The 119,811-nt window shown below is 52.2% G+C and overlaps 3 protein-coding genes across 16 annotated transcripts in view; 1 reads left to right on the forward strand and 2 right to left on the reverse strand.

Annotated features, from left to right (window-relative positions):
* The window catches only part of LOC129469659 (uncharacterized), a 48,414-nt gene extending 47,019 nt beyond the window's left edge, over positions 1–1,395 (forward strand). Inside the window, exon 9 of the mRNA XM_063628407.1 lies at positions 1,035–1,395. Within this exon, the coding sequence (XP_063484477.1) occupies positions 1,035–1,395 (361 nt within the window). The remainder of the gene's footprint in view (positions 1–1,034) is intronic.
* A 21,836-nt stretch (positions 1,396–23,231) lies between these two features.
* On the reverse strand, positions 23,232–61,061 carry ARHGAP27 (Rho GTPase activating protein 27). 12 transcript variants are annotated; one of them, XM_055257818.2, is made up of 20 exons: positions 60,902–61,060; positions 60,365–60,498; positions 59,782–59,913; positions 57,778–58,452; positions 35,073–35,480; positions 34,242–34,424; positions 33,919–33,999; positions 33,763–33,846; positions 33,588–33,653; positions 33,348–33,415; positions 32,938–33,028; positions 32,032–32,136; positions 27,279–27,377; positions 26,242–26,353; positions 25,994–26,116; positions 25,805–25,903; positions 25,525–25,602; positions 25,300–25,434; positions 25,061–25,166; positions 23,232–24,957 (listed from the first exon to the last, which is right to left on the reverse strand). In XM_055257818.2, exons 4-20 carry the CDS (start codon positions 58,432–58,434, stop codon positions 24,780–24,782), a joined length of 2,673 nt encoding a protein of 890 aa, XP_055113793.2. In that variant the 5' UTR covers positions 58,435–58,452; positions 59,782–59,913; positions 60,365–60,498; positions 60,902–61,060; the 3' UTR covers positions 23,232–24,779. The 12 variants fall into 12 exon arrangements, with proteins under 12 accessions (XP_055113793.2, XP_063484362.1, XP_055113794.2 ...); XM_063628292.1 differs by having other exon boundaries at positions 59,029–59,913; XM_055257819.2 differs by lacking the exon at positions 33,588–33,653 and having other exon boundaries at positions 60,902–61,061.
* Positions 61,062–63,925: 2,864 nt separating this feature from the next.
* Positions 63,926–118,060, reverse strand: PLEKHM1 (pleckstrin homology and RUN domain containing M1). Of its 3 annotated transcripts, XM_055257816.2 has the most exons (12): positions 117,922–118,060; positions 110,129–110,217; positions 105,572–105,819; positions 102,499–103,125; positions 95,639–96,023; positions 85,294–85,564; positions 80,469–81,386; positions 77,868–78,013; positions 73,346–73,539; positions 68,180–68,243; positions 67,494–67,651; positions 63,926–65,992 (listed from the first exon to the last, which is right to left on the reverse strand). In XM_055257816.2, exons 2-12 carry the CDS (start codon positions 110,174–110,176, stop codon positions 65,881–65,883), a joined length of 3,171 nt encoding a protein of 1,056 aa, XP_055113791.2. In that variant the 5' UTR covers positions 110,177–110,217; positions 117,922–118,060; the 3' UTR covers positions 63,926–65,880. The 3 variants fall into 3 exon arrangements, with proteins under 3 accessions (XP_055113791.2, XP_055113792.2, XP_063485352.1); XM_055257817.2 differs by lacking the exon at positions 105,572–105,819; XM_063629282.1 differs by lacking the exons at positions 63,926–65,992; positions 68,180–68,243 and having other exon boundaries at positions 67,495–67,651.
* Between the last annotated feature and the right edge of the window lie 1,751 nt (positions 118,061–119,811).

The raw sequence follows: 119,811 nt of genomic DNA on the forward strand, positions 1-119,811 counted from the left end.
GTGCTGGGATTACAGGTGTGAGCCACCGCGCCCAGCCCCATTGTGTTTTTTAAAGAGGAACAGGTGTGTATATATAGACTATTATGCAGATTTATATTTATATGTTTATACTTACACATGCCTATATGGATTTGCACAGACGCTCTGGAAGGATACACGAAAACTGGTGAGACTAGGTGCTTTGGGTGAAGGAAGTGGATGGCTTGCAGGCCAGGACTGGGAGAGTGACTTTTGTACCTTTACATTTTTTCCCTTTAATTTTGGTAAAATACACATAACAAAGTTTACCATCTTAGCTATTTTTTAAGTGTACAGTTCAGTGGTGCTAAGTACATTCGCCTTTTGGTACAATCATCACCACCATCCATTTCCAGAGCTCTTTTCATCTTGCGAAACTGAAACTCTGTACGCGTAAAAGAACTCCAGTTCCCCTCTCCCTAGGTTCCTGGCACCCCCGTTTCTCTGTGAAGAAGCCTGCTCCAGACACCTCATATAGTGGAATCACACAGTATTCGTATTTCTGTGACAAGCTGATTTCACGGAGCACAATGTCCTCAAGGTTCACCCATGTTGTAGCATGTGACAGAAGCGCCTTCCCTTTTAAGGCTGAATCATATATGTGTGGGCCACATTTTGTTTATCCATTCATCCCTCCGTAGATATTTGGGTTGCTTCCACCTTTTGGCCAATGTGAATAATGCTGCTATGAACATGGGTGTACAAGTATCTCTTGCAGATCTTTGTATCTTTATTTTATTTTATTTGTCGAGACGGGGGTCTCCCTCTGTTGCCCAGACTGCCCTCGAACTCCTGGTCTCAGGCAATCCTCCTGCCTCAGCCTCCCAACGTGCCAGGGTTACAGGCGTGTGAGGCACCGCTCCCGGCCGCTTTACTTTTTTAAAGCATATGAAGGTACTACCTATTTGAAAATAAATTGAAACGTAAAAGGACGAAATACAAATAAATACAAATGGAAGGTGTACAGTTTCTTCCCATATCCCCTACCAAGGTCCCAGAGGGTGGGTCCCCTGCAGGGCAGCAGCCGGCTCGCCCGCGCAGGGGGTCCCTGATGAGTCACGCGCAGCGGCTCGGCCCGGAGGTGCCCTCGCCTGCCGGCCGCCCACCCGCTCCCCGCCGATTGGCCGGGCCGCATTCCTGCGCGCTGCCCGGGTGACTCACGGTGCAGGCAGCTCAGGAACGCCCGCTCGCGGGATGAGACTGCGGCTCGCCTGGCCACGTCCTGAGGCCTGCAGCCGCTGGTTTTCCTATTTGGAAAACTCCTTAGACGCCTCCGCTTCCAACAAGCTGGTCTCCTCCCTGGCCCCCCAGCAGGCAGGGAAGCCTGCGGAGGAAGCGCCCTCTCTCTCCGTGCGGGGATTCGCAGGCCTGATCTAAGGCACCACGTTCCCCTCTCCTCAATTCCAGAATCCCCAAATGCCTGAAAACCGAGCTTACAGGATGGCGAAATCTGACCTGAACCAACCTGAGATTAAGTTGCAGTTTCACTTATCCGGCTGCACGTGAATACTTGTATGTTTGCTGAGAGAAAAAGAAAAAGAAAAAAAAAGTACGTTTGATTACAAGAATGCGGTCCCAGGTACCCTGAGGGTGCCATTCTATACACGCACCAAATTTTGTTTCTAAAATCTAAAGAATTCTGAATTCCAAAGCACATCTGGCCCCAAGATTTTAAGTAAGAAACTGTGGGTCTGTGTTATACCCATTTTACAGAGCAGCCCGGGCTCAGACAGGTCAAGTCACAGCCGGAAACAAGCCAGTGGGTCTAAGCCCGAGTTCCTGTCTTCTTCACGGGGCTGCCCACAAGGCTGTGCCCACCCTGTCTGTCCCACTCCCTCTCCTGTCCTTCCTCTGGAAAGCTCTCCTTGTCCACTACAGCCAAAGACATCATCCTTGGCAAACGACCTTTCCCCTCTTGGGTCGAAGAGCCAATGCCTACCACTTACAGGCAGTTATTGGGAGACAAGAAATCTCGGTAACTAAGCCCAGACTCAGGGCTCCAGCTCCCCAGGCCCTGGCCTTGGTTTGGCCACTTTTCAGCTGTGTGACCTTGGGCAGGTTACCTAGCCCTTCTGTGCCTCAGTTCCCGCATCCATAAAGGGGCATAATAATGATACCCTCAGCCAGGCGTGGTGGCTCACACCTGTAATCCCAACATTTTGGGAGGCCAAGGCGGGAGGATCACTTGAGGTCAGGAGTTCGAGACTAGCCTGGCCAACATGGTGAAACTCCGTCTCTACTAAAAATACAAAAATTAGCCGGGTGTGGTGGCACGTGCCTGTAATCCCAGCTACTCTGGAGGCTGAGACAGGAGAATCACTCGAACCTGGGAGGCAGAGTTTCCAGTGAGCCAAGATCGTGACATTGCCCTCCAGCCTGGGTAACAGAGTGAGACTCTGTCTCAAAAAAAAAAAAAAAAAGTGAAGGGGGCCTGAGCCCACCCCAAGCCACCCACATTCTCTCCCCATTTCGCTTGTGAATGGAGCAAGTTGGGAGGTGGCAGGTCTAGCTGCCGTAAGGCCCAGACTGAGGTCATGGTGGATCCGGGCTGACCCCACCCTCATCTTTAAGAACACCTCCTGGGCATTCGTCCAGCCAGCCGACCGTTGTTGGGGGCTAAGAGAAGGAGCTTGAGGTGAATAATCTTTCTGCTGATGCTGGGGGAGCAGAGGACCTTCAAGATCGCCTGACCTGACATTTGGCGGATGAGAAAACTGAGTACTCAGGAGGGAAGTGACCTATGAAAGTCACAAAAATCTTTCCTGGTGGAGCGGCTACCAAAAGCCAGTCCAGAGTCCCTGCCCCACCCCCACCTCTACCCCCTGAGTATAGTGTTAAAGGAGAAGGACCCAGTGAATTCAGGCCCTGGGAGTTCACAGCCCTCCCCGCTACCCAACTGGGAATCCCCACTGGGAAGGGGGGTCATCTGGGAGGCCTCCTTTCTCCCACATCCCCCATGCAAGTTTCAGTGTGTTTCAGGCCCTGGGCTGGGGCCACCAGGCCTCTGTCTGCCTCCCTGAACAGGAGAGCCACTGAACGTCAACCTCAAACAAATGAGAAAGCTGGCCTTGAACAAGTTTCACTTCCCAAGGGCTGTGGTGGCTACAATCTGGGCAACGGCATCCCCAGTGCTCTCTCGCCAGCTCCTTGCAAAACCCCACTGGGCTAACTGAATGCAGGACCCTCCTTCCCCCTTCTCCCTGGCCCCAGGGACTGATCCAGGCCCCCAGCAGGGGAGAAGGGGCCTCCTGAGCATGTACATCTCCAGCCCACAGAGCCCCCCTTCCAACCCAGCAGTCCCCCAGCCTCTGCATGCCCAAGCTGGGGTGTCCATGCCAGCTAGGACAACACTTCGACCTTCCTAGCATGTCTCCTGTTCCATCCCCATCCACACATCCACCGCCTTAGCAGAGACCCTCTCCTCTCTTTCCCTGCAGCCTGGCAGCGTGTGGAGTCCTAGTGTGTAGACTCTGTCATCAGACACCCCACGTTCACCTTCTGATGCCACCACTCCTAGCTGTTTGGCAGTTCTAAATGTCTGCAAATTATCTGGCACTCCTCCCGTCAAGAACTGAAGTCTGACCAGGCACAGTGGCTCACTCCTGTAATCCCAGCACTTTGGGAGGCTGAGGTGGGCAGATCACTTGAGGTCAGGAGTCTGAGACCAGTCTGGCCAACATGTCGAAACCCCGTCTCAACTAAAAATACAAAAACCAGCTGGGTGTGGTAGCATGTGCCTGTAATCCCAGCTACTTGGGAGGCTGAGGTAGAATCACTTGAACCTGGGAGGCAGAGGCTGCAGTGAGCCAAGATCACGCCATTCTACTCCAGCCTGGGTAACAGAGTGAGACTTTGTCTCAAAAAAAAAAAAAGAAACTGAAGTCTGTGTCTTTTCTCCTCAAAGCCGGCACAAGACCTTTTCTCCTGGGTCTCTCTGGCTCTTCAATCCCAAACCCTTTGCTATTTATAAGCCCTCAGACTCCCTCAGGGTGGTCAGCATTTGTGGAGTCATCTTATTTATTTATTTTGCGGGTTTGGCAGTTACATGGGAGTTGTATTTCTATTGTAGTCAGTATCTTTAGATATTTTGTTTTAGGAAGACATTTATTTATTTATTTATATTATTTATTGATTGATTTTTCTTTTTGTTGTTGTTTTCGTTTTTGTTTTTTGAGACAGTCTCTCTCTGTTGCCCAGGCTGGAGTGCAGTGGTGTGATCTCGGCTCACTGCAACCCCTGCCTCCTGGGTTCAAGCAATTCTCCTGCCTCAGCCTCCTGAGTAGCTGGGATTACAGGCGTGCACCACCACGACTGGCTAATTTTTGTACTTTTGAGAGATGGGGTTTTGCTATGTTGGCCAGGCTGGTCTTGAACTCCTGACTTCAAGTGATCTGCCCACCTTGGCCTCCCAAAGTGCTGGGGTTATAGGGGTGAGCCACTGTGCCTGGACTATTTATATTTATTTTGAGACAGGGTCTTGTTCTGTTACCCAGGCTAGAGTGCAGTGGCAGGATCACAGCTCCCTGCAGTCTGGAACTCCTGGGCTCAAGCGTTCCTCCCACCTCAGCCTCTAGAGTTGCTGGGACTACAGGTGTGCGTAACCATATCCAGCTAATTTTTTAAATTTTTTTGTACAGATTGGGGGGTGTCTCACTACTGAGCTCGAGCGATCCTCTTGCCTCGGCCTCCCAAAGTGCTGGGATTATAGGCGTGAGCCACTGCGCCTGGTGGTCTGTGATGTTAAACCACCTCAGCTCTTTTTACTATTTAGCTCTCTCCCCAGTAGAGTGTGAGCTCCATGAAGGCAGGGAGGTTTCTTTGCATTGTAATCTGCTGCATCCTCAATGCCTACAACAGTGCCTAGCACATAATAGGTGCTTAATAAACAGTCCCTGAATGCATAAGTGAATGGATGCGTAACATGCCCGCTACTGTGAAGCCAAAACCAGCTGTAGACTGGGCACGGCTCTCTCCTCTGTGAAATGGAAGCTGCGGCACTGCCTACCCATCAGGGGTGTGGTGAGGTCACTGGAAAGGGTGACCTAATACGTTGCTAATGCTCAGATGGGGATTGCTGGGAGTGTTGCCTTTCTCAGTTGTGACAGGGCCACTAGGTGAGTCCCTCCATCTGGAAAGACAAATCCAGGCTTTCTGTTGCCCCTGGCCCAGACTCCATGAAGACACCGAACCTGTGAGCTTCCTTAGAGATCCCACACTCCCTCACTGTACTCCAATTCCAGCTCTGGCCCACTGATCACTTGTTGAAATCCTGGAGTTTCAGGACCAGGCCTCATCCCCTTTATCCCAGGGTCTATCCCCCCTCCTGCCCAGCGCTGGAGAATGGAAAATGAGTTATTCAGAGCGTCCCCTGAGATCACCTGATGAAAGAAAGAAAGGAAGGAAAGAAAGGAAAGGAAAAGAAAAAGAAAAAGGAAAAGAAAAAGAAAAAGCCAAGACGATGGATCACAGGGCCAATGTCTTCCCATTTCCTGCCCAGAAGGTAGAAATCTCATGCCGAGCCTATCAGGACAAAGGAAATGCTGCCGTTAAACAGGCCCCACCTGCACACACAGACAAGGCAGCGGTGGGCCTCTGGGAGGCACCTGCTTTCTCTTCAAACAGAGCAGAGAATGAGGGGGTCCTGCTGGCTAATACAGAGCCCCAGGCTCCCCCAACCCTCCTGATGGTCGAAGAGCAGTTTCTGTGCCGTTAGGTGGCACCTCTCTGGTGCCTGCAGAGATTATCTACAAAGGAGCAGGGCTGAAGGGATGGGGCCTGCCCCCTGTGCCCTTCAGCTGTTTACACCTGGGTCTGCCCCGGAGTGTAGAGGAAGGGAGTGAACTGAGGGAGACTAGTGGTGTTGGCCTGGAAAGACCTCGGCAAAACTCAATTTGAGCAGTTTAGGGGTTAAAGGCCATCCTAGAAAAGCTAGCCTGTGCTAACAGATAGTTAACTTTGCACCCTCCTTGGGACCCTCCCTCCCTCCAGTGTTATCCTCCCACCATCCCCACATCCTTCTCTTACCCCCACCTCTCACTTCTGGCCCCGGGGAGAAGCATCCCAGCAGCCCTGTTCAGAGGCAGCACCTCATTGCCAGGACGTGGAGGTAGGCCAATTCCAAACCCTGCTTCCTTCAACCCTTGGCTGCTGCTTTTTTTTTTTTTTTTTTTTTTTTTGAGGCAGGGTCTTGCTCTGTCACCCAGGCTGGAGTGCAGTGGGGTGATCAAAGCTCACTGAAGCCTTGAACTCCTGGGCTCAAGCAATCCTCCTACCTCAGCCTCCTGCATAGCTAGGACTACAGACACATGCCACCATACTCACCTAATTTTTTTTTTTTTTTTTTTTTTTTGAGATGGAGTCTCACCGTGCTGCCCAGGCTGGCATGCAATGGCACAATCTTGGCTCACTGCAACCTCCACCTTCCGGGTTCAAGCGATTCTCCTGCCTCAGCCTCCTGAGTAGCTGGGACTACAGGCGCGTGCCACCTGTACAGGCGCCTGGCTAATTTTTGTATTCTTAGTAGAGACAGGGTTTCACCGTGTTAGCCAGGATGGTTCCGATCTCCTGATCTCGTGATCTGCCCGCCTCAGCCTCCCAAAGTGCTGGGATTACAGGTGGGAGCCACCACACCCAGCCTACAGCTAATTTTTAACCTATGTATAGAGACGGGGGTCTTACTATGTTGCTAAGGCTGGTCTTGAACTTTTGCCTCAAGCAATCCTTCCACCTCCGCCTCTCAAAGTGCCTGGATTACAGGTGTAAGCCACATCGCCCAGCCCCTCGGTTCCTCTGAACACACCAACCACCCATGCCCCTGCCAGTGCTGGTGCCCACCACCTCCCAGCCACTCCCCCTCACTGGGGCACCTTTAGCTCCTGGCTCACTGCCTGTGGTCCACCCAGCCTCGTTCAAAATGACTGTAACATCCACACGGTGCCTCGTCTGCATCCCGACCTCCTCGCCTCCAGACATTACTTTCTCCACTGCACCCAGCTGTCCGCTCCCACGGTCACATCCTAGACCTTGTCCTCTTTTATCACAGCACCATCCCTGAATTTTTATCCTGACCACACCTCTTATCCTTCCAGTTCCCTTTCTCTGGGGCAGGCTCCTTCTAAAGTTCTACTTTCTCTCCGGCCATCCCCCACTTCTTTCCCTCCTTTCCCACCTTGGGGTCCGTGGTCTACCATGTTGATTATTGTCTTGTAACAGCCCCAGCTCTTGTTTCCTGCTCCCCTTGTCGTCTTCAGCTGGCAGAACCTCACTGTGGCAAACACAACTGTGCGCTTTTCCCCCGGCTGCACCAGGGAAGCCGAAGTTGCTGAGCCCATCTCATAGCCAGGCAGCCTGATGGTGCACATTAACCTGAAATGCACGCATGGCACTGCCTGGAAGCTGTTCCACTTTCTTGCTGGACACTGTCAGAGCTGATCGAATGTAAGAGGTGAAAGAGAGAAAGGACACAGAAATTAGAAATTTCTGGCTGGGGCAATAGGGTTCTAGTGGTACCATTTTCTGAAATGATGGGGAGAAAGGTTTGGGACAGCAACAATGGCTTCCACAATTGGTTCCACAGTTTTACCTCCTGCATAGACCCTAAGCTAATGCCAGTCTTTCTACGTCCTCTAACTCTAGCTTGGCCCCATGGTCTTGTTAAAATGTCAACCAGAATGCATCCTCACCTCTGTAGAGGCTTTCCGTGGATTTGCATCTCACTGCAGAATTAATCCAGATGTCTACAAGCCTTTCCCAGTCTGGCTGCTGGCTCCTACCTCAAACCTTCCACTTCCCACTTCACCGCCATTAAACATTCCCATTCTCCATAGACACCGACCACCTTCCTCTCCTCCTCCAGTGCCTGAGCGCTGTCCCACCCAGGACCTTTGCACCTGCTGTGTCCCCTGCCTGTCATTGACTGCATGAATAAAGGGATGTGTGGATGGTTGGATCCCTTTCTCTAGGGATGCTGGTACTGGATGGGAAATCACTCTGGAAACTGCCTCATGCTGCACGTGGTAGGTGTTTTGCCCTGGCACCACATCTGGCACACAGTAGGTGCTCAATAAGTGCTGATAAATGAACTTGTGTCACACGAGGCGGGATTTAGGGTATGTAGGAAGTATACACAAAGAGCCAGGGGCAATGGGGTCTCAGAATAGGAAGGGGGTGAGGGAGGGCGAGGGCTCACACTGCCCGGCCCTGCCCTGCCTGCTGGGCACTCCAGCCTCTGCCTGTCTACTCCAACTGCATCCCATCCCCCTCACACATCCTTCTGGTTCCCCGTGCCAGGCCTCTGCTCACCAAGGACCTCCATCCTAGAATGCCTTCAGAAGGGCCAGCTTTCACGGAGCCCTCCCAAGCTAGCTTAGCAATTGCCCGATTCCTTTGCAGTTGTTGATTAAACAGCTCCTGTATGTTCACCGTGGTCCTGAGCATTCAATTGGGGAAAGAGCTGAGGACAAGGTGGAGGGCCCTGCCCTCATGCAGCTCACATTCTAGTGGGACAGAGCAAACTCACCAGCAATCAAAACGTCAACCTCCTCCAGGAAGCCTTCCCTACCCGTCCCCAAATCTCCGGTCTCCCTCAGGCCCCATGCCCCTCCCCCATGACACGCACCATCCTGTACTGTGAATTTCTGTCTGTATCTGACTCCGCATAGGAGATAAGACGACAGGGTTCTTGCCGTTTCCATCTTATTCTGACCAGCACAAGGCCAGCACTTGGTGGTAACTGTACCTGTGGGTTGACTTCCACCGGTGGAAAAGGTAGGGCTGAGGGACGGGCATGGCCACAGCCAGGTGCTGTGTAAGTGCCTGCATATTTGGGGAGAGCAACGAGTGCAGGGGAGTGGGGTGAAGTGAGATGCTCATTGTCTCGCCAGATCTTGGAGGGCAGCACAGGTTTCAAAGGGGTTCTATGGCAATTTTCTTGTTAAAGGAATATGGCCCAATTTATCAAACCACAAAGGGAACTGTGAACTCAGTCACACGCGAAGTCAAATCAGAACGAGATGCCCCTGTCTTCCCCCTGCACCTGCTGATTACTTATAAAAGTTTAAAATAAAGCACTGGGTGTGGTGGCTTACGCCTGTAATCCCAGCACTTTGGGAGGCCAAGGCGGGTGAATCACTTGAGGTCAGGAGTTCAAGACCAGCCTGGCCAATATGGTGAAACTCCATCTCTACTAAAAATACAAAAATTGCTGGGTGTGGTGGTGCGCACCTGTAGTCCCAACTATTCGGGAGGCTGAGGCAAGAGAATGGCTTGAACCTGGAAAGCGGAGGTTTCAGTGAGCCGAGATGACACCACTACACTCCAGCCAGGGTGACGGAACAAGACTCCATCTCAAAAAAAAATAAAAGCATCCCTTTCTTATGCAGCAAGTGCCTGGCTTAGGGAACCTGTTACCCTTCTGCAATGAAGTAGAAGTTGGAGGTGCTCTTATGGGTGACCTATCCATATAGGGTGCTAAAGGGAACTGGAATGACTTGGGGACATCCCTAACCTTTGAGGCTGACGTCATGGTGATAACCACTCACCCACAACACATCTTGTGGTGCCAGTTCTCCATAAGATGGATAAGGTCCCTAACACAGGGCTGCACGTCTGATGTTCTCATGAGCACGCAAAAGGAACCAGGCCCTCCCTGCCAGGAAGCTGCAGGGAAATTAGAATCATTTGAAGAGTTGTCCATTCTTTCATTTGTCTAGTAAGTAGGTACTGAAAGCCTCCTCCTAGAAGCCGAGTACGGTGCCAACAGCTACGGGAATAGCAACCATATAAATAGCCCAAATAGGATATAATTAGCATCGGACATGCACATGTCGTGAGTGGAATGGTGCAGAGAGAGTGATGCAGCCCCCACCTGGGGCTGGCATCACATGGGAGGAGGCGCTTGAGCTAGACATGGAAGGATGAGCAGTGTGATCGCCAGGTGGAAAGGCATTCCAGAGGAATGGCATGTGCAAACACCTGGGGGTGCGGAGGTGTGTGTGAAACAGCAGGGCTGGTTCAGGGAGCAGCAGGCAGCTATCCCACTCACCCGGTGTGTTTAGTGCTGGGCCTCTTCATCCCACTTAGCAAGTCCATCATCCTCTAAGGTGATTTATAGGTGAGGAAGCTGATGCTCAGAGAGGCTGGGTAACTTGCTTAGAGTGCCACAGCCAGTGGCACAGCTCAGATTCAAAGTCAAGTTTGTCAGCTTCACAAATCTGTGCTCTTATTTTTTAAGCTCCCCTTTCCCAAATCTGTGCTCTGAACTACCATGCGGAACTGCCTTTATAATATGATGCAGGACCTCATAAGCCAGGCATGGCAATTTGGACTTGATCCAAGGCAAAGTTCCCCCAAATACCTGCTATTTGCACTGTACCTTCAAGTTAAAGCTGTCAGAGCCTAGAACTTTCATTTTCTTTTTTTCTTTTTTTTGTTTTGAGACGGAGTTTCACTCTTGTTGCTCCAGGCTGGAGTGCAGTGACGCGATCTCGGCTCACTGCAACCTCCGCCTTGCTGTTTCAAGTGATTCTCCTGCCTCAACCTCCTGCGTAGCTGGGATTATAGGCACTCGCCACCATGCCCGGCTATTTTTTTTGTATTTTTAGTAAAGACAGGGTTTCGCCATGTTGGGCAGCCTGGTCTTGAACTCCTGACCTCAGGTGATCTGCCTGCCTTGGCCTTCCAGAGTGCTGGGATTACAGGCGTGAGCCACCGCACCCGGCTCATTTTCTTAATGTTTGTCTTTAAATATTTCACGTTAAAAAACAAAAAGCAAACAAACAAAAACCCAAAACCCAGAACTTTGGGAGGCTGAGGTGGGAGGATCACTTGAGGCCAGTTCAAGACCAGCCTGGGCAACAAAGTGAGACTCCCGTCTCTACACAGAATCAAATAATTTGCCAGGTGTGGTGATATGCGCCTCTGGTCCCAGCTACATAGGAGGCTGAGCCAGGAGGATCGCCTGAACTCAGGAGGTCAAGGCTGCAGTGAGCTGTGATAGCACCACCGCACTCCAGCCTGGCCACAGAGCAAGACTCTGTCTCAAAAAAAATTTAAATAATTTTTTCTTGATGCATAATGTACATATGAAACAGTACACAAATCAATCACTTTTCATTTGTGTAAGAACACAATAATTTTTCACCCAGGTCAAAAACAGAATATTACGAGTCTTCAGCAGCCCCCTCCCAGGAACAACTCCACAGGGTAACCACCCTCCAAGCTTTAACAGCATAGATTAATTTTGCCTGCTTTTGAGTTTTATATAAATGGAAACATAACAACTGCTCTTTTTGTGCCTGGCTTCTTTTGCTCAGCATTTGTGTGGCTTAATTCATTTTCACTTGATACAGTATTCTATTATGTGAATATACCACGTTACCCATTCCACTGATAAACATACAGGTTATTTTTCATTTTTGGCTGTGATGAATAAAGCTGCTATGAACATGCTTGTGCATGACTTTGGTAAATGCCACGTACTCGTTTCTGCTGGAATTATACCTAGGCATTGAATTCCTGGGTCATAGGGTAGTGTAGATATGTTTAGCTTCAGTAGATATGGCCAGTTTCCAGTTGTTACAGTTTATATCTTCACTAGAAGTAAATCAGACTTCCAATTGTTCCACACCCTGCCAACATTTGATACTGTCTTTTTCACTTTAGCCCTGTGGGTGTACAGTGATATCATGCTGTGGTTTTGCATATCTCTGATGACTAATGAAATTGATACTTTTCATGTTTATTGGCCACTCACATATCCTCTTTTGTTAAGTTTTAAGGCCTTTGCCCATTTTTATTTCTATTGATTTTTTAAATTGATAAGTAAGAGTGGTTTTTTTTTTTTTTGAGACAGGGTTTCACTCTGTCACCCAGGCTGGAGTATAGTGGTGCAATCTTGGCTCACTGCAATCTTCGCCTCCTGGACTCAAGTGATTCTCGTGCCTCAGCCTCCTGAGTAGCTGGAATTACAGGCATGCACCACCATGCCCAGCTAATTTTTGCATTTTTAGTAGAGACAGGTTTTGCCATGTTGGCCAGCCTAGTCTTGAACTCCTGGCCTCAAGTGATCCGTCAGCCTCAGGCTCCCAAAGTGCTGAGCCACCGCACCCCGCCAAGAGTTCTTTTTTTTTTTTTTTTTTTGAGAAGGAGTCTCGCGCTTTCACCCAGGCTGGAGTGCAGTGGCGCGATCTTGGCTCACTGCAGGCTCCGTCCCCCGGGGTTCACGCCATTCTCCTGCCTCAGCCTCCCGCGTAGCTGGGACTACAGGCGCCCGCCACCTTGCCTGGCTAATTTTTTTGTATTTTTTAGTAGAGACGGGGGTTTCACCGTGTTAGCCAGGATGGTCTCGATCTCCTGACCTCGTGATCCGCCCGCCTCGGCCTCCCAAAGTGCTGGGATTACAGGCGTGAGCCACCGCGCCCGGCCAAGAGTTCTTGATATATTTGGGATGTTATTTCTTTGATAGATATGCAATTTGCAATATTGTCTCCCAGATAAATTTATTTTATGGAACATTACTACCATAACTAAAGACCCAATATCACATGTCACATATAGTAGGTAACTGTAAAATAAATAAAATTAAAACCATGTTATCTTTCCATTCTAGCTTGATATCTTGCTGCTGGTGGCTGTGGCTGGGATCCTGATCCCTGCAAAAATGAGAGATTAGCAAGAGAAAAACAGATGTGAAGGATAACAGGGAGACTCTCCTTGGTGTACTCAAAAGGCTGGACAGAGTTAGAGAAGAAACAAGTTCCTCATCTTGCAACTACTAAAGATCACTGCAGTGCACCTTTGGTACATGGTATGGGGGTCCTTGAACCTCCTAGAATCATGCCATGTGCCACTCACTTTGTGAGTCCTCCACTTAGGGAAACACAGCTGTATGGGATGTGGATGCAATGAGGTTGTTAAGCAGGGGTTGACATAATAAGAGTGGCGTTTTAGAGAAATCAAGTGGCAATGAGCACAGAAGCAAAAGTGGAGGAGGGGAGCCCAAGGGAGGAGCAGTTGAGGAGATCCAGGTGGCAAATGGGGAGGGTCTAAGCCAGGAGTGAGCCAGGGGCTGGGGTGGGGTGGGGTGGGAAAGACTGGAGGTAGAATCTGGGAAAGCAGTGACTGCTTGATGGGTTGATGTGTTAAGTGACACCGGGATTTCTTTTTTTTTTTTTTTTTGAGATGGAGTCTCGCTCTGTCACCCAGGCTGGAGTGCAGTGGCGCGATCTCCGCTCACTGCAAGCTCCGCCTCCCGGGTTCACACCATTCTCCTGCCTCAACCTCCGGAGTCGCTGGGACTACAGGCGCCCGCCACCACTCCTGGCTAATTTTTTGTATTTTTAGTAGAGATGGGGTTTCATCGTGTTAGCCAGGATGGTCTCGATCGCCTGACCTCGTGATCCACCCGCCTTGGCCTCCCAAAGTGCTGGGATTACAGGCGTGAGCCACCGTGCCCAGCCAACACTGGGATTTCTAAACTGGGGGACCGGGAGGAGAGAGGTAGCAAAGACAGGAGAAGGAAATTATGGGGAAAGAGGAAATGACAAAATCAATCTGGGATACGTTGAATTGGAAGTGTTTACAGGACCTCAGAGGGAGATTCATTCATTCATTCATTCATATTTACCGAACATGTGCTGGCACCAGGCATGCAGCCATCCATCAGACAGACAAAATTCCTGCTCTAATGGAGCTTAACGTTTGTGGGAAAGACAGATAGGGGGAAGGACAGATAAAGACAAGCAAATAAAGAGGAAGTGGTGGGAGGTATGCCTGGGATTCAGGGCTCCAGGCTGTGGAGTGGATTTGGGGCCTGGAAGCAGAAGGGCAGCAGTTACAGCTGGCTGGATGGGTGAGCTTGCCTAGGGAGGGGGCAGAGTGAGCTGAGCAGAGGGGAGGGTGGCCTGCCAGCATTTACAGGCCGCAGGGGAAGGAGTGCCCACAAGGAAAACCACCAAGGAGCAATCAGACGGGCAACCAGTCACAGGAGGAGGGTTCAAAGATATGACAACTGGCACATTCATGCATTTATTCAATCTAAGTTCACTTGACCCCTTCTGTGTGCCAGGCTCTGGGTGATCAGAAATGAATGAGAAGCCTCTGGAGGCGACAGGTGTGTTGTGTGCCAGTGACGAGACCAGGCCACATGAAGGACATTCTATTACGAAGTCCACATGCCCATGCATTGTGGGGGCACAGAAGATGGGGGCTCACATTTTTTAAGCCTGATATGTGCAAGGCCCTGGGGAAGGCTTCATGGTGGTGGGGCAGGAGGCAGAGAATGGGGGCAAGGGCGTGGCAGCGAGACCCACAGGGCTTGCACGGACAGCAGAGGCATCCCGGGAGGCTGGGGATAGGCGTGAGAGCAGAGAGAGTCAGCCAGAGGACAAGGAGCCGAGGATGGGGCACAGATTGCACAGGGAGAACGAGCTGAGCTCTGAAGGGCATGGAGGACCCGTGCGGGTTTGACGAGAGTACCTGCTGCTCAGGAATGTTCCACCAAGCAGACAGGAGTCAGAGGCGGCTGAATGCCAAGGCCCCTGGGATACTGGGGACAGGGCATCTCTTCCTGGCTCCTCAGCACTTAGCAGGTGCCAGAGCTTAGTAAGCGCCCACTCTGCGCCCTGCACAAGTGCGGGATCCACGCAACCCAGAGCATGCTGGGTAAGGCACTGAGTGGGGGGCGGTGGGGCATCAGGAAAGGCATCCTGCAGGGAGGCAAGAGCCAGGTATAGAGCGCGGGAGCAAAGAGGGGCTAGCACACGCTCCAGGGTCTGGGGAGACTTCTCTTGGGAGAGGGATTCTCTTGGGAGAATCCTTGGTTGCTGAGGATGGGAAGGATGGGCAAGGCAGAGGTGCCAATGCCCGGCGTGGTGGCCTGATCCCAGATCCGCCCTCTGATGGGGAACCCCAGGCCCACAGGAACCTCCCTCTGCCTGACCCCAGACCGCCTCTTCCTAGTCCAAGACTCACCTCACCTCACCTTGTCTCCTCCTCGACTACATGTCATCAGCTTCATCCCCCAGCCTCGAAGCTCAGGACTGGCCGGAAACATGGGGGCTGGGGTCGAGAGAGGGCCAAGACTTCAGGATTTTCTTGGCCCCATGCATAGCAGCCCAAAGCTCCCTCTAACACTCCCTGCTGTTCCCGCCTCGGAATCGCCCCTTGGGCAAAAGGCCTCTGGCGCCCCCTACTGGCAGCTCAGCTTCAAGACTCCCAATCCCTCAACGTTTCAACCCTGTCTGAAGTGAGGTCCAGCCTGAACACTTCTAGGGCCAATTCCAGGCTGCAGAGAGGTAGTGTGGGGGCTGGACCAGGATGGAAGTCTTGTGATATTTACTTGAACACCAGCAGCTTCCTAATTGGTCTCCTCCCTCCCTCCTTCAGCCACAGCTGGGAAAATCTCTTTAAAAGCATATTTGTAGGATACCACTCAGGAGTAACAAGTAATGAACTATTGATATTCAACAACGACTTGAATGGATCCTAAGGGCATTATGCAGAGTGCAAAAAGCCGGCCTTGCAAGGTTGCATACTGTAACTTTCCATCCATTAACATTCTCAAAAGAAGCAAATTATAGAGATGGATAAAGACAAGGTTGCCAGGGATTAGGGAAAGAGCAGGAGGATGTCAGTGGAAAGGGGAAGCATAAGGAGTTTCTTTTGAGATGATGGAACATTCTGTATCTTGGTTGCTGCAGTGCTGGCTATACATGAATCTGTGCATGTGATAAAATGTCACGGAATTATACACAAAGACAAATAAAAATGAGTGCATGCAAAGAATGGTGAAATCAAGCAAGGTCTATAGTTAGTTACATCGCTTTCCTGGTTTTGATAAGGCACAATGGTTACGTAAGATGGCACCACCAGGGGAAGTCAGGAGCTGGCTGCACCAGGCCTCTCTGTACTACTTATGTAACTTCTTGTGAGTCAATAATTCTTTCAAAATAAAAAGTTTATAAAAAGGGAAAAGCATCCCTGGCCATATTGTCCACCTGGTCGTCACCTAGTGGCACCCAGTGGGCCATAAAGGATGAAGTCCATTCTCCCAGCAGTGCACAGGAGCCCTTCATGGGCTGGCCCTTTCTTCTGGAATGACATTTGCCATCTCCCTTAATATACCAAGCCCTGCTCTGAGACTGGCAACAAAACAAGAACATCCACTCTTGGAGGACACAGGGGGCTGTACCTCACTCACAGCTCCAGTTCTACCCAGCAGGGCCTCTCTTGTTGATACCAGTGGGTCCCCTCCTGTACTGACCTGAGGAGACAGTCTTCTGCTTCTGATGCTCTTGCCCAAACCAGACAAAAGTACCTTTCCCTACAATACTGCTGGACTGAAGACTTGAAAAAGGACGGTTCCAGTGCTCTGAAAACCAAAGAGTCACTGACTCAATGTGCTCTACTGTCCACCAGGCGATCTGGCTGCACCCCAGGGGCTTCTCTACAGCCCTTCCACGTCTTGTCCCACCACAGAGGCTGTCTCACCCCAGCACCCAGGACTATCCTTGGGCCTGAGGAACAAAGACTATCAAGACTTTGCAAATGTTCCACCACCAGGTGCTGGGCCATGCATGTTGCACATGTCATTTTATAATGGTGAGAAGTTTCTGAGGTAGGCGTGAATGTCCTAACTTTACAGGTGAGCACACTGAAGTGAACCACTTGCCCAAGATCACTTTATAGGAAATGGCAGCGCTGGGGATTGAACTCTAACTGTCTTCCTTTTCATGTATCAGCTCAGTAATGGGTATCTTTTAAACACCCTTTTTTTTTTTTTTTTTTTTTTTGACGGAGTCTTGCTCTGCCGCCCAGGCTGGAGTGCAGTGGTGCGATCTCGGCTCACTGCAGGCTCTGCCTCCTGGGTTCACGCCATTCTCCTGCCTCACCCTCCTGAGTAGCTGGGACTACAGGCACCCGCCACCATGCATGGCTAACTTTTTGTATTTTTAGTAGAGACAGGGTTTCACCGTGTTAGCCAGGATGGTCTTCATCTCCTGACCTCGTGATCCGCCTGCTTCGGCCTCCCAAAGTGCTGAGATTACAGGCGTGAGCCACCGCGCCTGGTCTCTTAAATACCTTTTATGTGCCAGCCACTGTGCATACGATGGTGAGCAACGACAGAGTCCCCACCATCCTGGGCTTATAGTATCATGGCAGGGAGGTCCAGACAGCAATAAATAATCATGATATATGAATGTAAAATGACAAATTTAGATAAGAGAAGCATATGGGTCTTTGATGGTGTGTAACAAAGAACACTGACCTAGCTGGGCATTGGAAGGAGCTGCCCAAGGAAGTTACCTGAGCACAGTGCTAAAAGATGACTAAGCAAAGGGAGAAGAGAATTGCAAAGAGGGCACAGCACATGCAAAGGTCCTAGGGCAGAGGGGAGTGTGAAACATTTGTGAAATCGATGGGAGGCCAGTGTAGCTGCAGTCTGGAAACCAAAGAGCATGTAAGGCACAGGACCCAGCAAGTGTTCACTGCAGCCAGACTGCGTTCTCAGAGCCTTGTGAGTATCGTCTCATGGCATCTTCACAACCACCTGTGAGGCTGGTGCTGCTATTACATCCCCATTCTCCAGATGAAAAAACTGGGGCACAAAGGAATTAGTCAGTTATCCAGAACCATCTGGCAGGGGCAATGTGGAGCTCACATTTGAATCCAGGGAGCCTGAGTCGAGAGCCCACGCTCTGAGCCACTGCCTCATACTGGTTCACGAGAGAAGGCAGGCCATGCTGAAGCTTGGTCTTTTCCTTAGACCATGAAGGTCTAAGAGGCTAATAGTGATGGAGAGGGGTGGATCAGACAGGAAGGACCGACAGACACAGATCAGGTATGGAGGCAGGAGAGACAGATGAGATGGAGGAAGTAGGCCACATTCCCAGGTTTCTGGCTCACCTCACTTGGGGGATGATGGAGCCTTTGCCTGGGACAGGTAAAACCCTGGAGGAGTACAAGGTTTGGGGAAAATCACAAATCCAGTCTTGGGCTGAGGACCGTCCCAGAGGAGCAGATGGCAGGTTGTCAGAGGACACCAGGATTTGGAGCTTAGAGAGCAGTCAGGCCTGGTACTATGGATCAGTGAGTTGCTGATGCTGTGAGTGTAGACAGTTTCATCCAGGGAGGGAGGACAGTACAGGAGGGGTGGACCCCAAGGACTCTGCCTGTACTGGCTGTGCAGCAGAGAATGACACATGGCCCGAGGTGGGAGGAAAACGAGGGGAATGTGCAAGCCAAGAGAAAGGGAACATTTCCAAGAATGGGGTGGTCAGCAGAGGATAGAGTGCCGCTAAAAAGGCAGTTAATACACAGACCCCCAAATATCCAGCAGCTATCAATGGGAAATCATCGGTGAGTTTAGGGGAAAAAACTCAGTGGTGTGATGTGGGCGGGGGGTGGGGTTGAGAAGCGAACAAGAGAAGCGGATGGATACCGTGAGTGTAGATGACTTCTGAGAAGTTTGGCTGCAAAGGGGAGGGGGAGGAGGATGGTGGCAGCTGCAGAGAGATGTGGGGTTGTGGCGGGTTTCAGAGAGAGGCACTTCAGCATGTTCCCGTGGCAAGGCGAAGTGGCCAGTTGATGCAGTGGATACCATGGGTGCTGCTCAGATGCCGTCCTCCAGGACTGGGCAAGGATTTCCCAAAGTGCAGGGAGGGTCAGCGGCCAATAGCGCTCATCTGAGCCTCTCTCCAGGATGTGTCCTGGTCTGAAGAGAGCCGCTCTGCCGAAATCCGTGCCCTCCCTTCTCCCACCTTACAAGGCAGCCCATATCCAGTGGCCTGGCCCCCTGGCCATAATGGGACACAAAGCTGAGGCTGTCCCAGCTCCAGGGCTTCCCATGGGGTGGCTGAGGCCTTAGATGGGCCTGCGCCCCAGCTCAGCTTCTCCCTCAGCCACTCCTGCTGGCTCCGCCCCTCAGGCATTGATCCCGAGATCACACCCAGCAAGCCCCCTGCCAACTTCTCTGTTTCCTGGGACATTCAACCTGAGACAGCAGCTAAATAGCAAGAAGAGGGGCCAGTGATCGTGGATATTTCCTGAAAACACAGATGAGCTGTACCCTGGAGAAATGTCTGCTCTGAGGTACCGAGGAAAGGAGGCCAGCGAGGCTGTGGTGAGGGAGGGCTGAGCTTTGTGGTGGGATGTTAAGTGTGTCCACCATTCCGGGAGGTGGAGGTGGGTCACTGGTTGAGAGAGGGAAGGCCGGGAGGGCCAGGAGTTGGAGGGAATGAAGACCCGAAACAATTGTTGCAGAAGGCGAGAGGGAACAGAAACCCTCAAACACAGCTGGTGGGAGATTGTGCACCTATAGAAAACAATTTGATGGTTCCTCAAAAGGTTAAAAGTAGAGTTACCTTTTATTTCAGCAATTTAATCCAGCAAACTCCTGGAAATTCCACAGGAGAATTAAAACATGAGTCATAGACTGAGTGTTTGTGCCTCCTACCCCATTAATATGTTGAAGCCCTAACCCTCAATGTGATGGTATCGAGGTGGGGCCTTTGGGAGGTGATTAGGTTCACGTGAGACCATAAAGGTGAGATTAGTGTCCTTGTAATAAATGGAAATGACTGGAGCTCGCTCTGTGCCACATGAGGACATAGTGAGAAGGTGGCTGTCCGCAAGCTGGGATAGAGAGCCCTTATAAGAACCTGACTGTACTGGCCCCTTACTCGAACTTCCAGCCTCCAAAACTGTGGGAAGTAAATCTCTGTTGTTTTAGCCACCCAGTCTATGGTATTTTGTTATGGTAGCCCTAGCTGACCGAAATGATACGTCCACAGAAAAACTTGTATGTGAGTGTTCATGGCAGCATTATTCATATTAGCCAAAAAGTGGAAATAACCCACCTGGGCGCGGTGGCTCACATCTGTAATCCCAGCACCTTGGGAGGCCGAGGCAGGTGGATCACGAAGTCAAGAGTTCAAGACCAGCGTGGCCAAGATGGTGAAACCCCCAGAATACTAAAAGTACAAAAAAAAAAAAAAAATTAGTCGGGTATGGTGGCAGGAGCCTGTAATCCCAGCTACTCGGGAGGCTGAGGCAGATAATTGCTTGAACCTGGTAGGCGGAGGTTGCAGTGAGACAAGATCATGCTACTGCACTTCAGCCTGGGAGACAGAGTGAGACTCCATCTCAGAAAAAAAAAAAAAAAAAAAGTGGAAACAACCCAAATGTCCATCAATTGACACATGGATAAACAAAATGGGATATATCCATACAATGGAACATTATTTGACAATAAAAAAGAATGAGGGCCAGGTGTGGTGGCTTACGCCTCTAATCTCAGCACTTTGAGAGGTGGAGGCCAGAGGATTGTTTGAGCTCAGCAGTACCGGACCAGCCTGGGCAACATGGTAAGACAAAAGTTAGGTGTGGTGGTACACACCTATAGTCCCAGCTACTTGGGAGGCTGAGATGGAAAGATTGCTTGAGCTTGGGAGGTGGAGGTTGCAGTGAACTAAGATTGCACCACTGCACTCCAGCCTGGGTGATAGAGTGAGACTTTGTCTCAAAAATAAATAAATAAATAAATAAATACAATAAAAAGGAATGAGGTAATGATGCAGGCCATGACCTGGATGAACCTTGCAAACTTCTGCCAGCTCACAGCCCAGTGGGAAGGCCTGGCCACGGAAGCACAATTGTATCCAGTGAGCTAAGTGTGATGAGAGAGACACATGGGTGAGATCTGAGGAGGGTGTAGGGGGCAGGTGTGAACTGAGGCTTGGTGGTGGAGGAGGAGGAACTGGCCAGGGGAAAGGGAAGGAGGCAGGAAGACTGTTGGCCCAAAAGTATCGAGGCAAGAAGCAGCCTGGAGTGTCCCGGGGCAGCGTGGGCACAGCTGGTGTGCATAGGTGGGAGGGGTGGCTGCTGGGTGGAGGATTAAATGGGGAGGAGAGCACCCATTCAGAGGCTGCTGTGATCACCCAGATGAGGGAGACTGATGGAGGATGGGACATATTTAGGAGTAGAAGATTGGGACTCTGGGGACTGGGGGTGCCATGCTCAGAGACAGGGAGCAGGGGTGGTTTGAGCTTTGTTGCAGATGGATTGCACTTTGGGTGTCTGGCAGCCATCCACATGGAAGTGTCTCCTGAGCAGGTAGATTTTGCACAGGACTCGCAAGAGAGCACTCCAAGCTGGTGCTAGAGATTTGGGTGACATGGGTGCAGGCTTGGTGGCTGACTCTGCAGGGTGGAATGGATGAGGGATATGGAAGGGAGAGAGCAGCGGGCCAAGGGCACAATCTGGGGGTGGCGGCATCACCGTTCATAGGGCAAGCAGAGCACACAGGGAGCTGAGAAGAGAGGGGTGGAGTGGTGGAGAAGACTCGTAAGCCAGGCACAGTGACTCATGCTGTAATCTCAGTGCTTTGGGAGGCTGAGGCAGGAGGATCACTGGAGGCCAGGAGTTTGAGACCAGCCTGAGTAACATAGTGAGATCGATCTCTACAAAAAGTCAGGCATGGTGGTGTGTGCCTGTGGTTCCAGCTGCTTGAGAGGCTGAGGCAAGAGGATGGTTTGAGACTCGGAGGTTGAGGCTGCAGTGAGCTACGATCGCACCACTGCACTCCAGCCTGGGCAACAGAGTGAGACCTTGTCTCAAACAAAAAAAAAAAAAAAAAAAAAAAAGAAAGAAAAAGGAAACCCCATGTTGCTGCAGGCAAAGGAACAGTGTGTCTCAGGAAGGACAACAGACAGTTTATGTGTTTACTTGCACAGGATTGAGCACGTCCCCCGACTTAGCAACCAAGTGGCACCATGGCCTTTCTGAGAGTAGCTTCAGGGGCAGACTGTAGGCTGCAGGAGGACTTAAGGGCATCTGCTGAGAGGCAGTAAGCTTGGGGAGAGATCCCCGTGGCAGCCCTTATCAGCTGTGCCACTGTAGCTCCTTTTTATAGCTCTCCCCAACCAGACGGAGCTTCAAGAGGGAAGACACCACTTCTACATTCTTTGTGTTTCAGAACAATCCAATTCGTTCTAAACCTATTCGATGCACACCTACAGTGCTCACCATGCATGTGCTCAGGGCTGGGGACATATGACTGAGCCTCGGACTTCTGGTGAGGGGCACAGTAGGTCCCTAGACTGTGCAAATGAAGCTCTGGGCCAGGTTCTGCCACCAACCTGCCATGTGGCTGCAGGTGACTTATGATGTTCTCTCTAGAGGTTTCCTCATTGGTGGTAGGTGATTTCTGAAGCTCCCCTTGATGACAAAAATGTGATAATTCCTGCCTGCTGCTGTATTATTTGCCCACTGAGGCCTTGGCAGGGTCAGAAGCCTGGGGTGGTGAAGGAGGTGGGGAGCGGACACCTTCCAAGATCTCCCTGCCTTTCAGCTCCTTGTCTTGGGGACCCAATGTCCTTGGCCATAAGGCCCCACATGCTCTGTCCCTTACAGGTCTCCAGCCTCACCTCGTACCCATGCTCCCTGGTTTTCTGGGCTCCAGTTACAATGGTCTTCTCTCAGATTTTGTTCTCCCCACAAGCTTTCCTGCCCCAGAGCCTTTACCCGTGCCACTCCCACTGACTAGCACCCTTCCCTTAACCCCTCGCCTGCTCAACTCCTCTTCATTCTTTACTGCTTCTCTCAAATGTGGCTTCTGCAGAAGCATCTCAGATCCCTGGGGAACATTCACACCCTATGACACACCTTCTGAGCACTCTACACTTCTGCTAGCTCTTGTACAAATGTGGTAACCAAGTAATTAGCTGCTTACTGTCTGTCTAGTTTCACCCTTGGACTCAAATGAGAGGGGTCCCTGCCATGGGTCCTCTGCAGGAGAAGGCTCCTGTGTCTGTGGCTCTCCCCACAGGATGAGGAATCTGGGGAGCCCTCTTGTAGCCTGGACCCCCGCCCTTTAGAACATGCTTCTGATACATGGGGCCCCAGCATGCCCTGCCCAAATAGCTCCAAGCCCATTCCCTCAAGGGTGGGCTATGTCACCAGTGGGGTAGCCAAGTGGCAGCTGGCTGCAGGGGGTATGGGCAGTTTGCACACATGGACTATGATGTCCACATATGTGCCCGTGAGCCTCTGCTTGGGGGAGGAGGGCTCTGTTGGTGGGGAAGATGAGAGGGAAGGCTGAGCCCAAGGCCTGCCCTTCTCCGGCCACCACATTTGGGCATGGAACTTGGAAAAGTCAAAGAAGTTTAAATTAGAACCTGGCCTTTCAGGTCATTATCAAGACACATTTGTCAAAGTAGGAGAATAGAACATATTTTATTTAACAGTTGTTAGCTTGATTGATAACTTTTAAATATTTAGACATATGGTATGAGGCCCCTGTGTGTACTCTTGCCCTGGCCCTGCTGGCAATGGGGTGGGCTTGGGTCAGCCTCACCCATCAGACCACAAGCTCCACCAGAGCAGGCAGCCCATGCAGTGCCCCTGCCCAGAGCACAGCACCTGGCACAGAAGAGCAGACAATAAATACCGGCTGTGAGAAACAAATGGGATAATCCAAGCCAAATGCTTGGCATGGTGCAAATGTCCAATAAATATCAGCTGTCATTGTCTGTTGAATAAATGAACAGGTGGGTTGGTGGGGCTGGGGGCCAAGAGCCACAAGCTGAGGTGGCTTGTGTCTCAGGAGGGAAGGGACCGGCTGTTTCCCTGGGGTTCACGCTTCCTTTCTTGAGGTTGTGTCCTCCTTCCCCACACCCTGCAGGCCTGCCCAGCTCTTCGTGGCAAAGTGGGCCCCAGATGGGCGTACTTGTGTGTCAGAGTGCCAAGAGGGGCTGGGAGCTCCTGCTAGGGCTATATTCCCCTCCCCTAGGACAGAATAGTTGGGGCAGTTTCCCTCTTTGCCTTCAGGGGCCTCCCCAGGTCCAGACAGAACACACCCAGTTTAGTTCCTTTCTTTTCGCATAGGCCCAAAGGTTGGAGGGGTGGTAGCTGAAAGAACTGATTTCCCCCCTACCCAGGCTGTACTCTGGTGTGGGAGGAGCCTTTTCTGGGGAATGAGGTCACTCACTGGACCTTGAGCAAGTCACACTGCTGCTGCAGGCCTCAGCGTCCTTGTCTGTAAAATGGGATGCTGTGTGGAACTGGTGCATGCCGAGCGGCAGATGCAAGGTGTGCACTTGGTGAATGGGAAGAAGCCTTGCACAGAACACCAGTGGGTCAGCAACAGCAGAGGCCGGGGACCCCCAACAGGAAAGCAGATGAAACTGGCCCACAGCCAGCCTGTGAGAGGCTCAGGCAGGAGGTCATCCCTGAGGCCTAAGGAGGATAGCTTCAGCTGCCCACGCTGAAGGCTGGGTCAGTCCTGTTTCCACAGTGGGGAAGTGGTCACAGCTGCTTCATGACTGGCACAGTGCCAGCACAGGGCCAGGGCTCACAGGGTCTCTGTGAAGGCCTCCACGAGGGGAGGGCCAGAAGCAACCAGGAAGCCCCCCATCAAACTCCTCCTCCCAGCACCTACCATTCCAGAAAACAAACTCTCATCCCCACACACGCTATCGCACACGCACAGTAGGCGCGATGCAATAGAGAAAAAAACCTAATTAACCCCCAAACAGGACGTGACGGGGAGGGGAGGGGGGGGATGGGGAGTTGAGGGGAAGGAATCACATTTTGCAAACTGCCCACTAGGGGTCACTGTACCCTCAGAACCGAGGGTGCAGAAGTCACACCGGCCTGCGGCTATGCGCTGGCGGAGGCTCCCAGAGAGAAGAAGGCCCGGCTGCGTGGCCTCCGCCGCCCAGCTTGTGTGGCAGGACCGCGGCCGCCGCCCCACAGGCCAGCAGTCAGTGCGGCGGGAAGATGTCCGCGCACTGCTGCAGGATGAGCTCCACCACCTGGTTCTGGAACACCATGGTCATGGGCATGCTGGTCTCTTCCACCTCGGGCCGCAGCAGCGTGGGCCCGAAAACAATGGCCACGCTCTGCACCGACATGCGGTTCTGCTCGCCGTGCTCGATCACCCTGTGGCAGGGGTGGGTGGGTTCAGGGCTCCGAACTGCGGGGAGGCGCTGGGGGCTCCAGCCAGGACCTGCCTCCCACTTCCCGTGCGGCCCGCCCGGCTCACCGGCAGAGGTGCTGGAAGAGCATCCTCAGAGTGTCGTGGTTGGGGGCGGGCAGCGAGCGCACCAAGTCACGCACACAGCGGCTGCGCTGGGCCTGGTCCTGCAACTCTGGGTGAGGGAAGGTTTAGAGGGAGGGAGTCGGAACGGGAGGTAGGGGATGTCGGCTGGGCGAGGGGAGCCTGCTAAAGGGGTGGCCCGCCACGCCCCTACCCCATCCGCCCCACTTGCCCCAGGTGCTCACTGATGGCCGCAATGAACTGGCGGAAGTGCGAGAAGGGGAAGAGGGGCTCGGGCAGCTCCCGAAAGAAGAGCTTCAGGGCTCCAGTGATAACGTGGACGTCCTCCCAGCGCCCGTCGTCCAAGTCAAGGCGCTCATCTGTGGCGGAGGAAGGGGAGGAGGACAGAAGGGAAGTCAGTACCCCTTGCGTCTTCAGGCCCTGGGGCAGGGGTTGGGGACGGGCCTCACCGTGGTCCACCTTATAGCGTAGCTTCTGGATGGTGGCCAGGTTTCCACTGATGCGGTACAGCCCGTCGATGTCCAGCCCTGGGCCAGAGGGAGGCGCTGATCCCGGGTTCAGGGATGGGGGTAGGGTGGGGCTACGGGTCCCTGCTATGACTCCCACTCGGGGCCTCCCGTACTTTCCCCCTGGACCCTGCGTCCATCCAGGGGTCTCCAGCCTGCGGTCCTGGCAGGAGGCCTGCTGGCACCCCAATGCCTGCCGCCCTCACCCCCGCAGCGCACGTACCGCGGGCCTCGACGGCGCGGATGCACTGCTGCACGAAGCGTGGCACCCGGCTCCTCTCGCGCTCACACAGCGCGGCCAGCGCGCAGCCGAACACCTGGTCTAGGGCAGAGGCTCATCAGCTCCTGCCCAGCCTGCGCCCCGTCCCCGTTCCCGGGTCCCCGCTCCCCGCTCCCCGCAGGCCTCGGGTACCTTTGATGTACCCCTTCTCCCGCAGCGACTGCAGTGTGGGCCGCCTCTGGAGGAACTTGCGGAGCTTGTGCCGGACCTTGCTCAAGTCGCTCTCCAGGCCCCCGGGGCCCAGGGCCGGCGCGGCTGCCACGGGGAAAGGCAGGACTGAGTCAGGAGGCAGCGCCAGGGCAGGCCAGGCAGGCCCCAGCAATCGTCATTCCCCAGGAGAGGCCTCCTGGAGCCCCCACCCCATCCTGCCTTGCGCACACCTGCATTCGGCCGCGCATCCTCCTCTTTCTCCTGCCAGCTTCCCAGGCGCTCACTCGACCCGAAGTCCACTCTGCTGCTCTCGCTCTCCTCCTCTGGGGGCAGGTCTGCGGACTGGATTCCCATAGCCTCAGAGAGGCGGGGCCTTGTGCCAGCTGCGGGGCCTTCCAGGATGGGGCAAGGGACCCGAAATGCACTCCCAACAGGCATGGCCTGGAGACCCTCAGCGAAGAGTCCTCTCTTCCCTTAACCAGGTTAACTCTCCTTACCTCCACCAGTGAGCCTGAGAACATTCACCTCCCTTAGCTGCATGGAGCCCTTAAGGTGCAGAGACAGTCATCCTGTTCTCCCACACCCCTTCCTATCCGGGCGACTCCTACCCACCTGGTGCCATCTTTCTCTATTTTCCTCAGCTCCTCTAACTAGGTCAGCATTCCTCAATACGTGGCTCCCACTTCTGAGCCTGCACCTCCAGCTGTGGCCAGAGCACTGCCAACAACTGCACCAATATCACCTCTCTGGCTCTGGATTCCTACCGCTATTAATACAGCCAAAAGCTGCATTCAATGTTGGCTCATAGGGAATTAAGGGTCAAAAAGCCCCAGGTCATTTCCAGGTCAGTAGTTTTCAGAGGGCCCCTGTCCTAGCTCTACTTATGCAATTGGTATTTTGAGCCTTAAAAAAATGGTCGACTATTGAAATCAATCCTTTAAAATTGTATCTGCTAGTTTCAGCCTGCCATTGGTTGGCTTACAGAGTACTTATTTGGCCTTCTGCCTCCCGTGAAATGGGAAATTCCTTTAGAATGTGCCCCTACCCTCACCTGGAGAGTCTTCCTGCAGGGCCAACCCCAGGCCTGGATTCGCAGACTTACAGAAGGCAGTTTCTTCAGCAGCCTACCCTGCCATCCTAGCCATTAGTGGGGACTGCATTTGCATTACCCACTGGTACCTTAGAGCTCCCTGAGCCTGAGCAGAGGGCCCCACTCATAATGGCCACCTCTTCCCCCCCACCCCTAGAGGCCCTGGGCTCTGCTTACCAGCTCCTGGATGCCCTGAGCAATGGCCTTATGCCAGGTGCTGATGATGGCCTCTGAGTCATGCTGGATCAGGTACTCGGAGCCATCTCGGCTCCGTAGCTGGAGGGACACAAGTCACTGGGTCATCTCTGGTACGGGGGTTGGCCCTAGTTGCGGGTAGGTACAGAGATAGAGGTGACCTGTCCCTGACCCCAGGCACTCAGAGCTTAATGGAGCAAGGTCCTCACCCCAGGCCAAGTCTTGGATCTTCTGCCTCACGTAAAGCAGTGGCTGACAGCATCTCTGTGTTACAGATGAGCAAACTGAGGCTCAGCAAGTTTTAGCTGCTTCCTCATGGGCACACAGCTAGCGAGTGATGAGCACAGAGCTGCATGGCTCAGTTGTCTGGTACACTTTCCCTCCCCCATCCTGCCTCCCTGCAAGCCACAGAACATGGCAGGCCTCATGCAGAGCACTGGCCTGCAAACTAGGTGAAAGAAACTTCCTATGTGAGGCCAGGTGCGGTGGCTCACACCTGTAATCCCAGCACTTTGGGAGGCCGAGGCGGGTAGATCATGAGGTCAGGAGTTCGAGACCAGCCTGGCCAACATGGTGAAACCCTGTCTCTACTAAAAATACAAAAATTAGCCAGGCATGGTGGCGGGCTCCTGTAATCCCAGCTTCTTGGGAGGCTGAGGCAGAAGAATTGCTTGAACCCGGGAGGCGGAGGTTACAGTGAGTCGAGATCACGCCACTGCACTTCAGCCTGGGCGATAGAGCAAGACTCCGTCTCAAAAAAAAAAAAAAAAAACCCAGAAACTTCCTATGTTGAGACCCCTGTCTACTAGAAGCAACAGTGAATATAGGGAGAGAGGATTTGAAAGCCGATCATGGCTGATCCCAGTGAAAGCAAGGTCTCCCCTTGCCCCTCCCCATACACACACTGAGGACTCAGAAACATTGTCCCACCTTCTGCAGCCAGGAGTCCCCACCACCTCCCACACTCCAGCCTGGGCAACACATCTTCTGTTAGCCTGATTCATCATGAAGTATAAATTAAACAGAACACCAGAGGGAAACTTGCCACCGCAGGACTGATGCCCAAAGCCCTTTCTGAGTTGGATGGTAGCTTAGATGGATTCCTTATCAGCCTCTGGCTCTGAGGACCCAGTGTTCCAGGTTAATGTGAATGTTTGGCGGCAACAGCTCACACCAACCCTGCGCTTTCGGTTCAGCGAGAGTCAGAGACAACAGAAACTGTCTCAGACCCCAGGAAACAACTTCTAGAACTGGAATGGACTATCTTTGGCTGTCCTTTTAAACTTATACTTGAAGACTATTTAAACTGCTTAAAATGAAAACAGGCTGGGCGCGGTGGCTCATGCCTGTAATCCCAGCACTTTGGGAGGCTGAGGCAGGTGGATCATGAGGTCAGGAGATGGAGACCATCCTGGCTAACACAGTGAAACCCTGTCTTTACTAAAAATGCAAAAAATTAGCTGGGCTTGGTGGCACGCACCTGTAGTCCCAGCTACTTGGGAGGCTGAGGCAGGAGAATCGCTTGAACCCGGGAGGCAGAGATTGCAGTGAGCCGAGATCGTGCCACTGCACTCCAGCCAGGGTGACAGAGAAACACTCTGTCTCAAAGAAAAGAAAAGAAAAGAAAATGGCATATCCCATCCCCTAGCCCTCCCCTGCAAAGGATAGAGAACCTTCAAGAGGCAGATAACACAGCCTCACTCTAATCAAAGCAGACAAGAACCTTGCTCAAGAGTATCCCAGAGAATGGCTTGACAACACTTCTAAAACAACAGCCATGGTTTTTGGCAGCTCTCTCAAAACATAATCAGTTCATATTTGCAAGTTTCATATAGAGGGCAAAGCTGTATCATTACATAGCAATGTATTTCACAAAATATTCACCCCCAGCCAGGCACAATGGCTCATGCCCATAATCTTAGTGCATTGGAGGGGCAAGGTGGGAGGAGTCCTTGAGACCAGGAGTTCAATCCTGGGCAATATAGTGAGACCCTATATCTAGAAAAATTTTTAAAAATTAGCCAGGCATGCTGGTGTGCACCTGTACTTCCAGGTACTCGGGATGCTGAAGCGACAGCATCACTTCAGCCCAGGAGTTGGAAGCTGCAGTGAGCTACGATCAAGCCACTGCACTCCAGCCTGGGCAACACAGTAAGATCCCATCTCTAAGAACAAACAAATAAACAAAACATTTATCCTGCTGACTGCACAGGCAAATGCTAGCAGCTTTCAGGGGACTGTTGCTGAAGTTTTCTGTAACTTGGGGTGACTAGGAAGACCTGCTGTGAAAATTTCCTGGGCCCAACAAAGCCATCCATCCTCAAGGATATAAAATTTGGGTCAGTCTCTTGAGGAAAACCCTGGAGCTGCCTACAGGCCTCCCTGCATGGAGAGAGGATGGCCAGCAGTCAACCAGGAGGCAGGGGCTTGTGATTTCCATTCAGGCCTGCTCACCTTCCCACTGGCCTGAGTAGCACCTGCCTTCCAGTCCTTGCCAGCAAAGACGACTCAAAAAGCCCTATTCTGAAACTTTCATCAAAAGTCCATCAGTGATGACCTTCATTGAGAACTGTTTGAAGGATATCCCTATCCCTCAAAGTCAGGGGAGAAACATGACTAGCAAAGGTGATGTCTTAGACCCGGCATGGTGGCTCACACCTGTAATCCCAGCACTTTGGGAGGCCTCACCTGAGGCCAGTAGTTTGAGACCATCCTGGCCAACATGGTGAAACGCTGTCTTTACTAAATACAAAAAAATTAGCCGGGCATGGTGGCAGGTGCCTGTAGTCCCAGCTACTCGGGAGGCTGAGGCAGGAGAATCACTTGAATCCGAGAGGCAGAGGTTGCAGTGAGCCAAGATTGCACCACTGCACTTCAGCCTGGGCAACAGAGTGAGACTCTGGATAATAATAATAATAATAATAATAATAATAATAATAATAATGGTGATATCTCTCCTCAATTTAACACCATAGCAGATATTGTTAGTTGGTCACAGAACTCTATCCTGCCAAGCCCAGAGAAGGCTTCAGAATTCTTCTCAAGAAGGCTCCAGGCTAGGCACAGTGGCTCACACCTGTAATCCCAACCCTTTGGGAGGCTGAGGCTGGAGGATCACTTGAGGCCATGAGTTTGAGACCTGCCTGGGCAACATAGTGAGCCCCCATCTCTATAAAAACTAAAATTAGCCAGATGTGACGTGTGGGCGGCAAGCCACCCAGGCGCCGAGTCCTAGCTACTCGGAAGCCTTAGATGGGAAGATCGCTTGAGCCCAGGGGCTTGTGACTTCAGTGAGCTATGACCGTGCCACTGCACTTCAGCCTGGGCAACAGAGCAAGACCTTGTTTCTAAAAACAAAAAATAAAAACAAAAACAAAACCCCACAAGACTCCAGACTTACTCATCAGAGTAGCTCATGAGATGAAACCAGTTTTCCAACTTTGCTTTGTAGATATCCTGGCTCTAGAACTGAACGGAGCTTGGTGAATAATCAGGAAACTACACACTCAGGTTCCTTGCAGAACTGCTTTTTCTGAGCTTAGACATGAGGTCATGCTCTTGGCCTTCATCATAATGATGCTACCTGAAGCAGCCCCGGATCCTGAATTAAACCTCCCTGGAGCTGTTTTGCAGGGTACCTGACTTGTCCTTCTAGATCCCATGTTCATGGAGCTACACACAAGAAATTTAAGAGCGAAGGGTTAGGAAAATCTTTGATTCCCTCAACATCTGGGTGGGTTTTGTTATTTGTTCAGCAACAAAGAAACATGCACCTGATAGCCCTTCTCTTTTCACCTCACCTAGCAGGAAAGTCAGAGCTAAATTTTCTTCAGTAACCACCACCTTAGCACCCGTACATCATCTGCCCCCTAATTCCTTTCCATCTTGAGTCCCATCTCCTACTTGTTTTTCATGGTCCTGGCTTTTCAGTTAATTTGACAGTTCACCACGTGTGTTTCTGTTGTGATCTGCCTCAAACCTTGTAGGCACTGAGGTCAGGGTAAGAGTAGTTTAAAAACAAGACAACACGTGGACAGTGAAGGGTGTGGCATTGGGAGAACCCTTCCTGGGTCTTCTCTCCCTTCCTGGGTCTTCTCTCCCTTCCTGCGGGGGTAGCATGGTAGTCTTCTCCACTGCCCCAGTTTTTTCACTGGGGATGCAGTCCAGTCGGAAATGGGGCTCTGGCTCAGGGGCAGGGAAGGAGACCTGGGTAGAAAAAGGTTTCCCAACCAGGCCTGTCACAGTAAGCAGCCAAGGACACGGAGCCTCTTGTCTCTCTCAGGCTGGGGCGAGGGCTGCCATTCTAGTCATGAGGATTTCCTCTCCCGGAAGCCCTACTCCTCACCACCCTCCAGGACAAGGATTAGTATTAACTCAGCTCCTGGAGAGGGAACTGCAGAATCTGTGATGTTAGAAACACAGGACAGGTCCCCTGGGGCGGGGGTGCAGCGTTGGCCTTGAGCCCTGAGAATGGTAGCCCCGATTCTTCCCAGGTCCTCCTTCTTGGGGCTTGCCTACAGTAACGGTCCCAGAGCACTGCCAACAACTGCGCAAATATCACCTCTCTGGCTCTGGGTTCCTACCTCTATTAATACAGCCAAAAGCTGCATTCAGTGTTGGATCATAGAGAATTAAGGGTCAAAAACCCCCAGGTCATTTCCAGGTCAATAGTTGTCAGAGGGCTGGCAGGCATCACTAAGCCCCTTCCCTCCTTCTCCCCAACCCCGCCACTCACCTCCAGCACATTCTTCCTACTGGATTTGTCTTTGGGGGCCCAGGAGAGAGTGGCCCCCCTCAGCTCCACTGTGTACTCAGGGGTGGAAAACTTGGAAGGCTGCCTCTGTGGGAGAGGGTGGAAGGTCACAGGGAGCCCTCAGCTCAGATGTGTCTGCTGTGGCACTCTGACCCTAGGAATAGGATGGGGTCACTGGCATGGCCAGGAAACAACTGTGGGGAAAAGAGCCCCAAGGGTTCCTGAACCCAGAGACCCTGATGCTTCTTAACCATGGAGCCTGCTGGCTGGCATGTCCACTGCTGCCCACCCACCCAGGGGAGGGCAGGAAAGGAGTGCAGTCTGCATCCCTGCAAGCAGGTGCACCCTCCCCCAGCCTCCCTGCCCTCCAGGCTGGAGCTGGCCACCCTCAAGACTGTTCCCCATCTCCAATGGGCTAAAACTACTTGTCTTGGAGTGAATCTGCCAGCATCACCCCCTTCCTGCCAAGGCCCAGCTCCTCTGACATTCATGGACCACTCTCTCAGACCTGGTCATCTCTAAGCCAGACTAGAGAGAGCAGATGGGGGCTGGGCACAGTGGCTCACACCTGTAATCTCAGCACTTGGGGAGGTCGAGGTGGGCGGATCACCTGAGGTCAAGAGTCCAAGACCAGTCTGGCCAACATAGTGAAACCCCATCTCTACTAAAAACACAAAAATTAGCCGCACATGGTGGCACATGCCTGTAGTCCTAGCTACTCGAGAGGCTGAGGCAGGAGCACTCAGGAGGCAGAGGTTGCAGTGAGCCAAGATTACACCACTGCACTCCAGCCTGGGCGACAGAGCGAGACTCCATCTCAAAAAATAAAAAATAAAAAAATAAAAAAAAGCAGATGGGGTGGTCCCTGCCCTGAGGGCCTGGCCTTACCAGGCCGCCTGCAGCCGAGGTCTTTGAGTCCTTGAAGAATGTCAGGACGCCACCCTCCAGCACAGTCCAGGAGGCACTCCAGTGCTTCTTCCTAGGTGGGGGTGGGGAAGCGGGGGTGGCAGGACTTAGATGTGGTCCTGGGCTGAGGGCCCCTCCTACCCCAGGAACAAGTCAGAGCTTAGGAACACAGGCCAGGGCACCCCATTATGAGGGCTGGAATACCGACTCTAACACCTAGCAGCCAAGGGACCTTGAGCAAGTCACTTTATCTCGCAGTGTCTCAGGGTCCACAGAGGACCACTCACAAAGTTGTTGTGAGGATTAATAAGAGCCTGGCATACAGGAAGTGCTCAGTGAACATTGTCACCAAGGCCCACCCTGCCCCGGCCTGGGTGTAGATGGGCTCTCACCGGAGCCGCTTTCCCTTGTCTGCCGTCTTGGTGCGATGGAGCACCCCTGCCTTGTCCAAGGTCTTGGTCTAAGAGAGAGAGGAGAGAGCAGGCGCAAGAGTGGGTAGTTAAGGGGTGAGCTATGGGGAGTAGAGGCTAGTCACCTGCTCAGCTGCCACTCTCTATGGTCTGGGCCCATGTCTCCAGTGAACCCTCCTCGCCAGCCCCACCACCTGGCTGGGGGTAGGGGGTGATGCCTACCCTCACAGCAGCTGTGGCAGGAGAGACTTCCTCCCAGCTCCCAATCTCATCCAGCTCTGCTGGGACCTATGGGGGAGACAGATATATCCCACCCAGTCCCTCCTCCCAGGACCTCCAGAAGCCCCCCACTGCTTCTGTGGTGGTCCTGCCAGGACCTCAATGGCTCCTCCCCTACCTTCTCCTCTGGAGGGCTGGCCTGGGCTGGGGTGTCACCATCCTGGCTGGATTTATGGATGTTTCGAGGGGCAGGGACAGGGACCTGGGAAGAAAGACACAGTCGTATGAGATCTCTTCCTCTCTCCCCAGCACCCCTCTTTCCCCAGGTTGTTACCTGGGGCAGCTCCCATCGAACAGAGGAGTCCTCTGGATTGTAGAAGTATGGCTTCCCGTGGGGGTCCTCCAGCCTCACCCACTGTGGGGAGAGGAACGGTCAGGGCCTCCAGCCCGGCTCATGAGAGGGGAGGAAAAGGTTCCCTCTAACCAGGTTCCAAGACAGCACCAGGGAGTCTGGAGGGGCAGGTGCAGGTCACTGCGTTTGGCTGGTTTAGACTCTGTGTGGGAGCTGCAGTTTAGAGCACTGAGGCGACCTACTAGTGAGGAAGGTTGTGGGGAGGACTCTGAGGCTGTCCGGGTCCATCTGCCCCCTGCCCCTACCTGCTCCTGGGTGAAGTGGTTGGTGTAGAGCATCTGCTTGTCCTGGCTGACATGACAAGACCAGCCGGGGGGTGTGGTCAAGGGAGAGGTAGGGCCGGGCTCACCGAAAGAGCCCACGGGAGAATAGTCCTCCTCGGGGTAACTGGTCAGCGACTCGGGGTAGTCCGTCTCGGGAGTGGGGGGCTGCAGGGAACAGAAGGTGGAGTCAGAGGCTCTGAGTGCCAGTACTGCCTGCTGGCCCTGCCGTTTTGGACCAGGCCCACCCCCTTGCCCTCTGGTCCCTGAGGCTGTGGGAGCAGGAGGCGGGGTCAGAAGCGCTCAGAGGTAGCTCCGCACCTCACCCTCTGGTCCCTGGGGCTGTGGGAGCAGGAGGTGGAGTCAGAGATACTCATAGGTAGCCCCGCCCACCATGGCCCCGCCCCTCACCCTCTGGTCCCTGGGGCTGTGGGGGCAGAAGGCCTCAGAGGCTCTCAGAGGTAGCCCTGCCCCTCACTTTCTGGTCCCTGGGTCTGCAGAAACAGGAGGCGGAGTCAGAAGCGCTTAGAGGTAGCCCCACCCATCCTGCCCCACCCCTCACCCTCTGGTCCCTGGGTCTGTGGGAGCAGGAGGCGGGATCAGAGGCGCTCAGAGGTAGCCTCGCCCACTCCAGCCCCGCCCTTCACCCTGGGGTCCCTGGGTCTGTGGGAGCAGGAGAAGGGGTCAAAGCCTCTCAGAGGTAGCCCCGCCCACCCATCACCACCCCTCACCCGTCTGTCCTCGGGCCTCTGGGAGCAGGAGGCGGGATCAGAGGCGCTCAGAGGTAGAACCGCCCACTCTGGCCCTGCCCCTCACCCGCGGGTCCCCGGGGCTGTCAGGGCTCAGGCCCGGCTGCATCTCCAACTCCTCCTCGGGCTCGTTCTCGACCTCGTCCTCCCAGGCCGTCTCGCCCGTCAGCGGGTTGTAGAAGAACACCCTGCGGCTCTCCTCATCCCAGTACTGGCCCCACTCGGTCTCAAGGCTCACGTGGCTGTCCACCGAGGCAGGGGAGGTGGCTGGGCTGGCGGCACCCTCGGCAGCCTCAAAGGGCGACTCCCAGGTGGTAACTCCCGTGTCTGGGTTGTAGTAGTAGGGGCGCCCGGTGCCCGCGTCCGTGTGCGTCTCCCACACCGGACTGGGAAGGGGGGCTGCAGCGGCGCCCGGTGAAGTGGCCTGGGGCTGCCTCTCTATGTTAGCGTACACGGGCTCCGGGGGGTCGTCCACCTGCGGGAGGAGAAAGGGGGAATTTTGTGTTTTCAGAAACCTTCCAAAATGGTAACGGAGGTCCCCTCTGGGCAGTGCGATTATAGGGGTTTATTTGTTTTTGTTTTATTTTCTTTAAACTTTTCTGCAGCCTCAAAATTTTGTACAACAAAGCTTTTTAAAAATCACATAAGTTCTTCTGCTGACTGTGACACCATCACTAAGCCGTAAACTCCTTGAAAGGGGAAGTGCCTGTTAGAAGTGACCTCTCCCTGAGCTTTAGCCCCTTGGGCGACCTTCAGAAAGTCACACTACCTCTCTGCCTCAGTTTCCTGGGTGTAAAATGTCTGCTCTGCCCATTCCGGAAATTGTAGTGAAGAGTGAATGAGAAAATGCTCTTGAAAGTCCTTTGTATTTAGTGCCCCAGATGGGTGGGTCAATTACATTAATTATATTTATCAATAATAATAAAACATCGATAACCCAGTTCTCACAACTGTGCACTCACAGAGGCAAGTCAGAGGTTGGGCAGGAACTGAGAAGTGGCCTGGGGTGTGCCCCTGTTTATGGTGCCCATTCAGGGCCCTGCTGCATTCTTTTTTTTTTTTTTTTTTTTTTTTTGAGACGGAGTCTTGCTCTGTCACCCAGGCTGGAGTGCAGTGGCGCAATCTCGGCTCACTGCAAGCTCCGCCTCCCGGGTTCACGCCATTCTCCTGCCTCAGCCTCTCCGAGTAGCTGGGACTACAGGCGCCCGCCACCACGCCCGGCTAATTTTTTGTATTTTTTAGTAGAGACGGGGTTTCACCGTGGTCTCGATCTCCTGACCTTGTGATCTGCCCGCCTCGGCCTCCCAAAGTGCTGGGATTACAAGCATGAGCCACCGCGCCCGGCCTTCTTTTTTTTTTTTTGAGACGGGGTCTAGCTCTGTCACCCAGGCTGGAGTGCAGTGGCACAATCTTGGCTCACTACAACTGCCGCCTCCTGGGTTCAAGCTGCATTCTTACAGCTCCATTGAGAGCACCCACCCCACCCCACTCCCAGCCCAGAAAGCTCTGGGATTGGAATCAGTACCCTGTCTGGATTTGGGGACTGAACTTTCCAAGGTGAAGTTTGCAGGTGTCAGAACCAATTCCAGACAAGAGAAGGAGACAGGACAGCCAGATGGGCTGGAGAATGGAGGGGCAAAGAGAGGTGAATTATTTTACTCCACCCCAAAGGAGAGTGAGGGCAGCTGGGGGTTCAATTACATAGAACATAAACCTAGCCACGCGTAAGCCTCCCGGAACAGAGGCTCTCCTGATTCACACCTCAGAGCTCCCTGCTGGCTGCAGGGCAAAGTCTAAGCCCTTAACCAGGCACAAGAGACAGTCCCTCACTGGCCTGTGCTTCCACTATTATTTCCTGCCACTCCTTGCCCCTTGCCTTGAACTTTAAGCTCCAGTAGCACTAGTTGCTAGAGGTCCCCACCTTCCCCGCTGTGTCTCCTCCAGGCCTAGGCTCATTTGCAGCCTGCCCAGGCCCATTTCCACCCCTTTTTTTGCCTGGCTGACTCCAATTCCTTCTTCAGGACTCAGCTCAGGTGCCAGGTTCCAGCCTTTTCCCAAGATTCCCCCCATCCCTGTGCCCCCACATTCAGCCCAGCACCCTTGGCCCCACAGAGGGACAGATGACTACATTCTCAAACCCCAGGCAGCAGCATGGCATACGGGGATACTACTATTTTCTTTTCTTTTTTCTTTTTTTGAGATGGAGTCTAGCTCTGTCATCCAGACTGGAGTGGAATGGTGTGATCTCAGCTCACTGCAACCTCTGCCTCCTGGGTTCAAGCGATTCTCGTGCCTCAGCCTCCCGAGTAGCTGGGATAGCAGGCACGCGCCACTACGCCTGGCTAATTTTTGCATTTTTAGTAGAGATGGGGTTTTGCCCTGTTGGCCAGGCTGGTCTTGAACTCCTGACCTCAGGTGATCCGCCCACCAGGGCCTCCCAGAGTGCTGGGATTACAGGCGTGAGCCACCGCACCCAGCCGATTACTACTATTTTCTAAGCATACACAATACTTCAGGGGAAAGCAGATTTCTACATTTCAATTTTGTGTTTTCAGAAACTTTCCAAAATGCTAACAGAGGTCCCTTCTGAGCACTGTGATTATAGGGGTTTGTTTTTGTTTTGTTTTCTTTGAACGTTCCTGCAGCCTCAAAATTTTGTACTACAAAACTTTTAAAAATTCACAGTAGTTCCTCTGCTGACTGTGACACCGTCACTAAGCTGTAAACTCCTGGAAAGAGGAAGCATCTGTTCAAGGTGGCCTCTCCCTGAGCCTTAGACAGATGCCAAAACAAAAAAAATACATTTTTCACCAAACTGATGCCAAAAAAGCAACCCAAACCAAAACGACGAAAAGAAGGAAAAGAAGAACATTTGTTTACCCAGCAAAGATTCACCTGCTCTGTGCCAGGCACTGTTTGAGGCACGGGGAATACAGCAGGGAAGAAAGGGACAAAAATCCCTCCCTGGCAGAGCTGGCACTCAAGTGCACCTGTGTGTAAATGGTGGGAGTGATGAGTAAATGGACAGCATGTCAGTGCTGATCACTGCTAAGCAAGAAATGAAAACGCTGTCAAAGAAGAGGATGTTACAGTTTTAGACAGGGTGCTGGTCCCCAGGCGCCCAGGGGGCAGGGAGAGCTGGGGAATCCCAGCCCATCATTTCTTCACTCCTCTCTCCTTCCTCCAGGCTCCTGTGTGGCTGAGAGGGGACCCTTCACCCCACTTGTCCTTTCTCTACCCCCACCATAGCTCTGATGTGGCATCCTGTAGTCCAACCACAACAGGCCTCTCACTGGCCCCCAAGAGAAAAGGCATCCTCCCATCTCGATGTGTTTGCTCCAGCCGTTCCCTCAGCCTGGAATTCCCTTCTCTGGTTCTCTGCATACCCAAATCCTGCTCTCTCACGGTGCTCAGCTGACAAGCCTCTCCAGGGAGAGGTCAAACCTGCTGGCACTCTGCTCACTGCTCTGTTGAGGCCCAATGGCGTTCTGCCTTGGTGGGCAGCCAGTTGTCCAACCATCTGCCCACCGCCTCTGCCCCAAAAGGCAGGATTTTCTTGAGAGCAAGACTAAGGATAATGTAGCTGATTCCATTTGCACCCCCAGCAGCTGAGCCAACGCCCTGAAGCACACAGCAGGTCTGCCACAAACTGCTTGAGTACACAAATCTAACTCATGCCCAGTTTCAGCAACAAACATGCCTGACATGACAGGAGAGCCTGGAATGAGCTTGAGCTTTCTGAGGAGGAGGGTTGGAGCCACAGAAACCAGGAGATTCCTGGGGAGGGCAGGATGGAAGCAGCAGGGAGAGGAAGGCAGAGGAACCAGACACACCTCTCATCCTCCCAGCTGAACCCACTGTGGCAGGGGTTGAAAGGCTCCACCAGGGGTGGATGAGCTGACAAGGAGCAGGCTCTTTGGAGCAGGAATTTTTACTTGGCAGGCTGTAGGCCATGGCTCTGAGTCCACGAGGAGTCCCAGGCCAGTGAGGCTGATGGGGCCCTCACACGAAGGAATGTCCCCAGCAGGTACAGAGGAGATTTGGGAGGTAGAAGTTTAGGTCCCCAGCATGACAGGGCTGTCACAAGGAAGAGAAGACGTGGTATCACGCTGCAGGGGCACAGCAGCTTTCCTCTGAAGGAAGCATTCTGAGGACTGGGGCTGCCAGAGACACAGGCTGCTTCTGGAGGTAGTGAGGGGCCCTCACTGGAGGTGACTGAGCAGAGTCTACTCCCTGTTAGGGAAGCCACAGCCTTGTGGGTGTTGAACTGCAGTGTCCTTCAGGCCCCTTCAAACTCTAGAACTCTCGGCAGACCCCGCACAGTGCTGAGATAGAGATGCTCTTCTCTCCTGGCAGAGCCTCAGCTGGGTTCTAACCAGCTCCTGGGGCCAGGTGCAGTTACGCCCTCCACATCCTCTGGCCTTCAAGGAGTTACAGCAGCGCCTGCCACCCCTGCCCTCCTCCTGGCTCCTGTTCATGGAGGCCCAGACAAGACCCAGATGCAGCTCACAAGCAGGGGCCTGACTACAGGATCAATGGCTCTTGGGTCGCATCCTAGAGACAAGAAGTGGCCTTCCCACCTCAGGCCAGAGGAGGAGCCAAGAGGGACCCGGCTCTCAGGCTTCAGGCTGCCCAGCCCCCTGGCACTTCCTTACAGTGGTTCACCCCTTGTCTCCAGTTCCCTCCCCTGTCCACAAGCGGGTGGCAGCCCTGCCACTCTTGCCCCAAGCTGACCACCTCTTGGATGGGCAGGGCCGCTGAGAAGGAAAGAGAAAAGGAAGTATGAGCCCCAACTTCCAAGAGGCTCCCTGCTCTGAGCCCCACCTCACCCAGCTCCTAACAGGGCTTGGGGTAGAGGCCCACCGGGCACCCCTTGACCCCAGTGTCCCCTACCTGTGCCCGCAAGGCTCGACTCTGCCTCCTGGTCACTTTGGCGATCATGTCCACCATCCTGGCCCCTCTGAGCTGCCGGGACAGAGCCCTGAGAAGGTTTTGGGGGTGGAGCCCAGGGGCACTACCCCAGTGCTGGCACAGGGCAACAGGGAAACAAGAAGTTGCCGAGATGGCGGGAGGCTGAGACTCTAGCCCATTTCCTGTCAGGGCTGCGGAAGTGCTGCCTGAGTTGGGGCACGGGCGGGGGGGGGCGGGGGGTGGAGGGTATTTTTATGCTTCTAGAAACACTGCTGGCTGCCCCACTCAGTGCTCTAATGACCAGTGAGCCACATCCCAGGCCCAGACACGGCCATGGTGTGGGCTGCACAGGGGAAGATCACGGCCAGACCCAGCCACAGCATGAACTGCACAGAGAAAATCACGGCTGAGCCTGTGGGGGAGGGGCGCGCTGCACAGACAGGACGAGCAGAGGGGGCGCTGAGTGCCGGGGGCCTGGGCTGGCCTGGAGTGGCTCCTGGGGCGGAAACAGGACAATGAGTGGTTGTCCACTCCCTCTAGGCCCAGGGAAGGCGTGATGGGAAAGAGGAAGCTTGTTGGGGGGGGGAGGGGAAGGGTTCCCAAAGAGGAAGGGGTCTGGGCAGATGTGATATCGCAGGGAGCTAGCGTCTGGACTGTGCCAGCCCTGAGGAGGACAGGAAGGATTCTGACCACACCACTATCTGCCCGCCTGACCACCTGGGTCTGTCTCCTGCAGACTCGATCACCAAGATGCATATGCCCTCCCACGCCTGCATGCCCACATGCGCCCACTCCCACTTGCGTGTCAACATACATGTACAAGTATGCCCGTGCCTGTCCCCTCCTCTCTAAGGACCCAGAGAAGAGGGCCAGGCACCAGCTTCTTCTAGGAGGAAGGTTAGATCTTCTTCCTGGCCTCTCTTCCCTTCACCCCCTCGTGTGGGGGTGACAGACCCCAGCCACGCACAGTGGACACATGCCCTGAGTGAGAAGTTACAGCCCCTCCTCTGAGCCCATGGGTCCATCTTATCTTCCCTCCTCCCTTAGAAATGCTTCCTCCCCAGGCTTAAGGGCCAGGCAGCACTAAGCCCACCAGCCCACCCCTGCTGAAGGCCACCTCCCTTCCTGGTCAGGCTCTGACCCCCACCCTCCCACTCTAGGCCCATTCTTCCTCCTCCGGCCCCCGCCCTGGCTCTCTTTTTCTCCCCTGCCATGTCTCTCAGCCCCTCCCCTCCTGTACCCACTGTGCGCTGGGGACAAGGACCCCAAGCAGAGCCAGGCACAGTGTGAATGTGGGGCACAAGACACTTGGAGAGATCACACTAGGAGCAAGACTGTGCCCCATGCCCTGCTCGGCCCGCAAAAGCTCTCATACCAGTGTCCCATCCCCTGTGCCTGACTGAGAAGCCCAGACTCCAGGGGTAGACTAATCCCCTCCTCCCTACCAGGGTGGAGGACAGCGGGAATCACAGAAGGCTGGAGGCCTCATGCTTATCACACACCTGACCCATCTCTGTCCCCACCCTGAGGCCAGGGATGTGGACTCTCTCTCTCTCTCTCACACACACACACACACACACACACACACACACCCTACACACATGTGTGGGCATATGACAGGTCACCAAGGGATATGCAACCAGGCCCCAGAGACAGGAAGAACCTCTGTAAATTCCAGGGAGGCCAGAAACTCTGGGCCACCAGGGAGGAGCTGGGTGGGGAGGGGAGAGAAGAGGACAGGTGTGGAACTCAGGCCCTCAGCACTGCCCTGCAGGTAGAATGGGGGCAGTGACTCCCTATGGCAGGGGCCAGGAGTGTCAGTGTCAGGGCTGGGACTGCCAAATGGGCAGCCAGCAACTCATCTGGCATCTCACCTGCTTCTCTTCCCCAGTAGGAAGCTGGGCCTCCATGATGTGGGTCTCCCATGGGGCTCCAGCCCCAAACCATAGGGAGTGAACAAACTTACACAGTTCCTGCCTGCTCTTGGCCACAGAATTTGGCTCTCAGGCCCTGTCTGGGCTTCCCTTCCCCCAGTGAGAGGAGGTGATTACCACAGTGGCTCCCAGAGGGGTCCGCCTCCCTCCACCACACCCTCAGGCCTCTGAGAGGCTCAAGGGGGAGGGTCAGGAGAGGTTCTAGAACAAACCACCTGCACAACACCCCTCCTTTCTCCACTCGGACCTCACTCTTCCCTCCCAAACCCTCATAGGAAGTGCTGGGGCAGGAGCAGGTGCACTAGGAAGACCCAGTCCTCTGGGGCTAGAGGCAAAATGAACGCCTCCAAACCAGGACTTGGCCCAGGAACTGGCTCAGGGGCTGGCGAGGGGACATGGTGTCCTTTGTTGACTCAGTGAGTCTGCTCTGTGCCACCCAGGCCAGGTGGAGGGAGAGCCGGAAGGAATGGTGATCCTTGCCTCAAGGAGCTCAGCCATGTTCACACAACAGGTCACTCCCCCAAACACATGTTCTCCAGGACAGAAACTGGGTCTCCCTTTAACCATCCCAGCCTGGCCAAGAGCTACATGTCCAGGGGAAGGACTGGGGGAGCTGGGGGTGACCCCACAGGGTCCTGGGCCTCAGGCCTCAGTAGGCTTTAGGGAACCGTGCCTAGCTCAGCCCTCTGAGATTCTGATGGAAGTGGTTTGGGCCGGGACCTGGGGAAAGTGTTGAATTTTAAGTCTCCTTGGGTGATTTGACTGTGCCTCCCAGGTGAGGTGCCACGGCTCAGTATAATCTTTTTTTTTTTTTTTTTTTTTTATGGAGTCTCACTCTGTCACCCAGGCTGGGGTGCAGTGGCTTGATCTCAGCTGCGTGCAATCTCTGCCTCCCAGGCTCAAGTGATTCTCCTGCCTCAGCTTCCTGAGTAGCTAGGATTACAGGTGCCTGCCACCATGCCCAGCTAATTTTTGTACTTTTAGTAGAGATGGGGTTTCATCGTGTTGGCCAGGCTGGTCTCAAACTCCTGACCTCAAGTGATCCGCCGCCTTGGCCTCCCAAAATGCTGGGCTTACAGGCATGAGCAGCCCGGCTGACTCAGTGTAATCTTATTGCATGGATGTGGGGTGAGATTTCAAATGTAACGGTTTCAGATGAGACCCTTTTCTTGGGCTTGGGGCAGAAGCTTCCATTGATTCAGAGGGAAAAAGAGTGGAGCCGGAGTCCAGAGACTTGGACTCTTGTCTAAACTCTACTTCAGCTTCTCGCCGAGCAGCTGCTTGAATTTCTGGGCCTCAGTTTATTCATCTGTAGAACAGAGCTGTCAACCCTACCCCGTCACAGGGCTGGTTCTATGAAAGAACCGAGCGGGCCCTGGGTTCCCACACCCATGGGGATTGAGGGAAAGCAGGCCTGCACTTCTGCTTTTCTGACTTCAGGTTTCGATTGGGTGCCCTCAGCTCCGGACTCCGTCCCCAGCCTCTGGGTGACCTCATGGGGCTGCCTGCCTGGCCTGCTCCTCCAGGGTGGGGTGGGAGCTGGGGTGGGGCCTCCGCAGGGCTCACACCGCTTGTGCTCTAAGTAAGGCTGGCAGAGACCCAGCAGGGCCACTGGGGACAGGAGGGATCAGAAATGGTCCATGAGGGGCTGGGCGTGGTGGCTTAGGCCTGCAGTCCCGGCACTTTGGGAGGCTGAGGCAGGAGGATCACTTGATGTCAGGAGTTTCAGACCAGCCTGGCCAACATAGCGAAAACTTGTCTCTACTAAAAATACAAAAATTAGCTGGGTGTGGTGGCGTGCGCCTGTAATTCCAGCTACTCAGGAGGCTGAGGCAGGAGAATTGCTGGAACCTGGGAGGCAGAGGTTGCAGTGAACCAAGATCGCACCACTGCATTCCAGCCTGGGTGACAGAGCGGACTCCATCTCAAAAAAAAAAAAAAGAAATGGTCCATGAGGGAACCTCCCAGCCAGCGAAGGCTGTAGGGATGAGCCAGACTAGGGAGGTGGGAAAATGAGACCAAGGAGTGGTCACCTTCTGCCTTCCCACTCAAACGTATCTGTGTTTGCACCCACCATTCCTTCCCCCTCCCTCAGTGGAAGGCACAGGGGCCTGCCGTCCAAGCCAACCTCCCCAGCCCAGTCCTGAAGGACCCTATAGCCTCCCACTTGCTTGGAAGTGGCCTCACCTCAAATTTCCAACCCTTCCCTTCTGACTACCTTTGTCCCTTTCTCATTTCAACAAACTCAAGGCCTCTCCATGTTTTTGTTTTTTTTTTTGGTTTTGTTTTTTAGACAGCGTCTTGCTCTGTCGCCCAAGCTGGAGGGCAGTGGCACGATCACGGTTCACTGCAGCTTTGACTTCTTGGACCCAAGCAATCCTTCTGCCTCAGCCTCCCAGGTAGCTGGCAGTACAGGCCCACACCACCACGCCTGGCTAATTTTTTTTTTTTTTTTTTAGAGACAGGGTCTGACTATGTTGCCCAGGCTGGTCTTGATCTCCTGGGCTCAAGAAATCCTCCCACCTCAGCCTCCCCAAGTGCTGGGATTACAGGCCTGAGCCACTGCACCCAGTTGGTCTCTCCATCTTTTTTTTTTTTTTTTTTTTTGAGACAGAGTCTTGCTCTGTCGCCCAGACTGGAGTACAGTGGCATGATTTCAGCTCACTGCAAGCTCCACCTCCCGGGTTCACGCCATTCTCCTGCCTCAGCCTCCTGAGTAGCTGGGACTACAGGCACCCGCCACCATTCCCGGCTAATTTTTTGTATTTTTAGTAGAGACGGGGTTTCACCGTTTTAGCCAGGATGGTCTCAATCTCCTGACCTCGTGATCCGCCCGCCTCGGCCTCCCAAAATGCTGGGGTTACAGGCGTGAGCCACCGTGCCCGGCTGGTCTCTCCATCTTAAAAAGAAAATGTTGACCGGGCACAGTGGCTCACACCTGAAATCCCAGCACTTTGGGAGGCTGAGGCAGGCGGATCACTTGAGGTCAGGAGTTCAAGACCAGCCTGGCCAACATGGTGAAACCCCATCTCTACTAAAAATACCAAAAAAAAAAAAAAAAAATAGTCAGGCGTGGTGGCAGGTGCCTGTAGTCCCAGCTGCTTGGGAGGCTGAAGCAGGAGAACCACTTGAACCCAGAGGTTGCAGTGAGTAGAGATCTCACCATTGCTCTCCAGCCTGGGTGACAGAGAGAGTCCATCTCAAAAAAAAAAAAAAAAAAATTTTGTTCCCTGGACCCAGCTCTGCATCCCCTTTTAACAACTAATTCCTTTTTCCCTTCCTCCTTTTTGAGCCAACTTCTCTGTCCCCTCACTTAGACAACCAGCCCACTGCTTAGAGGCCTTCCACCACTTCCTTGATGACAGATCTGGTCCTCCTTTGGCCTGACTTCTCTCCAGTGTTTGCTCTTTAAAATCCTCTCCTTGGGCATCCTCGGGCCAGGCCTCCTGGTTTTCCTCCTTTTTCTCTGCTACTGCTCAGTAATTGGCTCCCAGGCTCCACCTCCTCTGCCACGGCCTCATGCTTGGTGTCTCACCTGGCTTCTCACTCCACCGCCTTGGGAGAGCCCAGCCCCACCGGCTGTAGATCAACAACTCACAGCAAAGTCTCCAGGCTCCCATATCCCACTGCCATCTGGATGTCCTTTGTACATGTTGAAAACTGTGTGCCCCAAATCAAATTTGTCCTCTCCCTCCTCCTTCCCCGATCTTAGCATCTGAGTGACATCTACCTCTGTCACTCAAGGTAGAATCATCCTTGCCTCCTGCTGGCTTTGCCTTATCTGACGCTGAGCCCCATTGATCTGACCAGCCTAAGCCTTGCAGACCTGCCTACCAGTTCTCAGGTAACACCAGGGTTAGAGGAAGACGGAAACACTGCTGCAAGGAAGCAAACAGACACCTTGCAGGCAGGGCAATGAGTCAATGTCCAGGCAGAAGGAAAGGGCGGGGCTCTTCAAGGGAGATTGAAGAGACAGCCAGATGCAAGGCATGGACTTGGACGGGATCCTGAACCAAACAAACCAGCTGTGAGAGAGACGTTTTAGGATAAGGCAGAAATCTGACGATAGCTTAGGTCATAGATGACACTAAGGAATTATTGTTAATTTTATCAGATATAATAATGGTAGGGTGTTTAGGGAGAAAGACATCACTTTTCAGAGATGCATGCTGAAGTTTTTAGGGGTGAAATATGATGTCTAGAATTTATTTTATTTTATTTTTTTTATTTTTTGAGACGGAGTCTCGCTCTGTCGCCCAGGCTGGAGTGCAGTGGCGCGATCTCGGCTCACTGCAAGCTCCGCCTCCCGGGTTCAAGCCATTCTCCTGCCTCAGCCTCCCGCGTAGCTGGGACTACAGGCGCCCGCCACCACGCCCGGCTAATTTTTTGTATTTTTAGTAGAGACAGGGTTTCACTGTGTTAGCCAGGATGGTCTCGATCTCCTGACCTCGTGATCCACCCATCTCGGCCTCCCAAGGTGCTGGGATTACAGGCGTGAGCCACTGCACCCGGCCTAGAATTTAAAGTCATCAGCAATAAATAAATAAAAATAAACATGGCAAATATTATTTTTTCTCTTTTCTCTTTTTTTTTTTCTAGTAGAGCAGCCAGCAAGGAGCTGGTTCCTTGCTAGTGTTAAATCTAGGCAATAAGTAACTGTATTCTTTTTTTGATTTTTTTTTGAGACGGAGTCTAGCTCTGTCACCCAGGCTGGAGTACAGTGGCGCAATCTTGACTCACTGCAACCTCTGCCTCCCAGGTTCAAGCAATTCTCTGCCTCTGCCTCCTGAGTAGCTGGGATTACAGGCGCCTACCACCACACTCAGCTAATTTTTTTGTATTTTTAGTAGAGACAAGGTTTCACAATCTTGGCCAGGCTGGTCTCAAACTCCTGACCTTGTGATTCACCTGCCTCGGCCTCTTAAAGTGCTGAGATTACGGGCGTGAGCCACTGTGCCCGGCCTGTATTCGTTTCTTAAAAATATTATTAGCCGGGCGCGGTGGCTCATGCCTGTAATCCCAGCACTTTGGGAGGCTGAGGCAGGTGTATCACCCGAGGTCGAGAGTTTGAGACCAGCCTGACCAACATGGAGAAACCCCGTCTCTACTAAAAATACAAAAAAATTAGCTGGGCATGGTGGCCCATGCTTGTAATCCCAGCTACTTGGGAGGCTGAGGCAGAGGATCACTTGAACCCAGGAGGTGGAGGTTGTGGTGAGCCGAGATCGAGCCATTGCACTCCAGCCTGGGCAACAAAAGCTAAACTCTGTCTCAAAAAAAAAAAAATTATTTTTGACTAGGCGTGGTGGCTTATGCCTGTAATCCCAGCACTTTGGGAGGCCGAGGCAGGCAGGTCACCTGAGGTCAGACTTTCAAGACCAGCCTGGCCAACATGGCGAAACCCCTCCTCTACTAAAAATACAAAAATTAGAGGGGCATGTTGGCATATGCCTGTAATCCCAGCTACTTGGGAGGCTGAGGCAGGAGTATCACTTGAACCCGGGAGGCAGAGGTTGCAATAAGACAAGATTATGCCATTGCACTCCAGGTTGGGCGACAGTGCAAGACTCAGTATCAAAAAAGAAAAAAAAAAATTCTTTGTGTCCAGGCATGGTGGCTCACACCTGTAATCCCAGCAACTTGGGAGGCAGAGGTAGGTGGATCATTTGAGATCAGGAGTTCGAGACCAGCCTGGCCAACATGGTGAAACCCCGTCTCTACTAAAAATACAAAAATTAGCCAGGTGTGGTGGCACGCACCTGTAATTCCAGCTACTCAGGAGGCTGAGACATGAGAATCGCTTGAACCTGGAAGGTAGAGATTGCAGTGAGCTGAGATTCTGCCACAGCCCTCCAGCCTGGGTGACAGAGCAAGATTCTGTCTCAAAAAAAAAATTTTTTTGGCCGGGTGCGGTGGCTCACACCTGTAATCCCAGCACTTTGGGAGGCCGAGGCGGGTGGATCACAAGGTTAGGAGATCGAGACCATCATGGCTAACACGGTGAAACCCCGTCTCTACTAAAAATATAAAAAATTAGCCGGGCACAGTGGCAGGCGCCTATAGTCCGCCACTGCACTCCAGCCTGGGCGACAAAGCGAGACTCTGTCTCAAAAAAAAAAAAAAAAAAAAAAAAAGTTTTTACTTTTCTTCATGTTGGACATTTTCTTTTTTTTTTAGTTTTAAATTTATTTACTTCTTTTTAATATAGAGGCAAGGTCTCACTGCGTTTTTCAGGCTGGTCTCGAACTCCTGAGTTCAAGCAATCCTCCCACTTCGGCCTCCCAAAGTGCTAAGATTACAGGTGTGAGCCACCAGGCCCAGCCTATTTGGACATTTTCATAATAAAAAGTAAAAAAAAAAAAAAAATCCCTTAAACTTTTTACTATTCTCCATCCTCATTGTCACTACCATATAAGCGTGTGGTCTCGGCTATTTGGGAGGACGAAGTGGGAGGACTGCTTGAGCCCAGGAGGTTGAGGCTGCAGTGAGCCGTGATCGCACCACTGCACTCCAGCCTGGGTGACAGAGCGAGACCCTGTCTCAAAAAAGAAAAGAAAAAAAAGTTGTTCATTATTTCTCAATTGGAAACAGACTTGCCCTTCCAGCTCCCCCTGCCCCCGAAGTGTTACAAAGTAGTTCCTCTCCCTTTCATACACAGCTCTGGAGCTGGGATTCTGGGAATAAGACCACTTAAACCCTCCCTGTTTCCCCTCTGCTCCCAACTGCCACCTGCTACTACTGCCTGAGTCAAGCAGAGGCTGGGGCAGTGGGTGGGTGGTGGGACCTGGCTGGCATAGGTGAGAGGCTATGTCTGAAGTGGAGGCTCCCAGGGGAACCTTGGGGCAGGCTGGCCCATCATGGGACCCTGGGGAGAAGGCAGGGTGGCTCTTGTACCCTTGCGCCCAGGAGCTGAGGGGGGCCAAACAGGTGGGCCAGGTAGTCTCTACCCATAAGGCCAGGGCACCAAGGAGACAGGGAGAATTCCTGCTGGTGTTTTGACATCACAGATGTCCCATGCCCACAGGCCCACTGGCAGAGACCACCATCTCTTCTCCACTCTAGGGCCCCCCCACCAAGTGGGGTACTCCTGCAGCTCGACCCCAGCTCCGGGGAGCAAAGTCATATAAACTCACTCTGTGACAGCTCAGCAGGGGGAACAGAGAGAACCACCAAACCAGCTGCCACCACCAGACCCCAGCACAGCCGGGACCCGGGACACACTAAACCAGCCGCCGCTACCAGGCCCCAGCACAGCCGGGACCCAGGACACACTAAACCAGATGCGGCTACCAGACCCCAGCACACTTGGGACCCAGGACACACTAAACCAGATGCTGCTACCAGACCCCAGCACAGCCGGGACCCAGGACACACTAAACCAGATGCGGCTACCAGACCCCAGCACAGCCGGGACCCAGGACGCACCAAAGATGCCATCACAGGTCATGGGGAAAGACAAACTTGTCAGTGAAAGGTCACAGGACAACTGGCTGCCCATCCAGAGATAAACATAAATAAACAAGTATATAAATAAGGGAGGGTCCACATCTCACTCTGTCCATCCACAATAACCCTGAAAGGATTAAAGATTTACATTTTTAAAAATGAAGCCATAAATACAATCAAAGAAGAAAACAAATTCTAATATGCTGTATGTATATACATATATATAAGCCTATATATTTTATATATGTGTCTATATAGATAAAAGACTTCAATATGCTGTATGTACATGTAAATATATATAATATATACTATGCTGGCATGTATATATATAAAAGACAAATATGCTGTATGTATATATATATATATATATATATATATATATATATATATATGTAAAAGACTTTGTAACGAAGACTCAAAATATAAAAGCCATAAAATAAATGAGTGATACATTGGACTACATAAGTATATTTTAAGAAAACTTGTGTGGCAAAATAATGCTATTAGCAGAGTCAAAAAACAACTCAGGGTGGGGGAGGGAATTACAACTCATGTAATAATAGACAAAGGATTATTTTCCCTAGTATAGAAAAAGCTACTAGAACTCAATAAGAAAAAAGCCCAACAACCCAATACAGAAACAGGCAAAGGATATAAATAGACCATTCATAGAAAAAAAAAAGGCGGGGGGGAACAAACAGCCCTTAAATATATGAAAAGATAATCTTACTGGAAAGAGAAATGCAAATTTAAAGTACCTTAAGATAATACATTTTATGGTCAGGTTGGCAGAAAACAAAAGTTTGACAACAGTCAGTTGGCAAGGCTTTGGGGACCAGACACTCTAATTTGTGTTGGTGAGGGCACATTGGTATACGCCTCATGGGACATACTCATCAAATACCTATTATTTACCTTTTGACCCCAAAATCCCACTTCTGGAATTTTTCCTACTTCTACCTGTACATATATAAAAGAGTATATAAAAGAGTATTCATTATGACATTGTTGTAACAGCAAAAAATGGGAAACATCCCAAATGCCTGTCAACAGGAGACTGGTAAAATGGATTATTTGTAGTTGTAGGGAAGGAGACAGACCTCTTTAGGTACAATCTCCAAGATACATTGTCAAAGAAATAAAACAAAAAGTAAACAAGGTTTTTGTTTTGTTTTGTTTTTTACCTTGTTTTACACACAGGACGGTGTTGCTTAAGAGAGAGAGAGAGAAAATTAAGTAATCAGATACATAGTTATACTAGTTTGTACTCAGAAACTTTGGAAGAATGAAGAAAGAATGAATGAAAGGGGTGACTTTTGAGTTGATGGAGAACAGAGCAGGGAAATGGTGTACATGTGAGATTTTTACTATAGACTTTAAAATATTGCTTTGATTTAAAAAAAAACCTGTAAATATACTATCTAGTAAAATAAATTCAAGGCTATTGGCAAAATGGAGGGGCTGGAGAATGCAATTACAACTTGAATACAAACTCTTAAGGAGACTCAAATCAAGCAGAGTTTTAAAAAAGGACTGATTTTGGCCAGTCGTGGTGGCTCACACCTGTAATCCCAGCACTTTGGGAGGCTGAGGTAGGTGGATCACTTGAGGTCAGGAGTTCCAGACCAGCCTGGCCAACATGGCAAAATCACCTCTGTACTAAAAATACAAAAATTAGCCCGGTGTGGTGGCGCACACCTGCAATCCCAGCTACTCAGGAGGCTGAGGCAGGAGAATCACTTGAACCCAGGAGGTGGAGGTTGCGGTGAGCTGAGACCATGCCACTGCACTCCAGCCTGGGTGACACAGTAAGACTCCATCTCAAAAAAAAAAAAATTAAAATAAAAATAAAAAAAGAAAATATGCATTTTTCTTACATGTCTGTGAAAAACTTAGCAAAATAATTTACTTGGTCACAAAGAAATTCATAATAAATTTTAAAAGTGGAGAGTTTACACATCTGGAGAAAATGAATGCTTTCCTAGTAAAATATAAAATGGCCAAAATTAACTAGAAGGTGAGTAGAAACTCAAATAAACTAATTACCACTGATGAAAAAAAAATCTGCCACTGAAAAAGGCACCCGGTCCAGAGGGTTTCATGAGAGGGAACTGTAGAAACCTTTTGAATTCATCTCTGTCAACACCTTCCTCCTCCAGGAAGCACTCTTGGATTTCCCTCTTGCCAACAAGATTCTGGGAGGGCAGCTCCTCCAACATGCCCCCCACAGGTCTTTGCAGACATATCATATCATATCATATCATATCATATCATATCATATCATATCATAATCTTCCATACCATAACTGCCATGCCATACAATATCATCACTGGATCTGCTGTTCAATTTCTCCTGGACAGTAAGCTACCTGAGGACAGGAACTGTCCTTTATTTTTCATTGCTCCCTAGCCCCCAGTACAGCGGCTGACATTCACTGACTAGGTGAATATGGTAAGTGAAAAAGCAGAAGGCACGATCGTCATTACGCTGTGATGTCTCTACGGGAACTGCCCAAGACATACGCATAAGAAGGCAGAATAAATGGGAAGAAACCAACATGCTAACAGTCATTCGATTGAGATTTCCTCCTATTATTCAAATATTTGTAATGGAGTTAAGCTATTTTTGTAGGGAGGGAATAGTGATTTACACATTTAACTGGGCCAAGGAGGAGAAAGGAAGGGGGAGGCTGGGAGGATTCTGCAGGCAGGCCCTTCTGCTACCTCTGCTTCCTCTCTCTGGCCCAGTCCCTAGACAGACACGGAGGCCTAGGCAGGGGCCCATGCCCCCCTCCCTTCATGCCTCACAGGGGACCCCCAGCCAGGAGAAGGCAAGGAGGCAGGGTGGGCACCCACAGCAGCCTCAGCTGGACAGAAGAGTCCTGCAGGCCTCACCCGGCCCAGGCAACAGCTCTGGAAGTTCCCTCAACACCAGAATCCTTCTGCAATCTGGAAACAGAGCTTCCCAAATTTTAGCAAGAGCACCTGTGCCCCTATGCCCCTGTGCCCCAGAGCCCTAGTCCTGGCAGCCCTATTTCCCCCTCAATATGAACCAACAGCCACTGACCTCTCACTCCCCGGCACAGATCCAGCTCCAAATCTCCCTCACATTCAGGCATGGAGACTTGACCACATCCCTGGTCATCAGCTACCCACTGGTCACGATCATGGACTTTCCCATTCCCCAGGGCCTGGCACTGACCACCCATCCAGGCTGGCATTCAGTACTGATGCCCACCCCTCCCTGTACTGGACGCAGTCAGCTCTAAGAAGGGCAGAGAAAACAGGTCTATGGAAGTTAAGCTATGAGGACGCAAAGGCCTAAGATTGATATAATGGACTTGGGGGACTTGGGAGTAGGGGAAGAGTGGGAGGGGGGTGAGGGATAAAAGACTACACACTGGGTACAGTGCACACCACTCGGGGTGACGGGTGCACCAAAATCTCAGAAATAGCCACTAAAGAACTTATTCACGTAACCAAACACCACCTGCTCCAAAAAACCATTGAAGTAAACATTACAAAAAATAGGTCTAGAGTGAGGTCAACTGCTGAGGCCTGGGAAGAAAGGGAGGGGGCAGGTGGGCTTGTCCTGGGGCCCATCTCAGGCCCCTGGGCGGTGAAGGGAGCCAGGGACTAAGAGGTGAGAACCAGACGCAAGCTCCAGCGAGACCTGAGGAGATCATGGGGCCTGCAGAAGCGCCGGGGGCTGGGGGTGATGGGCAGGAAGATCTCTGGGGGGACAGCAGTGCGGGGTGAGGGTGGGAGGGAGATCCAAGAAGCTGCTCTCTCCTAAGTCAGGGCCCAAGCAGGCAGAGGGGCTCCTGGGACAGCCTGGGGCTGCAGGTGAGTCACTGGGAGGGAACTGGGTCAGGTGTAAAGAAACCAGCAGGGCCGCCCAAGGGCGGCTGCTCCACCTGGGGGTTGGGGGTGGGGGTTGCCAGAGGAGAAAGCACGAGCAAGGGGCTAGCTGGAGTCCCCTCAACTTGGCCTCAGCTTCCTGCTGTTACCGACACCCTTGCCAAAGGCCCCCTGGCTGGCCCCGAAGGGGGACAGGAGGGTCTGTCCCAAGGCCAGTTTCTTTCTCTCAATCACAGCGGCCTCGGGCTGCCCTTGGAGTTTGTCCTAGGAAGTGGGTGCTGGGCCTGGATCCAGGGAGGAGGGGCCCCCAGGTGGGTTTTAGGATTCGGGAAAGGGAGGGGAGAGAGTGGGGAAACTGCTGTGGCTGCCCTCTAGTCCCTCAGGGGCGAGGACTCACTCAGTTCCCAGCGGAGGAGGAGGAATGAGGGCCCCGGGCTCCTTCCAGTCAGGGCTGCCTGCTCAGGTGCGGTGCCTCCAGGGCTGCTTGTATAAGAAGGTGCAGCGGCCGGGCTGGAACTTCCCTCCCAGCGGCCAATGCCCCAGCAGCAGGGGCGGGCTCCAGGCCAGCTCCACCTGCCTGGGCCTTCCCACCTCTGGGCGGGGATGGTGACCGCACCCTGAAATCCCAGAGCCAGGACCACAGCCACGGGAAGAGTCTCAGAGGCCCCTTTATTGCACCGCCTTTGGCCTGGCTTCCCAGGGCTCCCTGAGTGGCCTTTTTGGGGGAGGGGAGGAGTCATCCCTGCTTAGCTCTCCCTGTCTCCCTCTCTCCCCTCTCAGAAGGGTTTGCTTCTGCCCTCTCCTGGGCAGCAAAAGAACAGATGTCCCTCTCCTGGGACATCAACTCTTCCACAACAGGGCTGGGCACACAGGATGCTCAGAAGAAGGAGCATGTGCCTGCCTTCAGCTTGTACTGTTCTTGTTGAGGGGAACAGGGTAGCCAACCCTAAAGGCCACCTGGCTGAAACTGAACCTGGTGGCCAGGGTGGGGCTTGGGGTCAGGGGGCTTGGAACTGTCCTGAACACAGCCACTTCCTGGCTGTGTGAGCTTCATCCTGTCACTAAACCTCTCTGAACCTCTGTTTGTACTCAAGGCAAATGGAGGTGCCTACGCCTGCCTTCCAAGCTCCTGGGAGCTTAACCCTGGGTTACAAGCCTTTGAGCAAGAGCCCACATGACTGTTAGCCCCTTTGGGACTGCATCTTACCACACTTTGTCCCCAGTGTCCAGCACGGTGACCAGCCCACCCCAAGTGCTCAATATGCACGATTAGAGTGCACGGGGAGTGACAAGGCTGTAAAACACCATCCATGGCAGGAGCTCCTCTGTTCTGGGGGTCCCTGGCCCTGCCGGGTAGCCTGCCCTAAGCCCTGAGCTGCTGCCTGACAGTAGGGCATCCCCACACACTCCCCAGTGCCCCTGTGCCATGCCATCCCCACATCCTGCCCCCTCTGTTCTGCACCCATTTTCTTCTGAGATATCTTCTCAGCAGCAACCTTCTCCCCATCGTTAGCCTCCCCGTCTCCTGCCCACCCACCTGAACCTGGGGACGGTTCCATCCATGACCCTACACCCCCTCTGGCCACACTGTGTCTCTCTCCTTCTGCCCATTGTTCACACGCTCAATTCGCACCCTCACTTCACTACTGACCACTGCCCTCTGCCTTCAGCAGCCCCGTGACCAGCTGAGCGTCTAGTGGTCACTTAGGATAAGTGTTATATGGCCTTTCTCTCACATGACCTTCCTGTGTGTCCTTCTTCTGGACACTTCTTGGCCTCTGAGCCAGCACTGTCATGCTTCTCTTCCCTTTGGCACCTAAATCCAGGCGGGCCCCATCTTTTCTCCACCCTGATCCTCCCCAAGTCATCCCCCCCTCAGTAAGCAGCACCACTGTCTGCCCACGAGTGCCCGCTGGGAATCTAGAACTCAACCCGATTTCCCTCCCACCTCCCTCAGCCCCCAGACCCTGCCCATCCACCTCCCAAACCTCTGTTACCACCACATGCCCACGAGACCACCAAAAGCTTCAGCCATTCTTGAAGCCCTGGCCACAGGGATGTTTTTCTCAATCCCACTCCTGTCTCTGCTAAAAGGCTTACAGCGGCTGCAGGATAATGTGCACATTCCTGGCAAGGGCCCATGAGGCCCTGCCCGGGTGGGCACCCACTCCCAACCCCATGCTCCACTCTGAGCCCCGGCCCCATGTCTTCTCTTGCTGGCCTCCTATCCAAGAGGGTGAGTCCCCCAGGACCGTGGCTGTGCCTCAGTCCTCTCTAGATCCAAAGGCTCACCAGGGCTTGGCAGGTATTCAGCTAGTTCATGCCTAATGAACGAGTGAATGGGCCTGGAGGATCATGGTGGGGAAACACCGCCTGGGACAACTAAGAGCAGGGGTGGGGTTCCCTTGTGGGGGGCAGGACCAACTCCCTACCCTGGACTTTGTTGGGGGTGGAGCACCAGGGAGACCCACAGCTGCCTCTTGAATAAAGCTCTGTGACAGGGAACGTGGTATTATTGCACCCATCGCACAGGGGAGGAAACAGGACCAGAGATGCAAAGTGACTTGTGGAGGTCACACAGCGAATTCGGGCCACAAGTGGGGCCAGGGAGCTGCCTGTCTCTGGCCAATGTCCTAGATTCCCCCCTGGGTAAGTCCTCTACCCCCATCACCAGTGCCCCTCCCTCCATATGCCACTGCAACTGGGAACCTGCTGGGAGCTGGAGGAAGGATGGGCAGAGGGGCCACCTGGCAGGTGCCTTGGCAGCCGGGGTGATCTGTCTTCTCAGGAGATGTCAGGACCTGGGCAGTCTCCTTCCTCTTTGGTCCTGGGGCCTGGGGTGTTGGCCCTTGCAGACCTACAGAGCCCTGACTCATAGGTAAAGGGCTGCCGCACCTCTGCGCTCCTCAACACACACTCTCTGTGCACTCTGTTTGAGCCAGACCGTGGGCCAGATGCGAAGTTCAAAGAGCAAGGCCATTCCCCCACCTCCAGGGGCTCCGCTCAGATGGGCAGGCACCCTCCCACCGTCACTAGGACAGAGAATGTGGAGAGGCCCAGAAGTGTGCCACCGGGAACCTGTGCAGGAACCGGAGGGGCCCTGGTAGGGGAAGAGCGCTGGGATCCAACCACCCATCCCAGAGAAGCTGCCTGGCCGGCTGGCAGGGGCGCGAGACAGGAACCCGCCGCGGTGCCCAGCCCCGCCCGCCGGGTGCCGTTCCCCACCCTGGCCACAAGGCGGCGGGCTGCCGCTGCAGAAGCCCGAGTGAAGGCGGCGGAGACCCAGGGAAGCCAAATGAGGACTACCCAGACAGCCTGGGTGGACCCCCTGCTGCTGCCAAGCGCTTCGAAGCCTTACCTCGTTTAAGGCTCACAACCCTAATCCTTAAGTACTGTGCTTACACCAGAGGACACTGGGCCTGGGGGAGGGTCCTCGGTGTAAGTTAAGTGGCTGTCAGCAGCTGGCAGGTGACCCAGCAGAATCCAGTTCCCCTTTCCCTAGTCTCAAAACCTGAGCTCTGCATTATAACGAGTCGGGCGGAGGGAACACCCAGCAGCGGGCCTAAGGCGTGTCTCCTTCGTCTGGGCATTCCGGACTCAGTCCTGGCACATGGTGGGCATCAGTGTTCATGGTAATGACATCAGGCACAGCGAAAGAAGTCAGAGGCTCCCAAGGATCAGAGGTCATCTGTCCAACCCCTCCCTTTGGGCTAAAGAACAAACCGAGACCCTAAGAGAGGAAAAGAACTGCCCCTAGATCACCACACGGCCGGTGGCAGATGGCAGAACGGTTCTGAGCATTTTTTTTTTCCCCTAGGGCTGCCCCTCTCTGAAAAGTTCCTAAAGTTCAAAATGTCAGGGTCGCCCAGAGTGTTCTGAGGATGTAAGACCTGTTTTTAAAACGTGCTCTATTTTCGATTTCCCAGATTAACACAATTGGACTCTGAAGAGGGGAAAAAAAACAACCTCACTTAACCGGACGTCTTTCTAAAACAAACCCATCAAGAGTTCTTTAAAAAAAGGAACTGAAATGCTGGAAGCACCCTCAAAGGGAAGCAGACGCCTGACTTTCACATCCACCCTCTCATATGACCCCAGGCTCCTGGGAGACCGGCAAGGCCGTTAAGCCGGGGCAGGCCCGCAATCCCCCGTTCCATGCCCAGATGCGCTTCGGAATACAGAACAGCTGGGACTTGGAAAGATAATATAGTGCACACACCTGCAGTAGGTTATATAACCTCCCAGCAGGGCTTGGGGCAGCAGCCGACCATCGAGCTCATTTGCATTTCTGCAGCGAAACATGAATATTCACACAAGTGCGATAAATAAAGACCATCAGCAGCCTCACATCAGTTCAAGTGCAATTTTGCCACCAATTGGATTACGAAAAACCTCTGGGCTTCCAGGGAGCTTTGGAGCTTGGGAATTGCTGATGAGGGACTGCGGGCCTGCACCCCTCACGTTTCGCGGTTGGGGAGAGGGAGCTCATCCGAAGTCTTCGGACAGAGGTGGGCGTCGTGCCCGACGCTGAGAGGAGCGGGTCTCCTCGCGCCCCGGCTCCGTGCGGGCGCGGTCCCTAGCGCGCCACCCGCCTCCACGCCCCTGCGCCCGGGGAGGTACCTGCTCTGCGCTCTCCTCCCGCGGCGGGACATGCAAGTCCTGGATGACCTCGTAGACGTTTTCTGAGTCGCTGCGCGCCAGGGGCCGCGGGTACACCCAGGAGCCCGCCACGCTGCAGGCCTTGAAGCTGCCGCTGCTTCCTAGGAGACCGACGGGAGGCGAGACGGCGGCGCAGGCCAGGTCGTCCAGGGACTGCGCGGGCCGCACGGGCGCCGCGGGCCGCAGGTACAGGCAGGCTGGCAGGCCGGGCGCCAGGCTGCTGCGCTGGGTCACGGGGCCGCGTTGCGCAGGGCCGCACAGGGAGCTGGCTCTGCCGCCGGACTCCGCGAGGGCGCCGTCGGGGCCCGCGGCCGTCGCCGCGCTCACAAACCGGTAGTCGTAGGCGAGCGGCTCAGGGGCCGCGGGGCTCGGGTGGGGACCTGGCGGCGGGGCAGCGGCACGGTTGCCGAGCGCGGGCAGCTCGCGCACGTACTGCGCAGGCAGGTAGAAGGGGCGGCCGCCGGGCTCACGCCGCACGTGCCACCAGTGCTCGGTACTGCGCCGCAGCAGCCGGTAGCGCTCATTGGGCCGGATGGCCACGCGGCGCCCGTCCTTGCCGGTGTACTCGAAGGGGTGCTCCACCAGCACGTACACGTCCCCCTCCACGTCCGCCGCCATCGCGGCCGCGGCGTTTTCCTGCGGGCAACAAGAAGGAGGGCCGCGGAGGTCAAGACCACCGAGCCTGGAATAGCCCCGCACTCGGGGACAGACTTGGGTTCGAGTCCCGATCCTGCACTCGCCGTTCGCCTTCGGGCCTCAGTTTTCCCATCTCTAAAATGGCAACTTGCGTAAAATCACATCTAAGGCTTCCATTCTTACACTCAGTGCTGGAACTGGGACAACCCTTCGTTCTGTGGGGTTGATTATAAGATTTCACCCTTGCTTCAGTCCTGCGGTGGGGAGATTGTGGGTAGTCTTGGTCCAAATCGACTGCGAGGGAAGCCTTGGCTTTAAAACGAGGGGTGACTGCCCGCTCTAAGGTCGACACCACGCTTGCTTAATAGTTTACTGCGCCTTAGTTTTCCCGTCCGTCAAGTAGGAAGAACACCCCATTTACTGCCGCTCCCCGGCTCTGTCCCGCCTGGAAGCCTCCCGCCCGCAGAGAATCCGCAGAGGATCTCCTAGCACTGCCTCCCTCCAGGAGCTTGCGCCCCCACCCCCTGGTCAGAGTTGGGATGCGGGCTCTGTAGGGGGCCCAGCGAACAGCTCTACCTGGCGGCTGTCCCTGTCCCGCTTAGTCCAAGGACCTTGATGTACAGGCCTCCGCTGCCAATGCGGGGGAACCGGTTCTCTTGGTTTCTCTTTCCTTCCCCAGCTGCATCACCGCAGACGTGAGCCCGGCCCGCCCGGCCCGCCCAGCCCGGCCCGCACCACCCCCTGCTCTCCGGCTCTCACGCCGCCTCCCGAGAAAGGCCCTGCCCCTGTGGCCTGCCCACCTGCCCTGTCACCCCTACAGTGTCCCCACGAGTGGCTCCTGGAGAATGCACTCTGAGACAGTGGCTATAAGTGCGGAGTCCCAGAGCAGGGCCACCCAAAGCTCTCCGGAGTGGTGGTCATAAGCCCCGCTCCCGCCCGGGCTTGGGGTGTCAGGGATGGGGGAGAGCCTAACTAAATGTGCCTGCGCCCCTCCACCAAAGCCATGAGTCGGTGGTTTTCTCCGGAAGTGCATGGCCCCTCCAAACTCCCACACTGACCACACCTCCTCCTGCCCCCTAAGGTGGCCCGGACCCGGGGCCAGGAGACCGCCGCTTGCCGAGGCAGAGGAGCAGGTTCCAACGGGGGCCCCAGCAGGGCTCCTCCGCCACTTTGTCAAGCGTTCCTCGACGAGGAAAGGGTGTAAACTGAGTCACTAAGCACATTGGGCCCCGGAGGCGGGGTCATCGAGCTACCCAGTGCTGAGCCAACAAACCCCAAGCAGGACACTCCCCCGGCGCCCCTTCCCCCTGGACCCCGCAGCGCACTCACGTCGGCTGGGCGGGCCTCAGGGAGCCCATGGGCTGGGTGGGCGGAGCCGGCGGTGGCTGCAGGTTAAGCCCCTACCATCGCCCTGGGCGGGGTTTCCAGGGGCGAGGCCGGAGAGGCTGCGCGGAACCGGAGCTGGCAAGTAGAGCGAAGAGGGACAGGGACGCTCAGGAGTGCTGTCACCGATATCCAAAGCAGCCGTGTCTGGGTGGGGCGAGGAGGAGCCTGAATGCCTCTGCTGGGGACCTTGGGGGGCATTGGGACGAGGCCCAGAGCGGAAGGCCGGCACCTGGAGCCGGGACGGCCGCGTCTGAAAGGGCACTGGCGGGTCGCAAGCGGAGCCCAAGGAGGATGGGACCGCCCCTGCTCCGCCTTCCCCCTCCATTCCCAGCCCCCCCCCGGGATTTGCTGTCCGGGAGTCCCTGCGTCCCTCCCGTGCGCGGCTCTGGGAATGCCGGGCTGGGGCTGGTTGTCTCGTGCGGGCGTTCCCGTTCCCGGTGAGGTCATTTGCACCCTGAATGACCCACTGCGAGCCCTTTCAACCGGATTGCAAACCCGCCCGCTCAGGGCCCACCTCCTCCCTCACCAGGGCCTTTCCCGGCGCAGCCCGGCCGGGCCTGGAAAAACTCCGAGCGGGATTCCCAGCGCAGGGACACCCACCGGAGCTCAATGTCTCAGGCTAGATAAGAAGGGGACTCGGCCTCGGTTCCTTCCCCGACCCTGGGGAAACACAGAGAAGGGGAGGGATTGGGGAAGCCGGGAGGATCCCTGGAGCGCGAACGCGCACCAGTCGCCAGGAGGTCCCCTGCGTCCACTGCCCAGGCGACTCAAGCTACAGCGGCGTCAACGCCTGGGTCGGCGCTGGGGGCCCGGGCCTGCTCCCCTCCAGCCCCCAGACGGAGGGCAGCCCTTCGCCTACCTTCTCCTCCCCGTGGGATGCGGCCCGCGCAGCTCCCGCCCCAGTGCGGAGACAAGGAGAGCAGGCGCGCGGAGCTCCCGGGTGCGGACCCGCCACCTGCCGCACCCTTCCCTCCCCCACCCTGCCCCTTTCCCAACCCCCACCCCACCTCCCACCCCCAACCCCCGCTCGGCGCCCCACTCCCGACCCTGCCTGCCCGGGCACCTCGGGGCGTCCGCTCGCCGGCTTCGCCTCCACTTGCCCCGGCAGGCGCGCGTGGGCTCGGCGTCCCGCGCTCCCTCCTCGACCGTGCGGCTCCCGCGCTGCCGGGTTTCCTGTTCAACAATATAACCAGGGAGGCACCGGCGGAGAGCGCACGGCAGAACTTCCTCCCGGACTGGGGCTGGGCTGCGGTTGCGAGAGACAATCCCCGGTGTCCTGGCTTCCTGTCCCCTCTGGGCCGGGCCAGCGCCTGAGGAGCGAAGACGCCACCCCCTCCCCTGCACTTCCCGGGATCCTGGGCCACACCTGGCTGTCTCCAGGGAGAAAGAAGCTGCCGGGCTGAGATGGTGGGACTGGGGAGGCCGGGAGCCTCCCCCGCAGCTTCTCCTGGCCAGATTGCCCTCCCACCATCCCCCACCCCCTCTTGATCCTCGTGGGGAAGGAGGGCCACCCTCCAATCCGTCCACAGGGTAAGCTCAGAACAACCTCCAGGAGTCCAGCCCCAGGGCCCTCCGCCTTGGGGGTCTTCTGTTTGGGAATTTTTTGCCTCTCTGGACAAGCAGCCTCGCCCTGAACTGAGCCTGCACTCACTCCAGACATCACAAGCCACAGCCCCAGCACACCCCCTGCCCTCAGGGGCCCCAAGGAACAGTTGTGCCTGTGGACCTGGCTGTGTGTGCCAAGAGCTGGCTGATTCAGGCCAGTGTTCTGGGAGGAAGAAGGGCCCGCATCCCAGGCCATGGCCTCTCTTGACACCACCTCCTGGGGACCCAGGGTTGGGTGGGAAGCTGAATCTGGCCACGATCGTTCTGGAACTCCCTTACCTCTGTATCTTTGCCTCTGCTAGGCATTGCCCACCTGTGAGTCCACACTTCCTCTGAGAATCTCAGTGTGTCTGAGCCTTGGTGGCACCTTGGGACCCTCCAGGGTGAGCACACAGCAGAACTCAGCATTGGTCTTTGGTGCCCGACATGCTTAGAAAATAGTGGCTGGTGCCGGGCACGGTGGCTCATGCCTGTAATCCCAGCACTTTGGGAGGCTGAGGCGGGCGGATCATGAGGTCAGGAGATCGAGATCACCCTGGCTAACACGGTGAAACCCCGTCTCTACTAAAACTATAAAAAATTAGCCGGGCGTGGTGGCGGGAGCCTGTAGTCCCAGCTACTCCGGAGGCTGAGGCAGGAGAATGGCATGAACCCAGGAGGCAGAGCTTGCAATGAGCTGAGATCATGCCACTGCACTCCAGCCTGGGCGACAGAGCAAGACTCCATCTCAAAAAACAACAACAAAAAAAAGAAAAAAAGAAAATAGTGGCTGGAGGAATCTTCTCTCCCTCCCTACCTTTTAGGTCCCTCTCCACCTGCAGCACAGCCAGGCAGCGGCTGGCAGTGGTGGTGGTGTTTGCATGGGGTCAGGCAGGTATGATGCCCCACTCTGCTGCTTGGCGGCTGGTAGGCCTTGGGAGTTCTGCCTTATCTCTGCAGCTCAGATTTCTTTCCTGTCAATGGGATAGTAACACCCACTTCACTGGATTATTGGGAAGATTAAATGAGGTCCACTAAGCAGTGCTTACCACATGCCCAGCATACACAATATATCAGTTATTTTTTTTAAGATGGAGTCTCACTCTGTCTCCCAGGCCGAAGTGCAGCGGCACGATCTTGGCTCACTGCAACCTCCGCCTCCGGGTTCAAGTGGTTCTCCTGCCTCAGCTTCCTGAGTAGCTGGGACTACAGGCACCTGCCATCATGCCCAGCTAATTTTTGTATTTTTGTAGAGATAGGGTTTCACCATGTTGGCCAGGCTGGTCTTGAACTCCTGACCTCAGATGATCCAACCTCCTTGGCCTCCCAAAATGCTGGGATTACAGGTGTGAGCCACCATGCCTGGCTATATCAGCTATTATGACTACTTATATTATGTGATAAGCTCTTGGGGGTTGGATTGGAATCTCCAAACCACCTGTCCTCTTTCAGGGAGAAGAGGAGAAGGGGAAGTCCCAGTTACTCAGGCGGCTGAGGCGGAAGAATTGCTTGAACCCGGGAAGTGGAGGTTGCAGTGAGCCAAGATCACGCCACTGCACTCCAGCCTGGGCATCGGAGTGAGACCGTATCCAAAAAAAAAGGGAGGGGAGAAGGGGAAACAAGTGCCCTCAGGGGCGCTTTGCTGAGGCTGGAGAGGGCCTGAGCCCACCGGCAGGGCAGCGCCAGGTCACGTGCTGTGGGCCTCCCTCTCCCAGTTTCTCTTCTCTTCTCCGGGCCTACCATCTACTGTCCTGGAGGGAGGTGAGGCCCTTGGGGGAAGCTGGGGCACCTAGATTGGCAGAGGGTGCCACCTTGTAATCTGAAAGGGGCCTTTAAGGACAGGAAATCTCAGACCTGAATGTTGTGTTTCCATCTCATTTTACTGCAACCTGATTTCCCTGAGAATTAGTCTGTTTCCTGCTCCTGTTCTTAAAATGGACAATGGTGTGGGCCTCCCCTTGGAGGGGTCCCCTGGGCTTCTCCTGGAACTTCTGAGGAAGATCAGCAGCCAAGTAAAAGTCATTTTGAGCCCTAAAACCATGAGCCCTGAATCGGGGGCTCCGCTTAAATAACCCATCTTTCCTGAGCCCCGTCTCTCCTTTATTTCTCCTCTGAGAAATGTCCCCTGTATCCTGAGGTTTCACATGATCCAGCGTCAAGGGTCTGTGCTTTGACATTTAAGTCACAGGAAAAGAAGCCACCGGTGTGGGACCAGCTTGAGTTGTTATACAAGTGTGAGTACACCTCCCCAGAGACCCTGAGATCCTACCCCAGGGAGAGCCTGACTGCTGGGCTTGGCAAGGTGGTTTTCTTACTCTCTTCTCCCTGCCCACTCCTGGCATGCAAGCCCTCTGCCTACAAGTGTTTGCCACGGACCTCCCAAGCCTTCCCCCCACCGCCAGGGACTAACATGAGGGTAGGGGACCCTGACAGATGGTAACGGATGGCTGGTGGTCTCCCCCCAGGCAGTGGCAGTGCTAGAATTCAGAAGCCAGACCAGTGATGAGAAAGATCAGGTCTTTACTGCAAAATCATTCAAAACTCACACGGCAGCAATTCCTTCAATACATTGCAAAGACTCCTCAGGGCCAGAGCCCCGCTCACTAGGAACAGTGTATTGCATAAAATAACATTTTAAAAATAGTGTGGGCACTACCTTTCTGAGGGAGGGGAGGCGGGAAGAGTCAATGCGTCTGAAAGCACTGGCAGCTTCTGGGGAACGGGCCCCCCAGGGCCTCAACTCTGCTGCCTCCGAGGGCACCTTCGGGGAGAATCCTCACAGGCCCAAGCCCTCCCCAGGCCAGGCTCCTGCCCACACAGGGATGGGGCAATGAGGGCTCTGACTAGGCCGGGCTTGTGGTGGAGCGTTAATGTGGGCCATGGCAGTGCATAACCCAGCTCCTGGCTTAGGAGGCATTGGCGTCTGGGCACAGGTGTGCGCCATGACCGGGAGAAGCTGTGCACAGCCTCCACCTGCCTGCCACCGTCGCCTCTGTTCTGCTGCACAGGCATCCAGCTCCAAGGCTGGGTGGGTGACTCAGCAGCTAATCGCCCCCAGGGAAGGGTGGGGGTGGGCTCATCTCTGACAGTGACATGCGGCTCTCCACCTGAGGCCTCAGACTCCAAGCTGAGTGTAGGTAAGACAGCTAGGACTGAGGGCCCACTGGGTCCAGGAGAGGTGAGGGAAGGTGACAGACAGACCAGCAAACCCACACTTTCCTGAAACCTGGAGGGTCTGAACTTCACTTTGAAAACAATCCCAGGCTCCCACCCCAGCCCCAAGGCCCCTTCAAAGGCAGTCCTGCTCCGGGGAAGTTCTTCAGTCTCCAGTGTCCTGGCTGGGCAAGTTCAGTGACGCTGAATGGCTTTGTGAGGCGGCGGCTGCATCCACAGGGCAGTTCCCCCACACGCCCTGCACAGCTTAGGGCAAAGGACCAGGTCACTTCTCCACAGGGCAGGGTGCGGCTGCCTGCCCTCTCTGGGGTCCTGCCTATCTGTGCCCTGGCAGGGGTCAGTCAGGCAGAGTGTGACCCCGGGCAACCACCAAGGTGGGCCTGGAGCATCTGCAGCAGCGCCCCTGTCTGTAGAGGGGTGAGGAGGGCACGGGGATCGGGGGTGGGCAAGACGGCGACCCTCCCTAAACCGAGGAGGGCTCAAAGTGCTGACAGTGCTGGTTTCCAGTCATTTCTCCTTCTCCTAATGGGGCCGAGGCCCCAGGCTAGAGAAGAGCTAGGGGCTCTGACGCTGAGAAAGCGGTGGGCTCAGCAGGTGAGACGCACTGGGGTGGGGAGTAAAGAGGAGACAGAGAGGAAGTGGGGTCACCAGGACTGGCCCTGCCCGGCCGAGGGGCGGTTTGGCACTGGCAGTGAGGGCTAGGAAAGGCACCGGGTGGGCCCACAGGCCCTGTCCCAGCAGTGGCCTGCCCGCCAGCCACCCGCTGCCTCTAGGCCAGGCCTGAGTGGCTCCTGTGCATCCGCTGGGGGTGAGAATGTCTGGATTTCATGGGTGACTCACGTAGGGTCAAGAATAAAAAAATACTTTCTGTTGAAATATGAATGGGAAAAATCCACCTTAAAAAACTAGACCTTTTAATCAGGAATGTGGAATTGAAAATGCTCCCCAAGTCCCCTTTCCACAGTGTTTGGGCAGCCCTCACGGAGGCGCCGGGACGCTGGTGAGCCAGGGCCTGGTGAGTAAAGGCCCTGTCTGCCCCGAGACAGGGAGCATCTGGCGGTGGCCACGCCTCCTGCAGCAGAGGGGTGGGGGGAGGGCCAGGGGACATCACGGGGACTTCCTGGGCTTTCTCTGGGAGGCCGGTGCTCTGGTCACATCTGAGGGTCTTCCTGACAAAGGGACACAGCTGTGACACGGTGAGTATCCTGGGCTGATGGCAAACCCAGCTGGGATGGCTGAGCCACACTCACCCCCGGCCTTCAGAGCGGGGTCAGCAGGTGGGCATCAGGCGAAAATGTTCTGTTCCTGGTACTTGCGCCGGCGGGCACAGCGGGGGCAGCCCTTCTTCACCACAGCCTGGCAGCTCTGGTGGAAGACGGTCTTGCAATCAGCACACCTGGGGAGAGAGCAGTATGCCTGCTGGTGCCGGCTGGGCTGGAGGTTGCCCTGTGGCCACGCTGGCCAGCCCTTTTGATCAGAACCCATGATATGGCTGTGACGTACTGTGTAACCGATGCATACACACCGTGCCTCTCCATTCTGGAACAGGAGATTCTCGAAACAGTGCTTACCCATACGTCATACAATGCACACTGATATTCTCTGTCCTATTGCATTTTTTATAAATGCTGCTTGAGATTCATTAAAGATCTCTTGCCTATATTTAAAAAATATTTATGGCCAGGCACGGTGGCTCACGCCTTTAATCCCAGCACTTTAGGAGGCCAAGGCGGGCGGGTCACAAGGTCAGGAGATCGAGACCATCCTGGCTAACACGGTGAAACCCCGTCTCTACTAAAAATACAAAAATTAGCCGGGCATGGAGGTGTGTGCCTGTAGCCCCAGCTGCTGGGGAGGCTGAGGCAGGAGAATGGCATGAACCCGAGAGGCAGAGCTTGCAGTGAGCCGAGACTGCGCCACTGCACTCCAGCCTGGGCGACAGAGTGAGACTCCATCTCAAAAAGAAAAAAAAAATTTTTTACTTATTTTATTTACTTTTCAGAGTCTTGCTCTGTTGCCCAGGCTGGAGTGCAGTGGCACGATCTTGGCTCACTGCAACCTCTGCCTCCCGAATTCAAGTGATTCCCCTGCCTCAGCCTCCCAAGTAGCTGGGATACAGGTGCCCACCACCACACCTGGCTTACTTTTGTGTTTTTAGTAGAGATGGGGTTTCACCATGTTGGCCAGGCTGGTCTTGAACTCCTGACCTCAAGTGATCCACCCGTCTTGGCCTCCCAAAGTGCTGGGATTACAGGTGTGAGCCACCACGCCCGGCCAAGATGGTATAATTTTAAAAACTCAGCCCCAGGCCCATTCAGGGCTGAATCCTGGCCAGTGGACACTGACAGAAAAAGAACTAATGTTCCCAGTTCAGTTTTCTGCTCCCAAATGGGTTGCAGGAAGGTCTGGACAAATTCTTCCATTGAGAGGTTGCAGATAATGAGCAATAACTGGGAACAAGAGGGATCATTTCAGCAACAGACACAGTGGCAGTGGCAGGTACCACCCACCAGGTGCCCGCTTTGTGCCCGGTCTCATGCCAACAGTGCAGGGTGGTAACTCATACAACCCTACTCAACCCATGCATACACTGAGGCGCCAGGAGGCTCCACTCAGACAGCTGGCAGCCACCTCTTCTTTAGGAAGACAGATGGTTCCGTAGAGGCAGAGGAGTCCTGGGAAAGCTTGTCTTGTCCCCTGAGCTGGACTGGAGCTGGCCATGACTGCCCACAGCATGGGCTGCCCCAACAACTGCACCACCCCTTGGCACAGCACAAAGTGGATGGTCAATACGTTCCTGCCCACAGAGCGAGGCCTGCTGCCCTGCGTGCTTGCGCCAGGCTGTGGGTGTGGGGAAGGGTGGGGCTGGGAGGCAGCTGTCTGGGTGTCCCACATACCTGACTGTGGTGTCAAACTCAAAGGGGAAGATGATGTCGTGGTGCTGGCAGATCTGGCAGATGAAGCCGCGCTGGGTGCACAGGTCGCAGTGGTAGACATGCTGGGAGGCAAATTCAATCAGGGCCTTGAGGAATCCTTCATACACCCCGTCTGCGATCTGTGGAGGGCAAGTAGGAATCCTTCATACACCCCGTCTGCGATCTGTGGAGGGCTGGTAAACTGAGGCCCTAGGCCTTTCAAGCAGCTGCACTGAGGCGCCATGGCACCCTGCCTGGAGAACTTCTACCCGCAGTTTCCACGTGGGCAAGAAAAGAAAACCTCCCTGAATCAGGTTGAGCAATGCCAGCGTCCAGCCCGTGGGCACTGAGGTCACTGGGGGCTAATGGGATTTATAGATGAGACCCAAATCCACTGTACCCTCCCCTTGGGGAAAGGAGTATTCCAAACTCTCTTCCCCGTGATCCTGGGGTTGCTGGAGTGCTTGTTTATTCCAGGGGTGCTGGGGGTATCCGTCCCTGCCCAGGAAGCTGGGGCAGCAGGGCAACCCACCCTGAGCTGCAGAAAAGCTACAGACTGCTGTCTTCTTCAGTAAACTACAGACACCCCCTCTTCCATCTTCCTTGCTGACTTCTCTGGGGATGAAGTCTCTCTAGAGGTCTGGGCGGGGGAAGCATGACACTCTCACCTGCTGGAGGTCAGCAACACTGAACCTATGTGGAGACTCCAAGAGATAATTCCTGTGGTTGAGCCTTCAAACAAAACACAAGCGATTCTTTAGAAAGGTTTCCAGGACCCAGGCCAGCCTGTGTTGTTTGTTTACACTCCCCTGGCGCTGCTCACCAGGCAGACACCTCCCGCCTGGGCGGGGCAGGGGCTAGGAGTGTAATTGGGCCTGCCTGGGCTTGGGACCTGGTCTTCAAGGTAACTAACTAGCTGGTGGGACCTTGGGCACATTACTTAACCTCTCTGAACCTTGGGTTTCCCTCTCTGGGAAATGGAGTTGTCTGGATTGAGTAACTTATTTGAAGCATTTGGCTTGGTACAGAGCTCACAGTAAACACGTAATTAATCATGAGGAGGAGGATGGGTGCAGACACCTGGGACCAGGAACTGGGCTAAGAGCTTCATACGCATTCATTCATTTGATCCTCACAATAATCCTGTGAGGCTGGTACTATCACAACCCCAACTTTGAGAAGAGGAAACAGAGAGGTTAAATCACTTGCCTGAGGTCACACAGCTAGTAGGTGGGAGAGCTGGAGTTTGAACATAGGGGCCTGGCTCCAGAGCCTGCACCCCTGTCCACCTGGCAAATGCCTAGAGATGCAGGCTGTTGTCATTATTGCCACCATTACATACGAGGGACAGTGCTGGGGACAGCAATGCACAGGATATGGCCCTGCCCTCCTGTGGCCCCTGGTTTGGCCGAGGGACAGACATTCAAGTGTCTGGTTTCAGTGCTACATGAAAGCAACTGAGACATGTCCTAAGCACAGCAGATCCCATTTCAGAGGTGGCCGGGGGAGCAGAGAACAAGGGCTCAGCCGCCAACGCAGCTCTAGTTTCCACCACACCAACGGGAGGGATCCAGCGGGCCCCATCCTGATGGGGAGGAAATACCTGCAGAAAGTCCCTTAGTGCAAAACCTGCCTGGCCTGGCTGTGTGTGTTTGCGTGGGTACTGGGGGTGGGAGGTTACTCCAAGTCAGAGGATGCTTGGGAACCTGCCCCAGGATGCCCCAGATATCTGGGGACAGGATGGTGCCAGCCCTGGGTCTGGACCTCTGGGGTGCAAGCTGTGGAGCATCTGGAATGGGGGCTTGGCCTTGTCCCAGCTGGTGGCCTCAGCTGTGGTCCAGGGGAGCCCAATCCGGGGTGGAGAGGGTGAGTCCCACCAAGCAGCCACACAGGCCAAGATGCCAACTGGCCCCTCAGTTTACCATGCTGGTGTCCCCAGTAAACTTCCTGCACTCTAGGAAGGGAAGCTGCCATTTGTCACCAAGAAAACATGGGACACAGCGGGCTGGGGGGACACAGGTTGGCCCTCGGCTGGCAGGAGGCTGGGCTGATCTGGATGGAGAATTAGCTTTGCCATCTGTCCTCTGACCACAGTCGTGGAAGCCCTGGGAGCCCCTGTGCCCTGGGCCTGTCACCCTCTCAGCAAGGACTTGCAAGTGGCTTAGTCAAGGCCAGAGGAGAGAGGGCACTGACCCAGGGGTGAGAGGCCACTTCTCCTCCTGGCCTCCAGGAGAGAAACTCTCATGCACCGGGGCACAGCCAGGCCTACCTGGGGCCTCAGTTTCTCCACCCACACAATGAGGAGAACCCTCTTTGTCCTCTGGTGTGAGGCTGGCTACCTGGGAAAGAGACCAGAGGAATCTGGAGAGCTCTCTGGGAGAGAGGAAGATGAGGGGAGAGGTCGAATCTTAGCTCCTGGAACCGATGAAGTGATGGGGAAGGAAAGGGCCAGGCAAGGGCTGGAAGATCGGGGGGACATGGGTGGGGGGCCTGGGTGCCACCTGTCTCCTGAGCCCTGGCTTCTCCTCTGCCCACCCCTCCCTGGCTGTCGGGAGGGACAATGAGGTCTGGTGGGTGGACACGGTGTGGGGCATTTCTGTGATGGCTTCCTCCCAAGGGCTGGAGAGGACACTCTCAGGGGCTTCTCTGGCCCTTGGAGACATGTGCCAGGTCTGCCAGAGAGAACCCGGCCAGGCAGCTGCCACTAGTGCAGGACAGCTCCTCCCTGACTCCCTGACATCCACGACCTGCCCATGCCTCAGCCCTCTCCTCTCAACCTTCCCTCTGGCTGACTCGGTCCAAGCGCAACTCCCTGGGCTAATTACTAGCACCAGCTGCCACCCAGGGCGCTCCCCTTCACCAACTGCACTCCACTGGGGCCAGAATCGTCTTTTTGTGTGTTTGTTTTGTGTTTTCGAGACAGAGTCTCGCTCTGTCTCCCAGCCTGGAGTGCAGTGGCGTGATCTTGGCTCACTGCAACCTCTGCCTTCTGGGTTCAAGTGATTCTCCTGCCTCAGCCTCCCTGGTAGCTGGGATTACAGGTGCCTGCCACCACGCCCGGCTAATTTTGTATTTTTAGTAGAGACGGGGTTTTGCTATGTTGGCTAGGCTGGTCTCGAACTCCTGACCGAAGGTGATCCACCCTTCTTGGCCTCCCAAAGTGCTGGGATTACAAGCATGAGCCACCGCACCTGGTCTTTTCAGAGTGGTCTTTTCTAAGCCGCTGACTGGAAGTGACAGCCCCGTGCTCAAAACCCTTCAATCGTTCCCCACAGGTGGCAGATCAAATCCAAAGGTCTCGAGGGCCCTTTGAGTTCTGGGCCTTGCACCTGAAGCCCAGCTGCCCAGAGCCCCTCAAGGGTGTCAGTGAGCTGTGCTCCTGCCCGCCTCTTGCTACCGGTCTCTTAGCCAGGAAAGCCAGGTTCTCCCCTGCCCTTTCTACTCTTCTCTCATTTTTCTAAGCACCAGTTCAACAAACACACGATGCCACTGGTGTGGCAACACGTGTGTGTGTGGATGGAGTGAGGTGCAGAAGCAGGTGGTGGTGGGCTCTGAGAAGGGCTGATTGAATGGTCTCCTTTATTCCCTTTCATAAATTTTCCTCGCTTGGAAGATTGACCTTTGTAAAGAAGAAAAACATTTTAGAAGAAAAAAGGAAAAGATCTCTGCATGCCCTCAGCTCAGATGCCATCTCCTCTGGGAGCTCCTCTGGCCCCTGCCAAGGCTGGATCAGGTGCCCTCAGGGCACACACGATGCTGACCCACGGCCATCTGTGGCCCAGACTCTGGGTCCCTCATGCAGCCCTCACCACTGCTCAGGAGGCCACAGGAATGGAGGAATCACTGGCCCATTTTATAGATGGGAAAGCTGGACCCAGAGAAGTGAAGCAACTTTCCTGACTTGCAGTGGGTGAGGGCTTCCCACGCTCTTTCCCCTACCCCATGCTGTTTCCATGGGACTTCCACAGGCATGGGAAGCAGGCTGAGTGCATAGCAGGAGGGTCAGGGAGAGAGAGACAGGGCTGCCCCTGGTGCCCACAGAGACAGGTCAGTAAAGCCGATGAACAAACTCTCTCAGCAGGGCGGGGATGGGTGAATGGGGCTGGGGTCCACAACCCACCCCACAGGCATCTGGTCTACACAGGTCTGCAGGCCTGTGCAGGTACCTGGCTCCTTGACCAAGGAGGGTGATGAGGCCCCACCTGACCCCAGAGATTTCACCACCTGGTTAGGTGGGCAGGAGGATAGTCTCTCTGGAGCCCTGGGTCATGGACTCTCAGAGGTAGGGAGTGAGTCAGCACTGGCCAAGAGGTGGAGACCCAGTCACCCGTGATGCTTGGGATGGGCAGAGCCTCCTGGGGCGAAGCCTTCTAAGGGTCTAGGGTCCCACATGGTGGTCCCCAGAGGGCTTTCTGTTCTTCCAGGCCCTGCAGAGGAGACCAAGGCTCAGCTGGCAGCTGTGGGGCCAGATTCTCTTCTTTGCCTAGGGGAGAGCCCCCTGTAGCACCCCTTGAGAGCCCCTGGGGACCTGCTCGAGGCACACCCTGGCCCTGAGGAGGCCCGGCTCTGGGAGCACTGCAGCCAGGATGGAGGAGGCAGTCTTTAGAGAGGCGCTGTCTAGGCCAGCCCTGTGGGGAGGGAAGGCCAGACAGGGGAACCTGGAGGGGCTTGTGAACTGGTCCCGGCCCCCAGAAACCCAGCAGAGGTGGACTCGAAGCCCATTCTGGGCAGTAGGCACCGGCAGGCTTCTCTGCCTGAGGTCTGCCCTCCTGAGGGTGCCGGGAGAGCACAGCCCTGGGAAGACTGCGGCCTGGGCGTGACCTGAGGACTAGGAAGCGTTTATGACATGCATGGAGAGGCCTAAGTCCCTGTTGAAGCCCAGCATCACATCCCATTCCTGAGCACCAAAGGCCCCAGGCCCTGGGTAAGAGAAGCTTTCTGAAGGGCATCCTGAGGGCCCCGCCCCGATCACACTTCTTTGGAGAACTTCAGGAGGGAGGCTGGCATGGGCCAGACGGCTGGCTGGTACAGGGAAGAGGTGGGAACATCCGGCCCTCGCCTGCCTCTCGCCACACTCCCCACTTCCCTCCTCACTGTAGCCAAAGTTCTCCCTGGGCTTTCCACCAACGGTGCCTTCGTTCATGGCCTGTGCGTGCCATTCCTTCTGTCTAGAACGCTCTTTCCCCCTTTGCTTCTCCTTTCTGATTCTTCCTAATTTTTCAAGTCTCACCTTAGAAGTCACTTCCTCCAGGAAGTCCTTCCTGCTTTGTCCTCCTCTGATCTGGGCTGGATGTCAAGCCTCTGTGGTTCCAGGACGTCCTGCCTCTCACCCTCACCCCCGGATGGAGTTGCTGGCTTTCCCACCTGTCTTCCCTGCCAGGCCAGAGGCTTCCGGCGGGTCGGCCCTGGCTCTGCCCTGCTCAGTGTTGGAGCCCACATGCCTCGCCAGGCGTGCAGTGCTTAGTATGTTCTCAGTCCATGTTTTTGAGTGAACAAATAGATACATGAACAAAACCCCAAAATCACCCCCAAAAGATGTGATCATTTCCCAGGCCCAGTGGGAAGATCTCTGCCCAGGTTTCCTCCAGGTGGACGCCTTGCCCTGGGCACTGCCCCCGTGTGTGTGTGTGCGTGTGCACAAGTGCCTGCATGTGTGTACATTTGTGCGCATGTGCATGGGTGTGGATGTCTATGCATTTGTGCATAAATTTATGTGTGTGGGTGTGTGTGCACGTGTGTGTCTGTGTGTACATGTGCATATATGTATGTGTGTTTGTGTGCATGCATGTGCGTGTGTACGTGCACTCACACGCATACACGTAGAGGTTGCTCACCTCTTGCTGAGCTCCTTCAGGGCGCCGCTCCGGCACAGGCCCAGGTAATCCCCCAGGAGCTTCAGCTGCTCCCGGCTCCTCCCAATGAGGTGCATCCGCTCCACATGCTCGTACAGAGACGCATTCACCATCTGCAGGTTGATGAGGGGCTGGGCCCGGATCTGCGTCAGAAACTTCAGGGCCTGCCTGCAGATCTGGGGGTACCACCAGGCATTAGGGATGGGAAAGAATGGCTGTTCAGTGAGCACTGCCTGGCCAGGTGCCACATGACCTGCTCACTTACCTGAGGGGCTATCTTCATTTTACAGATGGGGAAACTGAGGCTCTCAGGGAGATGAAGAGATTTGGCTAGGGTCACCCAGCTTGTAAATGGTACAGTCAAGCTCTGAACCCAGTTTATCTGACTCCCAAACCCACTGTCCCTCTAATGGCAAGGGTCACTGCCCCCTCCCCAATCATGCTGAGATGAGGGAGGGACTGCTCTGGTAACGCCCCCTCCCTCTGGGCCTCACAGATCCTTCCCACTCTTTCCTGTCCTCCCAGCCCCGATTTCCCCTGACTAAAGGAAACAGGCACTCCCTTCTGTGCCCTGACTCAGGAACCAGGTGACGGGCTGAGTCAGGCTGCAGCCACAGGAAGCTGCAGATCAGACACAGCTCACCAACAGGCTTCCCTGAGCTCCCTCGGCTCACACCAGTAGCAACACCGGGACTGTGTGTGCAGCTGAGTGATCCATCTCAGTCTCTCCTGGCTGACAGCGTGTTGAAGGTTCTACCCTTGGCCCTGATCCTAATACCAACGCCAGTAATCGAGCGCCTACTATTTGCAAAACACGGGGTCAGGAACTTGACCACATCCTCCCGTCATTCTCAGAACAACCCGTTAGGGAGGATGTCCCTGTCCCCGTTTTCTAGATGAGGAAATGGAGGCTTAGAGGGGCTAACGTAGCTTATACAACCTGCCTGCAGAACCTGCCCGGTCTGAGCTGAGCTGTCATCTCTGAACACCAGGCTGCTGCACTAACCAGAAGCCGCCTCCCCTGCAGTGGCCTCGCTGCATCATAAGGACAGAGGAGCCGTTGTCTCCACAGCCGACAAGTGCATAGTGATTAGAAGTCTGGCTTTGGCCTGGCTCAGATCTTTAACATCTTAACTAGTCCTCTCGTTACATATTTTATTTCTGGCGGCTTTGTTTTTGATACTATTATAAATGATTATCTTTTAAAATAGTAATTTGTTTGCTGATATATAGAAATGAAATTGATTTATTTGACTGTCGTATCCAGCAACCTTTTCAAATTCTAATAAATTGTGTAGGGGAAAAAAAAGTCTGGCTTCAGAGTCAGAATGGAATTGAATCATGCCTCCACCACTTTATACCTATATGAATTGGTGAAACTTATCCCTCTCTGTGACTCAGTTTCCTCATCTGTAAAATGGGAAAAATGAGAGCAATTAAGGCTCACGGGTTTGGGGCCTTTTCGTTTGCTGCTGCTGCTTTAGTGCTGAGGCCTGGCACTCCGCAGGATGTCAGCCCGGGACTGGGGCTTCTTTTTCATGGGATTATTTTGAATTCAGATTAAAAGAGGTATTCCAGGAGAGCTCCTGGCACAGGGCCTGGCAGGTGGCACATCCCCAGTAAATGTGAGCTGCTAACAGCTGCTGTGTGAGTTCCTGGTGTGGCCCTGTTGTCCCCTTGAGGGTTGGGGGACTAAACTGGCCCTCAGGAGACCTGCCCCTGTATTTGGGGGCTGAGGGGGCCTCTAACCTCTTGTCTCCCAGCTCCACCAGCATTTCTCACCTCCCCCAGCAATGGACAACCTCTTCTATTCCTGTAGCCTGGAGCCCTGAGGTACCAGCCCCCCAGCCTAGGGACAGCCCAATGGCAAACTCCTGGTGACTTGGGTCAAGCTGCTGTTCTCTAACCCTAACTCAGCTCTTCCCATGACTTGGCCCCAGGCCTTGGGTGAGGCTCCAGTGAAATAACACACAGGAATGTGTGCTGAACACTGCCAAGCACTGCAGATGGGCAGGGGCTTTGTGCTCCCCAGCGACTGTTCCTATCCTGTGGGAATGGAGGAGACAGACAGAAAGAAGCCCCACTCCTGGGCTGACATCTTGTCAGTGCCAGCCAGACCTCAGCACAAGTGGGTCAGCCAGAACAGCAACGGCGAACAATAAGGCCCCAAACCTGTGGGCCAGCCACTTTCTATCTTGAATTTCCCTGTCTTTCCTAGGCCAGCAATCTTTGAGAGGGAGAGCGAGCTGAGGATTTCCTGATCTCAGATATGCCTAGAGAAGGACTGTACTTTTCTTTTTTTTTTTTTTGAGACGGAGTTTCACTCTTGTTGCCCAGGCTGGAGTACAATGGCGCAATCTCAGCTCACCGCAAGCTCCACCTCCCAGGTTCAAGTGATCCTCCTACCTCAGCCTCCCGAGTAGCTGGGATTACAAACATGTGCCACCATGCCCAGCTAATTTTTATATTTTTTAGTAGAGACGGGGTTTCTCCATGTTGGTCAGGCTGGTCTTGAACTCGCGACCTCAGGTGATCTGCCCACCTCAGCCTCCCAAAGTGCTGGGATTATAGGTGTGAGCCACCGCGCCCGGCTAGGATTGTACTTTTCTAGTTAGAAGAGGAAGTGGCACCAGGATGAGGGCAGTGAATAAGGAGATGGCTCAACGGAAGTATCAGGGTCCTGTAAATAGTTAACGTGTTTTATGATTAAAGGGTTCTTTGCATTTTTGGTGATTTTGAGGCTTAATTTCCTCTACATAGTTAGTTAAATATTTAACACTGAGAGCAAGGGTGGGGACGAGGCAAACAACAAAAAAATCAAAATGAAGCCAACTTCTGCGGGGTTTCCCCGCCCCAGGGAGGTGGAGGCTGAGGTAGAACTGACTGAGAGAATCACCCTGCACTATGATGAAGACACATCCACACATCAGGACTACATAGCTGGCAGGCCCTGGCCCTCCAGAGGAGCAAACAGCTTCTTCCTTGTGTTTCTGTGTCTTAGTAGAAATCTGTGCCTTTGGAAAAAAACCAAATTTGCACCCCTTGAGGCAGACACTGACCAAATGAATTAGGTAGATGGGTAGATGGGTGGGTGAATATAGGCAGGAGGTGTGACATGCCCCAGGGAGGGAAAGGACACTGTTCTCACAGGCACACACTGCCACACCTGCCCTCCCAACAACCCTGACACAGACACTGTTGTTAACCCTCCTTTTATAGATGAGGAAACTGAAGCTAATTTGCTCATGGTAACACAGGTAGGAAAGTGGCTAAGTTCAGCTGGAGAAAAGGAAAATTCTGAAAGACTTTAGGATACATCATATTCAAAAGCATTTGGTGAACATAAAAAAGTACAAGGTATAATATTAAGTGAACCAAACTTCTTATAAAGCAGTATGAGTCCTGTGTGATCCCAACTTTATAAAAAATAGATGCATATGTCAATAAATGCACAGAAAAGGGTATACCCTGAAATGTTAATAATGGTGATCTCTCGGTTACGACACAGAATTTTGATTGGTCTTTGGGCTTTTCTGTAACTTTAAAATGTTAAACAATAACCGTGTATTATCTTAATAATGGGGGGAGCCACAGAAAAAGTGCTTTTCAAAAACATGAAATAAATAAGCCCATGTAGGGCCTACAGGGGAGTGCAGTCACCTGGGCCTCATAGGGTTGGCAAAGGCAGGGATGACTGCTCCAAGGTATAGCCAGCTCGCTGGCCAGCCCATCTACCCATCCACCTACCTATTTACCCATCCACCCAGCCATCTACCCACCGTCCACCCATCTACTCATCTACCTACCCATCCACCCATTCACCTAACCATCTACCCATCTAGCCATCTGCCCATTCACCCACCCATCTACCCATCTACCTGCCTATCCACTGACCCACCAACCCATCCACTCATCCACCTAACCATTTACCCATCTGCCTATCTAGGCACCCATCTACCTACCTATCCACCCATTCACCAATCTACCCAACCACCTATCCATCCACCTAACCATCCCCCTAGCCACCTGCTCATCCACCTACCTATCCATCCACCTAACCATCCCCCTAGCCACCTGCTCACCTACCTACCTACCTGCCCATCAACCTAGCCATCCACCTAGCCACCTGCTCATCCACCTACCTACCTGCCCATCCACCATCCATCCATCTATCTAATCTATCAAATCTATTTTATCTCTCTATCATTTATCTGCTGGTGCCTTAAGCAGTTACGTTTGTAGCCGCAGGAAACCATCCTCAAACTCCCTCCTAGGGACCAAGACAGCCACCGATAGAGCTCTGCCCAGGGCTGTGAACAGGTACCAAGCTTTTCTCTTGATTAGCTCCCTCACATCACAGTGCCTGAACCAGTGACCCTGGCTTCCCTTGTTTAGAGGAGCCAAACTCCTCTAAATAGATGAACAGCAGCAGCAAAGAGGAGTGAACACCCCTCTGTCCCTCAGCAGCCCTGAGTGGCTGTGACAGGCTGGGCTCGAGACTTACCGGGCGCTTGGTGAGGTCCCAATTGTGGATGATCCTGGCCGGAATCACTGAGGCATCGTCTTGGTGGCAGATGTCACAGTAATAGAGGCCAGAGAAGGCACAGAGCTTGGGTCGTACAAAGGAGAAGCCGATCTGCCGGGAGCAGCCTGGGGAGATGGGTGGAGAGTGAGTGGTGTGGCCAGAGTCAGCTCCTAGTAACTTGGGAGCTGCTGTGGTGGAAAGGATCTGCTAGTTGATTTCTTTTTAAGGTAGGCACAAACACAAGAATAACCACCACTTGTATTTCCACCACTCAGAATTCACCTACTAATCAATCTTTACAACAACACACTGTAAGAACTATCATTATTTTATAGCTGAAGAAATGGATGCTCAGAGAGGTTAGGAAATCTGTCTGGTCACATAGTGATGAAGTGGCGTGGCTGGCATGCTGCCTGTGTTGTGTCCCCACTGCTGGCTTGGCAATGCCAACCTCCTCTAGGTCCACCCCTCCACTCAGGCGCCAGAATCGAAGCAGCAGAGTAGGGGCTGTGGCAAGCAGCGAAGTAGCTGGGGGACAGGGACTGGGGTCGGCACTGGCAACAGGGAGCGGATGGGCAGCCAGCGGGGGGCAGGGGAGTCTGTACAGTGTTTGATGCCTCGGGACTGTGGGGCAGGGATGGCTTCAGCCCCCTTGGTTGGTGGCTTCAGCCCCCTTGGTTGGAGGTGTCTCCACAGCCGAGGCCAGTGGGAATGGGAGTGGGGTGTGCCCTGGGCAAAAAGCAGAGGTCCTGACTCAAACCCTGAACATGTGCCCTGACTCCTCCAGGGGCAGGCAGAAGGGTCCCCCGGGCCTTGGGACCAGAGGGTGGGCTCTGCTGCTCACCAGCTGCCTCACCCTGACCTTCACCTAATTTCTTCAAGGTTCCATTTCAGTGACTGTAAAATTCAGCTACTACCAGCTATTTTGTGGGGTTATTACAAAGCTTAAATGAGACAAGGTTCTGCAAGTACCCTGCAAATTATGAAATACAACCCAGATGCCAGCGGTTGGTGTCTGCCACTGAGCCATGCCTGCTGGGTAGAAAGGAAACCCAAACTCCCTGGTGGCACAGTCCCACCTGCTGGTGGGTGGCAGCCATGGTGAGAGTTGCCCCTGCAGCATTCACACCCACAGGCGAGGAACCCTTTCTTGCAAGCCCTGGAGTCCCGGCCCCCTCAGAGCCTGGCCTCCACAGGCTGAAGAGCAAAGTGTGAGTGCTGGGGCAGGCAGGGGAGAGGCCAAGCGAGGCTTGCAGGTGTTTTCTGCAGGAAGCTCTGTTCTGCCTAGCTTCTCCCATCCTCCCGGGGCCAACCGCAGACCGCTTCCTTTCAGACGCTTGAAACAGGCTTCCCTCCAGTCTGTGCCAACAGGACAGCTCCCAAACCAAGGCTCAGCTTCTTGCTCTGGCCTTCTGCAGCAGGGCAACCCCCTCACAGGTCAGCTAAGGGTCCCATGGTGATGGGATGCCATCTAGGGTCCTGCCTACGAGCACAGGCTCTGGGGCCTGACCATCAGGGTCCCATTTCTGCCTCTGGCCAGGCATGGTTGCTGATACCTGTAATCCCAGCACTTTGGGAGGCTGAAGCAGGAGGATCACTTGAGCCTAGGAGTTCAAGACCAGCTTGAGCAACAGGGGGAGACCCCATCTCTACTAAAACAAACAAACAAAAAGGGAAAATTCTGCCTCTGCCACTTACTAGCTGTGTGAGCTCAGTAGCAGACACCAACCAGGTACTTACCAGCTCTGTGCTTCAGTTTCCTCCCCTATCAACAGAGATAATAGCAGCGCCTATCTCTACAGGGTTGTTATGAGACTTAAATGAGATAATCCAAATAAAGCCGCTGGCCCAGTGCCCAGCACAGAAGTATTAGATTTGATGATGAGGAAGACATAGCAGATGTACTGACTTGAAATAACATCCACAGTGTAGGAAAAAACCAAGTTGTGGACCAATATAAACCAGCATTCAACACAGCAGCCAAGAGCCCCGTGTGTCCCCTTTAAATGTAAATGAATTTAAATGGAAAATTCAATTGCTTAACCACACTAGCCACACTTTAAGCACCTGGTAGCACTACATGGCTCGCAGCTATGGCACTGGACACACAGATCGAAGACATTTTCATCATCACAGAAAGTTCTATTGGACAGCACTGAATAGCACGAGCCCATTTTTGTAATTAAAAAAAAAAAAGGGTGTACACTTATAAAAGCAGCAGAAATATTTGGAAGGAAACCATGCCCCTGCTCTGAAAGAACAGGACAGTAGAGCAAGAAGAAAATGAAGCAGGCTGGGACTCCCTGAGCAGTGCAGTGAGTAGCCAGCCTGCCGCCCATCAGTGGGAGGTGGCAGGAGAGGGACGGGTGAGCAGGGCCCACAGCCTATGAGCAGGGCACTGGCCCCAGCCGGGGCTGGGGAGGAGCAGAAGCTGTAGAGCAAGCCTGATCTGTGGCCTCATCCCTAGGGGAAGGATGGGGCATTTGCGGGGAGGCAGAAGGGTGGGGAGCCTAAATCAGGAACCCCCAGGAGGCAGAGTGAGGCTGGCAGGCTGGGGGTGGCAGCAGAGCAAGTCGGCACCTGCGCAGAAGCAGCCTTGGGAGTCAAGGCCTTTCTCCATGGGGATGGCCACCAGGTACTGCAGCAGGAAGCCATTCTCCCGGGTGGCAAATTTCAGCACCTCCTGACAGTTTTCATCCAGGCTCCCGCCCAGGGTCACCGCCTCCTCGGCCGTCTCCAAGTAGGATGCCAGGACTTTGCGGACCAGATCCCTCCACAGGGCGGCCTCCTCGGCGTTCCCGGCCTGCAGCTTCAGGACAGCCTTGGCCGTGATGATTTTGAAGAAGGACGGGCCCCCAAGGCTCGTGTCTGGCAGGATGTCCCGGATGGTCTCCACGCCGTGGCTGTCACTCAGCATCTTCTCATTGTTCCTGATGCGGAAACATTTCAGAGCCTCCAAGGACAGAGAAAATATATAGGGCATCCAGGTCCTGTCCATGTACAAGTACAGCAGGGACTCCTTGATGGCATCTGGCTCTGGAACCTGGGCGGACGACCAGTCAAACTGTGTGCCCTGGAGGGCTGCGGGCTCCAAGAGCAGGTCTGAGGGAGAGGGGCAGCCCTGGGGCGCCTCGGGGGGGTCCTCAGGCTGGTCTGGGTACTGCACGTTCACCCACTCATCCTCCTGCTGAGGCCGGACCTTCTGCAGGGCCTCCCGCACCCGGTCCAGCCAGTCCTCAGCTTCATCCTGGGAGGAGGCGCGCAAGGCCAGCTTCTTGCCAGAGAAGAGCAGCTCGAAGCGCCCGTCACTATGGGCTGGCCCCACAGACTCACAGCGAAGCAGGGAGCAGTTCTCCACACAGGTGCGCTCCTCGTTGCTCAGGTAGAGGCGGAACTCCAGCGGGGAGAGCTCGCAGAAGAGCTCCTTCCAGATGCCCATTGCCCCCCGCCGCTCCACGGTGCCCAGCTTCATGAGACCCCGGAATGGGTTGGACAGTCCTGGAGGCAGGGGCAAAAAGGGGCACATTAGTTGGTGGGCCTGTCTCTGTCCTGCCCAAGGCAGCCTGTGCTGCCTGATGCCCTGCAGTGCGTGTGGCCAGTGACTGTCCCCAGAACACAGGCCAGCCACGGGGCACTATCACATGGGACCCTGAAAGCTGGATGGGAACATCCCCATTCTCACCGTCCATTGCTGCTCTTGTGTCCTGTATTTCACTGAGAAAATAAGAGCACCCAAAAGATCACCTCCACACGCCCTGTTCCCTACACCCACGCCTTCCCCCCTGTTGCCAGGGATGAACCAAGTGTGCTTCTTTCTGTGTGAGGCCAAACCCTCCATTTGTGCAGGAGGTCTCTCCCTTGGCCAGCTACTCAAGGACAAGGAGCAGTCCTTCTCTCGTCTGTTGCTGCTTTCTTCCTTCTCTGTGGGGTGACTCCCATCAGCACACATGCACATTGTCATTTCTCCCATCTTTAGAAACACCTCTCATCTCCACGCACTTCCCTAATGACCACCAGGTTTCTCAGGCCCCTTTACAGAAAACCTGTTTGAAGAGGCATCAAAACTGTTGGTCTTGGCCGGAAGCGGTGGCTCACGCCTGTAATCCCAGCACTTTGGGAGGCTGAGGTGGGTGGATCACTTGAGGTCAGGAGTTTGAGACCAGCTTGGTCAACATGGTGAAACCCTGTCTCTACTAAAAATACAAAAATTAGCCAGGTGTGGTGGTGAGCACCTGTAATCCCAGCTACTAGGGAGGCTGAGGCAGGAGAATGGCTTGAACCCGGGAGGCAGGGGGCTGCAGTGAGCTGAGGTCATTCCACTGCACTCCAGCCTGGGCAACAGAGGAGTGAGACTCCATCTCAAACAAAACAAAAAACCTCTTGGTCTCTAGTTTCCCTGCTCCCATTCCTTCTCGAACCTGCTCCAAGTTGGCTTCTCTCCCCTCATTCCACTGACACTGCTTCTGAGATGGCCAATGCCCTCCTCGTTGCCAACCCCCAAGGCCACTCCTCAGCCCTCGGCCCCACCCTTCTATCTCTCTGGCTCGGCCCTCCTCGTGGCCTCTCACGTTAGAGTGCCCAGATGTCAGTCCTGGGTCCTTGTCTCCTCTCTGTAGATGCCACTTTCTCACCACTCTACCTGCTCTCAGGCTTTAGCTCCCAATTTTTATCGCCAGCCTGACCTTGTTCTTGAAATCCACATTCATATATCCACCTGTGCCATCCATGTCCACTAGGACCTCAGCTGACATGTCCAGGATGAATTCCTGCTGCCAGCCTGCTTCCTCCTGAATGGTCCTCATCTCACCAAATAGCAAAATTCATCCTTCCAGATGCTTGGGCTAAAAATCTTGGTGTTACCCCAGATTTTCTTTCTTTTGCAGCCTACATCAGCAAATCCCATTGGCTCTGCCTTCCACACATCCGGAATCCCTGCCTCTCCCCAGCTGCACCCCACCCACTGTCATCTCTGGCCTGGCTTGTGATGACAACCGCCTAACTGGTCTTTCTCCCCTTCTCCCCCGTAGTCCCTCAACGTAGGAGCCATGAGGACCCATTTAAAGGGAAGTCAGAGCATGTCCCTCTGCCCCAAAACTCCACAGTGGCTGCCATCTCCCTTAGCAGAAGCCAAAGTGCTTCCAGTGGCCCACAGGCCTCGTCACATTGACCTCATCGCTTGCTGCCATGCCCCCATCTCCTCTCTCCCGCCACTCTGGTCTCCACTGTCTCTGGATGTGTCAAGCCCCAGCGCAGGGTCTTTGCATTTGTTCTCCTTGCTTGAAACACGTACATCGCCTCAAGCCTCCTTCCCCCTCTCCCCTCGCATCTTCGCAAACATCCCCTTATTGGTGAGGGCTTTTCTGGTCATCCTATATGCAGTGGTCCACTCTCTACCTCTGTAGACAGGCAGAGATTTACTGTCCTCCATAGCACTTATTACCACCTGACCACACACTACGCTTACTTGTTAATTTTATTTCCCGTCTCCTCTACTAGAATCTAAATCCCATGAAGACAGGGACACTGCTTTGCTTCCTGCTATGTCCCCAGCACCTAGAACAGTGCCTGGCACATCACAGAGGCTCAATAATATTTGCTGAATGAATGAGCAGGTGAGTGCCTATGTATCACATATTGCCCAAAGCTCCCTGCTCCCTGGGGTGTGACAACAACCAGGGTGTCCAAAGGACACACAATTCTCTCTCCACCAGCCTGGAAGATTTCACACTATTGTATAGCGGGGTTCCCTGCCCCTCAAGAAACCTGATGGCCTAGACCTGAAGCACAGCTTCGCTGGCAGGTTAGAGATCACAGCCATCACACGGGCTGACAGACAAACCTAACAGAAGCCAGCCCAGAGACCAGGCTCTACCCACACAACCCATGCCAGGGCTACTCACAGCAAGGCCCCCTGAGCTAGGCAGGATTCTCTGCCGGGTCACTGCAAACAGAAAATGAGGAGAGAAAGACACCGATTCTAGAGCATACTTTTTTTGTTTTGAAGAGGAAACCCATCATGAGGGTTATAGAAAAATTTGGTTATGGTTATTTAAGGCTTTCTGGAATTTCACAGTGTGTGGAGATCAAGCTGACCTTGCTGTAAAAAGCACTGGGGAGTTTGGGCGTGGTGGCTCACACCTGTAATCCCAGCACTTTGGAAGGCCAAGGTGGGTGGATCACATGAGGCCAAGAGTTCAGACCAGCGTGGCCAACAGGGCAAAATCCTATCTCCACTGGAAATACAAGAATCACCTGGGTGTGGCAGTACATGTCTGTAATCCCAGCTCCTGGGGAGACTGAGGCACTTGAGTCGGGAGGCAAAGGCTGCAGTGAGCTGAGAACATACCACTGTACTCCAGCCTGGGTGACAGAGCAAGACTCTGTCTCAGAAAAAAAAAAAAAAAAAAAAAGCAGCAGCACTGGAGGACATTAAACAAATAGCAGATCCTCCAGCTTGGCCAACATAGCAAAACACCATCTTTATTAAAAATGCAAAAATTGGCCAGGCGCGGTGGCTCACACCTGTAATCCCAGCACTTTAGGAGGCCGAGCGGGTGGATCACCGGAGGTCGGGAGTTGGAGACCAGCCTAACTAATATGGAGAAACCCTGTCTCTACTAAAAATACAAAATGAGCCAGGCATGGTGGCTCATGCCTGTAATCCCAACTACTTGGATGGCTAAAGTAGAAGAATTGCTTGAACCCGGGAGGCGGTGGTGAGCTGAGATCCCATGATTGCACTCCAGCCTGGGCAACAAGAGGGAAACTCCGCCTCAAAAAAAAAAAAAAAAAAAAAAAAAAAAAGCAAAAATTAGCCAGGTGTGGTGGGGCAGGTGCCTGTAATCCCAGCTACTTGGGAGGCTGAGACAGGAGAATTGCTTGAACCCAAGAGGCTGAGGTTGCAGTGAGCAGAGATCATGCCACTGCACCCCAGCCTGGGCGACAAAGGGAGACTCCATCTCAAAACAAACAAACAAACAAAACAAACAAAACAAATAGCAGATTTGATCAAGCCCCCCAGAGCTGTTACATAAACTACTGAGGGTAAACACGTTTGGAAGGACCATTTAAAACACCTGGGGCTTCATGGGGCCAGATGTGCTCTGAGCTACAGGTGGAATCAAGAGTTTTCTATGATCATAAATTGCATAGTTTTCAGGGAAAGTATTTTCCTATTTGGTGAAACAGTATTTTTGTCCTCTGTAGGCAGTTTTGAGACAATATACTACTTTTCCTGAAATGCTTCCCCGAATGAACATGATTATGATGATTCTGGAATGAGGTTTTATAACACTTGTGGGAACACACTACCCCTTTAGCAATGGAAAACAGAACTTCAGAGCTGCCTTCTGAAAGGCCTGGTCCCTGCAGATGGGACCCACCCGGGACCCTCCTGGTCACCTACCCATCTGCCTCCGGTGTACCACCCGGAAGCTCTTATGCTCCTGGGATGGGGCTGCCTGGGCTTGCCTTCTTCCTGGGGAAGGTACACACGCTTGGTCTAACGCCCCCAGGGAGCAGCTTTTTCTTGGTCCCTGAGAAAAATGCCTGTGGAGACCAGGCTTTGACTCTGGAGTCCCCCTGGAAGAAGCTATTGGGTGGTCTGAAGCACTCTCCAGGGGTTGCTCCTGGGAAGGCCGGTAGAAGTCATCTTCTGAGATCCAGCTCTTGTTTTTCTGTTGGGAAAGAAGACAACAGTTGTTTGTTTTAAAGTGTTTTTGTTTTTTTGTTTTGAGACGGAGTCTCGCTCTGTTGCCCAGGCTGGAGTGCAATCACGCAACCTCGGCTCACTGCAACTTCTGACTCCTGGGTTCAAGCGATTCTCCTGCCTCAGTCCCCCGAGTAGCTAGGATTACAGGTGCCCACCACCATGCCCAGCTAATGTTTGTATTTTTAGTACAGATGGGGTTTCACCATGTTGGCCAAGCTGGTCTAGAACTCCTGACTTCAGGTGAGCCACCCGCCTCGGCCTCCCAAAGTGTTGGGATTACAGGTGTGAGACACTGTGCCCAGCCTGAAGTTTTTTTTTTTTTTAAGTCTTTATCTAGATATGGCTCATATATCATAAAATTAACCCACTTAAAGTATGTAATTCGGCCAGCCATGGTGGCTCACACCTGTAATCCCAGCACTTTGGGAGGCTGAGGTGAGAGGATCACCTGAGCCCAGGAGTTTGAGACCAACCTGGGCAACACAGTGAGAACCCATCTCTACAAAAAATAACTAGTTGGGTGTGATGGCACACACCTGTAGTCTCAGCTACTGAGGCGGCTGAAGCGGGAGAATCGCTTGAGCCAGGGAGGTCAAGGCTGCAGTGAGCCGTGATCACACCACTGCCCTCCAGCCTGGTTGCAGCCTAGGCAACAGAATGAGACCCCATCTCTAAAAAAATAAATAAATAAAGTGTCCAATTCAATCATTTTGGCTTAGTCACAGAGTTGTGCAATCGTCGTCACCATCTAAGTTTAGCAAATTTTCCTCACCCAAAAAGGAAACCCCATACCCATTAGCCGTCATCCCCATTTCCCCTGGCCACTCGCAGCTCTAGGCACCCACTTATCTACTTTCAGTCCCTACACACCTGCCTCTTCTGGACATCTCATATAGATGGAACCATATGACACGTGACCTTTTGTGCCTGGCTTCTTTCTCTTAATGGAAGGTTTTCAAGGTGCATCCATGTTATATAAGCATGTTTAAGTGTTCATTCCTTTTTATTGCCAAATAATATTCCATTGTCTCGATCCACCACATTTGGCTTATCCACTCCTCGGCTGATAGACATTTGGGTTGTTTCTACTTTTTGTCTATTATGAATAATGCTGCTATGATCACTTATACACAAGTTTTTGAGTAGACACGTTTCATTGTCCTGGGTATATACTTAGGCGTAGACTTGCTGGGTCATGTGTAACTCTATGTTTCCCTTTTTGAGGAACTACCAAGCTGTTTTCCAAAGTGGCCGCACCATTTTATATTCCCACCAGCAATGAACGAGGGTTCCAATTTCTCTCCTTGGGAAATCTACCCAAATCCATTGGAATCTGCTCAAATCCATTGTTTGTCTTAAAATGGGGCTGTCTTTTTGTTGCTGAGTTGTGTTGTGGGTTGAATTGTGACCCCCCCCAAAAGGACATGTTGAAACCCTACCCCCCAGTACCTCAGAATGTGACCTTTTTTGGAAAGAGTCTTGCAGAAGTAATTAGTTAAGATGAGGTCATGTTGGAGTAGAATAGGCTGTTCATCCAGTATGACTGATGTCCTTATAAGAGGAGGAGAAAAGATACACAAAGAGAGGAGAACACCAAGTGAAGACAGAGATACAGAGGAAGAACATGTGTGACAGCAGAGGGGAGACCAGAGTGACATGTCTACAAGCCAAGGAATGCAAATGAGCACCTGCAGCACCAAAACCCAGGAGAAAGGCGGGAACAGATTCTTCCTTAGATTCTCCAGAAGGAGCCTCCAGAACTATCAGAGAATAAATATCAGTTTTGTTTTGTTTTTGAGACAGAACCTCACTCTGTCACCCAGGCTGGAGTGCAATGGTGCAATCTCAGCTCACTGCAACTCCCGCCTCCCAGGTTCAAGCAATTCTGCTGCCTCGGCCTCCCGAGTAGCTGGGATTACAGATGCTTGCCACCGCGCCCGGCTAATTTTTGTATTTCTAGTAGAGACAAAACCTTGTCGGCCAGGCTGGTCTTGAACTCCTGACCTCAGGTGACCCACTTGCCTCAGCCTTCCGAAGTGCTGGGATTACAGGCGTGAGCCACTGTGCCTGGCCTATTTTGTTTTGTTTTGAGGCAGGGTCTCGCTCTTTGCCCAGGCTGGAGTACAGTGGCGCAATCAGAGCTCATTGCAGCCTTGACTGCCCGGGCTCAAGCAATCCTCCTGCTTTAGCCCCACTGAATAGCTGAGACTACAGGCATGCACCAGCACGCCCAGCAAATTTTTTGTATTTTTAGTAGAGATGGGGTTTCACCATGTTGGCCAGGCTGGTCTTGAACTCCTGGACTCAAGTGATCCACCCACCTTTGCCTCCCAAAGTGCTGAGGTCACAGGCATAAGCCACCTGCCCAGCAATGTCTGTTTTTGTTTTTTGTTTTGTTGTTGTTGTTGTTGTTATTGTTATTGTTGCTGAGACAGAGTCTTGCTCTGTCTCCCAGGCTGGAGTGCAGTGGCACAATCCTGGCTCACTGCAAGCTCCGCCTCCCGGGGTTCACGCCATTCTCCTGCCTCAGCCTCCTGAGTAGCTGGGACTACAGGTGCCTGCCACCACGCCCGGCTAATTTTGTTTTGTATTTTTAGTAGAGACGGGGTTTCACCATGTTAGCCAGGATGGTCTCGATCTCCTGACCTCATGATCCGCCCGCCTCGGCCTCCCAAAGTGCTGGGATGACAGGCATGAGCGACCGCGCCCGGCCAATATCTGTTGTTTTAAACTATCCTGTGTATGGTACTTTGTTATGGCGGCCCTAGGAACTAATTCAAGTTGTAAGGTGCTTTATATATTCTGAATACGAGACCCTTATCAGATTTATGATTTGCAAATAATTTCTCCCATTCTGTGAGGTGTCTTTTCACTTTCCGCATGGTGTGCCCTCTGGAGCACATAAGTTGTTAGTTTTGATAAAGTCTAGTTTATCTATTTTTGTTGTTGTTTTTGTGCTTCTGGTGTTGTATCTTAAAAAACCATTGCCTAAGTCAGTATCACAAAGATTTACTTCTGTGTTTTCTGCCAAGAGCTGTATAGTTTTAGCTCTTACATTCAGGTTTCTGATCCATTTTGAGTTAGTTTTTGTGTAAGGTGTAAGGGAAGGGGTGTTATTATTTTGCAGGTGGGTATTCGGCTGTCCCAGCATGTAGGGTTTTTCAGTCCTGCTTTTGGGTTTGAGATGAGGGAGTCCTGGGTCCTGGTGAGCAGGCCTCAGGGTCCTCATTGGCCGCCTCTGGCTCTGCCGCCCACTTCTGTACAGGCCCCTGCGACCCCAGGCAGCCAGGCCCTGCCCCTTCCCTTTGTTGTTCTCTTTTGAATCTGAAGCTGCTCACTGGCTGGGGAAGATGGGATTGCGGGGAGCATCTGGGGTGAGTGGGCTTGTGGGAGTGGATTCTGGTTCCTTTTCTCCAGTATTTCAAGTCCTCCCTGGCTTTCTGTGCCTCAACATGGAAGGGTAGAGGCAAGGAAGCTGGCTGGGCCACTCTAAGTGACTGTGTACACAGAGGAAATGAGTCACACAAGCAGTGGGACCAGCCTCGCTGTTTTGTTAAGTGCCACTAACCTCACCCTGACATCGCCATTTCCAGTCCCTGAATCAAGACTGCACTCCCTGCTTTGTAAACAGGGAAGGGTTGCTTTGGACAGTTGGATCCATTCAGATGCTACACGACTCCTCAAGCCAAGGGTGGCAAGTTCTGACTCAGGCAACTTGGGGCGTGGCTCACAGAACTAGGTCCCCAGAGACTCCTCCATGGGGCCCTCAGAATTGGCAGGTGCTTCCCCCTGCCAGTGACAGATGATGTGTCAGTCAGGGCAGCCACTGGGGACCAGCCACAACACTAGATTCTGAGCAAAGTCTGCCTGGGTCATCAAGACCTGGGGGACCTCCCTGAGGAAAATGGGTGGAATAAACAGCTCCCCAGCAACCCTGTGGCTGTCCTGGCAGCCTCACATATACCTGGGAAGTTGTGTGATCTCCAGCACCTGGCGGGAGAGGGCACTGTCCCTGAAGACTCAGCTCAGGAGACATCCATCACCTCTGCCTGGAAACTTCTCTCACCCTTCCCCAGCCTCCACCCCTTCCCACCCCCTAGCTGGGTTAGGGCCCCTACTGGGATCCCACAATATTCTGTGCTTACCCTCATTCTAGCATCTATAAGGCTGTTTGGAATGGTTTTCTTGATATCTCTAGCAAGTGCCTGCCCCAGAGTCATACAAGATGAGGGTATAAATCATGACCATCCCAATGTCTTTAACATAAAATAACAAAGGTGGGTCAAGTGGACTGGAAGGAAGGAGGCAAATATAAATTTTAAGATTATGGACATTCAGAATGGGCGTGATGGATCATGCCTGTAATCCCAGCACTTTGGGAGGCTGAGGCAGGAAAATTGCTTGAGGCCACAAGTTTGAGACCAGCCTGGCCAACACGGAGAAACCCCGTCTCTACTAAAAATACAAAAATTAGCTGGACGTGGTGGTGCATGCCTGTAATCTCAGCTACTCGGGAGGCTGAGGCACAAGAATTGCTTGAGCCTTGGAGGCAGGGGTTGCAGTGAGCCGAGATGGATGGAGCTATTGCACTCCCACCTGGGCAACAGCACAAGAGTCTGTCTCAAAGAAAAAAAAAAAGTTTATGGACATTCACTGGGGAGGACTTCTCTCTCCTTTGAGGGAAGAGACTACTAGGAAATGTTCAGACACAGTCCATTGAGCACAGCTGCCAGGAAATGAAACTAGGGAACATCTTTTACTCTCTTAAGCAACGGGGAAAAAACAGTGGAAATGCAGGTTCCTTGGAGCTTCTGCACGTGGGCCTGGACAGAGCTCTGAGGCTGTGTGCCCCTGGCCCCAGGTGAGTGGGGAGCAGGGAGAGGGTGTGAGAGAGAGTGCACACATGAACACCAGTGTTTCTCTCTTCTCTCCCTTTTTTCTTTTAGAGATGGAGTCTTACTCTGTCGCCCAGGCTGGGTCGCAGTGGTGTGATCTCAGCTCACTGCAACCTTTGCCTCCCAGGTTCAAGTGATTCTCCTGCCTCAGCCTCCTGAGTAGCTGGGATAATAGGCTCATGCCATCATGCTCGGCTAATTTTTGTATTTTTAGTACAGATGGGGTTTCACCATATTAGTCAGGCTGGTCTCAAACTCCCAACTTCAGGTGATCCACCTGCCTTGGCCTCCCAAAGTGCTGGGATTACAGGCGTGAGCCACTGCACCTGGCCCCCTTCTCTCCTTTTTTCCCACCACCTTCCGACAACCTGCTCACTCAGGGTCCATGTCTGGCCAGCACCCTGCCCTTTAACAGTGGAGAGAAACTATCACCGACTAAGGATCTATACCAGAGCTGCAACTGCCACCAGGGACCCAAGACAGAGAAATGCCACCTTGCGTTACTAAAGGGCTCATGACACCATATACAACAGGTGAATCCCCGAGAGGAGTGTGGCTGAGGAGTGAGACGAAGGTCTCTGGGACACTTTCAGAAGGATGAGACTTTGTCCAGCCTGTCCTCATTATGCCAGGCAAAGGAACTGCCTGTATTCATAACTGTGGAAGGGGAACCCCATACCATGGGCAAGTGGTCCATGGGGGCAGTGATTAAGACCAAGTCCTAGAACTCACACTGCCTTTTGGGAGTTAAACTGAAATGAACTCACAACCCCCAGATCCCAAACATGCGTCACCCTTGAGAGGCCCCTACTCCCTGCACCTCTCCTTCCCAGTGCTTGGCACAAGTGTAATTATGATGTGGATAATCATTTGTCTAATTTAATGTCTGTCCCCAAAGGGCCTTTGTCTGTCCTGTTGTATCACTCTACCCCTAGCACCTAACATGGTGCTTGGCTTATAGTAGGTGCTTTGGGTTCAATGAATTAAAAATAAATGTTTTTAAAAGAAAGACTGAAGGGGTCTCTACACTATAAAACTTGACAGTGACCCCAACATCTCCCCCAAAATAACATCAAATAAAAAGCACGTAGCTAACTGATAGAAGTATAGAAAGATGAGGACCACAGGGGCAGACATGCAGGGCACAGCCTGGCACCGTCCACAGGCCAGGAGCCCAGCAGGCCCACGTAAGCTGGCAGGCTATTCAGTGGCACCTGGCGACTACCTACTGAATAAGCAGTGAATGAATCCACAACTTCCCTGTGAGACAGACACAGGACGGGGGCAGGATCCGAGATTCTCACATCAGACTCAGCACCAAGCGCTTAGATGTCACATTCCCTAAGCAACCTTCCAGCAATCAGAGTCCCCTGTAGCTGGCACAGAGACAGAGCCTGCCATGATCACACCAACCTGACCACCCTGTCCACTCGATGGTACACTTCGATGACCCACTTTGGCCTCCCAAAGTGCTAGGATTAGAGGCGTGAGCTATCACGCCCAGCCTGAACGTCCATAATCTTAAATTTCACATTTGTCTCCTTCCTTCCAGTCCCCTTGACTTATCTTTGTTATTTTATATTAAAGACATTGGGATGGTCATGATTTATTCACACATCTTGTATGATTCTGGGCCAGGTACTTGCTGGAGACACCAAGAAAAAGAACCATTCCAAACAGCCTTATAGCTAGGATGGGGGAATAAAATAAACTTAGGAATTGGCATCTCAAGAGTCTCTTGGGAGTTCAAGAACTATTCATCGATGCCTACTTTCTCCCAGGTACAGTGCTTGGTGCTGACAATACAGAAGTGAACAGGCCTGGTGCTCTGTATCATAGAGCTAATATTCTAGTAAGGAAGACAGAAAATAAACAAGGAGACAAAGAGATAATATACTGTAATCACGCATAGTGATGAGTGTTATAAGCGAAGTCAAGCAGATGAATGGGACAGAGAGTCACTGGGGATGGTGCTTTTGAGCTACGGGGGTCCGGTCAGGGAAGGCTGAGACAACAATGAAGTGAGTCAGGAAAGAAGGAACAGCAAATGTAAAACCCTGAGGCTGGGCCGGGCATGGTGGCTCATGCCTGTAATCTCAGCACTTTGGGAGGCCAAAGTAGGCAGATCACTTGAGGCCAGGAGTTTGAGACCAGCCTGGCCAACATGGTGAAACCCCATCTCTACTAAAAATACAAAAATTAGCTGGGCATGGTGGTAGGCATCTGTAATCCCAGCTACTTGGGAAGCTGAGGCATGAGAATCAGTTGAACCTAGGAGGCGGAGGTTTCAGTGAGCTGATATTGCACCATTGTACTTCAGCCTGGGTGACAGAGTGACACTCTGCCTCAAAAAAAAAAATTTTTTTTTTAAAGAAGCCTGATGTTGGAAGGAGCTCGCTTGGACTACAGAGCTGCAAGGAGGCCGGTGGGTTAGAGCTTAGTGAGCAAAGATGCTATTCTGTCCCATCAGCTTTGAGGCCCTGGCAAGATAAGATGCCTGAGCCTGCAAAGCAGAAGCTAGACCATGGGCAGGAGTGAACTCAACATGGTTAGTGCCACTCTGGAGTCCTGTGGGGCGCACAGCCTGCATCCCCAGCCGACGTCACTCTGCCTCCAGCTCGAGGAAGGGGCTGCAGAGCTTTCCTCTTCAGCCTTCAGCTTGAGTTGGCAGGTGCTGTCACAACCTTCAGGGTCCTAGAGCATTCATTTTCAGGAAGGAAATCTTCAGGATGTATTGAAGCATCTTCAGAGTAGCAAATTCGAAGACTCTGACCCACACTGACAATTTTGTGATTTACATGGTCATATTCAAGAAACAGAGCGAGGCCAGATATCCATATGGAAAAATATGAGCTTTGACTTCTAATACCACACACAAAAATTAATCCCAGAAAGATCATAAACCTAATTGTGAAAGATAAATCACTAAAGCTTCTAGAAGATAATATAGGCAAATACCTTCAGATCCTTGGGGGAGATGAATATCTCTTAAATGGGACAAAAACCAAGCAAACCATAAACAAAAAGACTGATAAACTGCACATCATTAAAAGAATCTCTGTTCAATAAAAATACCATTAGGAGGTTTAAAAGTCAAGCCCTATAGACTAGAAAAAGATACTTGATATATATACTATTTTTGTCCAGTAAAAGACTTATATCTATAATATATAAAGAGCTCCTACAAATCAACACATACATATACAACTCAATTTAAGACTGGGATGACAACTTGGACAGACATTCTATAAAAGAGGATTGACTGGCCAATAAGCAAATGAAAAGGTATCATCTTTAGTCAGCAAGGATGTGAAAATTAAAACCACTACACATCTACCAGAGTGGCTAAAATTAAAAAGATTGGTAACACCATTGGCCAGGATAAAGAGCAACTAGAATGCTCATTTGTTGCCAATATGAGTATAAATTAGCACAAACACTTTAGAAAACTGTTTGGTGGTGGTATCTATTAAAGTTAACATAAGCCACCCAAGGACCTAGAAATTCCATTCCCAGGTATATATACCCACAGAAAGAAGCACCGAGGTTCTCCAAAAGCACATACGAGAATGTTCACTACAGCTTTCTTCATAATAGTCAAAACCTGGAAACAACCCAAATATCCATTAAGGGGAGAATGGATAATAGGTTGCGATATATTTTTACAATGGAATACTGCAGAACAATGGAAAAGAATGAACTACAGCCTCATGCTACATGTACAGCCACACACCACCATGCCCAGCTAATTTTTGTATTTTTTGTACAGATGGGGTCTCACTTTGTTGCCCAGGTTGGTCTCCAACTCCTGGGCTCAAGCAATCCTCCCTCTTGGACTCCCAAAGCGCTGGGGTTACAGGTGTGAGCCACCATGCCCAGCCCCCAAATATTTTCATTTTAACTTGTAATCCATAAAAATGAGATTTTCTATTCTTTTTTTTTTTTTTTTTGAGTCGGAGTCTCGCTCTGTCGCCCAGGCTGGAGTGCAGTGGCGCAATCTCGGCTCACTGCAAGCTCCGCCTCTCGGGTTCACGCCATTCTCCTGCCTCAGCCTCTCTGAGTAGCTGGGACTACAGGCGCCCGCCACCACGCCCGGCTAATTTTTTGTATTTTTTAGTAGAGACGGGGTTTCACCGTGGTCTCGATCTCCTGACCTCATGATCCGCCCGCCTCGGCCTCCCAAAGTGCTGGGATTACAAGCGTGAGCCACCGCGCCCGGCCGAGATTTTCTATTCTTTTATCATGCTAAGTTGTTGAAATCCAGCGCTTATTTCACATGGCACATCTCCATTTGGACTTGCCACATTTTAAGTGCTCAACAGCCACACATGGCTTGTAGCTGCCATATTAGACAGCACAGCTCTAAAACCTGGGTCATGTTGCAAAGTGAGTATGTTCAAGGCCTAGTATTTTCTAAAAATATTAATTTAATAGGCTGAGTGCACTGGCTCATGTCTGTAATCCCAGCACTTCAGGAGGCCAAGACAAGAAGATCGAGACCAGCCTGGCCAACATGGTGAAACCCCATCTCTACTAAAAATACAAAAATTAGCCGGACATGGAGGTGGGCACCTGTAATCCCAGCTACTCGAGAGGCTGAGGCAGGAGAATCACTGAACCCGGGAGGCGAAGGTGGCAGTGAGCAGAGATTGTGCCACTGTACTCCAGCCTGGGCAACAGAGCAAGACACCATCTGAAAAAAATACCAAAAACCAAAAATCAAAAAATATTAATTTAATAATAACAAGTACTAAGGAGGAAATGAAGGTTCAGAAAGCTGAAGTGACTTGCCCAAGGCCTTATGCTGGTGAGTGGTAGTGGTTAAAGAGCTGAGACTGCAGTCAGATGAGAACGACCTTCACAAAGTGACGTGAAAATGACAGGAGATACACACGGGAAGTGATCAGCACAGTGCCGGGCTTATATCTACAGCTCACATGCCAAGAAACAGCCAGGCTTATATCTACAGCTCATATGCCAAGAAACATGAGCCCCATCATCATGATGCTATTAACACTATCACTATGCAGGGAGAGGAAGGCTAACAGGCAGAAGGCAGAGACCACTCAGGGTCACTAGCTGGGGAAACCCTGTGTCAGCTGACATTTCCCAAGACTGCCCCCTGAACGGCTTGCACCACTCACCGGACTGGTGGGTGAGGAAACTACCAGCTTCAGACCAGCTCCGTCATGAGTCTGGGCCTTCTGCGGGCCGCTCCCTTGGCCCACTTCTCTGGCTGTCTCGCTGACAGTACTAGAAGGCTGCTGGCCTGAGGTGCTCTCTACAGGCTGCTGTAAGTCCAGGGTGCTGGGCGCCCGGGGACGCAGCTCCTGCACGTGGACACCATCTTGAGTTCCAGAGGCTGCCTGGGCAGGAAGGGGCTCTGCAGGTGCCTCACAGTGCAGGTGTGTGCTGGTGTTGAGGCCATGGAGGGAGAGCGAGGCCTGTGGTGTGGGGATCTCCGTTTCTTGGCTCAGTCCGTTGGTTGGCACAGAGTTCACCTGGGCTTTGCTGAATTCCAACAATACCCTAGAAGTTTTAAACAAAGAAACCTGTGTGACAGGTTGTCTGCGATAATGCCCAAGGCAACTGGGGCAGAGGGAAGAATGCAAAACTGCTGTTTTATGATTTAAAACAACCCACACCCTCTAAATTATCCACTGCACTCCCCCTCACACAGTCCTCCTCTGACACTCCCACCACGTTTTTTTTCCTGGCCAGGATTTAGGCAGACTGGGTGGACAGGTGATTTGTGGAGCCTGGGATCTCAGGTGAAAAAGCTCCCCAGAGAAAGAGGACTTGGTGTGAATGAGGACCTACTGGCATTCTGAGCAGGCTAGCTGTGGGCCTGGAGAGCTTGCTCAGCCAAACACATGGTTATGTGGGCAATCATATCCCCAAACATGGTATGCAGCAGAGCCTCCTCCTCCACAGCACAGGGAGTAGAGGTGCCAGGACTCTGTGCCCTGGGGCAGGGACTAGGAGAAGCGAGGGCTAGGCAGGTTTCCTAAGCGAGGTCATACTTTGTTCCTGTGCAGGCACTGGGACAGCAAGGGGAGGTGCAAGGACTGGTCCCCTCAGAGCTGGACTGGATGTGGACACAGCGAAGCCTCACATCCCCAGAAACTGCTGCTGGAGCTCAGTGTATACCAGGTGTGTGAGGGTGGATATGAGTACACCTGAGATGTGCCCCTGCTCACTCTCCATGGTGGGACTGCCACTCCCTGTCTCCTCCGTGCTGCTTCCTGGGGCCACAGGGAGCAAATGTTACTGCCTTGGTACACGTGCGTGCACACACACACTCACACATACACACTGCACAGAAACATGCCCTGGGCCCTCTGGAATGTGCACTGACTAGCAACTGCTCCTCCCTCTCCTGAGGCTTCTGAAGATCCAAGCTCCATTTTGAAAATAAACCCATTTGCTATCTCTTCTGCTTATAAAACCAGGGGAGCATGTCATGGGCAAAGCCAGGTTCAGGTGGCCACAGGCTGTCTAAGGCCCCAAAGCCTCCATGCATCTGCCCTGATGGCTTGGACTGGGTCCAGAAGATACATGAAGCTCTGCTTAATTTGGGCTTATGGAAATGAGGATTTTAGAATTCAAGTTGCTTACCTGAAACTTGTCTTCCCAGTGAGCTCTGCACCATCTTAACCCCAAACAACATTTCAAGACATTATAGTCAAGAATAGGTGGCCAATCCATACATGTATAAGTAACTGATTTTGACTGGGTGTGGTGGCTCATGTCTGTAATCCCAGCACTTTGGGAGGCTGAGGTGGGTAGAATCACAAGATCAGGAGTTCAAGACTAGCATGGCCAAGATGGTAAAACTCCATCTCTACTAAAAATACAAGAATTAACCAGGCTTGGTGGCAGGCGCCTATAATCCCAGCTACTCAGGAGGCTGAGGCAGAGAATTGCTCGAACCCGGGAGGTGGAGGTTGCAGTGAGCCGAGATTGTGCCATTGCAATCCAGCCTGGGTGAAAGAGCGAGACTCCATCTCAAAAAAAAAAAGTAACTGATTTTCAACACAGACACCAACACATTTTAATGGGGAGGGAATAGTCTTTTCAACAATTGTGCTGAGATAAGTGGATAATCACATGCAAAAGAAAAAAGCTGGACTGCTATCTCACATTGTATACAAAAATTAACTCAAAGTGGATTAAAGACCTAAAGGTAAGAGCTAAAACTGTAAAACTCTTAGAACGAAAGAGAGGTATAAACTTCATGTTTTTGGATTAGGCAATGGTTTCTTAGATGTGAGATCTACAGCATAAGAAAGCAATAAAAAATAAATTGCAATCCCAGCACTTTGGAGGCCAAGGCGGGTAGATCACCTGAGGCCAGGAGTTCGAGATCAGCCTGGCCAACACAGTGAAACCCCGTCTCTAATGAAAATACAAAAATTAGTTGGGCGTGGTGGTGCGCACCTGTAATCCCAGCTACTCGGGGGGCTGAGGCAGGAGAATCACTTGAACCCGGGAGGGGGAGGCTGCAGTGGGCCGAGATCACACCACTGCACTCCAGAAAAAACAAAAATAAAAAATGCTTGTGTGGTGTTTTTTTTTTTTTTTTTTTGAGACTGAGTCTCACTCTGTCGCCCAGGCTGGAGTGCAGTGGCGCCATCTCGGCTCACTGCAAGCTCCGCCTCCCGGGTTCATGCCATTCTCCTGCCTCAGCCTCCCGATTAGCCAGGACTACAGACGCCCGCCACAACACCCAGCTAATTTTTTGTATTTTTTTTTTTTAGTAGAGATGGGGTTTCACCGTATTAACCAGGATGGTCTCGATCTCCTGACCTAGTGATCTGCCCGCTTCGGCCTCCCAAAGTGATGGGATTACAGGAGTGAGCCATCGTGCCTGGCCAAAACGTTTGTGTTTTAAAGGATACTATCAAGAAAGTAAAAAGACAACTCAAAGAATGGGGGGAAATATTTTTAAATTATACAGAAGGGCCTATTATCCAGAATATACACAGAACACTTACAAATCAACAATAAAAAGACAAATAACTAAATTTTTAAATGGGCAAACGATCTGAACAGACATTTCTCCAAAGAAGATATCCAAATGTTTGATAAGCACATGAAAAGGTACTCAACATTATTAGTCATCAGAGAAATGCAAATCAAAACTACAATGAAATACCACTTTATACCCTCTGGGTTGATTATAATAAAAAAGACAGAAAATAATAAGGGTGGGCAAAGATGTAGAGAAATTAAAGCTTGTATATATTAGTGGTAGGGATGTAAAATGACGCAACTACTGCAGAAAACAATTCGGTAGTTCCTCAAAAAGTTAAACATAGAGTTACATATGACCCAGCAATTCCACCCCTAGGTATGTAACTAAGAGAATTAAAAACATATGTCTACCCAGGCTGGGCGTGGTGGCTCATGCCTGTAATCCCAGCACTTTGAGAGGCTGAGGCAGGCAGATCACCTGAAGTCAGGAGGTCACCTGGCCAACATAGTGAAATCCTTTCTCTACAACAAGTACAAAAATTAGCTGGGTGTGGTGGCAGGCCCCTATAATCCCAGCTACTCGGGAGGCTGAGGTAGAATCGCTTGAACCCAGGAGGCGGAGGTTGCAGTGAGCCGAGATCACGCCACTGCACTCCAGCCTAGGGGACAGAGAGAGACTCCGTTTCAAAAAATAAATAAAATATAGAATAAAATAAAATACAACAATACCATCAATTGAGCACTATTGATGCCTCTGTGCCAGGGACCATTCTAAGTACTTAAATCTAAGTACTTAAACCCTCCAAACTATACCTACGCCATCCAGTGATGATTATAATACAGATCCAATCTACACGGAAGAAGCTATTCAGGACAGTCAATTCACTAGGCCAACTGCAATTTGGTTTCTGCCAAACAGAACCGCTTTATATTAATAAATTTCATTTTGAATGTTGTGTCTTTTATGCTTTTCTTTATGTTTAATTTGTGGATGTTTTGATTTTATATGTCTAATGATAAGCACAAGGAATTTATGTCTAATTTAAAGTTACAAATATTTAAATAATGTAATAACTTTGATGAACTCTAAGTATGGGTGAGAACATTTTACCCTTGAAATATACACTTCAAGAAATGCTGGTCTTTGTGGATGCTCAAGGACTAACTTCAAGGCCCAGCTCTACAAATGCTGGTGCTGGCTGTGTGTTTGTGCATCTGTATGTCTTACATTTGCCAGTTACTCACACCACTGTCTGGCATTTGTCTATACATCCTGACCCTTGCCCCTCCAGTTTCCCCACAATAGCCGGGACAACACTTCCTGCACAGAGAGGATGGTTACTGATTCAGTGACCTTAAGCTGGAATTTTCCAATCACAAGACATATGAGATAAAGGCGAGACATATGACAAGGGGGTGGCTAGCTGGTCTGCAGAGGAGGCAGATACACAGGAAGGACTGACAGGTGAGCGAACCTAGGTCATGCCCTGTGCCCGGATCACACTGCAGGCCTGTCATGCCATGGTCCCAGTGGTCACGGGAGGCAGAGATTGTTCCTCCCCAATGTATTCTATCTAAATTCCTCCATTTAACATTTGAAAACTCCACCTAATGTGCTCAGAAGCCATTTCTGGGCCTATGAGACAATCTCTTATATGTGTTTGACTAACAAGCAATGTGCCTGACCTTCCTGGGCTTGTAAGTGGTGGAACAGGACTTGAAACTAGGTCTGCTCCAAGCCCAGTCCATAACACCACCCAATGCTGGTGCTCTTTCCATGCTGGGTAAGAACCCTGGAGGGACCTCAACCAAGGCGAGGGCACAAGATGAGTGGAAAGAAGGTCCCAAACACGTGGGACCTTCTTTTCTGCTGATGCAACATGGATCCAACTGAATGAGGCTTTTAATAAGTTCTCATTTTCCACCTATCAGATGAGCAAATATTCCAAAAGTTCACTAATACCATCAGTTGGCAAGGCTAAGAAACAAGGACATTCCTGGTGGAGTGTAAATGGGCAATAATCTGTGAACATTCCACATTAGTCTATCCTTTTGCTCAGCAATTTTGCTTCTGGGAGTTTACTGAACAGAGATAGCTATGCAGAACTAAAAGACCACATACACAAGGTTATTTATGAAAACACAGGCCCCAGCACCCATTAAATACTGGGCTGATTAAGTAAACTAAGGTACATTCATACACTAGAACAATATGCAACAGAAAAAAAAAGAATGAGGCTAGGCGTGGTGGCTCACGCCTGTAATCCCCAGCACTTTGGGAGCCTGAGGCAGGAAGATCTCTTGAGCCCAGGAGTTCAAGACCAGCCTGGGCAACACAGTGAGACCCCATCTCTATAAAAAATAAAAATAAAAATAAAAATAAAAGAAGAAGCTCTGATATGAAAAGATCTTCTCCAAAACACGATATAGAACAGTGTGTATATACTGCCTTTTTAGGGGAGAAAGTAATAAATAAGGAAGAAATTTTAAAAATCTTTTTTTTTTTTTCTTTGGGACAGAGTCTCACTCTGTCGCCCAGGCTGAAGCGCAGTGGCACAATTTCGGCTCACTGCAAGCTCCGCCTCCTGGGTCCACACCATTCTCCTGCCTCAGCCTCCTGAGTAGCTGGGACTTCAGGCACCTGCCACCACACCCAGCTAATTTTTTGTATTTTTAGGAGAGATGGGGTTTCACCGTGTTAGCCAGAAAGGTCTTGATCTCTTGACTTTGTGATCAGCCCGCCTCGGCCTCCCAAAATGCTGGGATTACAGGCGTGAGCCACTGCGCCCAGCTGAAAATCTTTATACTGGTATTTGTTGTAGATGCATTTAGAAATCTGGAAGAATATACAGGAAATTGATTATTATGGTTTTAGGGGTGGGAGGAAAGAATAGGGTAGTGGGAGAACAGGAATGGGAAAGGCTTTCACTGTATACGTTTTAGATTTTTTGTAACCATAAAAAGATTAAGCAAATTTTTTTTTTTTTTTTTTTTTTTTTTTTTTTTTTGAGACAGAGTCTCGCTCTGTCGCCCAGGCTGGAGTGCAGTGGCGTGGTCTCAGCTCACTGCAAGCTCCACCTCCCGGGTTCACGCCATTCTCTTGCCTCAGCCTCCCATGTAGCTGGGACTACAGGCACCCGCCACCATGCCCGGCTAATTTTTTGTATTTTTAGTAGAGACGGGGTTTCACCATGTTAGTCAAGATGGTCTCAATCTCCTGACCTCGTGATCCACCTGCCTTGGCCTCCCAAAGTGCTGGGATTACAGGCGTGAGCCACTGTGTCCGGCTGCAAAAAAATTTTTAAAAGGCTGTGCAAGGAAGGCTCTGCCCAGTTCTCTCTTCAGCCTAGTTCATCTGCCCCACATACTCTTCCACACATCTGTCTGTCCCCAGCTGTCCACCACCTCCTGCATGCAGCACTCAGGTCCTGTGGCCCCCAGGAGGTATTCTGTGAAGTCACACTCTTATGCATTATGTTTCATCTACTTGTTGGAAGTTTTAAATGTACTCTGACCTATTAGTTTCCTTCCTTCTAGATGAAGACAACAATATTTTACACTGTGCCTTGTAGAGACTAAGTATCTTGTTTTTTTGTTGTTATTGTTTGTTTTTAGTTTTGGTTTTATTTTATTTTTTTAATTTAGAGGTGGGATCTTGCTACATTACCCAGGCTGGCCTCGAACTCCTGGGCTCAAGCAATCCTCCTGCCTCAGCCTCCCAAGTGCTGGGATTTCAGGCATGAGCCACCGCACCTGGCCAAGTAACTTGCTAAAAGTCACCGGGGAAGAGCTGGAGCCCAAACCAGCTCTAAGCTGTTCTAAGTCCACTTTCTCCACTATGCCTGTATTGCCTGCTACAGTTCCCAGCGACTCCAGTCCCTGGAGAAGTCGATGACTCCCTTGGCTTTCTTTAATTACTAATAGAGTTCAGGAACAGACAATCACATGCTATGGGAAGAAAGGGAGGAGGAGAGGAAAGAAAGGAGGGAGGAGAGAAGATGGGAAGGAGTGGGGGCAGGGTACTCACTCTTGCAGAGACCGGTCTGAGTCCTCAGCATTTGCTGTGCCCAGGTCTGAGTCGTAGGACATGGGCTCCTCGCAATGATCTGGACTTTTGGAGCCATTCTCTTGGAGTAAGCAGCTATCAGAGTTTAGGCTACAGGACAGCTGGGATGAACTGGCCGTGTCCAGGCTGAGGGAGGAGGCAGTCAGCTTCTGGTTCCTCCGTATCTTATGGCCCGAGTGATGGACTTCGATGTCCTCAGAGCCTGAGGAATGGGAAATGGAATCCAGAGATTCCTTCCGCTGTAGTTCTGCACCAGAGGTAGAGAGAGGGTCCAGCTCAGAAAGCGGGCAAAGCCCAGACAGGGCCAGTGGGGTGAGCGTCCACTCATTTAAGATGGCAGACTTGTAGGAGAGTTCGAAAGACAAGGATGTGAGGCCCTGCAGGAAGCTAAGGAGGAACTCGCCCTCCTCAGCATCCCGGAGCAGGGCGGTGGGCTGATAGTACTCATGCAGGCGGGCCTGCTCCTGCAGCAGCAGCTTCAGGTAGCACTCCATCAGGCCGTCGTTCAGGGCCAGCCGCAGCCATGCCCGGCAGCGGCCCACATCCGTGTTGACAAACGTCAGGTGCTCCAACTCTGAGATGATGTGTCTGGGAAGGGAGAACAGACGTGTTTCAAGAAACTACTCCAAATCACAGAGATGTGCTTTTATCCACTGGTTAGCAGGAACCAGGACTAAACACTGCAAATAGATACAGGCATGAAAAAATATTGGGTAATAGTGTTTTAGGCCAGATGTGGTGGCTCACGCCTGTAATCCCAGCACTTTGGGAGGCCAAGGCAGGTGGATCACTTGAGCTCAGGAGTTCGTGACCAGCCTGGGCAACAGGACGAAACTCTGTCTCTACAACAACAACATAGCCAGATGTGGTGGCTTGCACATGTAGTCCCAGCTACCCAGCTACTCGAGAGGTTGAGGTGGAAGGATAGCTTGAGCCTGGGAAGCAAAGGTCACAGTGAGCGGAGATTGCACCACTGCACTCCAGCCTAGGCAATAGTGAGCGGAGATTGCACCACTGCACTCCAGCCTAGGCAATATATATATATTTAAAATATAATATATATATTTATTGTGTATATATATTTATAATATAATATATATATTATTATATATAATAATATAATATATATTATAATATAATATATATATTATTATATATAATAATATAATATATATTATAATATAATATATATTTATTATATAATTATATATAATAATTATCTATATATAATACATTTATATATAAGTATTATATATAATATACTTATATATAATATATACATATAAATTATATATATTTATGTATTACATATATATATTTTTTGAGATTGGAATTGTGAAAGGTAATTTCCATGTTCATTCCAACTATCACTGGGCCCCTGACACATCTGCTCATCCAAGGCATGCTGTCAGAGCTCAAGTGCAAAGTCCTTGGAGCAGTGAAGATGCAGGGTAAAGACATGGTCCCTGCCCTCAGGCACAAGGGACTGATGAAAAAAGGCATAAAGGGTAGGAAATCAACAACCCTCTAAGAGGATTGGGGAGTGCTCCAATTATAGCATGTTGTGGAGGAGTGGGTGGTTTGGTTGCAAAGCCAGGAAAGAGAGGGTCTTAAATATCAAATCAATAAGGCAACATGGGGCAATGGCCCCACACCCAGCCATGCACCAGAATCCCCTGGGGAACTTGAGCAGGATACAAGTTCTGGAGCCCCAACCTAGTGAATCAGTCTCCAGGCTAGCATCTGGGAGCCTGTGGGCTACAGATTTTTGTTTAGAAAAGTGACTTGACCACAGTCATGCAGACTGCAGGGTAGATGTTCTGCATAAGGAGATCAGACCCCAGGTGTACCAAACTCAGTCCCGGAATGCCTCAGTCTGATGTACATGCCCCTCTGAGTTACCACAGTCCCTGGCGCAGGTTTATCTCCTCCATGGGAATGTAGACCGCACTCTACTACGCTCAGTGAGTAGCTCCAGGGAGCTTCAGCTCAGTAAATGTTGACCAGATGATGGACTCAAGGAAAGACAGAGTGAGATAAGGGGGATAAATAGAAAGCCAGTGTCACCCAGCAAAGAAGAACGTGAGACAAGGCAGTGGCAGTTGGCATGGAAAGGAAGATTAGAGACTGACAAGGCTTCTTTTGGGCTGAAGGTGGCATTTAGTAGTCCTTAGAGGCACAGCGCCAGCTACTTGCTCAAAAGCCCAGACAGTTAGGGGCCAAAGAGATAAGTGTCTCAGGGTGAATATTCATATGCTTTTCCTGATTCCACTCTTTAATAAAAATAACCCCATACCTCCTTAAGAGATAACATTAATGGCTGGGCGCGGTGGCTCATGCCTATAATCCCAGCATTTTGGGAGGCGGAGGTGGGTGGATCACAAGGTCAGGAGTTTGAGAGCAGCCTGACCAGCATAGCAAAACCCCATCTCTACTAAAAATACAAAAATCAGCTGGGCGTGATGGTGCGCGCCTGTTGTCCCAGTTACTCAGGAGGCTGAGGCAGGAGAATTGCTTGAACCTGGGAGGCGGAGGTGCCAGTGAACCGAGATTGCGCCATTGCACTCCAGCCTGGGTGACAGAGCGAAACTCCGTCCCCCAAACTAAAAAAAAAGATTTACAATTCGGATGTTTGAATAATCTAAGGCAGGGTCAGCAAACGTTTTCTGTAAAGGGCCAGATAGTAAATTCTTTAGGCTTTGCAGGCCACACAACCTCTGTTGCAACTATGTAACTCTGCCCCAGTGTGGCAAAAAAGGCTGTTCCTGCTAAAGGTGACCAGTCCCAGGGCTCAAAGCAGCCACAGGCTCTTGCCTGAGTGCTGAGGGTCTCAAGATCTGCTGGCACACTGGCTGGGAAGCTTGGTCTAGAGATAAGCCTTTCTAGAAGACACTTTCAACCCCTACCTCACCCTATCTCTATGCTAGAACACAGGGCACCTCTGTTGGCTTCCTGAACAGCTGGGGAGGAAAAGCCAAGTGTCCCATACTCTGCTGCTCCTCCGCAAAGCAAAACCTCTACAGCTAAATCTCACTTGTGGGTGACAGCTTTCAAGAGGGGCCAGAAGACAGGCTGGGGCAGAGGCTTCTGGTGGGCACTTTTCTTCCTTTTTCCTCCAGCCTCAGCTCGGATGTGCTTGGCGTGCAGGCCATGGATAAATACAGCCTCCAGGGCACTGCACATGGTGTTGGCATCTCCGTCTTCACTAGTGACCACCGTGTCCAGGGACACGTACTGCTTCTGCAAGGCCTTCACAGATCCCACCAGCTTCTTCTTGATGACCTAGGCAGCACCACACAAAACACAAGCCTTTAGGAGAAAATCCTATGGAGAGTCCCTAGAGTGTAATCCTTTACCTGGTGCCAAATACATGTGCAACCACATGCACACACATCTATGGGTGTGTCTGTAGATTCCTTCTGCAAAATTAGCACATTGTTAACTACAGCAAAGAAAGATAAAGCATAGAGAAGAAAAGGCAAATCACACACACTACCCAGAGATAATTACTGTTATTGTTGTTTCATATGTCCTTTAGTGTAGATACTTTTTGTTTTTTAGACCAAACTTAAGTGAACTTAGAGCCATAGAATCTTGTGTTTAAATATTGGCCCCATCATAGCTGCAGTGATGGGAGCTCGGGTAAGTCCATCTAGGACAAGGGTGGGGCTTCCCACCTTTTTTACATGGACAAGCTTCTGTAGAGAATCAGTAAGCCAAGAGGCAAAAACAAACCAAAAAAACCCCATACTGCTTTAGAACAATAAAAACATGAGGAGAACAGGAGCATGGTTTACGTTAAGAAAGATCCTAGGCTGGGCGTGGTGGCTTAAGCCTGTGATCCCAGAACTTTGGGAGGTCAGAGGCAGGAGGACTGCTTGAGTCCAGGAGTTCAAGGCTGCAGTGAGCTGTGATCACACCACTGTACTCCAGCCTGGGCAACATAGCAAGACCTTGTCTCAAAAAAAGAAAGATCCTAGGCCTGGAAGCCAGAGGACTAGGCTCAGTCCTAGCTGTCAGTAACCAGATGGGCCTCCTCAGACATTCCACTTAACCTCTTTGAGCCTCAATTTCCTTATCTGTTAAAGTGGAAATAATACTTTCTGATCTATAGTACTATATATAGTACTATGAGGATTCTCCTGAGGACAGGACTACTGTTTTTTTTTTTTTTTTTTTTTTTAGAGAAGTGGTTTCTGGTGAAAACCAGAAAACCTACTATATAAATTCTAAAAAGAGGCTGGGTGTGGTGGCTCACACCTGTAATCCCAACACTTTGGGAGGCCAAGGCAGGCAGATCACTTGAGGTCAGGAGTTTGAGATCAGCCTGGCAAACATGGTGAAACCCTGTCTCTACTAAGAATGCAAAAATTAGCCAGGTGTGGGCCGGGCGTGGTGGCTCACGCCTGTAACCCCAGCACTTTGGGAGGCCGAGGCGGGCAGATCACAAGGTCAGGAGATCGAGACCATCCTGGATAACACGGTGAAACCCCGTCTCTACTAAAAATACAAAAAAATAGCCGGGCGTGGTGGCAGGCGCCTGTAGTCCCAGCTACTCGGGAGGCTGAGGCAGGAGAATGGCATGAACCCAGGAGGTGGAGTTTGCAGTGAGCAGAGATTGCACCATTGCACTCCAGCCTGGGCGACAGAGCGAGACTCCGCCTCAAAAAAAAAAAAAAAAAATTAGCCAGGTGTGGTGGTGAGCGCCTGTAATCCCAGCTACTTAGGAGGCTGAGGCAGGAGAATTGCATAAACCCGGGAGGCGGAGGTTGTACTGAGCCAAAATCGTGCCACTGCATTCCAGCCTGGGTGGCAGAGTGAGACTCCATCTCAAAAACAAAACAAAACAAAACAAGACAAAACAAAAAACATATATATAAAAGAGCTGAGTGTGGCACTAAGACGAGTGTTTTATTCATCCTTGTGTCAACACTTGGCACTATGCCTGGCACATAGAAATACTCAATAAATGTTTGTTAAATGAATACACCACAAAATGTACATAGAGTGTTTTGGAAATATAGAGTAAAAATTGAGCATAATTATATGTATGTGAAAATCACAAGTGTTTGGAAAAGGACTGGAAGGGATTAAAGAAAAACTGGTTTGAATTATTGGGTGATAGGATTATGGATACATATTTTAATTTTTTATTTTGATTTCAGCCAAAACAATAAATGTTAACATTCTTTGAAAAGTTAAATTTGAAAAAATGTAACAGCTTTAATGAGATATAATTCATATATCATAAAATACACCCATTTAAAGTATACAGTTCAATTGTTTCTAGTATATTCACACAATTATGCAACCATCACCACTATCTAATTTTAGGAGATTTTCTGGCCGGGCACAGTGGCTCACGCCTATAATCCCAGCACTTTGGGAGGCCAAGACAAGTGGATCACCTGAGGTCAGGAGTTCGAGACCAGCCTGGCCAACATGGTGAAACCCTCGTCTCTACTAAAAATACAAAAATTAGCCAAGCGTGGTGGTGCACACCCATAATCCCAGCTACTTGGGAGGCAGAGGCATGAGAATCGCTTGAACCTGGGAGGTGGAGTTTGTGGTGAGTCAAGATCGTGCCACTGCACTCCAGCCTGGGCGGCAGAGTGAGACTCCATCTCAAAACAAACAAACAAACAAACAAACAAATAACGATTTTCATCACCCCAAAAAGAAATACTGTATATTAGTGATTGCCAGGGGCTGGGAGAAAGGGGAATACGAAGTGAATGCAGTGATTAATCTATTTTCTGTTTCTGTGGCTTTGCATATTTTGTACATCTCACATGAATAGATACCAATACAACATATGACCCTTTGAATCTGACTTATTTCACTTAGCATATTTTCCATCATGCTGTAGCATGTATCACGACTTCATCCCTTTTTATTGCCAAAAAATATTCTGCTGCATAGATACACCACATTTTATTCATCCATTCATCAGTTAATAGACATTTGGGTTGTTTCTACTCTTTTGCTATTATCAATAATGCTGCTATGAACACCCATGTACAAGTTTTTGAGTGGACTTTATATTTCTAGTTCTCTTGGGTATATATCTAGGAGTGGAATTGTATACATAACCCTATGTTTAACTTACCGAGGAACTGCCAAACTATGTGCCAAAGTGGCTGCACTATTTTACATTCCCACCAGCAATATATGAGTTCCAATCTCTCCACATTTTTGCCAGCGCTAGTTATTGCCTTTTTTATTACAGCCATCCTAGGGGGTGTGAAGTAGTATCTCACTGTGGTTTCAATGTGCATTTCCCTGATGTCTAATGATAATGAACATCTTTATTGGCCATGTGTGTATCTTCTTTGGAGAAGTGTCTATTCAAATCCTTTACCCATTTTATAACTGGATTATTTGTCTTTTTATTGTTGAGTTATGTGTTCTTTATATGTTCTGGATACTAGACCCTTATCAGATATTTGATTGGCAAATATTTTCTCCCATTCTGTGGGCTGTCTTTTCATTTTCTTGATAGTATCCTTTGAAGCTCAAAAGTTTTTAATCTTGAAATAGTCTAATTTTAAATGTTCTTTTAAATGCAAGATGTTATTAGTATATTATATTTTAAAAGTATATACATACTTCATTCAGTTGAGCACCTACTAGGTGTTGGGTTAGGGTATACAGGGAGAAATAAGGCATACTCTCAAGAAACACATATCCTCAAGAAACGCATACCCTCATGGAGTCAGTTTGTGCAGCTGTTGTTAGAAGGCTGAGTTGGCCAGGGTTCTGCCCTAGCTCTGGAGGGTCCTGGGGTGGGATTCGGCAGGCACTGGGGGTGGGAGAGTGAGGGTGCAGAGGGGAGGGAAGAGCCTCTGCATGAAAGCCAGCTGGGAAACAGGTGGAGCTGGACTCTCCTGTGGCTAGGACGGGGAAAAGCATGTCACTCAGGGCTATAGTTTCTTTCAAGCAGAGAGTTCTCTGAGCTGGGAAGTAGCAGTGGGGAGGAAAGGGAAATCCTGGCTTCTCCCCGAAAGCCATCTCAGGATGCTGCTAAGGGACCAGCCCCAAAGCTACCTGACTTCCTGCCTCTCCAAGAGAACAGAGAGCTCCATCCGGACTACCCAAGATAGCCCAGGAGGGTGCAAAGGGCTGTCCAAGAAAAGGTCCTGGGGGCTCCAGTGAACTGCTCACAAATAATTACATTTAGAATATCCTAGAAAATGGTAAGTGTTCAGATACATGTAAGTTACCAATTTACCCCCATTACTGAAACAACAAACCAGCGCCTGGGAATATCTGTTTTCCACCCATTCAGTGCTTTGGCCAGACTGTGACCAAATCATGGCCTAAGGGCAGAGGGCTGAAGGGCTGAAGGGAAATCCTTGGTCTTCAGGTTACTGATCTTAAATTCCCACTGCTTTTCATAAATCTCCATCTTATCACCAATAAGGTGATCTAGAAAGGACAGGGTCTCCTCGGAGCCTGCTTATGCTGTAACTTTTTCTCAACCTGGTCTCTCTTGCAGGACAGTGCCCATTCATTTCGAAGTGAGCCAAGCCAATGATACAACTGTCCCCTGCAGCCCTTCCCCACCCTTGATCCTCCCTTGCCCACCTACCGGGATAGCAGCCTGCGGGTCCAGTCCATTCTCCACCACTGAGAGCATCTCCACTCATGCAGCTGCTCCCTCAGAGAATCACATGACACCTGAAGAGACAGATGGCAGCCAGATGAATGGGCAGGCAACTCCCCGCCAGCCAGAGTCCATTCCCAGCAAGCAGTAGCAGGTCAGCCTCTCTTACTCAAACTGCAACCAAAAAGGCCTTTGAAGAACACAAAAGTAAAAACTGATAATAGATTTGAAGGAAAGAAACAAGGAAGGAAAGTCCAGGGGGCTCAGTCCTTGGGAGGCAAGGAGTCCTGGGTGCCGGGGGTGGGTCCACCCCAAGGAGTGGGTGGTAAGGGCGCTTCACATCAAATGTTGCCCAGAAAGCCAGAGCCCTGTAGGATCGAAACCTGTAGGCAGGGAACGACAGGCTGATTCAGATACGGAGCTGTAGGTTCGAGGGGGAGGCTGAAGCTGAAGGTGGCAGGAACCCACTGGGACCAGGAAGCCAGGGGCTCACAGGCTCACACATCACATTCAGGGGCTGGGTCCTGCAACACCCTGCCCCCACCCCTCACTACTGTCCCAGTCCGATGTCTGTCAGCTCAGCAGTAAAAGTACAACTGGAACGGCTTCAAAAGGGAAGGGCTCCCTTGCTACACTTCTGCTTCTCATTTGGGCTTCGAGGGTCTGGCTTGAGCAGCACAGACAGGGACTTGTCTAACCGGGACGACCACGAGGTCTCATCGCAATTTGCCACTAACCAGGGAGGCATGCACAGACCTCTCAGATGGAGACAGGGCCCGATATGTACCTGTACCTGATATGTTGTACCTGGTATCTGTCATCCCCGTGGAGTGACCACCTAAACCTACAGACCAAGAATGTCATCGCCTAAATGAGTATGCAGGAAGAGTTGAAGTCAGTGAGTGGTTAAATCCGTCAGGGCTGCCGGCTTCCTCCTGGGAGGGGGTGGGGTGGGGTGGGGACTTACAGCCTGAGCCTGAGGGGGCTGCTGGCTGGCTTGGTCCCACCCCAGCAACTTGGACAGACCTGGGCTAGGCAGGCACATTCACATGTAAACAAATCTCTAGGGAACACCTGGCTGAGCATCACGGGAACGCAGGGAAAGGTGATGGCTGTCTCAGCTCTCAAACAATCACCGCACAAAGAAGTTAACAAAACCAAGAAAAGTTAAATGGGCTCGATTCTCTTTACATATATTGCCTAATTTATAGCGCTAGGACTGCTGTTTTATTGTCTCCACTTGACAGATAAAGAAATGGCAGCTGACCCAGGTCAAGGAAGTTCCTGAGGTCCTAGGGCTGATAAGTGGCCTGACTCCACCACCAGCCCCCAGGAGGAAGCCAACCCCAGCCCTAGGAAAATCTGATTCCTGAGTGAGTGCTGTAAGCCAAAAATAAAATTCTAAGCCCCCAAACTGCCTGAATGGGCCCCCCTTGGCCAAAGTGATTTTGAAAAAACTGAAAACTGAGTTCAGGCCATGACAGGAAGTGGGGCATGGGCCATGCCTCATCCTAGCCTCTCCCTTTTGGAGCTTAGACACAATTGACCAGCATTAACATTAAAACAGAATCCTAAGACTGACAGAACAGACTCTCAGCAATTAAGATACCAACTCCAACCTGACGCTGGTCTAACACATGGGAGATAACGGGCCCTAAGGAAATCAAAGTATCTTACCCCCAAGTATATTTTTGACATAGTTTGGAATGGCCCTGCAAAGCCATCTCTTGTGGGGAAAATTTATATCCTGCAGCGATTCCCTTCCCTTTCTAGGTCTTTTCCTGATTTACAGGAGATTTAACTAAGAGTCTGACACCTTAGAGACATTTACCATCTATTCTCTTGAAGGCTTCATCTGCATAACATGAACCTTGGCTTTCACAACCCACCTTATCTTAACCCCAAGATTTTCTTCTGCTGACTTTAACTTTTTAGGCAAAGTTTAACTTTTTCAACCAATTGCCAATCAGGAAATCTTTTAATCCACCTTACCCTGCCCCCACCAATGTATACCTTACATATATTAATTTATGTCTTTGCCTGTAACTTCTGCCTGTAACTTGGATAAAAATCAAGCTGTACCCCAATCACCTTGGGCACATGTTCTCAGGACCTCCCAGGACTACGTCATGGGTCATGGCCCTCACATTTGGCTCAGAATAAACCTCTTTAAATATTTAACAGAGTCTGGCTTTTTCATCAACAGTGCCGTCACCTCAGAGCTAGGATTCCAGGGGTAGTCTGGGAAGACCCTTTTGCTGGGGGCCGGGAACAGGGGGTGCAGGGGAACATTAAGGCCAGTGTGGCAGGAAAGGTTTCCTGGACAGTCCTGGAGCAGCAGGAGGTTTGGAAAGCAGACAGGCAGGCTGGCCCTAAACGGTGGAAGGTGCTCCGATTGGATCTCTGGCTTCTGGGGATAGCAGAGGGCAAACATGACACAGGGAGTCAGGACCCAGAGCCAACCTCCCTAAGTCAGACCCCTCAGGAGGAAGCAGGTGTGTATGGAGGATGGTTCCTGCAGACCCAGTAACAGGCTGGGTGCTGCAGATGGCCAGAAGAGCCCTCAGTCCTGACTACAGGCCCATCTGACTGCCTCACCCTTCACCACAGTCTGCTCCCAGCTACCCAGGGATTCTCAGGGCCCTCCTCCGGAGACCAGCTCCACATTCTGGCCATGGGGTGACAGGAAAAGGCAGTTGTGTGCTGCAGTGACTCTGCATCTAGGGTCACTTCCAGAAACAGGCCTGGTCTTGAGGTCAGGCTCCTTCAAGGCTACCCTTTTGCAGCTCAGCAGGCCACGTCTGGCTTCTCTGACTCCGAAACCCTAGGCTCCAATCCCAATCCACAATTTCCAGTGGCCTGAGGCCCTCAGGCCCACCCTTCTAGACAGCCCAAAGCCCCAAAGTTGCCCTTCCCTTAGCCAGCTACAGGGCCGGGACCCTAAGGACTTAGACCCAATAATTTGAATTATAGCCCAAGCCCATTAAGACCTCATTAACTAATTAGCTGAGAGTAATAGAGTATTCACTGGGAGGGGCAGGCCATTGGTAAGTGAGTGCTCTGGCCAAGTAACAGTATGCTAAGAAAACAAAATAGACCAGGTGCCATGGCCCACACCTGTAATCCCAGCACTTTGGGAGGCCAAGGCGGGAGGATCACTTGAGGTCAGGAGTTTGAGACCAGCCTGGCCAACATGGTGAAACCCTGTCTCTAATTTAAAAAAAACAAAAATTAGCCAGGCATGGTGGCCCATGCCTGTAATACCAGCTACCATACCGGCTGAGGCAGGAGAACCACTTGAACCCAGGAGGCGGAGGTTGCAGTGAGTCGAGATCGTGCCACTGCACTCCAGCTGGGGCAGCAAAGCAAGAATAAATAAATAAATAAATAAATAAATAAATAAATAATAAACTGAAGCTGGCTGGGCGCGGTGGCTCACGCCTATAATCCCAGCACTTTGGGAGGCCGAGGTGGGTGGATCTCGAGGTCAGGAGATTGAGACCATCCTGGCTAACACGGTGAAACCCCATCTCTACTAAAAATACAAAAAATTAGCCAGGCGTGGTGGTGGGCGCCTGTAATCCCAGCTACTCGGGAGGCTGAGGCAGGAGAATGGCATGGACCCAGGAGGCGGAGCTTGCAGCGAGCCGAGATTGTGCCACTGCACCCCAGCTTGGGCGACAGAGCGAGACTCCGTCTCAAAAAAAAAAAAAATTAATAATAATAAACTGAAGCTACGAGAGACAGGGCCAGACAAGAGAAGGGTCACTTGGCCTAAAACAGAGTCAGAAATGCCACAAAATGACTGACAAGAGCTCAGAGAAATCCAGCAGAAGAGCCACTTGAAAATTCACAAGATAGGACTGAGCCTCTGGGGTTCCGGCCACAATGCAGGACACCTCTGTTTGTAGGCAGCCATAGCACCCCACCTATCCGTATCTGTTCCATCATGCTCAGGGAGGCAGGGCTCAGATGGTCAGTGACATAAGAACTCACGGCGGGAATCAGAAGGAGGCTTTGTGTCTCTTGACTGTGGGGACAGCACTGCGTCACCCACCCTGGTGGCCCAGATTCTGAATCTACCATCCGATGGAACTGGTTCCACTTTCTGTCCTCAAAACGCTCTTTATTGACACAAAGAACCAAACTGAAGAGCGGTGTGGCTTCAAGGAGACCTACGTGAAGGGAGCAAGGCAAAGCTGGGCAACAGTACCAAAGGGCTCTTGAACATGACGGGTGAAAGCTTAGCAGGGGAAAGGTGACTGGTGCCATTTAGGAAGCCCCAAACCACACCAAGTCTACTGCCACCCTATGTATTCACTCACCCTCACACAGCTCTCCAGAGTGCAGAAAGCAAGCTTCTCTGATGTCCCTCTCTAACCTCATGTAATTCTTACCGCAATCCCGTGAGAGAGTGATTATCCCTGTTTTACAGAGGACAAAACTGAGGCTCAATAGCAATGGGCCTCGGGTAAGGGACAGAACTCTCTGGTTTCTTCATCCCAACTCCTGCATCTTTCCCTGGACCAAAAGGCCTCAGGTCTTTGGCTCAAATTCAGGCAAACTATTACTTCTTCCTTAGAGGTACTCAGAAGCTCCATTTCATCACAGAAGGTCTAAAACCAACAAGAAATAGTTCTGCCAATCAGGTTTATAGCCCCAACCAGCTGAGCCCAGGTCCTACCAATGCTCCTAAAGTCTCAGAGCTATACTTTCTTAAATGTTCCAACATAGGAAGGAACAGTTCCGGATGGTTTCCTGCATTATACTGCCTGGCCTTCTCTATATGTCCAATTTCACTTCCTCCAGAGATCAAGGAAGCAAAAAAAGAGAATGACTTGGATGAGACTTACGTTAAAAGAAGAAAGGGATAACCTGGTTTCACCACTCTCAAAACACTCTACCATCAGTGAACAGCAACCTCTTCTCTTGAGGGACTTCTCAGCCACTCCCCACGGCCTTCTCTCCACTGCCTCAATTGTGTAACTGGCTGTTCAGAGCCACAGCCTGGCTTTAAGCCATCCAACTGCTTACCAATTGATGAGTCATGTTTTTTCAATTGGAAAAGAATGACAAAGTTATCCTCTGATTCAGAAAGGCAGCTGATCTTTCAGGCATGTGAATGCTGACTGAGGAAACTGCACCTCTGTCCACCTGAGGAAAGTTGGACTTCTGTGATGGGTGGAGTGGTGGGGGTTGGAGCTTTGAAGCAATTAAATACCAGATGAAGGGTGAGAAACTTCTAGCTTGTGATTCCCAGACTCAGGGCTAGTGGATGAGGGCAGAATTGTGGAGTCAGTGAACACTGGCTATCTTTCTTTCCTCCCTCCTTCCTTCCATCCAATATCACCCAGCTTCCCTATATTCTTGTCCCACATCCCAGAGGATTCTGACAAGGACCAAACTCCGAATGAATGAAAACAGCACCGTTGCCTGACCCATTCACCACTGTATTTCTAGTACCTAGAACAGTGCTTGGCACACACTGGTGCTCAAAAAATAAGCTGTTGAATGAATTGATTAATAAAATAAAAACAAGGCACAGTGCAAGTACCTCCACTTCACACACTGTGGGAAGTTGGGGTATATAACTCTTAAGTGCTGGGGCAACTGTGGAGCTCCTGTCATTAAGCCAAGCTGCCAATAAGGCTGAAAACAACTTAAATATACTGCATATTAATGGGAGGACATTGAAGGTAAACAGCATTCACTTTTCAAAGGAATACGACTATAAATGGCAAGCAGAGACAACGTTCTTTGGAGCCCTTTAAAACTGCAATCAGCCGGGCGCGGTGGTTCACACCTGTAATCCCAGCACTCTGGGAGGCCAAGGTGGGTGGATCACCTGAGGTCCGGAGTTGGAGACCAGCCTGATCAACACAGAGAAACCCCCATCTCTACTAAAAATACAAAACTAGCCGGGCATGGTGGTGTATGCCTGTAATCCCAGCTACTCGGGAGGCTGAGGCAGGAGAATTGCTTGAACCTGGGAGGCAGAGGTTGCAGTGAGCCAAGATCGTGCCGCTGCACTCCAGCCTGGGCAACGAGAGTGAACTCCATCGAAAAAAAAAAAAAGAAAGAAAAAAAAAACTGCAATCAAATGGCCCACCCATCTGACACTGGATCCTCAGGATTCAGAGAAAATGTGTACCAAAAAGCCCTCAGGAAACTATAAATGCTGAGCATGGGACTTGGGTGCCTCCGGACTGTCCTTCTGCCTCAGCTACTCTGAGATAACACGGTTCCCTGTGTTCATGGAACCCAAATGGCCAAAAGTCAATGATCCAGCACTTGCAAGAAAAGAAAGCGATTCAAGAGCCTCTGTACCCACCTAGGCCTCAGCCTCCCCAGGACCTACTCACCTATACTCTTCACAACAGGTAACATTGCCTCTGGCACCCATCATATCCCCTGAATTCAGCATCAGGACTGATCTGCCATCAGCTCTGGCAGGGAGAGGCCCTTACAAGTGCCAAGAAAAGGAACATGAACAATATTCTGTGACCACAGCCAACACCACACAGAACTTCCCAGAGGCTCTCCAGGGCCAGAACACCAACCAGAAGGAAGTGACAGCTTCCATCATTCTGTGCTAAGTGAGCTGAGTAAGTGGTCATCTCTCACCTTCCAGATATCTGAATGATACCTACCATTCCAGCAACCAGCACAAGTCATTTAATATGAATGCCAGAAACACAATCCCTGAGGACAGGTACAGGAGACCAGATGCCAGGAAAAACCCCGGCCCCACCCAAGAGTTGGGGAGAGCCCACTGCTCCTCCACCCTTATTTACCACCTGAGGCCCTGCACCCGCCAATCATGCTGCTCAGTCTGTAATTGCGGGTCTGAGTGAGCACCTACATTTGGCTGTTGAGGGGCAGCTGGTGGAATTGGCAGGCGACTCTGCACTAAGTTTTCAGGTTGAATGGGAGTTGGGTCGAGGGAAGGAATGGACGCAGAGTTGGGGTGAAGAGTTGCGGTGGGTCAGCGGGGGTGAAAGGACATGGAGATGTCATTTTTAACAAGATTGGGTGAGGGTGGTAGGAATGGAGGCAGCAAGAGTTCGGGACAGTTTGGCAAAGACTTAGGGATGGGGTGTCCTCCGTACGGCAGGAGATGCAAAGGAAGGTATACAGTGGGCTAGGAGACTAAGGACGTGAAGACACAGTTAAGACTTGGAATAAGGCTGAGATCGGAGTTATCCAGAAGAAAGCGGTGAGCTCAACAGGGCACCTACTTTGGCGGTGGGTCTCAGATGAGAGGGCAGAGGTAGAATGTTTGGGATGAGCAGATCTTGGGGAGCTGGACAGGGGATGGGGGTGACTGGGATAAGAAAGCTGAGCCAGAAAAGGGGAAACCTGAATGGTGGGTCTCGAGGAGGTGAGCGCGGAGCATCGGGATTACCAGAGGGGTCAGGAGAGAGGATGAAGTGTGTCAGGGCGGGGCGGAGGGACGTGGCCGAGATCGGGGTTGGAACCGGGGTGAAGTGAGGTCACCAGTGAAGCTGCATTTAAACAAGACCGCTGGTGAGGGGATGCGGGCGCGGGCTGGGGGCTGGACAGGCGGAGGGGACGGGGCCACAGCGGCGGTGCAGGGGGAAGGCTGGGTCGGAGCGGGGCGGGCGCGGGCTGGGCAGGGCTGAGGGCTCTGAAGCCGGGCAGTCTCAGGGTAACCAGGGGCCGGGGATCGCGGAGGGAGCGGGAGACCCACCGCCCGTTCGCGCCTCGACCCCGCCGCCCCTCCGCCGCCCTCCTCGCATCTTGACCCCCTAACTCACCAAGCGGAGCGAGGAGCGAGGCGAGGGGCGCTCCCGGCCGCGGCAGCCCCTCAGCCTCCGAGCCGACGATGCGGTCTCTCGGTCACTGACAACAGGAAGCGGCGCCCCCGGCCCCTGACGCCATCACGTTGGCTCGGCGCTCCGGCCCTGCCCCCGGCCCGCGGTGCCAATCGCGCGGCCCGGAGGAGCCTTGGGGCGGGGCCAGCTGCTCCCGGAAGTCCCTGGGAGCTGAGCCCCAGGGCAGATGCGAGGTCTGGAAGGCTGGGGAACCGGGGGCGCCTGCCGGGCACAGAGAGGCGAAGGCACCGGTGTCAGGGGGAACGCGTCCGTTACCGCCCGCCTCCCACAGGTCTGCGTCAAACTAGATCCTGGCTTCTGGATTCCTGACCTCGTCTGGCCTCAGAACCATCTGTGCAACATTGGGGCTGTCACTTCGCCTCCCTCAGTTGAAGAGTTCCCACTTGTGAGTGGGACTAATAACGCCTGCCCTATCTTTGCCTCCCGAGGGCAGCAGTGCAGCCCGTGGGGCGGAGCCCGGGCCCAAATTGGAGCCTCCGCCTTGCGCTTTCAGGATAAAAATAGCTGTTTTGACCACACTTTATCCCAAGGGAACGCCTTGAGGTCCCCTTGGGCACTCTCCAGTGTGTAACTCACCCATTAGCACCGCCTGGCGTGAAGCTTAGGGGCCTGGTTATTCTCTTCTAGCCCATGTAGAGGATTTCTTTCTTCCTTTCTGTTTTTGTTTTTGAGACAGGATCTCACTCTGTCGCCCAGACTGGAGTGCTGTGGCACGATCACGGCTCACCACAGCTTTGACCTCACAGACTAAGTGGTTCTTCCACATCAGCCTCCAAGTAGCTGGGACTACAGGCGGGCACCACCACGCCCAGCTAATTTTTTCATTTTTTAAAAAAATTATTTATTTTGTAGAGACGGGGGTCTCACTGTGTTGCCTAGGCTGGTCTCCAACTCCTGGCCTCAGGCGATCCTCCTGACTTGGCCTCCCAAAGTGCTGGGATTACAGGCATGAACCACCACACCTGGCCTGTATGTCTTCTTTCTAACGCAAAAGTCACATTTCTCTTTCAGATGAACTCGGAACAAAATGTCGTAAGTGGTGACCACAGCTAGTGAAGAGCAGGGCAGGGAGTGTTGGCAGGGACCCATGCTCTGGACACTTTATACTTGCAGGCTTTGGTCAATTGGGAGCCTAGGGCCTGAGTGTAGATGAGGATAGGTACTGCTACATGCCAGTCCTAAGTGGGCACATGGGTTGGCTGGGGAACGGGCCAGTTCTTGGAAGCAAGCTTCACTGCCCTCGGCCTGGGTGTCCTGTGCTCTTTTGGCTTCTCTGGGTAGGAAGGTGTCCTTCCTATCTCTGCAAAGGTCAGAGTCCCACTGTCTGCTTTCAAGTATAAAACCAGCACTTGGGGGTATGACCCTGGACTGTATGAGGGCCACCCTTTCAGTAATTTTCTCTCCAGGAGTGAGAACCTCCCCTTCTCAATTTTAGACTAGGTGGGTCTGAGTGTGTTTAGTGCAGTTAATGGTTGAGCAGGAAGATTAGATACAAGGACACAGAGACAAACTATTCTCTTGGTGTTAAACTCATTTTAAACAAAGTGGAAAGTAAGGGATTTAGTAGGGAAATCCTTTCACCTTAGCAAAAGGATAGTATACAACTGGCACAGCATGATCCTTGGTGGCTTGGCACAAGCATTCCCTGTCCCCCATCAAGCACATAATGTCCCTCAGTAATTCCACTGCATTTTTGTGCAGCGGCTGTGTGCTGGAGCTGTGGGGAACCCCTCGGTAATCTCTTGTCTGCTTTTTAGGAGCCCCTATCTCCTGGTCTGCTCTTACTTCCCAAGCTACCCTGCTTCTTTGAAA

Source organism: Symphalangus syndactylus, chromosome 20 (genome assembly GCF_028878055.3).
Source record: "Symphalangus syndactylus isolate Jambi chromosome 20, NHGRI_mSymSyn1-v2.1_pri, whole genome shotgun sequence".
Classification (NCBI taxonomy): Eukaryota; Metazoa; Chordata; class Mammalia; order Primates; family Hylobatidae; genus Symphalangus; species Symphalangus syndactylus.

Excerpts from the sequence above, each read along its gene's own strand:
- ARHGAP27 (XM_055257818.2), bottom strand. The coding sequence starts at position 58,434 with ATGGCGGCGGACGTGGAGGGGGACGTGTACGTGCTGGTGGAGCACCCC. Across the intron at positions 26,117-26,241 it reads GGATGCGCGGCCGAATGCAG|CCGCGCCGGCCCTGGGCCCC; the intron begins GTGTGCGCAAGG and ends TCCCCGTGGCAG. Across the intron at positions 24,958-25,060 it reads CTCTTCCAGCACCTCTGCCG|GGTGATCGAGCACGGCGAGC; the intron begins GTGAGCCGGGCG and ends CCCCTGCCACAG.
- PLEKHM1 (XM_055257816.2), bottom strand. The coding sequence starts at position 110,176 with ATGCTCTCAGTGGTGGAGAATGGACTGGACCCGCAGGCTGCTATCCCG. Across the intron at positions 96,024-102,498 it reads TCAGACCGGTCTCTGCAAGA|GGTATTGTTGGAATTCAGCA; the intron begins GTGAGTACCCTG and ends TAAAACTTCTAG. Across the intron at positions 73,540-77,867 it reads GGGACCTCACCAAGCGCCCG|ATCTGCAGGCAGGCCCTGAA; the intron begins GTAAGTCTCGAG and ends TGGTACCCCCAG.